Consider the following 132,980-nt stretch of genomic DNA (forward strand, 5'->3'; position numbering starts at 1 on the left):
TAAACACTTGTTTTTACTGTGATACCTATTTTGCAAATCTGTTGATCTTCACCTGTTGACACAAATCTTTTCGGCACTGTTTTGTTGTGTGTGGGTGAAAAAAAAATCACACGTGTATTCACCAGTGAGAAAGGTTTGGCTTCCTTGAGCAAAAGGACCTTGTTTTCATTCATTCCAATCAGAAGCACACTGCTTCTCAACATTTCTCAACATCAGATGAAGATGGAGAGCTTTTTCATTTCAGAGAAAAGGAATCTGCTGCTGGAAGTGCTATGTAGACTTATTTCCGGTTTGCACTATGCTAACTAAAGTGGCTTTTATCAAGAACATACTGTGATTACGGGGTCTTGAATAACTCTCGAAACCAAACACGTGAACACCACAAAGACTGTAGACTAATGTTTGAGTAATTTGTTTTTAAATATTATAGTAAATTTACATTTACTTTTCATTTGCATTTTTGTCATTTAGCAGATGCCCTTAACCAGTGTGACTTACAGTAGTGTTTTGTAGATTCTATCAAAAACACTTCCTCATGCTAGTTCACTAGGTCAGGGACCAGGAGTACCATCAGTCTAAAAACCCTGTTAGGGAGGTATTACAGTATGACTACACAATTATCATTACAAAAATCTGAAGCAGGCAGCTACTAGAAGCCAGTGGGGGAAGTGTGTCAATTGGGTGGTATGGGAGAACTCATGCTGGTTGAAAACAAGTCGTGCAGTTGCATTCTGGATCAGTTCCAGGCTTGGATAATGTACAGGAGCAGACCTGCCATGATTGAGTTGCAGTAGCCCATGGTGGAACTTATAGAACTCATAGAGAAGCAGTAGTCATAATATCCTTTGGCACAATCCCATGTTGATAAATACAAGTTTTGAGTTTGCCTGGTAAGCCAGACTTGTTGACACTTGACAACCATTCTTCCAGCTCCTCACAGGTGTTCTTGATTGATGTGTCTGAAGCTGCTGTCAAAGTATTTGTCCAGGCTCTTCACAGGCTTCTCCGAGATGAATGGGATTGGTGTACTTGAAATGGAGAAATGGAAGTTGTCTTCAACAACAAGGATCTTGATTTAACTGGCTTGAAAGTTATCTTGGCCCATGCCATCAGTTCTTACAGTCTCTTCAAAATCCATCTGCCTGCAGGAACACTGTCAAATTCATCCGTGAAGATTCTGGACTTGAACTTGAACTCTACACTCTAGTTCAGCCAATTTCACCAGCATGTTCATGGCCAGAATGAACAGGGTTCCTTAACATGGTGCCTCTCCAAAGTTCCAGGATTGAAGTAAGTTTGGCTGATGAGCTTATGAGGCTTTGAGCTATAGGCATTTGCTAGATCTAACCACACCACCACCACATTGCCCTTGTTCTCTCTTGCCTCTCTCAGGAGTTGTGTGATTACACCTGTGTGCTTAAGGCAACCTGGGTTCACTGGAATGCCACCATTCTGTCCTGAGATGTCACTGTATCCATTCCGGAGGAAGAACTCACTTAGTTGTCTTCCTCCAAATCGTTCCCATAATTATCCAGAGTCCGTGCAATAGCTTGGGGCAGGTGCTGAACTGGACCTGGCCTTCCTCACCATGTCTTGGACTTCTTTCAAGAGTGGCTCCATGGTATCAAAAGCCGCTGCAGGTTCTGGTGGTCTGACTCCTTTGTTGCACTTCCCTAAATCTTGTTCTATGGTGGAGTTGCTCCTGGTGCTGCTGAGGTGCTGGTCAAGGTGTTCTTCTTAGAACAGGCTAGGTTTCCACTTTGTTTTGGCCCTAGGAATTGCTCAAAGGCAAATAGGTAATCTATGAAGGCTGCATGCTTTTTGGATTGTTCTTTCTGCCACTGCCTGTGCTGTTCTGCACAGTATTAGGAGCTTCTTCCTGAGCACTTTTCTTGCCTCCTTGTGCTGCTTTCTCAGTGCTTTAATTTCCTCCCTGGTGTTGTGGATTCTGACTGCTCTGTGGTTCATAGTAATATTAGTATTTGTATTTTGTGATAGCCAAGTTTTAGTGTATCCAAGTCATAAATAAAGTGTTTCTTAGACATAGTTTGACCTGCTAAGCCTGTGCTGTTGTAGATATAGACCTAAATAGTGGTTTCATATCACCAGTATTTCAGGAACAATGAAACCACACATGACAGAGGTGCAATAGTCTACATAGGCCACTGTAGAAAATATAGATGAGCTTTCTAAAAAAATGTCCGAATGTTGTCCATTATCTATTGCATTACATTATACTGTATATGTAATGCAACAGTGGCCATGAAGAGAGAATACGTTAAAAATTACACAACCACATTAATAATACACTAAACAGTGTATTATCAGTGGATAATTGATGCCATTCTTTCAATAAATTTCAAGGATAAGTTTCAACTCTCCGTAACACTGCAGGTTGAGATGTTAATACCGAGTAATAAAAGCTGCAGCCTATTGGTAAATTAACAGAAATATAAAAACTGAAGCAAATGCTTACTTTGTCATATACACACAATTAGTTGATAGAATAAACAAAGTTCCTTTTGTTACTACTTGTGAACAAAGACAAACTTTAAGTATTGTTTTACTGCCAACTGCTGTTTCTGTATCCTAGCAACAGTCTCTGCATTACGAACAATGCAATGCAAGGAATGGCAGTGGAGTAGGACATTTTGTACACAATTTATAAACTAGAAATCAGCACTGTGACCAGAAGCACACAACTAGACTTTTAATATTAACCACAAACACTTGATGTTTGACAGTTTTCAATACAATGCATGTGTATAAGGGATTCCTATTCTTTAATTCCCAATAAATTTTAGTCTGCTATTTTTCATCTATTTTATTTGGATAAACATGACATGAAATATAGTTAAGATTACAGGAAAAAGATCCTGACTTACCGTGAGGGTGTATAGGCGAACATTATTACCACATATTAAAGATAAAGTAAGAAAAAAAAGAAACTACATAATTGCAGGTGGAGTGTCAATCAGAAATAAGCGCTGTGAAGTCAAATCTGAGGATACTTCTAATTTCTTTATTTGCACCTCCTTGTTTTCCTTTCCTTTTTTCCCTTCCTCAAGAAAAGGTGGAAATAATCAAGAACAAACAATCTTGCGCATAGAAGTGTCATTTTAAAGAGACTTAAATGAATTCACCTACTGAAGACAAGTTGCCCAGCTATTAACTGTTGTAATAAATGCACAGTGTTGATTACATTCTGAATTAACCTTGAACAAATCATTATACATGAGTACTTTACATGCTTAAATACTGATGTTTGAGGCTAAACAAGATTTTACTCCTCACATGATTTCTCTAGTTTTAAAGCGAGATATATTTTTAATTGACTTTCATCCAAGGTAGATTAATAATTTGTATTTGTGGTTCCTACTATTTTATCATTTGTTGAAATTTGTTTTTTGGTAGATGTGGAGTATTTATAATGTAGACTTCCATGTAGGAAGCAATTGTGTATCCTAGATCTAGAAGAATTCTATCTCCTTGTTAATTGATTCCTCTGATTGCATTTTAAGACGAGTGGGCCCAGAGGGCCTGTTCGCCAAAGTCCTTCTGATTGGTTAAAGAAGCCTGGTCCTGCTGATTGATGAAAACAGGTATGGATTATTTTTCCACCCACACACAGACAAACAGTGTCGAAAATATTTGCGTTTTGAAAGACCATGCATATAAAGATAAATAGATTCACAAAAACCTGTTCCACAGCAAAAACAAACAGGCTTTACAGCCTTGAGACACAGCAGTGTGTAATTGCAGATATCATTTTACAGTTGTTTGTTGTATATGAAACTTATTTTATACATGTGAATCTGAAATCAGAGTGGCACAGTGGGACAGTGGGTAGCATTGCCAACTCACAGCTCCAGGGTCCCCAGTTTGCTCCTGAGCTCGTGTTACCGTCTGTGCCGTGTTCTCCCCATGGTTGCATAGGGTTCCTCAGGGTTCTCCAGTTTCCTCCTACCTCCCAAAAACATGCTGGTAGGTAGACTGACAATGCTTCCTATCCAGGGTGTGTTCCTGCCTCATGCCCAGTATTAGGTAAAGTGGTCACTGAATGAATTAAATCACAAAAACTGTGCCAAAAGGATCCTTGCACTTTTATCGAACTGCACATGGAGCTTGACAAATTTGCAAAACAGATCTGACAGTCCAAAAACAACAACAAAAACAGGATTCATACCCAGGAGACACAGTAATGTGTATTTGTGAATATAATTTTACAGGTGTGTGCAATCTTTTTTTTTTTTTTTTCATGTATGAAAATGAACCATGGCTGTGTATATTTTTGGCCCTGTCACCACTTCTTAGAACACTGCCTAGATATGAATTCTAGGGTTTGGGACAGAGTATAGATTTTGTGAATCTGTGTCATACTGCTTTATCATCTGTGAACATCATCTTGTGGTCCAGTGCATTTCTGCTATGATTGTAGTTTGGTTCCAATTATGCAAGCTTTTTCTCTTTTGAGCTTTTCACATTGCCTAAAGCTAAGATCTTTGGGTGTTCTCACTTCAAAAAATTACCATATTGATCCTATTCTGTCGCTCTCTCTCTCTCTCTTTTTTTTAAACCTTGTCTGAATGTTACACAGGAGCGAACACAAAGGTTCATCAGCAAAAGCATGAAGGACAGTAGCATGCTGTAAGTGGAGGATGAAATATTTATCATGCATATTCATCTGTTGATGCTTTGTGTGAATGAGACTGATCCCATCTCCATGAACAGGCAGATGAATAATTTATCACTAGGTAAATAAATGGCCTTGTGTCAAAGAGCTGGCTAGGAGATGCCCATGTGAAAAGAAAAAAATGCAGAAAAATAAAGGGGTGGAGGAAACACAAATGGCATGAAAAGAAAATAGATAATGAGCATATGACTCAGCCATCAAGACACAAGGACAGGGACTCAGGGAAAATTCCAAACCTTACCTATCCTGCAGGAATGGGTTCATGTTAATGAAAATGGATTATAAAATATAAATACTCCTTTTCCTTTCCTTATAACTCGACAGGGACTTTCATATTTATAACCCTTCAGTGACCTAAATATGTTGGAGTCTGTGATCATTTCTTCTTGGCATACCAAGGATCATTTGTGACAAGGGTACAATATTTACCACCAGATCTCATTTAACTACAGCATGGAGGAAAGATTTCAATTAAGAGTGATGTGATTAAATCTCAATTAAAACGAGCCACTGTAGCTTTTCCTAACCCCCACTTGAGTGCTGCTACAAATCCCAAAGCCAGATTGACATACTGATGCGTTCAGAGGCGGCACCTGCTCCCTTATAATTTTCTACTCTGTAGATGCTATCTGCGGCGGATAAGTGATCACTGATCATGCCATCATAAGCTACAGAGTATGTCTTTAGCTTCCATGTAAACAATCAGCCCTTTAAACTCCAAGATGTTAAACCAAGATGTTAGTCTTAATCAGACCAACCAGCAGCAGTAGCAAACTAAGCAGAGATTTAAGGTACCCATAGGAATAATAAGATAAGAGAGAGAGAGAGAGAGAGAGAGAGAGAGAGAGAAGAAAAGATCCAAAAGTTTTGTTGGTGTACTACAGGCATGTAACTCAAAAATCTTTACTTTTATTTAACAGTGTGTTCTTTTCTTCAGATACTGACTCACAGGCTGTCTCAACTGCAAATTCTTATGAATACATAGCACAAACAACTTTAAAAAACCTGAAGTTGATAAATAAAAAAGGCCTGTTATAGGACCTGCAAAACTTGTGGCTGTGATTTTAAAATGGAATGGAACAACTCATCTGACCAACATGCCTATCTGACAATTAGAGACAATTCGACTCTGTGTATTTAAACTTTAATGTCACTCCACTACTTCTCAGATACTGGAGAAACTTGGTAATAAGCAGCTAAATAATTATTGTGATGCACACAGTGTTTTGTCTGGTGTGTGCGCTTAATGATATGGGGCTTAATGATATGGGAAAACCCTTCACATTATGAAATTTTGAAATTGTCAAATGTGTTTTAATTTTGGCAGCCATAGTATATTGATGTGGACTAAAATGTAAATGCAAATACACGTTTTGCAATTGATATTTGTTTTCGTTTTTTCATTTTAATGCAATCACAGATATACTGTATGTTTGAGAAGAATTAATTAGCATTTGAACATAAATTTTTCATATTCCTGCTTGCTAGATGACCATTGTACAGAAGTGTTATAGTAAGTGTTAATGACTTGCCTGGTTAAATTAAATATTAATTCAAAAATTCAAAAATATTTTGTGATCTGTCAACTGCATAAAGTCTACTTGTAGTTATGGTGATTTAAATATTAATCTTGCTTTTATATGTGTACATGTTAATAAACAATTAGTTAAATATGTGAGTTATGAATGCATTCTGACAATCTGTGTTTAACTTGTTTTTCTTTGTGTGACTTGACACTGAGAGTGTACATGACTGTTAGACTGTAAGCACAAGAGCTTCTCGAAGACGTTGCAGGTGCCATGAAGATATGAGTTACATCCAATGCCATCCATGCTATCTTGTTTTTGTCTTTGAAGCAGAACTCCTTGCTCTTTGTTCTTTATGCAAATGAATGTGTAAGTCTGATGCTGTAAAAACTCTTGTAACCTGAGCCACAGTGAGATGCCCTCTGGGGGAGTACTGTACATTCTAACTAGGGGTGGTCTCCCAAGCTTATGCTATTAAGCTTAATAAAAAAACATCTTGCTTGAGCAACTGGATTCTGTGAAATTTCTGTTTGAGGAAGACTCCACTGAAGGTCTAATTCCTCGAAATCCTAGATAATATGAATATTATAAATCCCATATTTTTAACCTCAATGGAAGACTTGTGTGGACAAAAACGAGGACTTTAAACTGAGTGTATTTTATGTAAATACAGTGGTTCAAAATGTAAATGTAAAAAATCTAAATGTGTATGAACTGATGAGGTTCTCTGTGTGAAATGCAAGTTAATCAATCAGCTCACAGGCTATTTCCAGCTAATACATGAGATACTGTGTTACCGCACTAAGCTATGATGTAGTTTTCTAGAAATATTTCTTTATATCATGTGGAAGTATAAGGAAAATATATTTCCTTCCATGTCTGTGATCTAAACCACCCTTTGGATTATGAAAATGGCTTTTGGAGAAGCCTAAATAAAAAGACGTTTCCAAGTACATCCAGCATTTTTACATGATTAAGATTTGTTTCTGTCCATCCAAGCCAAACTGGATAAAAGGCTAAGCACATTTATTTTTATTTTCAGCATCTTTGCCAGATGGTTTGACAGCGATGCCAAGACTTAAACCCCAGTGGAGATCTCACTTCGAGACAGTTTAGATAAACCTATGCTAAAGGGAAGTAATTACTCAAAGGTTGGCTTCAACTTCCAGTTATTATGATTTACAAATCCACTGAACTGGAGGAGAAAAATCAAGTTCGCAATTGTGAAACTATGCTGGGTAAATAGAAATTATAAATAGAAAGATCAGTTATAAATGAAATGTTATGAATCATTCATTCATTTTCAGTAACCGTTTTATCCTGGTCAAGGTCACAGTGGAGCCCTGTCTCAAACACTGGGCAATGAGGTGAGAATACACCCTGGAAGGGACACCAGTTCATCACAGGGCACCATGCACACACACATTAACACCTAGGGGCAATTTAGTGTAACCAGTCCACCTGGGAGGAAACCGGAGAACCCTGAGAAAACCCACACTGAAACAGGGAGAAGACGCAAAACTGCGAGTAACTCAAGCTCAGGATTGAACCTGAGAGCTGTGCAGCTGTGCAATTGTATAAAGAAATATGAAAAATGCTGAGTCTATTTGTTTAAACTTGTTTTCACACTCCTGGATTTTTATCAGTCCAATCAGGTAGCGAGTTGGATCTCAGTCAGTCATGGTCAGTCAGCAAAGCTTTGAAAAAATCCAGTAATACTAGCACTCCTGATCCTCATGATGCTCCATACTGTTCCAAATACAAATTTTCCAACTGTCATTATATGTACATATTGAAAGCAAAAAAAAAAAGAACACACACACACACACACACACACACACACACACGAATGTTTAAGATCCCTTGTTTTACTTAGTCCTCTCAAAAGTTCACTGAAACACTTTTTTTTTTATTTGTTTGCACAAATCCCACTGATTTCTTTCTCTATTTCTCTCCCTTCCTTCCTTATTTCCTTCCTATCTTCCTTCCTTTATTCCTTCCTTCCTTCTTTTCTTTCCTTCATTCTCTTCTCACAACAAGTTACAAGCTTCACTGATACAGTGCATGAATAAATTACAGGGATAATTAAAGGAAATGTCAACACTGTACTGGATGGGCTGTTATTAATGATGGCTGGGTTGTGCTAAAGTAGCTCAGGCTAGATTGAGCATGATTAATGTGCGTTTAACGGCAGAGGGGTAGGATACAACGGCAGCTTTAATAAAGAGGGCTTACTTCACCAAGGTCTGTCTCTGAATTTGACCCAATCTCAACACCCTGAGGAGCGAAGTTTGACCTTTAAAAAGGTCTCATCTTCCATTTCCATAAGGAGATTTATTGTGAACAACAGTTCATGTGGTGATATGGGGAATAAAGAAAAACTCAGGAAGTGTTAGGCAGACTAGTCTTGAATTATGTTTATTCTGAGATATAAAACTTTTTTGAAAATGTTACATATGGGTTTTATGATTTATCTGAATATCTGTTATTCGCTGCTGTAAAAAAGTTGAAAGTTTGGCAATCATTTTCACATATTTATTTTTCAGTCATTCGGAAATCATTTCCAATTATTCAAGTTTCCAAATCTGTCAAATCCACCATTATTTTTTCACATATAAAGTGAAACAAGGTAAATTTATAACATTTTGACATTAGGATGGAGTTTGTAATCTATTATAATATAGCGTTAAATGTGACATTAAGTGTGATGTTGCCTTACAGCTCCAGGGTCCAGGGTTTGATTCTGAGCTGTGATTACTATTTGTATTGAGACTTGCACATTCTGCCATGGGTTTACAGGTTCTCTGGTTTCCTCCCACCCAACAAAAACATGTTACTAGGGGGATTACCTATTGTATATTGCTCCTAGGCATGCGTGTGTGTGTGTGTGTGTGTGTGCACATGTGTGTGTGTGTGTGTGTGTGTGTGTGTGTGTGCGTGTGTCTACAAAGATATGATTGTCTGATATCCAATCCCACTCAGTTTTTCTGGGATAGACTCTGGATTCACCGTGACACTGACCAGGATTAAGCTGTTGCTGAGGATGGATGAATGAATGAATGAATGAATGAATGAATTGCATATCATTAGCAAGGATCCCGTTCTGCCTGTTTGTCACTTTAATTGAATGAGATTAATCCTAACCTCAATAATTAAAAAACAAACAAACAAACTAAAAACTATATAAATAAATACATACAGTCTATATAATTTTAAATAATCAATCTGGGCCTAATATGTTCTGCTGGTGAAAAGATCAGTAATAAGCTCTATGTCTCCGATAAATATTCAGAATATTAGTGTGCACATTGGAATAATGAGCATAATATTTAAATAGTTGTATTATGAAATCTATTTTCCAGTAAAAGGGGTCCCTGGCTCCAAAATGTTTGAGAACGTTTGATCCAGATAGTGACCTACACTTCCCTACAAATATTGACACGGTGACCCAATCATTGGAAACTGTGATTTCAGATGAGGTAAAAATTTCTAGTCATTGTCTGGAAAACTATAAATTTCCAGGTTTGTCAGTAAGGCAATATACAGCAATATACAGGTTATATAAAATACAAGAATGAGCACAGGATTCCTAATTGCCCAAACTCTTTAGTTAAAGACATACTGTATTATATATCACTAGTCAGAGCAGATGAGTAGAATAGAAGAATAGTAGAATATAGAAAAAGAATAGTAAGAAGAATATGGAAGGTGCAGTCATACAGGAATACAGGAAAGCAGCTGAAGCAGAAAACATCTCATTTAAAGACGTGATGCATATTCATAACCAAACAAAACATTTAAGTGTAGGAAAGTCCAGTGGTAGGTCTCTATATGAAAAACAGCCATGTAAACATTTAGATAAGAAATAATACTACAGCAGTTTTCAAAATCAAAATCTAATATCTAAAAATGCAATTTTCTGTACAGAAACAGAATACAGTTTTCTCACATAAAATGGAAGTCTAAGGGCAGTTGTTAGGGAAATCACAGTAAATGTATTCTGCACATATTTTTGTAGAATACTTTCTTGAGTTCTCCAATCAAAGGTATCTGAGTAAACGAAGTTTTAAATCTGTATAATTTCTCCTTGTTAAGAACATAATTACTTCCTACCTGATCCTGCATGGATACTGCATAACCTTAGGGAAAGCAAGTAACTAGGACAATGTTTTACTTTATTGCTCCAGTTTTAAATGTTGGATAAAATTACACAAGAACAAATTTAGCAAGAAATTCTCTCATCTCTGTCCCATTAAAAGACCTTTGGTTAGAGCGTAATGGTTATAGTTCTGAATTTGTCTTATATACTTTTATGAACCATATATACTTTAAGAAATTATTGACATAATTTCACAACTGCCCTTTGGCTTCTATTATTAGTGTGATTCAAGCCAAATGAGTTGTCTGTCCTTCTCTCAGTATAGCAGAAATGTCTTTCTTTAATGTCATTGTGGCTGTAAAGAGTGTGTCCCACATTAAATAACATGTTTTCCCATATTACAAAACAGTAAGAAATAGAAAGCTTCTAGCTCGGTGGACATGTGTCATTATTTATAAGGATTTCTATAGTGTATAACATACAGGATACTAAAGAATACCCAGGTGGCAAATAAAACAGTCTAGGAACTTCTCCCCTTATATAAAAATGGCAGGATGGATATGTATCAATAAGCAATTTGGACACATCCTCCATCCTCATGCTATCTCAAATATGAGCATATTTTTTTTTTGAGTATCAATATTCCCAACAAATCTAATAAAGTGGAGAGTGTGGAGAGTGTGTAATAAATACAGAGGAATCAGGTGCATAACAGTGTGTTTAACTTTTGTCAAAACCCATAGACATATTAGAATTTTAAAATTCAATTCCAGGTATATTAAACCACTGTGTCCGTTTCCCTATGCCTCTGTAATTGTGGGAACCTCGACCTAGACGAAGTGTCCAGGCTTATAAGAAAAGTGTGGCTAAGGGTTTTATGGCCGGTGTGTGCCTGCTTGTTTGAAATAAAAACCTGATTGTGCAGAACATATTTCAGAAGAAGTGAAATTGGATTCTGGTATGCAGGAAGCCTACCAGTTTAGATATTAAAAATGAAGTATCAAATGGACCTTCTCTGCAGCTCTCTGCAACAATATGTAATGGCTGCCAAAACTAAAATGCAAATGCACATTTTGCAATTAAATTTAAATTATGTATTAAATATTCACGCTCATGAGGAAAATGCACTTGCAAATGCATGTTTGTATATTTAATTGTCATCTTTAATTTGAATAAATTACAGAAAATTTTGCCACAGAGAATCACAGAGCTGCAAAATATCGCTTCAAATTTACTGGCTCTTTCTACTTACAGGTAAAACTATTCAGAGCCTTATTCAGTTAAGGGTGATTTTAAAAAAATGCACAAGTTAAAAACTGCATGTTATTTGAAAGTGTTCAACTATAGAACATTATTTTGTATAAAGCCCCAGGGAACTTGGATCAGTGATTGCTTTCTAATTAGGTTAATGTTGATCTTGGGGTCATACAATATGCATGTACAATATGTGCGGCTAATCTTGTGCAAAAGTAAACTAATAAACCAAAGCAAACCTAGCGAGCATATCCTACTGTGATAATTGGGTTAAACATCCCTCTTTTTTTATGGCTTGCGCCAGTGTTTAGTTCTGCTTAGTTCACACTTGTATAAAGCAGCCCTAGTGTGCAGTAAGGGGTGCTTACATGAAAAAACAGGGGCATTTAGAATGCAACACTCATTGTAACTAATATTTGTGAATACCTGACCATCACCCCCATATGTGGGTCTTGCCACAAAGACGGAAGCACACAATTGTATAAGATGTCTTTGTATGCTGTGGCATTACAATTTCCCTTCACTGGAATTAAAGGGGCCCAAACCTGTTCCTGCATGACAACGCCCCTGTGCACAATGTGAGGTTAATAAAGATATGTTTTGGCAAGTTTGGAGTGGAAGAGCTTAAACGGTCTGCACCTCAACCCCACTGAACGCCTTTGGGATGAAATGGAATGCTGACTGCACCCCAGACCTCTTCACTCAATATCAGTGCCTGATCTCACTAATGCTCTTAGGGATAAATGGGAAAATCTCCAAAACCACATTTCAAGATTTAGTAGAAAGCTTTACCAGAAGAGTGGTGGTTACTATAACAGCAAAGAGGGTACTAAACCTGGAAATGGATGTTCAAAAAGCAGGTATGAGTGTGGTATGGTCAGTTGTCCACAAACCTTTGACCATATAGTTTACATATGCACTGTGTTCTGTTATAATTAAATATTTGTTACACCATGTTCACCCAATTTAGTCACCTACCCACCCACTAGCAAGTTCTCCCCTATCACACCACAGCTACCAACCAGGAAGGGTGCAGGCTAGCATTTGCTTCTTTTGTGATCTGCTGCTTATGCTACATCATGGGGCAGCTGACAGTGTCCTAATGTCGATCTGACTGACAGGGGAGAGTGTAATGCCTTTGACCTAGAGAGCATTGCCAGTTTGCTCTCTTGAACTTCTGGCATTGGATGTCTTTGGCCTCATTGGGATTCAGTGTTGTAATTTCCTGACAATAGGGTGAATGCTTTTCTTTTGTTATTTTGCTATTTTTTTGATTGAATTTAACAAACATTTTTACATACTGTAAACATTTACAGTGCTATGTATGTACTCTTACCTTTTAAAAAGAGCAGTGAGGGCATTTAGCACCTTACATTGGTGATGTAATCATGGTTACTAAGTCTAAGTGATAAAAGGAGGTAACCAAAAACAAGCCCAATAACAAAATCTGCCCTTTTAAAACCCACTTACATTGTTAAAGTCCAGTATTACGACTAATATTATTAACAATATAAAATGTTGCAAAATTTGGTATATATAAATCATTTTTAAGGAGTGTTTAAGTAATATAAATAACAACATACAATATATTGCAGTCAATAAATATTTAAAATAAAGTTTTTGGAGGCAGGAGTAGTTCTTTCAGTGTTAGCTCCAGCTTGCTACTTGCTCAATTTATCAATTAGTTGTAAAGTTATTTTTACATGAAATGCATATTTTGTGATTTGATGTAATTTTGTTATTGCTGATAATCATAGTATAGAAATAAATAAACCTTGTGAAATCTTTACTCTATTAGGCTATCATTACAGTTATTTTTAAGAAGTGGTGTAGTAGATGTAAAGTTATAAACAGCAGTAAAACAAATGCTCAAGACTGACAAATCTTATCTATTATGATCATTTCTGTCCACCTGGTGATTTCCAGGAATTAGGCTCAATCGAAACATCAGGAGCACATTTACATTTACATCACTTGCAATATGCAGAAAACTATTATCCATGGAGTTCACCTGGTTTATGAGCAGTTCTATATTTCTGACTTGCTTTTTTCATTCAGACTTTACTGTATATAATAATACAATCCTGTTATCATACAAACTTCTTAAATTTTTTATACTGCTTTCCCCTAGTCAGAAGACAGCTGTAAAGAATATCTGATAGTTGTTGAGTGATAGAACAGACCGGAATTCCTAAAAGACATTGCCATATTTGAACAATACTAGATATAAAAACCAGTGGGAATAAGCTGTGACAAATGATGCATATTCAATCTACCCTGGTCTATCTGATCTAGGAGAATCACAGAGTGTCTGGAAAATAAATTATGCACCCATGTTAAAATCAGACAGGGTAAAAGTGATAACTCACCATGGATTTGACTTGATGGCCTATATCTGGTGTTAAACACTAGGCTACAAAACACTAGGCTACAAAACAGGCCATAATGGTCTCATGTTAGTAATGATAGCCTATAATACTATAATACCAACCAACAATATTACTAATTTATGCCTATAATAAATTTAGACATAACCACAACCTACCAGCATAATTAACAAGAGAGTTAAGCATGTTCAGATTTCTTTAAGAGGTCAAACCTTGTTAGGTTGCCAGATAAGATTCAGAGAACAGAATATGTTGTTCCCTAAAGGCTTGATGCCATTTAGGTCCTTCTGCTTTTTTCATCCAAAGACATTAAGTCGTCAGTGAAGCACAAAAGCGTCGGAGAGATATATGATGTTTATAAAGGATAAAGGATTATTATTTGCAGGGCAGTTAGATCTACTTCTAACTCATAAATTGAGATTAATTATTAAATTCTATGTCATGTATTTTGTTGTGAGATACACACATTATATTATATTATATTATATTATATTATATTATATTATATTATATTATATCATATTATATTATATTACATCATATTATATTATATCATATTATAGTTATGGTCCCTGGAGGACTAGTGGTTAGGCCTCGGCACTCTCTCACCACTGCTGGCCGGGTTCAATTTCCAGCCAGGGAGCCAGCCTCAGCCACAGGGGGCGCACAAGACAGTTGTTTACTATTCCTACCCGTTGTCTCACTCTTATGTCTCTAACTATACTAACAGAGGGTGCTGCAAGCTTATACAGTTGGGTCCATAAGTATTTGGACAGTGACACAATTTTCATAATTTTGCCTCTGTACACCACCATAACTGATTTGAAATGAAGCAATCAATTGGGGCTTGAACTCTGTGCCCCAGCAGGAGGGTTGGACACTTTGTCAAACAGCCACAGAAGGAGGGAAAAAGAAGGGAAAAAGATGGGAATAAGCACGGCTCTGTGTTCTCAGTGAGGCCCAGGTCGACAGCGTGAGAGTCGAATGCTCTGCTTGTGAGCAGCGGGGAAGGTGAAGCGGGGCTTTACGTGGCGATATACAGGCAAGCAGATAGAGCTAGGAGTGGACCTGGAGCACAGGGAAAACAGGGTTACTCAGAGAGCAGTCACTAAGCATCAAAGAATGAAACATAAACACGAGAAGACTCCAGATGAGTCTGTGTTCAAAGATGTGATTGAAGTGTAGACTTTCAGCTTTAATTCAAGAGGTTTTACAAAAATATTGCATTAACCGTTTAGGAATTACAAAGTCCATTTTCCAAGTGTTGTATTTGCATTTAGTAGCTGTTCATGGAAAGTCTATATGCGGTCCAAAAAGGTATCGATGCAAATGAAGGAGACCAACATTCGGCTGATAAAACAAAACAGACCCATCAGAGAAATACTAGAAACTTTAGGAGTGGCCAAATCAGCAGTTTGATACATTCTTATAAAGAAGAAATGCACTGTTGAGCTCAGCAACACCAAAAGGCCTGGAAGACATGGACGTGGATGATTTATGACTAAAGTGGATGATCACAGAATTCTTTCCTTGGTGAAGAAAAACCCCTTCACAACATCTAGCCAAGTCAAGAACACTCTCGAGGAGGTAGGTGCATCATTGTCAAAGTCTACAATCATGAACGTAAATACAGAGGATTTACCTCAAGATGCCAACCAATGGTAATGCTCAAGAAAAGAAAGGCCAGATTAGACTTTGAGAGAAAACATCTTAAAAAAGCTGCCCAGTTCTGGAACAAGATTCTTTGGACAGATGAAACCAAGATTAACTTGTACCAGAATGAATGGAGTATAGAGAGTATGGAGAAAGAAAGGAAGGGCTCATGATCCAAAGCATACAACATCATCTATCGAACATGGTGGAGGAAGTGTTATGGCATGTGCATGTATGGCTGCCAGTGGAACTGGGTCACTGGTGTTATTGATGATGTGACCGCTGATAGAAGTAGAAGGATAGAAGGATGATTATAGATCTATATTTTCTGCTCAGTTTCAGTCAAATGCTACAAAACTGATAAGACAGCACTTCACAATACAGTTGGATAATGAGCAAAAACATGCTGCAAAAGCAACCCAAGAGCTTCTTCAGGCAAAGTAATGGAATATTCTTAAATGGCCAAGTCAGTCACCTGACCTCAACCAAATTGAGCATGCTTTTCAATTACCGAAGCCAAAACTGAAGACAGAAAGACCCACAAATAAGAGGCAACTGAAGTTGGCTGCAGTAAAGGCCTGGCAAAGCATATCAAAGGAAGAAACTCAGCATTTGGTGGTGCCCATGGGTTCCAGACTTTAGACAACCATTGACTGCAAAGGATTTGCTATCAGTATTAAAAATAAACCTTATATTTATAATTATGCTAGTTTGTCCAATTACTTTTAAGTCTCTGAAAATGGAGGGACTTTCTCAAAAGTTCCTAAATGGTAATTACTGAACGGTTAATGCAATATATTTGTTAAACCCCTTAAAATAAAGCTGAAAGTCAAAACTTTAATCACATCTTGATTGCTTCATTTCAAATCCATTATGGTGGTGTACAGAGGCAAAATTGCGAAAATTATCTCCCTGTCCAAATACTTATGGACCTGACTGTACTTGTCTGGCATATGTAAAGCCAGCCAGAGGCGAATTCTGTATACATGACCTGGCACACATATCCATGATTGGATCATCATGTCTGTAGATCAACAGTACACAAGTACTATGTTATCCTTCCTTCTCACACAGTCATATGCATCATCGGAAGCCTTGAAAAAATATTTTAAGTATCTTAGCATAAATAAACCACTAAACTTCAGTTAATGAGTTAGTAGATTATACAGATTAAAATAAGTAAAAGTTTCTCTATCTTACTTTCAGTCTGTTTATTAAATTTATAGACATGTATGATACATTGGTAAAACTGTATTCTACAGTCTCAAAGTATGTTTTATGAAGGGTACTGACTTGTATTTAAGCATGTAGTTATGGTGTTATATTTGTCCCAGTCTACGTGAAGGGATATTTTGAGAGCACTGAGTGGTTTCTTATACTGTTGTTTTCAATATTTTTTCAAGAAATGAAAATGATATTTATTTAAATGAAAATTCTTTTAGATGTCCACATATGCACAGGATTCTGACCTCTTTGATTCCAGAGTTAGTTCATGCATGGTGTTAGACTTGTTTTCTCCTCATCTAATGCTCTATCCAGATGGCTCTAAATGCCCTCAAAGGCAAAATATAACACCATATGTAGTTAATAAGTAAGTAACGTAATTAAGAATTATGTCATAAATAGAGTCATATCATTGGCAAAAAAAAATCATTCAATTCAATTCAATTCAATTTTATTTGTATAGCGCTTTTAACAATGAACCTTGTCTCAAAGCGACTGTGGCAAGGAAAAACTCCCTTAGATGATATGAGGAAGAAACCTTGAGAGGAACCAGACTCAAAAGGGAACCCATCCTCGTTTGGGTGACACTGGAGAGTATGATATGTCCTTTCTGCATTTATTTATAGTCATGTAGAATTTTATGTGTATATTAATTTGGAGGTTGCTGTCTTCCTCAAAGTCCACACAGGGTTGGCAGCGTTGCTTTGAATACCCAAATCCTCATGAGGCAGAAACCGACTGGAGCAGGTCCATCGCTGGATGCCTCGGGATCCTTGTAGGGTTGGCCTCTGTCTCCTGGAGCTGGCATAATCTCTATGTGCCTCGGGATGGGTAGAAGAAGGGAAACAAGTGGAAAGGAATTAGTGTAGCTGCTGTTCATAATATTAGTAAGCCCTAAATCATAATGTGTAATTAATCAGATGTACTGAAGTACAAGGTTATGGTGTGTGTTAAGTGTATGCCTGGCTAAAGATATATGTCTTTAATCTACGTTTGAACTGGGAGACTGTGTCTGAGCCCCGAATACTGTCAGGAAGGCTATTCCAAAGTTTAGGAGCTAAATATGAAAACGCTCTACCCCCTTTTGTAGACTTTAATATTCTGGGAACTACCAGAAGTCCGGAGTTTTGAGATCTTAAGGAGCGTGGTGGATTGTTAGAAGACTGGCTAGATACGTGGGAGCTAAACCATTTAGAGCCTTGTACGTAAGTAGTGCTAGTTTATAATCAATTCTAAACTTAACAGGTAGCCAGTGCAGGGATGATAATATTGAGGTTATGTGATCATCTTTTCTTGACCTAGAAAGAACTCTGGCGGCTGCATTCTGGACTAACTGTAGCTTGTTTACTGAAGATGCAGGACAACCACCTAGCAATGCATTACAATAGTCCAGTCTGGAGGTCATGAATGCATGAACTAGCTTTTCTGCATCAGATGCAGATAAAATGTTCCTAAGCTTGGCAATGTTTCTAAGGTGGAAGAAGGCTGTTTTAGTAATATTGGAAATATAATTTTCAAAAGACAAGCTGCTGTCTAATATTACGCCCAGGTCTTTCACTGTCGAGCTAGTAGTAATAGAACATTCTTCTAAATGCAAGTGGAATTGTAAGAGCTTTTGTATACTGGTTTTTGGACCAATAAGTAATGTTTCTGTCTTATCAGTAATTAGTAATAGAAAATTATTAGTCATCCAATCTTTTATATCTTTAACACACTCAGTTAATCTAGACAATTTATTTATTTCATCTGGTTTTGAGGAGATGTATAACTGGGTATCGTCAGCATAACAATGGAAACTAATCCCATGTGTTCTAATGATGTTACCCAAAGGAAGCATGTACACTGAGAACAGCAGAGGTCCTAAAACTGATCCTTGTGGAACCCCATATTTCACTGGCATTACACTGGATAGTTCTCCATTTAAATCTACAAAATGGTATAGACAGGTAGGATCTAAACCATTTTAATGCCTGTCCCTGAATACCTATGTGATTTTGTAAGCGATCTACGAGAATGTTATGATCTATAGTGTCGAATGCAGCACTAAGATCAAGTAAGACTTATATTGAGATGCAGCCTTGGTCCGAAGCTAAAAACAAGTCATTTGTGATTTTTACTAGTGCAGTTTCTGTGCTATGATGGGGCCTGAAACCTGACTGAAATTCTTCAAGGATATAGTTTTCCTGTAAGAAGGAGCATAATTGAGCAGACACAACCTCTTCCAATATTTTAGATATAAATGGAAGGTTTGAAATTGGTCTGTAATTTGCTAATTCATTAGGGTCTAGTTTAGGTTTCTTAAGAAGAGACTTAATAACTGCTAACTTGAGAGGTTTTGGGACATGACCTAAATATAACGAGGAATTAATAATGTTGAGAAGAGGCTCTCCAGCTGTATGTATCACTTCTTTCAGCAATCTAGTTGGGATTGGATCGAACAGACACGTTGTTGAATTAGCCGTGCTGATAAGTTTATAAAGCTCTTCCTGTCCTATACCTGTAAAACATTTTAGCACTAAGTGTGGAGCTGTAGGCTGGACTAGATCACAGGATGCTGTCAAAGGTTGAACATCCAGTATTTTGTTCCTGATACTATCAATTTTTTCTGTGAAGAAATTCATAAAGTCCTCACTACTAAACTGTAATGGAATACTCTCTTCAGATATCTGATGTTTTGTTAGTCTAGCCACTGTACTAAACAAGAATCTGGGATTGTTTTGGATTATTGCTATCAGTTTGCTCAGATGCTCGGCTCTAGCAGCTTTCAGAGCCTGTCTATAGCTAGACATACTGTCTTTATACACAATTCTAAAAACTTCTAATTTAGTTTTTCTCCACTTTCGCTCGAGGTTACGGGTTGCTCTCTTGAGGGCGTGAGTATGAATATTGTACCATGGTGCAGGTGTTTTATCTCTGACCTTTTTTAATCGGATGAGGGCAACAGTGTCTAGTGTGCTGGTGAAAATAGTGCCTATGCTGTTAGTCACTTCATCTAGATCATCTGCATTTAGGGGTCTAGTGAGAAATTGAGACAGATCCGGCAGAATCTGTCTTTAGTGGTCGGAATAATATTTCTACCGAATCGATAACATGGAGGGACATGGCTAATATGTTCTACAGGTAGAGTGTACACTACGAGGTGATGGTCTGTGATATCATCGCTTTGAGGTCGAATATCTATATCAGTGACATCTGTTCCATGTGATATAATTAAATCTAGCGTATGATTAAAACGATGAGTTGGTCTAGTAATGTTTTGTTTAACCCCAAATGAATTTAATAAGTCCATAAATGCAAGTCCTAAGTCGTTATTAGCATCGTCAACATGAATGTTAAACTCTCCTACAATCAACACTTTGTCGAAAAAGTGTAACATTCAGGTTACTTTGTGTTAGTTCCTCCACCAGTGACCACCTTAGGAAGCTAAAAGTTAATAAAGTCCTTACATAATATTTTGCTTGGGTTGTCACAATTTCATGTTAAAGTACAGCAAAATGGAATGGGTGGTGAACCAGTAAATCATAAACCAATAAATAAGAGAAACAGCGGATGTTTAGGATATCATCCATCCTCTTGCATGGATCCGTATGCTGGCATTTGGGAAACAGAGACTTAATATCTGCATACTGTTGGACTAAAGCACTTCTGTAAGAAGCTCTGGATAAGGACATCTCTTAAATGCTATAAATATAAATGTAAATGTGAGGAATGCACTGTCAACTGGTATAAAAACCCTAACCTGTACTCCAGTACAGTTAGAGTTAGGAGCTAAATAAGAGGTGAATTTTAGGATGTTTAAAATAATGTAGATTATGAGATAAACAGTGAATAAGTGAACTGCATTTGGTTCAGCCTCAAGTCTTATCTGACTGATCATTATCAGTTAATAAATGTTAATGGTGACTTCTCTATGCATATAAAAGCAAACTTACTTATATAGTATATGCTACCTCTGAGTGCAATTGTTCATAAACACTGATGACACACATCTGTATGCTTCGGCAAAGCTGGGTGCAGAGTAACGTCCACCCACTTAATTCCGATAGGACCAAAATACTTCTATTAGGACCACAGGCAGCTAGAAGTCATTTTTCTTATTATGTAATAACTCTGGACAGCAGTGAAAGACCTTGGTGTAATTATTTATTCCATTCTCTTATTTGAAGCTCATGTAAAGGACTGAATGGTCTCAACCTACAGTGCTTGAGTGAACTCTGTTTCTATTATGATCCACCATGTCTGCTTCAATCAAAAGGCGCAGGTTCTTTATCAGTACCTAGAATAATTAAGACTACAGCAAGGGTGAAGCTTTTTTCCCTTAAAAATAGCTATGGAAGAGCCTTCCACTTAGTGTTCAGGACTTTTTTGTTGATGGTGGAGTGGGACACTTTATGTCCCAGGGTGCCCTCATGCCTTCTGGCTCTGCCTTTTAGTTATGCTGTCATAGATAGACCTGCTGGAGTCCCTGCCTGCACTCTCTCACAATGTACTCCCCTTTAAACCACTGTAGGATAAGAGCATAGCTAATAATCTGTTCTCTCCTTCTGTCGAGCTGTAGATGTACTCCTGCTGCCTGATGTAATGTCAGTGCCTGATCCTGACACACTTCCACTGCTGTGACTGCTTTCACCTTCTGGACCTGCCTGATTTATCCTGATACTTCTTCTTGGAGCTTCTGCACTTGTGAATCACCTTCTGCTGCTGAGGATGGTCCAGCATGGATACCTTAAATTTACCTAATTTGCACTTCCCAAATACAGTTTATGCTTCAGTTTATGATTCAGCAAATAATCTCACATGGATAATGTAAGGATAGCTACTGTAAACATAAAAACTGTCCTGTACTTATCACAGGAATATAGTTATAGAAGAGTAATGATTTATTATCTTACTATCTAGTGTCACTCAGAAGCAGATGGGCTCCCATTTGAGTTTAGTTCCTCTCAAGGTTTTTTCCTCACTGAGTTTTTTCTTGCCACTGTTGCCACTGGCTTGCTCATTAGGGATCTAAATCTGGGATTGCTGTAAAGCTGCTTTGTGATAGTGCCTATTGTTAAAATCGCTATCCAGATAAAATTGTACTGAATTGAATAAAAGTCTCTGGCAACTTGTGTTCTATTAGGGTTTGGGAGCGTTGTTTACAGGAGCTATGTCATGACTCATCTGCAAAACACATACACACACACACATATATACAGTGTACAACTAAAGTATTTTCTTCATACTTTCCTCCACATGAGCTGATTAAGTTAGCTTTTTGAAACATAAGATGTAATGTAACTAAATAATTGCTTGGGTTGTCAGTAATGGCTTCATTAGCAAGGTAAATTGGTTTTGATTTTTTATTAGTTAAGCAACACTAGCTGCAATACAGGCTACTTAATATTTGCCTGGATAAAGAGCTGTACAGCTTCATTCATTCACATTCAGTAACGTCTTTATCCTGGGCAGGTCTGGGGCCCCTCTCAGGAGCACCAGACAAGGCAGAAAAACACCCTGGATGAGATGCCAGTCCATTTCAGGGCACCATGCAACATACAGTACATTCACACACTGATTAATATCTATGGCAATTTAGCATAGAACCTAGAGGAAACCAGGTGGACATGGGAGAACACAGACAGAAACTCTAACCAGGCAGCAACCTGAGATCAGGGTCACATCAGGGACCCTGTAGCTGTGAAGCAGCAATGCTACCTGTTGCTCCACCATGCCATCCTTTTGTACTATAAGTAAAAGCATACATATCAAAATGCATTATCTAAATAAAACCGATTCAAAGTCATCAAACAGTTAAAACATTATTATCTGGCTTGCTGTGCGGCAGGAAAAGTTCAGCGAAGTTCACCTGTATGTGCATGAGTGCTGCAGCCATGTTGAAGGGAAAGAACTTTAAGTCGGTGTGACCGAATCCAAAGTCATACAAATGCCCATCAGCAGTGGGGACAAAATGTGCAAATGGACACCTAGAATCAGTTCTATGGCAACCTATTCGATCTATCAACATTCTGATTCAAGGTGGAAAGTGGTGGCCAACTAAATTTCAGAGGCAGCCAGTGTCACCTCAGGCTTCCTATAGACACGCTAGAGGTTTCTATAGGTTTGTCTGGGTTTATTCCGGTTTCCTCTCACCTGTCAAAACATGCCATTAGGTGAGTTAGCTACTCTAAAATGCCACTAGGTGTAAATAATGTGTGTGTGTGTGTGAGTGTGTGTGTGATGAACTGTGGTGGACCGTTCCGGATAACGCTGCTACTGAAGATGAATGAATGACTGAATGGATGACCTACAAAGATATTATCGATATTATCGATATTATCGGATGAACTCTGTTGTAAAACTGTTCTGGAATGTTCCTGTCAGGTGGTGGCGCTCGCGCTCATTGTGTGCGTGTGTATATGTGTGTGTGTGTGTGTGTGTGTGTGTGTGTGTGTGTATGTGTGCGCGCGCGCGCGCGTGTAGACCGTTTCTCTGGAGCAGCTCGCGAGTGTTTCTGCGCCGTTTTTCCGCCTCTCGCGCACATTTTTCTCCTCTCGAGGCTGAATGAATGTACACGCGGAATGTAAATACAGACCAGGACAGGGGCGACGTCTCTCTGTCTGTCTCTGTTTCTCTCTTTCTGTGGCTAAGTAATTGGCGAAGGGATTGTGAAGCCATCGTTTTGGAGCTGTGGAAACATAAAGGGAGGTGAGGAACCGAGGGGAAAGAGGGAGAACGGGGGCAAATAGGCTGTTTTTTTTTTTTTTTCCCCTGCTCCCTGAGAGTTACCTGTCCGTGGCTGCAGAGGTGAAGACGTCTCGCTGTTCTCTTCCGTTTGCGAAGCTAAATAGCTTTAAAGGGAGAAAATGCTTTCGGCTCATTATCAGTGATATAATGTACATCTCACTCGCCATCACTCGCACAGGCTGAAGAGGGACATTTAGAAGAAGGACGGCGCAGAAGGGTGAAGTAGGCTGCGTTCCCCTTCATCCTTTTTATGCTTGTGGCAAAATGTTTGGAATTCAACACGCAGGGCGTTTATTAACATCTCTCTTCAGCCTCAGCTCTTATATATATATATATATATATATATATATATATATATATATATATATATATATAAAGTATGTATGTATGTATATCTCCCAGAAATGAACGCGTCACGATAGCGTTGTGTTGTTAATTATTCTGTGTGGAATCTTAATAGCGCATTCGCTGCGCTCGCGCTCCACGTTCGAAGTGTGTGTGTGTGTGTGTGTGTTTTGATCATTCCCGTCGACGCTGGTTGACGTCCATGCTGATCCTCCAGAAATGCTGTTTTGTAATGTCCTTCTGCATTTTTAATGGTTTTTTTCTGAATGAATTATTCACCCACAAGGAGCTTATGTGGCAGTTAGTGAAAAAAAATTAAATAAATAAATCAGCAAATGCATTTCACATCTGGAACGTGGTCTTGTATCTTAACTCATGTAAGACTACCAAATGCACATGCAGTGACTGACCTGCAGTGATTGACACATCAGCCTGTTCAGTATAGAGTGACTTTTTTTTTTTAAATTCCTGTCATAGTGCTTGATGTAAAACTTCTCCTGCCGGGATAAAAGATTCGCAGATGTTTAATATGTCAGATATGCTGACATATAAAGATATCCACTTATATGCAGTGGTGCTTTAACTGCAGTACTGCAAGCTCGAGAGGTATTGCTTGAACACTATTATTTATTGATAAGATATTACTACCAAAAATGACACCAGACACCAGACCGTTTCACTGTAATATGCAAGGCTCAAAGTTGGTGAAAGTTCCAGGTCTAGCAGCCACTCTTATTAATCATATAAGGTTAAAATATTCACAGAAATGAAGTATCTTTTAATAGAGTTATTAGCAGACTGCTGGTGTTGAATCTGAATAAATTTTCAATCTGAACCCCTTGTTTCCGTGTTAATGAGAGTCTCTCACCCTAGGCGTGAGGCAGTATGATTAATGAAGGGAGTGTGAATAATTTTAGTTACAGTATAGTGTATAAGAACTCACTGTGGCACTGATGTTTGGTGCAGGTGAATTTTAGACAAGTAAAATGCAGACAGTTTTTTCTTTTTTTTTTCTTTCTTCCTAGCCTGCGATAGTCAAAAGCAAAAGCTTCTTGACTCGATCCCACCGAGCGCATTTGAATGTCGATACAGAAACTCCCTCTGAGTTTGCATGTCTAGTTTAGGTCTCTTGTATTGCTGTGCTGTGACATGCTGAGGCGATAAAGGACGCGTGTTCCTTTCATAAATTCATTAAGCTCTGCTCGGACGGGAATATATGCAATTAAATAAACACAGGACGAGGGAGTTTGTATGGGGTTAATCCTCCTGCAAATTGGGATGTTTGCATCGCACATTGTCATATGTTGTTTTATATGCATTTGAATAAAGAGAACATTATAATAGGATCATTGATGATAACATTTATTTATGTGGCAGTGTCTAATATTAGATGATTAAGGACATCGACATAACTCCTCCTTCATTGTTTTCTAGAAAATTAAAAGCTGGCAAATTTAAATATAAAATGTCTTCATACCTGTAGCTGTCACTTTAATCTTTAATCACTTTAAGCTTTCTCAGTTCAATCTCAATCTCTATCTTTTACGATTTTTCAGTTCAGGATAAAATACGTAGATATGCACAGCAGTAACAGTGATCGAAAAACCTTGTCATTGCAAACAGAAGCATCTGCCTGAAAAAATGATCCAGATGGGATTAAAATGATCAGCTGACTGCAGAATTGGTCAAAGAACAGTTGGTAATTTGGTCTGTAATATTGTCAAGGGAGGAAGGAGAAAAACACTGACATGGCTGGTTTGGACAGAATGAAAATCCCAGAGTAACTCCCGCAAATAATGGAATTACCCCAGGACCCAGTGTAAATCGAATCCTGTATGAATAGGGCTCTACATTACCAACCTTACCAGCCAACTCATAACACTGTATCATTCATAGCTTGACACACTACTTCATGACTAGTGTTTGTAGCACTCCTTTATACCATTTCTCAGACCCTCTTTCTTGTGTAGTCCCGGCCATCTCTGTCAATCCCACAGCTTGTCACAGAATGTGGCCAAGAACCGTCTAGTTTCACAGAAAGAGGCAGTTTGGCAGAAGACCAACCACAGACCTTCTCCCGTAGCCCATCGGCAAACACGCAAGATTATCTTGTTTACTTACCAGTAACTGTTTACTCTTTAAGAACTTTTAAAAATGAGACTCTAAAAAGGAGACTCTGTGAACTTTTTTTTTCAGTCCAGTGACTATGTCATGCTTCAAAATTTGCTTATTGTAACATGGTGTCCAAAGTTTTTTTTTTCACTAGAAACCAGCTCACAGACATGTAGAGAACCAGGTAGACTGCATGAACAAACAACATCAGACGCAGGAGTTGTGGACAGAGCATCCAAGACTGAGCCTTCCCGATTATCTTATTTGTTTCTGGTGATTTGGTGGCAGTTTTAACAGGTTTCCACCCAAGTGAGTTTTTACGAGAAATGTTTTAATGATTAGAATAGTTTGCAGAGGCAAAGCATTTATCAGAAATATTTTCCTCACAAACAAAAATTCAACTGCATTATTATTTGTCGATTCGTAAAAGGTTACTCGAATCTATACTGGAAATGTTTTGACAGGAAAAACATTGCAGGTGTGTCATGTTCATATCATTTATCATGTGCAGCTGCTACAGCAATCCAATAAAACGCCAGCAGGAAAAACAAGATACCAGCGTTGTACTGAAATCTTACGTGCACGTGTGTTGTCTCTATTCCCCCTAACAGCTGTTCTCTTTAATAACTAGCCTACCCTCTTAATATTAAATGTATGTGGGTAGGAAGAATTCTCAATATTGTATTAGTCTTAATAGAATGAACTGTACCAGTTTAAGTCATTATGGAGAATACGAGTAGAGAAATACACACATTACACATAATGTGTAATGTGGTCTACTATGGATATTTGCCGAGACAGAAGAATATATAATGATTTCCTATATTTTAATGATTTAATAAAGGAAAATGAGGCAGACCAAAATGCTTGCTTACATGATAAAATAATAGGGAAAAAAATGACAATTAAATTATATGAGATTATCAGATTACACCATGATGACCAAGTGAGATTTAGATAGATAATAGAATGAACTGTACCAGTTTAAATCATTATGGAGAATGCGAGTAGAGAAATATACACATTACACATAAGGTCTAAGCAAAACGGAATGATTCAAGCCTTGAATCATGTAAAATATAAGCTCATGTAGCGCTGAAAATATTTTTGAAATATTTTCATGGCTTTGTTGTGTGATAAAGTATCAGCTAGTATCAGAAATAAATAAAATAATGCAGAAATAAAAAATATGCATCACTTTTTCCCCCACTATCCTTATTAAGAGTCACAGCATATCAATACGTAGTTACTCTGACTGATCACCGTTATCTCATGATGGAACATTTCTGTCTGAAGGGAGAGCTCTCGTCCGGGATAACAATGCTCAAGCAGTCACTGAATGCTTGAGTATTCAAATATTCTTTGGGAATAAGAGAAACTCAGGACTTCATTCATTTTAATGAGGCAGGAAAATGAGGCAGACCAAAATTCTTGCTTACATGATAAAATAATAGGGAAGAAAAATGACAATTAAATTATAGGAGATGATCAGATTATACCATGATGACCAACTGAGATATTAATTATCATGTTTTTTTCACTTGTGACCTTTATAAGGTGTGTACCTCCCTATTAGTAATAGATATTGGATGTTCATGATAGTTTTATGGTATAAATGATAACTAACAGAATATTGGGATAAATGATGAACAAGGCTTAGAAATGTAGCAGAGCATGTGCTTAATTTCATAATCTCTGTAAATAATGGCAAGTTTCTTACTGTTCTAGAGAGAGAGAGAGAGACAGAGAGAGAGACAGAGAGAGAGAGCTGTCAATTAAGTGCATTCAATTCCATCCTTTCAACAATGCTGGCTACCAGACCCGAGCAGTCTAGGAAACATTCAAATTGCACCAGGCATTAAGACTATTTATTGTTGCCTTAAAAAAAACAAGTTCGGAAATAGCAACGCGTACTTAAATTCTGATTACTGCTGTAATCACATCAGCCATTTCGCCTCTTAGAATGAGACTGAACTTTGTGTTACTAATGGCTAACGCTGATAAACTTAGCTTCCGGAGCTCGCACAGGTCTTTAGTTGTGCTGTTGTGCCAGACTAATACATGTTTGCATAGACTACACTGAACATTCCCAAAACCTTGGATGTTTTCACATGGTTTTGCCGACAGTCTTGATTTTGTTTCTTGTCTTTCACATTGGATGTAGCTACTCAGTTACAGTGAAATATAAAAACTTGGCAGAAGCCTATATCTAGATCGACTTACAGAAGTGCATTGAAGTCCCTATCAATAAACACATCCTCATACCAGTTCACAGGACTAAGAGTACCATCGTCTGAAAACCCGGTTCAGGAGGTTCGTACAATATGAAAAACATACAACACCTTTTTTTAATAACAAAGTGCTAATTTTAACAGTTGGTGAAGAGGTAGGTCTTTAGTCGTTGTTTGGAGACAGCCAGTGACTCAGCTGTTTGGACAACCAGGAGAAGTTTATTCCAATAGCTAGGCGCCAGAACAGAGAAGAGCCTTGATGCATGTCTTCCTTGCACCCTGAGAGACGGTGGTTACAACCGAGCAGTGCTAAAGGATCGGAGGGAGTGTGGTGCAGAGGGGTGCGTGTGACAGTGCTTTAAGGTAGGTGGCTGCTGGTTCATTTTTGGCTTTGTAGGCAAGCATCAGGGTTTTAAATCTGATGTGGGTAGCTACAGGATGCCAGAGGACAGACTGTAGCAATTAAGTTGTGTGTGAGAACTTGGGAAGGTTAAAAACAAGTCGTGCAGCTGCATTTTGGATTAGTTGCAGAGGTCAGATGGCACGCAGAGGCAGACCAGCCAGGAGCGAGTTGCAGTAGTCCAGTCTCAAGATGACAAACTGATGACTGGCATCTGTGATAGAAATGGCCGCAGTGCTGTGAACACACCATTCGAGTAATGAGGAACATATTTGACATTAGAGGTTAGAGGCGGCAGCCCTATTTGTAACCTATTTGCTTAAATTCTGTTATGCCTCTTGTGTAAGTCAAAATGAATAAAGTCCACATGAATAAAGATAATTGTAAGTCATTAAAAAAACAGTAGTTGTTTTTATGAAATTGTGCCCTGTTGGGTAGAAAAGCCATGCAAAGCTATTAGTGTTGTTGACATACATTTGGAGGCTAAAATGGGCATGACCCATTGTGGTTTACTGTGGTTCCTGAAGTGAGGCCACGTCGTCTGTACTGTAAAAATAAAGCCATTTTCTTTGAGAACATTTTAGGAAAAGTGTTTCTCCTCCCATGTGTGTGTTTGACACACCTGCTTGTGCAAGAGCTTTTCATCATAAACTCATTCTGGAGGGCAGATTATATTGTTGCCTTGCTCTACCTAATTTGACGTTTCCCTTGTGTAAGCCTAATTGTTTTGCGTTTATGCATTTGGAAGCAGACAGTATACACTGAAAATAAATTCAAATCAATGGACTTTTCTTTCTGCATACAAATGTCAGAATTCTTAGTTTCTGTTTTGCAATAGACTGTCTGAAAACTGCTGGGATGCTAGATGGATAGACGGATTCAAATCATACCGTGTTCTGAAACCTGCTTTTCATCGTTTCCTACCTTCAGCATTCCAAACAATAGCGCTCGTATGCGTTCATCTGCTCAAGAGCGCCGAAGAAGCCATCTTCTCCACACGTAGCCTAAACTAACATGACTCTATTAGATACAGCTGTCATCTGTATTGATATAAAATGTGTAGGCGAGGAAGAGCAGAAGTTTGATTACTGTGAATCCCTTGCCTTTGTGTATTTTCCTCAGCGCTACGTTTTTTTCATGGCATGCTCCAGTATCTCCGTAGAAGCAGCACTCTGGTGCGAGAAAGAGTGAGGGGGAGCTTGCGAGGCTGTTAATAATGACTTTGTGTCATAGCAGACATGAAACTCTCGCTCATCACAACCTGAGATTTATTTCGATAGCTCCACTACAGCTATTACTCACAGTCACTGAGTGGTCATCAAAAAATAGCTCTATTGGTACGAGCCTCTCCTACAGAAGAGGTCAGGTTTGTGTAGTGCTGTTGTGAATTTATATCCGTGGCAACAGCTATTGGCTATTGAAGTTACATGTTGATGTGATATGAAATCACCCTCTTGGTGCATTAAACAGACATAATAGATATTCATTGCTCATTTTGGCCTAGTTTCACGTGTCATCGAGCCAGTAAAGGAAACAAAAGAATACATATCTCTCCTCACCAAATTGCACTTGTCAATTGAGTAAATGAGAAAATCAGTCTCTTGCACACGGCCTTATTCGAGTGCCAGTATTGCAGGACACCCAGCAGTCTGATCAATCGTGTGAATTATAAAGAATAGGGTGTGTTACATCAGTAATGTTTTGGAAGCAACCCAGTTATTAACTAATCTATACAATGTTTTTCTGGATAAAATGGAGGTAGAGGTGGCAGAGTGGTGATGGAGGAGTGCTTGTGGGTTTGTCATCACTCAGTATCCTGGCCTCTGCCTCCTCTGAGCTTTCACTTTCAGACCTCACAGATCTTACACCAAGGGTTCCCAGACTAGGGGTTGCTTGATTTACAAATGGGGTCTAGAGCGAAACTCACAAGCTCCTTTTTTTGTTTCATTCATTTATTTTTCAAATTAATATTAGAAATATCAAAGACTGATTTGGTGTGCTGGGAGTCACATTCAAACAACCTACATTTAAATTAATAGGTTACATGTCGTTTTAGTCTTTTTCACTATCCTATTCATAGTTCAGCAATAAAAATTGCTAATCTATGTATCTCCACTGTTGTGTCTCAAATTGCATGGGCCTACTTAAAGTCAGGTCCATAAGAAGTTGGACATTGACACAATTTGTGTAATTTTGCCTCTGTACACCACCACAATGGATTGGAAATGAAGCAATCAAGATGCGACTGAAGTGTGAACATTCAGCTTTAATTCGAGGGGTTTAACAAAAATACTGCATTAATCGTTTAGCAATTACAGCCTATTTTTCAGAGTCCCTCCATTTTCACAGGCTCAAAAGTAATGGGACACTTGACTGATAAGCAGTTTCATGGCCAGGTGTGGCCCTTATTATATATACCTTTATTTTACTGATTCTGCATAAGGCTGGGTGATATAACAATATAATATCATACTATTGTTATTTAATTATGTCATAACATGTATTTCTGATATATCATGATTTTTTTTTTATAAAATCTTTGCATTTTTAAAAATATATAATTACAAACTGACTGGAAGCAGCTGATGTGATGTTAAAAAATATTTTTTTAAGCAATAGTACTGTTGCTGGGAGTTTGTCTGCAAACCTACAGTATATATTGTGATACATATCATATCTATCATACCTATCGTAGAAATGCCATCAAGAACCATGATATGATATGTTTTAAATCATCTCACCAACTACTAATTCTACATGCATAATTTTAATAAAACTGGAAATAAAATGTGTTGGCCAGAGAAAACCTGATGACAATCCCTGCTGTACATAATGTATCACTTCACATCATTTCTCAGAAACGCTTTAAAAAAAAACACTGTAATTCTACTGTAATTCTATGAGCCATATCAGCAACATTGAAAATATGTTTACGGAGTAATTCAAAAGATTTGATGGGATGTACATTTGAAAAATGATGAGAAAATTTAAAAATCCTTTATTTAAAAATATTTGGATATGCTTTGGTGCAAAAGAAAAAGACCTGTTAATGACGGCCAATATCACTGCACAAGCATGAGTTGGTTCTTTCGTGGCAGTGCCGTACCAGATGCCTTGTGCTGATTACAACATAGCACCCCATCAGAGCAATACTAGCATTGCAGCTAAATTCCTGAATTCCAGTTTACAGAACTAACTTCTACACCTTTCCAGTCATCATAGTACACATAATGTTTCTTCTTCAAGCTGTGAAATATATGGTGTTTACTAATTCTGTGGCACATCTGATCTATCCGGCTATGTGTATGCCCATTCACAGCCTATAAAAACCAAATATGTCAGTGAAGTTTCCTTGAAATCCTATAATGGCTTTAATTTGATTTAAAACAAAGTAGTAGTTATACCTTTTTCAGGACTCCTTGAATAATCTGGTAACTGAAATGGATAACGATCGCATTATTAGTGTGCATGTAAACACACCTATTAGCATGAGTACATGGACCTAAATAATATTCTATTCTAATTATATTGTTATGATTAATTATTTTATATTTCCCAAGTCACTTCTTTTAAAATGTAGATAAAATTAGAGTCAAAATACATAAATAAAGAAATAAGCCACTACGTAATATAAGCAAGTAGACGGTTAAAATTGAAATGGGAGCTCTTGATGTAATTCACCAATTTAAATTGCTTAAATTTAAAGTAAATTTAAATGAAAATTTTCTTCCATATTGCAGCGTACCATCTGTATTTTTTGTCTTCATACTGCTTTCATTTTTATGTTATTGTTTTATTATTTTTTTCTATTGTTTTTTCCCCCTATAACTTAAATGTCCATAGACTTTATGGACATGCAAGTGATTAAAATGAAAATGTGTTAAACTTGCCTCATGTAATGACGTAGCTTCATTTTCACATGTTTTTAAATTCTGTATCAGGCACTGAGTCCTGCTTTCTCTGTGGCTGAAAGCTCAGACAGTGTTGTGGAGTGCATTATGCTCTACATTACCTTCATGATGTAGCCTATTTAGTGAGCATATATAAAGTCATTTGGAATTTGGCCCAGCTGTGAGGATTATTAGCACGTGAAGGCAAATGATTAGCCTATGTGAATCTCAGTTTGGCTGAGAAATGTAAAATGGAGTTAAATATCAGTGACAGGAAAACATTACTCTGGGTGAATAAATAAAAACAAATCTGAACAGTAAGGTTTATTAGAAAACTATGGCCATTTGGAAAAGCATTCACAGTGATTCCAAAAGACTCATAAACCCTCCCACTTTCTATATGCCTTATTTAAAGTCATAATCTACAACAATAACATGATTGTGCAGCCTGCAGTTGCATAGCAAAGTTTGCGGTAATGATACTCATAAAAATGGTGTGGTGCAGTGCGGATTGAGCAGACAGTTGTTAATTCAGTTGTGAAATCAGGGTTACTATCAGAAAGTAACCTTACTTCGTTTTTTTGAAGCAAACTCCTCACTCAGATCATTGAAGTCAGTACCTCTCAGTACATCATAATCCAGTGACATTAAAGTTAATGGCTCAGACAGTTTTTTTCCCTTTCTATCCTCAAATCTCCTAGATGACATTTAGAACACATCAAAACTGTCAAAATACCACATAACTAGCTTGCAGATTCCTGAGAAGACTGACATAATTGCATTGCATAAGAGGACTGATTATCTGTAGTACCATACAGTTGAGGCCAAAAGTCTACATACACCTAGGCTAAAAAAATTCTAACTCAATTTTCATGTTACCATACATTGGTTGTGTTAGTCAGTTAGGCTATCTACATTGTTTCCTTAAGAGGTCATTTAAAAATAATTTTCATTTCAAAATAATAGCTACGAGACAGATTTGTTCCAGCTTTTATTTACTATAGCATATTTTCAGTGCATCAAAAGTTTAATTGCTTGACTTGAATCAGATGTTTGGGGTAGCCTTCCACAAATTTCTCACAATAGTTTGCCGGGATTTGTGCTCATACCTCCTGACAGAGCTGGTGTATCTCAGTCAGGTTTGTGGACCTCCTTGCTCAGACACGTGTTTTCAGTTCTGATGAACTGAAAACTCCATTACTCCACTCCATTACGTTTTGTTACAACTTTGGAGTTATGCTTAGGATCACTGTCCTGCTGGAAGACCCACTTGCTACCAGGTTTTAACTCTCTGGCTGATGTCTTGAGGTTTTGCTTCAGTAGTTCCAGATTATCCTCCTTCCTCATGATGCCAACTGTTTTCTGAAGTGCAGCAGTTCTTTTTCCAGCAAAATACCCCACAACATGATGATGCCACCCCCAAGCTTCACAGTTGGGATGGTGTTCTTGGCTGAGTTGGTAAAAGGGGAAAAGGGCAAAACTACACTAACTCTAAAGGTAGGTCCTTAAAGTTGCACTCCCAATTTATGACAGTTGGCCAATCAGAAGCTTCTAAAGATCATTACATCAATTTCTGGAACCTGTTTAAAGAGACAGTCAAGTTGGTGTATGTGAACATTTGACCCACTGGAATTCAGATATAGTGAATTAAAGCTGAAATAAATCTGTCTCTAATCAATTCTTTCAAAATTACCTCTCATGTAAACAAAGTAGATGCCCTAATTAACTTGAAAAAGAAATGGTATGGTAACATGAAATGAGTGGAGTTGTGAAAAACTGAAATTGATTATCTTTAGCCTAACCTAGCCTATCTAAACTTCTGGCCTCAATTGTATTTAACATTTATGATTAAAATTATTTAAACAATTTTTGTGTTTTCTTCTCTTCTCCATTTCATATTTTCTACACTTATTATTATTATTATTATTATTATTATTATTATGAAGAAGAAGAAGAAGAAGAAGCAGAATGATAATGATGAAGATGAGCATCATGAGTTCATATTTTTTTTTTATTTCAATTTCAGTTCATATTGTCCACCCCAATCCTGATCCATTCAATATTACATTTTTATTTCACATTCTGAGTTTTTAATAAATATAAACTATAAATTTCTATAAATCTATTGTTCAAGACAGAACAAAAATAAGAACTGGCCCTCATCAGTCATTTTATAAATATTACTTTATTACTGTTTCAAACAGTTAGGCAGAATTAAAAAAAAAAATAAAATCACTATGTATGCTCACTACATAATGTTCATAATTGACCGTAATGTTGTTTTAGAACCTGCATATGATTGCTAATTAATCACAAAAAAAAAACATGACAGAAAAATTAATTGCATGTTTGAAATTGTTAACTACTTAAATGTAATGTGATTTGACCGCATTGTAGTTAATACATAATTTTACATTTTAAACTGACATTCATTTTAATCCAAGCCCTTTTTCTTATATAAGGGGGATTTTTGCCTGCAGGAAATGCATGTTTCCAGAGACTTTTTGACAACTAAATATATAACATGGGGTCTTAAAACAATTTTTGCTGCAGAAAATGTAAGTTAAGATAATACTACATTGCCTCCTCCAAGTTACTGTTATGTCCTTTTTCATTTGGCCTGAAATCAAAATGTAACTATCATAAGCAGTGTTTTTTTTTGTTTTTTTTTTTGGCTTTGTAACTAGGCCATATTGTTCATTTCAGTGGCTGCTCTTCCAAATGGTGCAGTCAATACCAAAGCAGTGTCCAACAAAACTGTGTGTGTGTGTGTGTGTGTGTGTGTTCTGAAGCAATGTTTTGCTTCTGTTGCATAAACATTCATTTTTAAAGGTTATTAGTAAATTATTGTGTATGGCAATCGCATGTGATGAAAAAGCAGACAAAGGCGGTCGATTAATGCAGAAGGAAGCTTGATTTGCTTTCAAAAGTTAATATATATCCGGGAAACACAGGTAATGTGTTTCATCATTTTTCATAGTTGCATTGTTTTAATGCAGATTATCCAGCTAGAAAAGACAGATGTAGATGATGAAATTGGACGAAACTTCTACAGTGTTGCTTGCTTTGACATGTTTTTTTTTTTCTTAATGTAAGTTTATGCGACAAACGTGTAGAAAATATTATGACTTGCCTCCAGGTAATTTACAGTCAACTCCAGAATTATTGACACCTACCGTGAAAATGAGCAAAAATGAATAACAGACACAGTGAGTGATATTTTGGGCTTAAATAAAGTTGTTTCTTAAGAAGTAGTGCCTGTGTTTCTCTTTAGCACACTGGTTTCAGACTTTGCACTGCCACAATTAATATTCGGTGAAGCAGCGAGGTTCTTTAAAGTTTGTCAAAGTTAGAGACACTTGTATGTGGATCTTAGACCAGTCCAATTCTTCAGGGGTGTCAACAACTCGGCCATGTTTGTTTTAAAGAAAACAGAACGGAATTTATTAGTTATTTCAGTTAATTTTTTTATTGGTTGTTTTTCCAGTTGTTGAATGGAATTTTTCCATCATGGTGTATAATTATGTATTTTAATATTTATTTGCATCCTGCTTTATCCTTGGAGGTAATCACAGGTGTGCAGTTCAACAACTGAAAAATTCATGCATTGGTATAATAATTGCAAGACGTCTATAAGCAAATCACAGATATTAATTTTATAACAAACAAACAAACAGATAGATAGATAGATAGATAGATAGATAGATAGATAGATAGATAGATAAAATGGTTAAAAAAAACCATGATTTTTCCTTGCATGTGAGTAGGGTCTTTTTCACATTCATGTTACTGACCACAAAAATGTTTGTTATTTAAAGTGTGGCCCAATATATATCTCTAGTTTAAGCACTGCTTAGACTTGCAGAGCTGGGAACAATATCTGGAATTAAGGATAGTAACTGTGCCACTTGCCATTCATGACATGCTTCCTCACTTCATATTGGGTGAGAAAAGTGGCAGAATCTCTTTCCTCTTCGCTAGATAATTTATTAGCTGATCAAATATCTGCATTGCCATGTGTCTCAGAGGGCACTCAGGGGAGAATAAATACTCTGCTGCATGGTTCTTCCAACACGACTTTAGAAGCATTGTAAATAATAAATATAATATGGAAGAGTTTTTGTTGTTTGACTAATACTGGCATTGTTGAAATGCTGAACTTGACAAATAAATGATGGTGAAATATATCATTCATGGATTTGCATAAATTTACACATCAAAATTGTGCATACACAGCACATTGCTCATAAATTAAAGTAGTGTTTCTCAATTCTCGTCCTGGAGTAGCATTGCGTTGCATATTGTGGTGTTTTTCCTCCTCCATCTCACCCAGTCCAACTTCATTTGAAGTTTGTTCATTAACTGATTGGTTGAACAAACCAAAATATGCCAGACAGTGGTACTCCAGTGTGTGTGTATATATTCATGGATATGTGTATATATATGTATATATATATATATATATATACACACATACAGTTAGGTCTGGAAGTATTTGGACAATGACCGAGTTTTTGTGATTTTGCCTTTATACACCACCACAATGGATTTGAAATAAAATAATCAAGATGTGATCGAAGTGTAGGCTTTCAGTGTAGGCTTTTATTTTAAGAGGTTCCACAAAAATATGGCATTTACCATTTAGGAATTACAGCCATTTTCAACAAAGTACCTCCATTTTCAGGGGCTCAAAGTGACATAATTGTAAATATAACCATAATGTTAATAGTTGGATGAAAATCCTTTGCAGTCAGTGACTGCCTGAAGTCTGGAGCCCATGTTCTCAAAACTCAAATGCTGAGTTTCCTCCCTGGAGATGCTTTGCCAGGCCTTCACTGCAGCCACCTTCAGTTGCTGCTTGTTTGTGGGTCTTTCTGCCTTCAGTCTTGTCTTCAGTAAGAGAAAAGCATGCTCTATTGGGTTGAGATCAGACGACTGACTTTCCATTTGTCAGACGACTGATATTCCATTTGTTTGCCTTCAAAAAGTCTTGAGTTGCTTTCGCAGTATGTTTATATGTTAACTGTATATATGTATATGCACAAGTCCTGTTTGGAGTTTGCTTCTGTAACATGCCTACAAGATGTTGTTTTGCAGCAGCTTCAAGTAAATTGACCTGAGCTTACTCCTTTAATAACTGAAACTGTAAATTGGATTCTCTGTCCTCTGTTCACTTTGCAGACATTAATATGACGAGTCACACAGCCTTTCCACAGCTCGTAGCTGTGAGCTCAGCTCTAGAACTGCTTAGTGAGAAGAAACATGACATGGAGTATTCATGGAGTGTGTTCACAGGAGGCCCAGAGCATGTATATCCATTATTACTTGCTTACCCTGACTCAAAGCATCATAAAACTTGAAAGACTAAGGAAGACATTCTAGAGAGTTACGCAACGCCATAATTTGACAATTTCCCTTCAAACAGTGCCTCACTAAGCCTGTACTGTCTGGGGATTATGTAGGTTTGAGTTGAGTGTGTGTAAATGTATGTGTGTGTGTGCCTTAGCAAGATTTGTTGGGCTAAGAACTGGATCACCTGAGATCCAGAGAATAAGGAGAATCTAAGATCCCACAGTGTTACAAGTGTTATAACTTGGCTTTCAATCAGGCGAATGGCCGAGTGTGCTTGAAAGTGATGTCACAACAGTCCTTGCTAATGTGTACACGGGTGGGAATGTGGGGGCGGGCTCAAGGAGTGAAAAAATTATTCAAATCCTATTCAGCTCCACCTATGTATCTGGTAGAGACCTAATCTTGACAAAATTTTGACAAATATTGGCTAATCTTGACTAATGCAGCTTTAAGGGTTTTGTAGGCTAGACCACTTCAGTTCAGTTCTGGTGTCTCTTCACTGTTGGTTGCTGCCATGCCTCACAAGCTAATATCTTATCTTACAAGCTAATCTTAGAATACATGTTATATGTGGAGGTAGCAATGTGTTAAGCATCATGCGTAATATGAGTCTAATTTCTCTTTCATTTTTTTTCCCTCAAATTCGTCACTTTCTTATGAAAGATAACAGACTTGTTTGTCTTTGTAGTTAGTACGTTGTCCATATTAGTTAATTTAGCAGCTTTATTATTAACATTATTAGTGAGTGACATTATACTATTAGTTATTATTAATATATTATCATTATTATATTATACTATTACTATGCTATTGGGAGGACTATACTATTATACTATATGATTTATAATGAGTATATGATATATAATAATTTTATGACATATTTCATCCCTAATATTTTTTAAAAACTTTGTTTTGCAGGTCAGGCATTTCTCAGGTCAAACAAACCTACTGGATGCTGGAAATCTCACGCGCCTCCGGAAGCTGAAGATGAAGTTATTATGGAAACCGTTTTTGCTGCTATCAGTCATGGAGTGTCTTACAGGTACATGAAGTGTTCAGTTTCACTTTTGGGAAATTTGTGCTGTGTCTATGTCAACTTGGCAATAAAAGATAAACTGTAACAATAGAAAGTTATGGGCAGGGGGGAAATTTGTACTTATAGTATAGCTGGAAAGGCTCTATAGGCTTTGTTCTGTAATGCAGAGGATTGATCTGAAACTCCTACTGGGATAAACTCCTTAACAATAAAACTATTTGATGAAGCAGAGTATGTCAAACATAAAATGTATCTTTCTGTCTTTCTTAATGTAAGTTGATATTATGTCTTTCTGTTTGCTCAATTTAAGTCGATATTGGGATTTTCTTGCTTTAACCTCAAATACTGCAATGCAAGAATGTTCCAATTAGGGTAGAGTGAAGGAACGCCGAATGATAAACTGAAAACATTTAGCAGGAGATTATTACATTACCTAATTTTTTATTATTATTTTAAAATGCTCTACCTAGGATATAACTTGTGTGGCTTGTGTGTACTATGTACAGTAGTATGTCTCTGTCTTACATATTTACTCATTAAACATAAGATTAAAATTGCACTTATAAAAGTACAATATATATATATATATATATAAAAAAACACTGCTCACCATGGTTTGCACAAAACTTGAGACTCAGATGATTTTATTTAAAACTGAAAAGCCGAGGTAACGCTGCTTTCAGTACCAGTTTACTTACATTCTTGCTCCTGTTTTTGTTTTCTTGAAAACTGGCCTAACAGCACTTATCTTTTTCAGTCTAATAGCTAAAGATATCATTTTTAGCTGTATACTTTTGCTCTGCCGTCCTACACTAATGATGTTGCCTGTGCACACACACACACACACACACACACACACACACACACACACACACATTAGACAGTATTCAGTACTTATAATAGTCTAATCATTTTAATGTAACTGGAAAAATGTGTTTGAAAACTTGCTCCTGGGCTGCCACTCTGCAGTTTAACGTTAAAATGGGACACTATTCTAAAAAGATTGAGAAGTATTTTTGTTTTGGGGGCAAAAAGAAGCAATTACATACACACACGCACACACACGCACACACGTACACACACACACACACACACACACACATATATATATATATATATATATATATATATATATATATATATGTTTTTGCATGAATCTGAATGAATTTGAATGCCATACAGAGACAGCCAATGCAACAAAAGCTATAGAATTAGTGCATTCATTTGTAGGCTTTACAGCAGACCTTGAACTGTCTAGCATTTACCCAGCTACATATGCTAATATAGAGGGTGTCGCAGAATATACATATATATTCATATACATATACATATCATCGGCATATATACATATACAGAATAGACTCTACACATAGGGGAAATTAACACTTTTTACAAAATGTAACTTTATTTACAAACATCCTCTACATTTCTTTCTCAACACACACAGAGCCGTCTCTCGGACTCCTGATGAACTCACGTTAACACATCTGGTGTTATGCATGTAATTGCATGTCCATAGAAATCTTGTGACAGCTTCGCGATCCAGCCATGAGAATGATTTCAATACGTTCTTCTTTTGTCAAAGGCATTCTTAAAGGCTATCTGAAAAAATATATAATAGAAACTAATTATGAAAAATTTTGGAAGACATTTGTGAAAAAGTGTTAATTTCCCATATGGATGGAGACTTTTGGGACACCCTGTTGAATATAGATATATACTAGATATTGACACCAGCAGATGAGCCTGACAGGAGCTTTTTTATCTGCATATCATTATGAGATGTTTTGAATTGTTAAGTCAGTATTGCCTCATGAATGCAGAAACCTGGACTCATAATCGGTTATAGCAGAACTACATATTTGGTATGCAAGTTGATATGTACTTGATGTGCAAGTTGTGATAGCATAGTATATTCTTTGGTAGAACTCTTTCCTTGCAAACTTTTGGTTTGCGCATGCAAAGGCCTTGATGGTGCTTGTAATGGGCGTTACATTAAGTCTGTAGCCAGTTATGGCTGCCGTTGGCCAAAAACAATGATACAAGTGCGTTATGACCATCATAAGTATTTTTGTAATCTGGCCCCTGCATATATGATTAATCACAAATCGTAATACACTATTGAGCACCATTGTGACTTGCTGCATGGGTGGAGCCCACAAACCCTGAGGCAAAAAGAGTATAGTTGTAGCTGTTTGGATGAATCATGCTGAGATTTATTACAGAGAAAAGACCAGAGACTCAAAGGGAGAAGTGGAAAGCTGGTACCACCTTTGTCAGATCTTATTGTTCAGACACTTAACCTACATTGCACATTTAGCAGTGTGTTGTCATGGGTTGACTTGTTCTTTCCATAACAAATAAAATGGACTTTGGATTTGGGAAGCTTAAATTACAATCGTTCTCCACAGTACAATTATTCAGTGCATGGATAATTTTTTTTTTTTTTCACAATTTACACAGGACACAAGTAAAAATGTTATTAAATATTACTTAGTAGAGAGTAACATTACTGCTTTTCTCTCCTCCCTTAGATTGTTTGGATTATAAATCATTCCATGGGCCAAAATGGCGGATGGAGCCCAGTGATTTAATGGTGCCTGTTGGTTTACCGGAAGAAGAGGCCACACTCACCTGTGATGCCAAAGGCTTCCCTGCTCCTCAGTACAGGTACAGTACTGCTTTTCCTTTTACTCTGCATCACACTGGAACTTTTTATGCTCTTCGTGTCACATCTTAGTACATAAAGCTTCATACAACTTTATACAAATGGGACTTTGTGGTTACATTCATGATATTGCAAAAAATAAAAAAATAAAAAATACACTGCAGCGGTTTAGCTTAAGAAGTTCTTACTTGAATAGTGCTTTTTTCTGTGCTCTGATCTTGTGTAAGGTAGAAGTATCTTAAGTGTATTGGATATGCTAAAAAGTGTAGAAGTATCTTTAGTGTATTGGATATGCTAAAAAGTGTAGAAGTATCTTTAGTGTATTGGATATGGTAAAAGATGCATCTTTTTGGAGCTGCTGTATGAATTATGGATTTGAGACAGTTTGTTTGAGACTTCAAGTGTTTAGCATAACTCTAAGCATGAAAAAAATAACAAGCTCTGTAAAATACTGAGTCATGGACAATAGAAACTAAGGAACTAATGAATAGACTAAAATTACATTTATTAATCCATGAGTCCAATATGTGTATCTTTTATGTAACAGGTTATTTTGTATTTGTGTAATCCTACTTTGAAAGCTAGGAAATTCGCTAGCTATGAACTAAAGATTAACTAAAGAAGCTGATACATGTCAGCATACATGGATGGATAGCTTTTTTTGTTAAGTATTGTGTGAAATATAGGTTTGACCCTTCTTTTGAATGATACTATTAATTCTGCAGTTAACAGTATATACACTATATGGCCAAAAGTATGTTGACACCTGACCATCACACCCATATGTGGTTGTTCCACAGACTGTTGTCACAAAGTTGGAAGCACACGATTGTATAGAATGTCTTAGTATGCTGTAACATTATAAATTTCCCATCACTGGGACTAAGAGGCCCAAACCTGTTCCATCATGGCAGTGCCCCGTGAACAAAGCGAGGTCCATGAAGGCATGGTTTGCCAAGGTTGGAGTGGAAGAACTTGAGCAGCCTGCACAGAACTCTGACCTCAACCCCACTGAACACGTTTGGGATGAATTGGAATGCTAACTGCACCCCCGGCCTCCTGACTCGACATCACTAATGCTCCTGTGGCTGAATGAGCACGAATCCCCACACTCACTTTCCAAAATCTAGCGGAAAGCCTTCCTTGAAGAGTGGAGGCTGTTATTACAGCAAAGGGGAACTAAGTCTGGAATGAGATGTTCAAAAATCACATGGTTGTGATGGTCAGGTGTCCACAAACCTTTGACCATATAGTGTATATTGATATGTTACTTTTGAAATCCATTTTAATATATTAATAAAGCCAGGAAAAGTTAAAGCTGTCAGGTGTTCTTCAGTTTCTGTGTTCTAAACTGAGAATTGGAACTGATTACAAATAGAACCTGAAGTTGTAATCAACAGTCGGAAAACTCTCACCCTAGGATTTGTTAGAGGTATAGAGGTATTTGGATTTGCCACTTCATGCTAACTTAATTTACTTGTATAGAACTGAGAAATAGTCTCAGTAGATTCAGGTAACTTTATAGGTGACTATTCAGACAGGACAATCATTTTTATTAATGACTACTGTTTCTGCTTCAGATGTTCAAAACCCTTTCCTTCGGCTTACCTTCGAGCATTTAATGTTTTGTTTTTTAATATATGGTCTCTACATACCACTTTCTCTTCTGTTCTTCTTTCTGTTATGTACAGCATTTAGGGAATATATTGACAAAAGTGGTGAATGATTTTTGAACGAACCATATTTGAATTACTCTAAACCCCTAGAAATCTAGACTATTCATGATATATCATCTAGAGGCATGCTATGTATTTTTTTTTTTCAGAACATTCTAGTTCACTTGGTTATGTTAACATTAGATATGTGCATGGTAGCAGAGTTTAGATTTATACATTACATTTATACTAATAAATATATATATATATATATATATATATATATATATATATATATATATATCATGTATATCTAGAAGCTGTAATATCATTAGAAAATAATTTTTTAAAGGTTAGAGTAGATTTTGGGAGTACAAGAGGGCAGAACATTCTTTGGCTTAGTGCAGTGAAAAAAAGTAAGCCATAGTTTTATAGATATTTTTGTCTTACCTTGATTTTTTGATGTTTCACAACAATACCTACATTCTTTTTCTTTTGAAACTTTTATTTCCATATTATATTATTAAATACTAGAAATATTATAACCCTGTTTTAGTATTCAGGCTGACATAGTTTACTATGTGTTTATAGTACTTGATTTGAAATTGAAAGACAAAATTGAATATTATTTTGATATGATATGGTGTGTGATAAAACTCCTGAGAAAAGAGACCTATACATAGCCACAATCCCAAAAGAATTCCAGTTGTACATATCGTGCAGCCATTAATTTATACCCCACGCACTGCTCTCATGGAAGATGACATTCAGGATTTAAAGGATATCAAGATTTATTTTACAGCTGCCACATATCTCAAGCATGATGAGTGCATTTTGAAGCAGTGACATTTGTTTTCTCCATCCTGTCACACATCAAGGACACCAGTGATGTCTTTGATGTGGTAGGAAAACTAGAGCCCTTTAGATTTCAGAGTTGAAACTGTTCCTGTCCTGAAACCTAGATAACCAAGAGCAAACATTCCTATAAATTGTGTTTAAAAAATCATATAAGAAAAAAAACCATATTTGTTCTGTAATAGCTGGATAGTGTGATCTTGATATTGAATAAAATATCCCAAAATCACAGCTGTTATCAGACACAGATAATGTTGCACACTTTCAAAGTAGCCTCTTTTATTTTTAATAGTTTAGAGTCATTTTACCATTTGAACTTGGAGAACAGTCTGTCAAATCATGGCATGTAACCTATAATTAGGAATTCAATTGTTTTGTAAAAAATGTAAAGGTAGCATTAAGGCTGCTATTATTGCACACATGGAACTTGTTTTCATCCATAAAATGGTTGTCGTATACTGTAGTCAAAGCATGAAAACATGAAATTTAGATTACTGTAGAGAAAAAAAATATTAGCTCACATGGTATTTGTGGATGCCTAGCCTGTGTTTTGAATCAGACAAATCCAAACTGGCAGCTCACTGTCAGAGAATCAGAAAAATGAGTGATAATACCCATTACACATTCACATTATTCAGCCACACAATGAAAAATTTGAATAATTACTTCTGCTGGATTGCACTGTGTTGTAAGACAAAGTGTAGTGTAATATATCTTCCAGCTTGATCAGTATTTGTTTTTGGTGTGTGTGTGTGTGTGTGTGTGTACATAAAGGTGGAGCCAAGCTTTATAAGCCAGCTGAGAGCAACTGGCCGAAGCTTGCTGCTTGTGTCCCCGAGAATGATTTCTTTCTTGGCCGGATGACGAGTAGGCTGCCAAAGCTAAGGCAGTCCACAGGTGCAGGATGTCTGCGGAGGGTAGTGCAGAGATAGTTGAGCAGATGAACCCAAAGCTTTAGAGCCCAGCAGGCCAGTCTCATCAGATGAGCCTTTGCGAAATTGATATGAACTGCAAGGGTTTACTTGAGTTCATCCACGGTGACACATTCCAAAAAGGCCCTGAGGCACCTATACCCTCACTTCACACCTGCCTCTTTCTGCCTCACTTGCTTTGTCACTCTGTGTGGATGTAGCACCTATTTGCAACTGAGTATCAAGTGCCCTCCATAAGGCCTGGATCTCTGTATGTCTATTTTTAACTAGCCTGCCAATGCTAAGCAGCTTATTTCTGTATTTCCCATTAGAAGCAGCTGGTAATGCTTGTGTGAATCACCTGTAATGCTTAGATGTTAGGACTAGATGTGTCCTTGCTGCCAGCCTACATCCAAGCTGCATTTGCTTTGTACATTTATTAGTGCAAATAACAACAGCGACAATGTGCAGATCTTAAAATACAAGGCTGCTTGTGGGAGCTAGACCAGTGCAGGAACAGTGCCATCAAAAGAAACATCCATCAAAGAAAGCAAACAATGCTTTGAAATACTTGTGTGAATTCCAGCTTGTGGGTGGCAACTACCAGCCTGTGAGGAAACAGTGAATTTTTCGAAACCAAATGTGCAAAGTACCTCATGCATCACCCTGATAAACACACCAGGAGGTGTCTGTTATTACCAGCCTTATGGGGATTGGACTATCAAATAAACTTCCAAGCGTCATGGGATTCAGCTGCTTTAGGCACCGTCTTAGTTTATTTATTTATTTTTATTTTCTCCCTGGAAATAAAAATTAACATGTGGTGTCCTCCTGCATCAGTTCCTGCGCAGATGCATCTACTGAACACCCGCCAAAGTAAATGATTGGCAAGCTCTAGGATCCTCTCTGGCTCTTTGGGAGGCCTCCTGCAGGATCCTGCAAGTGTGAAGAAGGAGGGTTGATGATCCTCTGTAATAGTATTTCATGACCAATAAAGAGAATGAAACAAAAACAATAAAGTAGAATATCTTAAACTGTAACAAAGCCAGCGACAAAACCAGAGACTGCACATTTTGCATGACTTTTTCAAATGACCTCAATGGGCTTGTTATGGTTTGTCATTTTCAAGGTATAATTGTAACAAATATAGTTATATATATAGTTCCAACAGGCTTTGAACAGAATCTTTATCCTTCTAGTGCAAGATTGTGTCATTTTGTTCATTTTTGAGTGTGTTTTAAGTGCAAAATGACACATTGAAGTCTCTTTGAAAATCCAAATCATGATGTGAATAGGCTGAGGCTATGTGCACTAAATGATTGTAATATGATGTGTGCCATCAGGGTAACATTTGGTTTGTTGTGTAGTCAGCAGTAAGGGATAACTGGATCATACACCGTGACTAACAATGACAGGAAAACAAGTCTACAGCTGAACACAATCTTTGTAATTGTAATATGGATTTTTGAGCATTTCCATACATACTGTACAGTTTCCTATTGTAAAAATCATTTTAGTCATTTCTATGCTAACTAAAAATGAGAATTCGCATTTTGATGCAAACTATCTGTCTGGGTGATATGTACAATTATATGTATAGTTTCATATCTTGAAATGATGTGTATCACAATTTATTACATTTTCTCTAAAATTGCTGAAAAAATTATTTATACAAAATAACTGCATGCATTCATGTCTGGTCTGTAGCATACCTTATAAATGACTGTTTCCTGGTCAGTGCCTGATTTGTTATTCCCGAACCACATCCAAACGACAGAAGTACCTCCCTTTTGAGGTACAAGTTTCCCATCTTTTAGGTGATGCCTGTTCTGTGTCAGAGTGTTGCGGGCTTGTTTTTTTTTTGTTGTTTTTTTTGGTACAGCACACCGCCAGTAGCTCCTAGCTCCGACCTTAGTGATGTAAACCAGCTGTGTTGTTAAAAAAGTGTTTTTTCAGACATTGCCGATATAGATGATATAGGAAAATATCTATCAATAGGCATTTTTCTATAGTCCTAATATATATCACCATATTGCACAGCCCTAGTACTATCTACATGATAAAGCTTATTTATCTGTTGTACTCAAATATCTATAGTTATGACAATAGTTTGTGAGCCACAATCAAAATTCTCATTTTTTACAGGCAGTTCCAGGAGTCAGATGAAGTCTCTGGACACTTCTTGTGATGATTTGTGTGTGATTAATTGTAGGTGGTCACTGAACGGCACACTGATTGATCTGAGGGCTGATAATCGGCGGCGTCTCTCTGGGGGGAATCTGGTGATTAGGAATCTGGACCTTGCAGAGGACGCGGGAATCTACCAGTGCACTGCTTTTAACTCACTAGGAGCCATTCTCAGCAGGAGAGCGAGCCTTCAGTTTGCATGTGAGTTACTAGCCCTGTTTACACTGACTATCCCAGTTCACGCTGAGTACAGAGAAGTCAATGTTTAGCTATTAAGCTGTTACAGTAATTCTTCTTATTTTACACTTGTTCACACAGTGTTGTTTTATCTTTCCATAACATTACAGACTTGAATTTTAAAACTCAAATGAGAAGTGCTGTGTCAGTGCGGGAGGGCCAAGGAGTAGTTTTACTATGTGGTACACCCATATATGCAGGAGGTGAGGCTCTGAAATATTATTTGACAATTTTCAGTCTTTTAGTATATTTTATTAACCATGTACTTACGTCTCAGCTCCTGTAGATCTGAAGAATTGATAATGAATTGATTTCAATACTGCTATCACTTCTGTAGAGCTGCATTTTGCCTGGGTGTTCAACGAGTACCCGTACTTTGTCCAGCAAGACAACAGACGTTTTGTCTCTCAAGAGACTGGGAACCTTTACATCGCTAAAGTAGAGCCTTCGGACGTAGGGAACTACACATGCGTGGTGGTAAATCGCATTACAAAGGTCAAAATGCTGAGCTCTCCCACTCCGCTGGTCCTGAGGACAGATGGTGAGAATGTTTTCTCTTTCACAAACTAATCAGCAGCTGCACTGCTTAGCATTCCATAATGGTATAAATTAATAACTATATGAACTGAAAATTAAATATGATTTAACACAATCCTCACCACATTCATATTCACAGTTATTATATGTAGTGGTACGATTGTTTTCCATATTTTATTATTAAAATGCCTGCAGATTCCCAACATTTGTTGAGCATTTAATTCAGTTCAATGTCAAGTGTATAGTGATTATAATAATAATCGACATTGTCACAAAGCAGCTTTACAGAAATTCAGATGTAGATTTACATTTCCCAGGAGGCACATGTGAGTGAATGAGAGTGGGTGTATGAGAGTGTGTTCGATTGTGCCTTGCGATGGATTGGCACCCCGTCTAGGGTGTCCCCCACCTTGTGCCCCGAGTCCCCTGGGATAGGCTCCAGACTTAAGGAAAAACTCCCTGAGCTGACATGAGGAAGAAACCCTGAGAGGAACCAGATTCAAAGGAAACTCATCCTCTTCTGAGTGACACCGGATAGTGGGATTATAAATCATTGAAATATACAGGTGTAGAAGAGTAAAGGCAAATGGTATTGATTGTGTTGAAATGATGTTCAGTATGAGCATGTTGTAAATAAAAATCCTGGGATAAGCAGATTATCCACTGAAGCAAGCATGAGATTTGTACATAAACTGCTTTTGGAAAGTGCAGATCTTTAGGGTATCCATTGTTTTATTACGTTTCATTTTTTTTTTTTTCAGTGCTTTGGTATTTTTTGTCTCCTTGCTCTCTCTGAAAAATCTGCTGCCTTCAAATCAAACAAACCTGACCAATAGCTAAACGAAACATTCCCCAATAGTGCAAAAGCAGCCGCAAACTCTGCATGGTACCACACTGTGTTAACTTCAAAAACATTAAAAATTGTTTCCAGCAATCTTTTTTTTTCAGATTTTATTCTACTGTGCTCAGGTTGAAATGATGTTATCTCAGCAAAGGGAAAACAAGCTGTTTTTGCTTTTCTGCCTCATAGGTGTGATGGGTGAATATGAGCCTAAAATAGAAGTTCATTTCCCTGACATGGTTCCAGCTGCCAAGGGCTCCATTGTGATACTGGAATGCTTTGCTTTGGGGAAGTAAGTACAGTTTCTCAGTAGTTTCAATCTATGCCTGTCTCTGTTCTTCTTTTACAGGGATACCCCCTCTGCATGACACTCTGCGCTTTTACTGAGTACTCTTACCACTTTTAAACCATGCATGCATATTCTTTAGTTCTTTAACGTTTATTTTACATTTTATTTAACTCTTTTACTGTTTGGAAACATTCAATATTTGAAAGGATGCAAGGAAAAGAAATAGGGGCAGAAGGAATCGACAGCAAACTTATTTGCCAAATGAGAGTCTCCTGCTTACTGAAGCATCCCTTAAAGGGACTTCAGTTATTGATGACTTGTTGCACTGTTTTATCACTTGTCACCTGGCATAACAGATCTAAACACACACCACAGTGTGATTACACACTAAATGAACATTGACAACATAAATTATCATGCTTGGAAAAGCCTAGATTAGGCTTGTGCGATATAGGGATTTAATCATCTCTACACAATATTAGACTGTCACAATATCCAGCAATGTGTGCTCTGATTGTTTTACCAGGAGCTCTGCAGAGTACAGAGTAGGCTAGTATGACTTATCACTCAGAAATATACCAAAAAACAAAAAATCTCCAATAATAGGAGATTAGCCAATTGTTATATGAATCTGAAATGCGCAGTTGGTATTTAATTGGTATTTATAAACTTGATGGTATTAACTGACTCCGCCTGGAAGCCCCACCCCCTGCTCCCTATCTCAAAAGCTCTTGCCTTCTGTCACGGTAAAAGGAGAATGTTTTGAGCTCATTAACTTGAAATACAATCTATCAATGTATGTTCAACTTAGCTAACATTAGACAAGTATATTTAACATCAGTTAAATATTTATTAGGGATGTCACCGAAAAACTTTGGTGAAAATGGTCAAAAACAGCACTTTCAGTCTTTGTCCGAAAGAGAAAAAGGATGAAAATTTCAACTTTTTTTTTATTAAATTGGGTGTGTTTGTTTATATTGTTTATGTCATGATTTTTTAATGGTAAATCGTGAGCAGGGAAAAATCAATATCACACAAGTCTAGCCTAAATGTTGATGTTTTAGCATTTCCAATAGTTTACTCATCACTTGAGTTCTCTCTTTTTTTTTTAGAAGGCAGACACATCTTAATTGATCGGTTTATTTTTTTTATTCAGACCAATTGTTTCTATTGTATTTGTATCTGGGGGAGACGTTTATACCTCCCCTAAGCTTACATCATATGCTACAATAAAAAAAAGACTTCTAGGTTGGACTATATGCCACCTCCATGCCAACAACTATTTAGAACACGTGCCAGAAGAAATGCTTTTCTTTTATCTAACCGTAAACGTAAGCACCTAGAGTTCGCTAGACAATGGAACCAGGTTCTGTGGTCAGACAAGAAAAAAAATTATAGCTTTTTGGTAATATAAGATGGGTTTGGCATAAGAACAAGGTTAGTTATACAGAAAAGAGTCTAATCTCCATTGTTGAGTATGGTAGGACATCTGTGATGTTGTGGAGCGGTTTTTCCTCCAGAGGCCCTGGGGCACTTGTTAGGATACATGGCATCATAGACTTCATGAAGTACGATGAGACTTTAAATGAAAATCTGGCTACCTCTGGGTCATGGTTGGATCTTCTAACAAGACAATGCCCAAATCCACACAAAAAATGGTTCAATAATCACAGAATCATGCTTTTGACATGAAAACCTGTGGGGTAAGCTGAAGAGGTCCACAAGACAGGTGCTAGAAACCTAGAGAGAGGATCTGGAGAGTTTCTGTATTGAGGATTGATTCCTTGCTCTGTATTCTCCAATCTTATCAAGCATTATACGAGCAGACTCAGTGTTCTTATGATGGCAGCGAGAGGTAACACAATATACTAAATGCAATGCTGCAAATAATGTGGTTTTGGTAGGATGCCAGTAATAGTGGAGTTGTATTTTTCTCAGCCCAGTGCCTGAAATAACATGGAGAAGGGCTAATGGAGTTCCCTTTCCCAACAAAGTGAAGATGAAGAACTCTAATGTCGTTCTGGAGATTCCCAGTTTCCAACAAGAGGATGCGGGTGGTTACGAGTGTGTGGCAGAGAACAAGATGGGCAGGAACACTGTGAAAGGACGACTCTCCTTCCATGGTAAGTTTCTGGCTTTGTGTGTGTGTGTGATTTATCCCATTAAAACACTTATTGATTAAAGGGATATTTTTTTGGACAGAAATATCCCATTTCATTTTTTAACTAACAGCCAAGCCAGAAAACGAAACAACAGTGAAGGCAGTTTTGCTATTTAAGCTATGCAAATCAAGAGATACAAGCATACTTTTTTAAGGAATATGTTCTACATTGGCAGGAGTCTGTCACCTCATTAAATGGAAATAGAAACCCTAATCAACCATTTAGCAGCAAGAGATGTGCACAAGGCATGTGCCAATGGTCTGGAAGACATATACCTAAACCAATATAGAGTACAACAACAAAAAAATTAGATTTACATGTACAATTTGTCTCATGCTTATTTTCATTCTGAGCTTGGGACTCCAAAGCAAGACAACTCGCTAACATTATTCCTAATTCTCATCATTATCTTAGAGCAGAAAAGGTTTTGCCATTTCATTTGAGTTTTTCCAATTATTTTCCATTCAGCACTTTTCTATTCTGCCAGGAGTCTTGTATAGTTTCCATGACTACTTGGCTGAGAGCAAAAAAATAAACCTTGTTTAATTGGTGTTGGCAGCACAGCATTGTGTGCAATAACAAGTGTCAGTGGTGTTAAATGTTGATGGAAACATCTTTTAACGCATTCAGGAATTCAGAAAGGTGGCAAACAAGAACCTTTTTTTAACAGATAATCAAATTAATTAAGTCTCAACAGAATGGCTAAGGCCTCCACTCACTTTCATTGCCCTTGTAGCCTGTAGACACTTTATCCACACCTCTGGTTGGTCCACGGCCAACTCCACACAGCCGCCATGTCTGGAAGGTCAAGATTTAGTTGTGACAAATATTCACAACTAGGTTTTCCTCATGAAATTAATTCTTTATTAAAAAGCTTCCCCGGGACAACTGCTGAACTTCTTTTACATCCTGTAAATGTAATGTAGGGCAAATATGTGCCTCTTCACATGGAAAGCAGGGTTATATGTATGGGTGGGCAATATAATTTACTTCACAGTACTGTGTATACTTTAGCAAGCATGAGATTTGTATTGTACAATACTGGTATAACTTCTTTAAAGATGACATTTTATTTAAGATTTTGACCTGTGCAGCCTAGCAGTTTGATGTATTATTTATTATATATATATTTTATTCGTTAAACAAAACTATATATTGATCAAGAAGCGTTTCAAGAGTAACGCGTTTCAAGTGGTAGATGGCTCTGCTTCGACTTTCTCTTTTCACTTCAAAGATGCAAGATCCAAATTCACACTCGGCACAGCTTTTCATACAGTACGTGAAATATAAATTTTTCACACCATACACTAAATTTTGCTTGTTGCAGTGAAGTTTGTTAGCCCAAATTTGCAAATAGACATGTTGGCAAAGGCCAATGTGATATTCATGTCACAACCTCAGCCTTGGTTTTATGGAGTTGAGTCCACTTGCCACTCTGCCTTTGTCACTTTGCCGCATACAGCCACTTATGGAAAATGAAAATGGGGCAAGCAATTGTTGTCATTCTTAAAACTTCATTCGGCTTTCAACTCCATTAACATAACAAGTAAAGCGAGCCATCGCCTCACATCTGAATATGAAGTGCCATAACAAAGAGCACAGTTAATAACCAAAGACTTTCTGCTTTTCAGTTTTATAGGCTTTATGTAAGCTTTGTAAAGTCATTGTGAGATTCTGGCCAGACAGCTAGTTGTTGCTTTATTCCAGTATGCTGGCTGATCATTTGTAATGATAATTAACAGTTCAATACTTTTCCTGGTGCCAAGACAGGCCAAGTTGGTAAGTGCTAGTAGATGGAAAGAATTTGTAAACTACCACTACTAATGCAGCACAGGACACAACACAACACTAAGCGATTTAAAGAATTTCAAACATTTATTAATCAATTTGAAATCTTGTGTTTTGCTGGATTTAGTATTTTAGAGCAGTTATTCTAAATTAATATATGTTAATCAAATTTGTGCTTGTAGATTTTTCTGTGTTCATGCTACATAACAAGAAACAAAAATGGCTAATATTGCAGAGAGTGTGCTCATTGCTGACACTGAGGACAGATTAGATCATAATTTAGGAGCTATGTCATTAGTATGGAAATGTCCTGGCTATACAAGGTCAGACTCCAACAAACCATCAAACAAACTCAGACAAGCACACCTGGAGCGAATACAGCTTATTCACCCGACTACACAAAAAGCAAACCGTAGCATGAAGTTTCTAAAGCTGTCACTTGTTATGGTTGGCTGCACTGCATAACACATACTGTATGGTTTGAGCAGAAAGTAAATACTTTCAAACATTTCTCCATATTGTGAGAGAATATTGTTATTGCAGTATGTAGGGGCTATACCTCAAACTCTGCACTGTTGATCTACCCAGTTAATCAGACTCTTTTAATAATTTAATAATCATCTCTGATTTTTTTAGTTACAAATCTAAAACCCTTTTTGTTTCTGCATAAGAACCTCAATCAAATGAACCTTGGACTCATTGTCAGTGGGTATCATGGGTTGTAAGATAAATCAAGACACCAGTTTAGTAGTTTTGAAGTAAATGTATTGAAAACAAAATGGTTGCTGTTGGGAATACGTGTCAGGGTGACTCTGGCCAAAATAAAAACAAAAGACTTCTAGCGCTAATTTTTAAAGAATCTATCTCTCCTTGCCAGAACCAAAACAAAAGAAAATACAGTTTCTTCCCTTTCTTCCTATTTACATATGTCTAATATCCATAACATGTAGAACAAGTACATCGTTCTTAAGGCTAGACTACTGCTGGAGTAAACAGGGTTTGTTAGCAAGCATATAGCTCAATGTGACAAGGTTTCAAAGCTAGGATAACACGGAGAACATAAACGAGGTGTCGGATGCCAATTTGCTGGGCTCAAGCGAGGGCCGAGGCGTGACAGAGGGGCGACGTCAATCACAATCTGCCAATCCCCATGCTGGATCTAGTTCTCTTCTGGGAATTACTGGATACATAGAGAAAGGGAGGGAGGGAGGGACAGAGAGAAAGAGAAAAACATGTAAAGCATGCGCACATACAGAGAGAAAATATAACAAGAAAAAAAAACAATCCAAAATACATCCAGGGACATAACATTATTAATTAGGTCACAATTATTAAATCTCTTTTTAATCCTCGATGTAAATTTGGATTGTTTGGAGTTCAAAACATTTTGACTTCGTTTATTGAACAGAAAACAATAAAACTCAAACAAAATGTTGAATCATGAATGTTGAAATGTTAATCTCCTAACCACAGTGAGCTTCAGTCAGTCAGTGGTGGTCAAGGCATTGACCTACTGATTAGAAGGTCATGAGCTCAAATCCCAACCCTGCCAAGATACTGCTGTTTGAGCCTTGAGCTGAGCAAGGCCCGATCAGTGTTGAATAGATGGTTAGTGTGTGAAAGAAGCAAAAATTGCATGCAAATGTGAGGGGAAGGGAAAACTGTACATGATCAAAAGAACATGGACATGGATTCTGAGCGATTTAAATGACGACTATGCCCCTTTTTCGTTTACCACTGTGTTCTTCATTCATATGATCTCACTCTCAGTTGCATGAACGGTAAATGTTTCAGGTTGCAGGCAGGTTTAGAAAGCGTTAAGCAAGTCCCAATGAAAGCGGCGGCTTGAAGCATGATCTAAGGAATGATCAGTCTGCCCTAAGGTATTTGCATCTTCCCGAGGTATGATCCATCTCGAAGGTATTTACTTCTTCAGGAGCTATTATTGATCTGTCTCGATCCGCTGGCCAAGTTCATCATTCTCTTTAACTCACATAAACAACTTGGGAGAAAAGCTAGATATCTGAATATTGTTATCCCCACACTCACTGTTTCACAAATAAAAAATGTAGATAGTAAAATGACTCCCGAAAAAATTCAACAATTATACATTCAATTAGGTCAGCCGTTAATTAAGTTAGCTGTTAATTAAGTTAACTGTTAATTAAGTTAGCTGTTAATTAAGTTAGCTGTTAATTAAGTTGGCTGTCACTCAAGAAATCAAAAACTACATCGTGTCTCAGCAAGCTAGTTATTGGTCTAGATGAAATGTGCATGGAAGGAGGATGAAACGTGCAGTTCACAGCTCCTTGCACTTTTGTAATGATAACATATTATTATAGCGTTCTGCACATCCAGTTCACAGGTTCTCACACTGCCTATTAAATATAAAATACCATTCAAAGCAACAGTATTCTACCCATATTCCAACAAAATCTCTTTTGCTGGATAGTCATCTCTATTTTTCACAGTCTGGGTTCTTAACTCTCTAGTCTGTGGAGTGCATGTGAGTGAAAATTACCCGATAACACACACATCAATGGCGGCATGATATGCACAAATTATTACTTAACAATGTAGCAGCCAGGTTGGGAAGAAGTTAAAAGACGTTAAAGTCAACATTGTTTTTGATCACTGTTAATGCATGTTCGTAATAAGATGCTTTTTATAGCTTTCAAAGTATAATATTTATTCATTTGTGTGCTACCTGGCTAAGTGACATCCCCAGAAATGTAGGTTATGTTGATTAATTACAGGAGAACAGTTGCCGGAAGAGAACTTGAGCTAAATCTGCTTTTCATATGGTGAAGTGTGGAGATTTGATAAAAAATTTCAAAGGTCAACAGGATGGGAAGCTGTCTTAAATTACAGATAACTTCAAGGATAATTGGAGAGAGTGGACGATAATAAAAGGCTTTGTGCCGACTTCTTTTTAATTAGCAAACAACAGATAAAGCACCGTATTAGTTTATTAATTATACACTCACTGTCCACTTTATTAGGAGCTCCTGTACATTCATGCAGTTATCTAATCAGCCAATCATGTGGCAGCAGTGTAATGCTGATTGAACCTTGAGGTGGATGGGCTACAAAAGACCACATTGGGTTCCACTCATGTTGGCCAAGACCAGGAATCTGAGGCTATCCTATCATGAGCAAAACTGGACAGTTGAAGATCAGAAAAAAAATCACCTGGTCTTCAGCTGTCCAGTTTGGGTGAGTCTGTGCCCACGATCACCTCAGATTCTTGTTCTTGTATGACAGGAGTAGAACCCAATGTGGACTTCTGTTGTTTTGGCCCATCCACCTTAAGGTTTGCTGTGTTGTGTGTTCTAAGATGCTTTTCTGCTCACCACGGTTGTAAAGAGTGCTTATTTGAGTTACTATAGACTTCCTGTCAGCTCAAACCAGTCTGGTCTTTCTCCTCTGATCTCTCTCGTCAAAATGGTGTTTCAGCCTGCAGACCCTCCACACACAGGATGTTTTTTGTTTTTCGCACCATTCTGTGTAAAATCTAGAGAATGGTGTGTGTGAAAATCCCAGGAGATCAGCAGTTTCTGAAATACTCAAACCAGTCCATCTGGCACCAACAACCATGCCATGGTTAAAGTCACTGAGATCACATTTCTTCCCCATTCTGATGTTTTATGTGATTATTAACTGAAGCTACTGACCTGTATCTGCATGATTTTATGCATTGTGCTGCTGCCACATGTTTGGCTGATTGGATAACTGCATAAACGAACAGGCATTCCTGTTAAAGTGACTGGTGAGTGTATATTAAATTTGTCTGAAACAAATGTATCATAGAGGTAGATATGATATGTAGCCTATGTGTATTTTGGCTACTATCATTTCTATTGGAAACTAAAGGTGCCAAAAGTTCACTTGTCTACAAGAAAGAACTGATGACCGCATTAGTGGCTTGTCGTCTCCTAATGTGAAAGTGACTTCACAGCTCTCCTTGGCATTCCTTTGTGTTCTTCAATAAAGCAAATCTGCAGGTTCTGATAAAGAGATGTGATATGACACAACCTGTCATGATGTACAGTGCTTCTTCACAGATATGACAGCTCTGTCTGTCAGCAAAATACTTTTTATCTACAGGAATTATCTGAAGAGCCCCAGAGTGTTTTTTTTTCCACATAAGCCTTTTTTAGACTCTACTCTGCGTTCAAATGGCGTTGTTTAGTTTACCTAAAAATTAAAATTGTGTAGCTTGAATATAATTCTAAAAGCTATTTACTCACAAAGTACTTGTTATTCAGTACTGGTGAAAATATATTATTCAACTGATCAACAGTTTGAATGCCTCTGCCAGGGTTAATCAAGATTGTTATATCCTCCACAGGGCTTCAGAGTACAAGCAGTTCACTCACATTTGCGAATGCAATTTACTCAGTACAAAGGTGAAATTGCCAAATATCACACATATGTCTGCATAATATGATATAAATTATATCTCAACAATGTCCCTACAACCTTGTTTGCTAATTGGGAAGATGTTGGCATAGTATCTTTTTTTTTTTTTTTGATCATCTGCTACTTTACATTATGCTATTATTAACATAATGTGTGAATAATGCATAGAATAATGTGCAACTGACTAAATACTCTAATTTGTCTAAAGCTGTCACAGGTTTTCAGTTGGATTTAAGTCTAGGCTTTGACTTGGTCATTCCAAAACACAAACTTTCTCTTTTTCAAGCCATTCCTTTGTAGTTTTTGCCTTGTGCTTTGGCACATTGTCCTGTTGGCGCAGATACACCGATCAGCCATAACATTAAAACCACTGACAGGTGAAGTGAATAACATTGATTATCTCGTTACAATGGCACCTGTCAAGGGGTGGGATATATTAGGCAGCAGGTGAACAGTCAGTTCTCGAAGTTGATGTATTGGAAGCAGGAAAAACGGGCAAGCAACGGATCTGAGCAACTATGACAAGAGCTAAATTGTAATGGCTAGATGACTGGGTCAGAGCATCTGCAAAATGGCAGGTCTTGTGGGGTGTTCCCGGTATGCAGTGGTTAGTACCTACCAAAAGTGGTCCAAGGAAGGACAATCGGTAAACAGCATCGTGGGTGCCCAAGGCTCATTAATGTGCGTGCATGGGGAGCGAAGGCTAGCCCATCTGGTCCGGTCCCACAGAAGAATTTGCTGAAAAAGTTAATGCTGGCTATGACAGAAAGGTGTCAAAACACACTGCATTGCAGCTTGCTGCGTATGGGGCTGCGTAGCCACAGACCGGTCAGAGCGCCTATGCTGACCCCGGTCCACCGCCAAAAGCAGCTACAATGGGCATGTGAGTATCAAATCTGCACCATGGAGATGCACCAATGGAAAAAGGTGGCCTGGTTTTCTTTTACATCATGTGGATAGCTGGGTGCATGTGCTTCGCTTACCTGGGGAAGAGGTGGCACCAGGATACACTATGGGAAGAAGGCAAGCTTGCAGAGGCAGTGTCTTGCTCTGGGCAATGTACTGCTGAGAAACCTTGGGTCCTGGCATTTATGTGGATGCTACTTTGACATATACCACCTACCTAAACATTGTTGCAGACCAAGTATACCCCTTCATGGCAACTGTATTCCCTGATAGCAGTGGCCTCTTTCAGCAGGATAATGCACCCTGCCACGCTGCAGAAATTGTACAGGAATGGTTTGAGGAACATGACAAAGAGTTCAAGGTGTTGACTTGGCCTCCAAATTCCACAGATTTCAATCCAATCAAGCATCTGTTGGACAAACAAGTCTGATCCATGGAGGTCCCACCTCGCATCTTACAGGACATAAAGGATCTGCTGCTAATATCTTGGTGCCAGATACCACAGCACACCTTCAGAGGTCTTGTGGAGTCCATGCTTGGACGGGCAGAGCTGTGTTGGCAGCACAAGGGGGACCTACACAATATTAGGCAGGTGATTTTACTGTTATGGCTTATTGGTGTATTTCCACACTAAATGCACATGTCTGGCTGACTGGAACAGGTACTCATCAACAATTTGCATATACACCACATGGGCAAAAGTTAGTGGACACCTGACCATCACACCCATATGTGCTTGTTGAATATCCCATTCTAGTTGAATATCACCCCCCCCCCCCCCCCCCCCCTTTCTTCTGGGAAGGCTTTCCACAAGATTTTAGAACGTGGCTGTGGGAATTTGTGCTCATTAAGCCACAAGAGCATTTGAGAGGTAGGGCACTGATATTGGGCATAGAGGCCTTCCGGTCAGGGCTCTGTGCAGGCCACTTGAGTTCTTCCACATCAGCCTTGGCAAACCATGTGTTCATGGATCTCACTTTGTGCACAGGGCATTGTCAAGTCTGGAAATTCTAATGCTACAGTATACAAAAATATTTTATATAATTGTGTGCTTCCAACTTTTTTTTTTTGTTTGTTTTTGAATTGTTTAGTAATTTGGTATCTTGCCCATGTATGCGTATGTATGTTTAATTCAAAATAATGATGCATCAGATGAACTGCATCAAATGAATGTGTGCCCTCTACATTTTTCACTATGCCTCACAAGTTCTCCTAAAAATCTAAATGTAGAGCTGTGCTTCTATGCCGGACATTTAGTCATTTAATATCTAAAATATAATCACCATCACTTATTTATCTTAATTACAGTACAAATTATGCGGTAATGTAGCCCAGTCACAGACATGTATTGTATGCTCAAACTTGCTGCCAAAATGTGTTCCAAATGGGACAAGTTCCAGGATAATTATCAGAACCAGGGCCAGGAACCCTATGGTTCACAATTTGATTCTTTGTGATTAGCCATTCTAGGGGACAAGAGAATGCCATTGTTCATGTGTTTAATTTACAATTCACAACAGTTGTATGGCTGAATTCAGACACAAGTGGAAGGCAACTATTTTAAGGCTTCCCTCTGGGTTTTCATGTGACTTATTGGGAAGGTTAGAGGGAACATATGCCAAGTCAGCTGTGCATCTGATAGGCCATGGCCCTCAAATCGGCTTCTGTTCAGTACTGACAGAGTAGACATTGCTGTGTGCCAGCTCTCTGCCAAGCCAGGCCAAAGAATAGTAATGCTCTGCATATCTGCACAAAATCCAATCTTGGATTTTGTCAAAAACAGTTTTTTCACTACTCTTCCTCCAAATTTTGTCCAATCATCACCAAATTTGGCTCACATCATCTTGGGACCTGTCTGAACAAAGGTTATCAAAGAATATTGATATTCAAACCGTTCTCCTGTAAAATGCTGGCAAATGCAAAAAACGGGATGTGAGGGTGTATCTCAGCAATGCATACACGCATCATCACGAAACTTGATAAGTATCTTCAGGACCATGCCCTGAATGTACCCAACACATTTTGTGACTGTGCCACCTTGTGGTCAAGAACTGTAACTCTTCATTTGAAGAGTTTGTGCTAACTTCACAGCTCTTTTTTCCTATAATTCCCTGAGGTATGCTGAAGTTAACAGACACCAAGATCTGAAATTCAAGTGTACTTCCTGTTGACCATCTTGGATTTTGTCAAAAACTGTTTTTTGTTGCTACTCCTCCGACAAATTAAGTCCAGTCAACACCAATTTGGCATGCATCATATTCAGACCAACCTGGACAAAGGTTATCAAAAGAGTGTTGATATTCCAAATGCTTTGCCCGTAACGTGCCAACAAATCTGACAAAGAAGCCGCCAAACAGGAAGTGATTCTGTATCTCAGCAATGACCTTGCACACTGACACAAATCTTAGTAGGCATCTTCAGGACCATGCCCTAAGGCTATACAACAAATTTTGTGACAGTGCCACTTACTGGTCAAAAGTTACAATAACATGCCGACAACACTTCCATCTAACTGCCATTTTCGCTACTCCTCCTCCAAATTTTGTCCAATCTTCACCAAATTTGGCTCACATCATATTGAGACCTGTCTAAACTTGCACAAAGTGGGGAAAAAAGGCCTAGACTGATGAGAAAAAACATAAATGCCTTAAATGTTTTTAAATTGTAAGAAGAAAAAAATTTTAGGTAAGAGCAGTAACAATCACGGCCAAAGGTAAGCAAAGTAGCAAAAGACAACTCACAGGTCCCTGCTGCCCATTTGTTCATCAAGACCTTTCCTCCTACAGTCAGAGAATTCCACCACTGCTTGTGGTCAAAACATACACATTATGAGTGAAACTACAAAGCACTCTTGAATCCTTTTGCCTAAAGTTATGGCTCTGCTTTCCTGTGATTGCTAAGGCAACAATTGTAGCACGTCTGTGATTGTGTGGCTCACCGAGTCTGGGTGCTTGGCCCCCTAAAATGCTGCTTGCAGCTTTAATTATAATTGAACTTCATTCATGAAGTTCAGATGAGCTGCAGTCAGGTTTATATTAGGTCTGAGTTTCATTCTTTATTTCAGAGTATGCACTATCCTTGGTATTCTTAGTATAAATACTACGCGGTTTCTCATAATCGCCACATCATATAATAGTGTGATATTTACCTATTGGATTCTCTTATCCTGAAATGTTATTCTATAATTCACTATGTAAGGATAACTGTGAAGAATATGTGTGTCATACCAAGCTATGAATTTTGCCAGTCTTCTTCTTTCTCTGTAATAATTCTGCCATTTAGTTTTTCTTCATATATCCACATTCTTCTCTATGAGATACGAAACTCAAGATTGTTTTTTTTTTTGAGTGCTCTAATGTGTATAATGGTTTTGCCAGGGGAGCATTGGCATAAATCAATCAAATAAAAATAGTAACAGCAATTGCTGTGAAGTATGTGTTGTAGTACTTATAGTGAAATCATTCAATACTGACTCTAGCTAGAATACTATGGCTTTAAGTGAAGAATCAATCCATTTGTAGCCTTAAAATAAAAACCAAAAACAATTATATTCAGTGTAAATTCAGTATATATAAATGTTCCTCAAGAATGTTATGTAAACACTTTTGCAAATACATTTCTGTTTTCCTGATAAATATGTTAGTAGCCTAAGCTAATCTATTAGTTAAGTGTTCTCTTGTTTTAGACATGTGCACACAATGATTCACTGGGATTGCTTTTTTTATCTGACTAAATATTGATCATGGCAAATTGTCTGGTGTCCTTCCTAGAAGATTGTATAGCCTGGTACAGCAGCGGTTTCTAGATATGTGATACAGTCAATCCCTTGGGAGTGACAAAGCCATCCCAGTAAGACTTTAAATACAAGACTGCCTTCGGTAAAGACCACTATTTGCCGCAATGCGCATTTGCATGGGTTAGTTTGTGCTGCTATTAGGCACTGTTGTGTGAAACATTTGACTTTGTTTTCTGTACAACACATTTCACAACTGTTGCCTAGCTAATGAGCTTGGGAACTCTTGAGTGAGTTTCTGCCAGACACAGAGTCTGCAGCCTCCAAAAGAGCATGATTTGCAGTGCTAGTGGCTACATCCCCATATGAGAGTTTTAGATGTAAAATTTGTGTATATTTAGACTTATTATCAATGTGTGATTATAATTTTTTGTGTGTTTGGATGCCTAGCTAAGCCTCAGTGGGTGCAGACCATGCACGACAGTGCCTTATCCATTGATGAAAGTCTGTTTTGGGAATGTAAAGCCAGTGGAAAACCCAAGCCCTCATACAGCTGGCTAAAGAATGGAGAACTACTTAACACAGAGGTAAAGTAACAACTAAATGTGGCAATGTTATTCGTGACCAAAAGGCATGTTTGATTCTGTGCTGAAAATGTATTTGTTACATAACAATAGTGTCATTTTTAATTGCCGTTTTGGTTGCTTTTTGTCCATTCATATTAATCAAATTATGTATATTAACAAAAATTCAGGTTGTGTATTATAGCGCTGTTAAATTTTTGATTCTCATTGGTCAGAAAGTGTTGATTAATTTTCTGTTGATTAATTTTCTGACAGTAGTGACTGCAAGGCAAATGACAAGTACATATATTAACGCCGGCATTATTATACACAGGTGTCAATTCAATTTCAGCCACATCGGCATTTTTATGAGGCCTTGAAGTGCAATAAACAAGGCTATTATATTTGTAACATATTATAAATGCATTTATTCTCAAAGTTGGTGTTGGTTGTGAGTTTACTACGCTTTTTTGTTCATTTGTTTGTTTGTTTGTTTGATGATAATGACAACAGTGGTGTTCATTCATACCACAGCTTCTTTACTGTAGCGGAAAAGAAAAAAATCATATGGGCTTATTTTTGCTAAGAACATGTCCTCAGTCTCCCAGCTCACTTTTCTTTGCTTTCCAACTTAGTCTATATATTTATGGAGATTGCTACACTGGGTGATGCAGTTCAGCATTTATCATTATATCAAAGTCCAATTAACACCAGACGTGTTTTTGAAGCAATTTAGACAAGCATCACACACACACACATATCCAATTTATTAAACATTTCAATCCACAAGACCTCTGTCCCACATCTGTTTCTCTCCTGTGTGGTTTATTCAGTGTCCCACTGGTTTATTCACTGTCATGTTTGTGTTGTAATACAGCTGGCCCGGTGTTGACTGTCTCCATCCTACATGTTTTATGGATGCTGTTGTGTGTTTCGGCATTATTTTTCTTTAAAAAAAAAATATTTGCACGCTGTCATGCTGGTGGTGTGGATGGAATATGTGCAATTGTGACTGACATTTACTATACGTTTATACGATGCACCCATTGTGAATTCTAGGTAATACTGAATATTGAGTAGTAGTGTACAATGAACTGTTTGAAATAGACAAATGAAACACTGTAAAATCCTGACAGACAGTGAGTGGAATGAAGACACAGAAGGCAAACTTCAGAGAAATTCACGGTATTGTTTTTATTTATTTTTCTGTGCGTTGAAAAGTGCTTCACTTAGAAAATTAAATCACATCTCAAGAAACAAGGTGTGTTCCTGTGGTCTGTCTGTTCATGGTCAAGGTCAATGTTAGCTCTACTTGCATTGACCTTCTCTATCAGATCCCACTCACTGTAACACAAACAGTGTATATATAAACATCATTAAGAACCACTCACAGGTGTAACCACTCACTCATTACCTGCTCATTCTCTGCAACCCCTCCCATTCATAGCTGGTGCCTGACCATGCCCTCACTGTCACAGGGGCATTGGCTAATATTTGGCCCATGGGCCTTGAGTTTGACATCTGTTTTAATATGTTATTGTTTCACTAGTAACAAGGATTTGTATGACATGACATACACCAATCAGCTATAAGAGAAAAAAAAAACACTTGCCTAATATTGTGTAGGTCCCCCTTGTACCACCAAAACAGCACTGGCACATCGAGCCATTGACTCCACAAGATTTTTGAGGGTGAGCTGTGGTATCTGGCACCAAGACATTAGCAGCAGATCCTTTAAGTCCTGTAAGTTGCGGGATAGGGCCTCCATGGATTGGACTTGTTTGTCCATCACATCCTAGAGATGCTCGACCAGATTGAGATCTGGGGAAGTCAACACTATGAACACTTTGTCATGTTCCTCAAACCATTCCTGAGCAATTTTTGCAGTGTGTCATGGCACATTATCCTGCTGAAAGAGGCCACTGCTATCAGGGAATACCATTGCCATGAAGGGGAGTTTTTGGTCTGCAACAATGTTTAGGTAGGTGGTATGTGTCAAAGTAACATCCACATGAATGCCAGGACCCAAGGTTTCCCAGCAGAACATTGCCCAGTGCATCACACTGCCTCCCCCGGCTTTTCGTCTTCCCATAGTGAATCATGGTGCCATCTCTTCCCCAGGCAAGAGATGCACACACACCTGGCTGACCACATGATGTAAAAGAAAACGTGATTCGTCAGACCAGACCACCTTCTTTCATTTCTCCATGGTCCAGTTCTGATGCTCGCGTGCCCCACGCAGCAAGCTGCAATGCACTGTGTACTGACACCTTTCTATCATAGCCAGCATTAACTTTTTCAGCAATTTGTGCTTCAGTAGCTGTTCTGTGGGATTGGACCAGATGGGCTAGCCTTCACTCCCCACGTGCATCAATGAGGCTTGGGCGCCCAGGGCCCTGTTGCTAACCCTAACCCTAACCTTCCTTGGACCACTTTTTGTAGGTACTAACCACTGCATTCCAGGAACACCCCACAAAACCTGCCGTTTTGGAGATGCTCTAACCCAGTCATCCAGGCATCACAGTTTGGGTCTTGTCAAAGTCGCTCAGATCATTACGCTTGCCCATTTTTCCTGCTTCCAACACATCAAGTTCGAGAACTGACTGTTCACTTGCTGCCTAATATATCTTGCATTGTAACCAGATAATCAATGTTGTTTACTTCACCTGTCAGTGGTTTTAATGTTGGCTGAGCAGTGTTTATGCTCATATAATTTAAGCCTAAAGAGAAAGAGAGAGGCTGGTGAGGGAATGACAAGGTATAGCTGTTATAAGTGATAGAAGGGACTTATTTTGCAGATGTTCCATGACATTAAATGTAACCACAAATTAGCTAAAAATTATGATGCATTTTTCTTTAATAATGTATTTTTTAAATTGCCATTAGTATAATGCCACTGGGTGTTAAAAAAAATTGGTACAAGCAGAATAAATAACTCTAGGATTATGTCAGGCTTGTCTTGTTCTTGCCTATTCTTGTTTTGTTGAGGAGTTGAATCAGAGATACTGAGTATAGGGTTCTAAACCTTTTATCAATGTTCACTTAAAGCCCTAACTGTAGCATAATACTGTTAGTGAGATAGGAAACATGCATTACAGGCTATGGAAATACTGCCGGCTATTCCACACCTTCCTCCTAATGCAGCTGTTAGGGCTGCTAACAGCCCACTTTAGCAGGGACTGCTGGTAGCTCACAATCCAAACAGTATGAAGATCGGAGTATAAAGCAGGAGTACAGCACAGCAGCAGTACCGAATATGCTTCAGAATATGCTTCAGAGTGGTGTTAAGACTGCCTTGGCAAAATTAAAGCTGGATCCACTCAATACAACTGGCCAAATGCCTAATTCATTTTGTAGTACATTTGCTCAAGCAAGTGACTGGGCTTTTCCCCAGTGTAATGACTTCATTAATAAGCTCTTATGGGCATTGAAGAGCAGTCTGAAACCATAACTTGATTAAAGGGCAGTCATACTGTTTGCAATAAATGATTTAGAAATCATAGGCTTAGGATCCATGCCTCTGGTAGAGACTGCCTCATCAGTAGTTGACACCTTGTGAGAAAAGCAAATTTAAGTTGCATCTCCAATACAGTGGCATACTTTGCATATTTTGCTACTGAAACGTAAGGAAATAATGCCTGCAGCAAAGGATTCAATTGGCTCAGAAAGCTTACAGACAGCATTTCATGCTATGGGACTCATAGCAACAAGTTGTATCAGATCACTGGGGTTGTTAACACAAATGAGACAAGTTTAGTTGACTCAAATACCATTGTCTGAGCATGGCAGAGGTCTTTGGTGCACAGGCCAAGGAGAAATTAATTTAACATGTTCTATCTGAGACAAAAATAAAACACATGACACAACAGATAAAAACAAAACAAATGAAAAAACAAAGCTCAATATCAGCATATCATCATACTTGAAATGAGAACTTGAATGAGTCCCTAGTATTGCAACATTTTCAGGAGCCCCTAAAAGGGCTGCATGAAATAATGCAGACACACAACACCATGGTGGTATTTTACATCAGTCACCATGATGGCACAAAATCACAAGTGATGCTGAAGTGGGCAAACAAGCTCTGGATGTGGGCAGGTGCACACCTTCTGGCTTTGAGAGCTGCATACCCACTGGACCGATATAATCTGACAGTCAGTGTGTTGTCAAACAGCAAGCTTATACCCATGGAATGACAAATCACAAGAAGGTGGTTCAGTTTGTTTGGAAGACATACAGAAGAGACGTCATTCTGTTTGTGAACTGACAACTCCCTGCTCAGTGTGATTCATAGACAGAGACTGAATTCTTAGGCCAGGATGCACTGGGACATGATTGGCAAAACCTACAGCTCTAGGCTTTCCCATCAATGTCACTCTTCTCTATAACACTGCAGTGCATTCACACATTGCACACTATGGCCACACTCATCATTCCTGCCAAGATATTGATGCCACAGTATATCAATAAATCTTTCAACCTATCTGTTCTTGCAGATGAGAATGTGCCCAGGCCAGGTGTGTCCAGTGAAGGTTATAAAAAGTGCAATGTGGAAGTGAATGCAAGCTGGTGGGTCACTGACCAGCTGTTTGTGTGCTTTGGGGAGCACCATAAGGTGGGATCTGCTGTCTAAAGACACTGGGTAAAGGAAGAGGTGCCTTCTTCCATTCTACTCCATTCTTAAATGCCACTTGTCCCACTCTGTGTGCTACTTTCTGGCCAGCACTTCCAGATATTTGTGAAGTGGCGACATAGAGTTCACCATCTAACTTTCTTTCTTTCTTTCTGCTCAGTTAAAGTGACCCTCAATAGATTACATTATTGAGCAGTTTTTATCCTCAATAGAGTACAGTATCATCACCTTTAGTAATTCACCCTAAGCAAAGAGCACTATCACAATGCTGAGTGATTCTTATGCTCAAAAAATAAAAACAACATCTGCTTGAGTGATTTTTATCCTCAATAGCCCAAGGAACAGTATCAACAAGTCAAGTGATTCTCATCCTCAGTAGGAAGCAGTATTAATACCTTGGATTCTCTGTCTGGTATATATGGTATTTGCACTATTTTTGAGTGCCCTCTGAATAAGGGCTTGTTACGAACCCTCCTAACAATTATCTGGTTTCCACTAGTTCTGAAAGAAAATGCCCAGGCAGTCCTCCACTCAGTAGAACCCTGGTTACAGATGTACCTTTCAGGTGTATTCCTTATGTAATAATGAAAATGAGTAACTGTGAGTAGTGGTATATCAGTTACATGGATAAATGCATTTCCTCTTTGTTTTCAGTATTTTTTGTATTTCTCTGTCCTTTTTGTCTCTCTGTCTGAGTGTTTGTGTGTGGTTTGCAGGACAGGATTCACATAGAGAATGGAGCTCTAACTGTAGTATCAGTCAACCTATCTGACGCTGGCATGTATCAGTGTGTAGCGGAAAACAAACATGGAATCATTTATTTCAGCGCTGAACTGGTGGTACTTGGTAAGACAGTTCTCGAGACACTCCTCCTTTTGTTCTTTATGTCTTCTCTTGCTTCCTTTTTTCTTTATCAACACAAATTTGCTTTTGGGCTGACTGAACACACTAGGCTAATTAAGTAATTGCAATGCTGTCTCACAGCACAGTGGCCAACAGCAACTGCACACAGCAAGAAATGTTGGATCAGTTGCCACTCTCCACTGCTCTCTGATAAGCTGGTGCTCTCAACTGCCTTACATCTGTTTGAGTATTGCTATGCTCTATCTTCAAAAATGCAGTGTAACTATAATTGTGTTAAATATGCCCGTTTGTGTTTGGCTCCCTTCATCCTCTTAGAGGGAAGGATCAATGCAAAACAGCATAGAGTTATTCTGATTGATCACCTTTATCCTATGGTGAAAGATTTCATCACTTCCAGGATGACAATATCTGAATCCACAGGGTATGAGAGCTCACTTAATAGTTTGATGCTATGGCCTGCAAATTTACCAGATTTTAGCCCAGTTAAACAGCTATGGGACATTTCTGACAGACATGTTAGACAGCACTCTCTACCACCATCATTAAACAGAAGGAGAATCTTCATCCCTCAAGTACAATTTCAGAGTAGAATGAGTTCATACACTAGGCACTTTAGTGTTCTCTGCTGTGTGCAGATCAGTTTGCACTCTCTGCTGTACTCAGACCAGTTTGTACTCTTTGCAGTCTGTACTCACTGCTCTCAGATGAGTTATTATGTCTCTCTTTGCACTGCTTTTTTCCCCCCTTCTTCTCAGCTTCACCCCCGGATTTCTCCAGATCCCAAGTGCGAGCACTACTTAAAGCTAAAACTGGCAGCACTGTGACTATGGAGTGTAGGCCCCAGGCTTATCCCCCTCCCATCACATCCTGGAGGAAAGGCAGTGAACAGCTCCAGAGCACAGACAGGTAAGGATGTTAGCTCTTTCTTTGTTTCCTCCTCTGTCTTTCTCCTTAGTGGGCTTTCTCTCATGTTTCCTATTTGCTCTTTTTGTACTATCTTACTTTTTTTTCTTCTCACCTTATTAACTGTAACAGGTTATTTGATTTTTGTTTATGTTAATCTTAATCTTGTGACAAAAATACATAATAGTTTTAGCCTTCAGTCATAGAGTTATTGTTAGTTTATGTTTGTCACATCCGGATCCACTGGTGATCCAGGAGCCAGTGTTCTTCATCCCTCCTCCAAATCCAGGCAAGACATTATAAAGGTCACACTCACCTGACTTTTAGCCCACCTAATTCCTAATTTTCCAATCAATCTATCTATTTAAACTGCTCATTCACACAAATTGTTTGTGAGGTTTTGCTATCTTTTCTGTGTTCTGGTTTCAACCTGTTTGCGTTTCCATTTTTCTTGATTATGATTTTTTCCATATTGCTCTGTTAGCCTGATTACTTGACCTTCTGTCTATTTTTGCACATACATACACCTGCCTCTGATTTGGTAGATTGACTTGAAGCAAACCTAGGGCACCTTGTGATGATTATATAAGAAACAGAGATAATGCTTGTATAATGCGATGAAAATACAATTTTTAACTTTTCAGAGTCGAATGAAGTAATTATCATCATTTTGTCAATCCCACTAAAAAAAACTATTTTCTCATTATGACACATTACATTAATAACAAAGGGCACTTCAGGACTTATTTGAATAGCTTTTTTTGCCTGCATTAGCTTTAATTTTTAACTATGCCTTGCCTTGCCTTGCCATCCTGTTATTGCAAATAATGTCAAAGGGTTTGGGGTAAGAGTCTGCTGCCATTTTGATGCAGGCTTCAGTAAAGGTCAAAATTAGTGAATGCAGAGTGTGCATGTGAGCACCGTTCTGAAGCTGAAAATGAGAAATGGGACACCCAATAGCCTCGCAGATCTAGTGGGCATGCAAAAACTAGGACTCATGGCTGCAAGTGCACTATATGGGACAGGGCCTTAACACATAAAAAACTGATCTTTTAGTCTTTTTTTCTTTGATATGTTTTTTTAAATAGCTAATATTATATTAGCTTAACTAGACAGACCTTACAAAAAGCAGAGAAAAGTTTTGTCCAGATGAATGGATCTTACTTACTTACTTTCCTTTGGCTTCACAACACATTATTACAAGACCAATACAATAAAAGACACTTACACAACAACTCTAAAAGGTAAGATAGAATAATAAAAAAAAAACAATACAATTTACTCAACATTTCACTTTAGCATACACATATATACTATTCCCACATGTACATATATCTGCATACATATTAATATTCATGTCTCAGCATTTAAAATTCTATCTGCAGTTGGCACAAATGACATCTGATACACATTTTTACTTGCCCGAGGTTGTCTAAAACGCCCTGATGGCAACAACCGAAACTGACAGTGCAAAGGGTGTAGTGAATCCTCTATAATAACTAAAGCTTTTTGTTTAACTTTAGCTGTATAAATGTCATTTTATTGCTTTTGAGTCTTTCCTACAATCGCACTAGCTATATTAACCACCCTAAACAATTTTTGCTTTGCTTTAGCACTCACGTTTCCATACCAAAATCTGACATTTTCATCTCATTTTTATTTGTTGAGGAAATTGTCATTACATTTTGTGATGTATTCTGAGTAGAAGGGTGAATTATTGCTTAGATTTCATCATGGAAAAAGGTTGTTGATGAACATTTATTTGTCTTAGTTTTCATCAGCAGAATGAACACTGTCTCGCAAATACCTCCTCAATCATACCTCCACCATTTTGTAGCATACCCCCCCCCCCCCCCCCCCCTTTTCCTCTCACTTTCTTTTCTAGTCATCCCTACTCTTTCACACCACTGGCCACAGTAAGCTTGTAGTGTTGTAACAGCTATCAAAAGGTGACGGAGCTACAGCAATTGTGGAGGGACACTAACCATAACGCTCATGAATTTTGGAGGAGACTATTAGCTTGGCCTGGTAGGGGGTTGCACTGCAATTTGGACAGATTCTGTGAGGTATAAAATGATTCCTGGTAGGAGGTGATAACAGAATCAAAGCTTCTTTTTTTTCTAATGAATTAGGGTTAAGTGGTTTGGGAATTACTGTGTCAAGGAAATCATAGGGAGAAGAAAGGCATTAATGTTTTGCCATGGTGTGTTTGCTTTCTTTATTTCTTTATATTCTTTAATTGATGCCAATAATATAAAAATGACTGGTTTTCACAAAATTTTCTCGATGGTACTCTTAGTCCCTGACCTAGTGAACTAGCATGAGGATGTGTTTTTGATAGATACTTCAGAGCTCTTCTATAAGTAGCTCTGGATACGGGTGTCTGCTAAATGCTGTAAAAGTAATAAAAACAAGCAGTTTAAACTTGACAGTATAAAAGTGCAATAATCCATGCAAATTATATCACTTGTAGTCGATCAAGTCAAGGTTTACATTAGTTAGTTTTCTATTACATACAATTTACATACACTCAGGAGCAGGAATTTTTCTGAATTTACGTGTACATACGTTTGTATCCAGCTTGATAAATGAGGCCTGTTGTTTCTGTGAATGCAATAGAATTAGCAGCATGTTCTTGAAAGCAACATTTTGTAAAGTAATAAGGGCATTTTTGTACAAAACAGAAAAAATACAAAGATAAATGTACACTCACCATCCACTTTAATAAGAACACCTGCTCATTTATGCAGTTATGCAATCAGCCAATTATGTGGCAGCAGCACAGTGCATAAAATCATGCAGATGCAGGTCTAAAGCTTCAGTTAATATTCACATAAAACATCAGAATGAAGAAGAAATGTGATCTCAGTGACTTTAACCAAAGCATGGTTGTTGGTGCCAGATGGGCTAATTTGAGTATTACAGAAACTGCTGATCTCCTGGGATTTTCACACACAACATTCTCTAGAGTTTACACAGAATGGTGTGAAAAACAAAAAACATCCTGTGTGCGGAGGGTCTGCAGGCCGAAACATTTTGACGAGAGAGCTCAGACGAGAGAGATCAGAGGAGAAAGACCAGACTGGTTTGAGCTCAAAGGCTCAAAAGATGACTTTTCTGAGAAAAGCATCTCAGATTGCAGAACACATCAAACCTTGAGGTGGATGGACTGCAACAGCAGAAGACCAGGTCAGGTTCCACTCCTGTCAGCCAAGAACAGGAATCTGAGTCTGTCATGGGCACAGACTCACCCAAACTGGACAGTTGAAGACTGGAAAAAGTCCAGGTGATTTTTTTTTTCTAATCTTCAACTGTCCAGTTTTGGTGAGTCTGTGCACATGATAGGCTCAGATTCCTGTTCTTGGCTGACAGGAGTGGAACCCGATGTGGTCTTCTGCTGTTGCAGTCCATCCACCTCAAGGTTTTGTGCATGCTGAGATGCTTTTCTGCTCACCACAGCTGTAAAGACTGATTATTTGAGTTACTATATCCTTCCTGGCAGCTCGAACCAATCTGGCCATTTTCCTCTGACATCTTTTATCAGCAAGATTTTCCACCCACAGGACTGTCTCTCACTTTTTGTTTTTCGCACCATTCTGTGTAAACTCTAGAGAATGTTGTGTATGAATATCCCAGGAGCAGTTTCTGAAATACACAAACCAGCCCTTCTAGTACCAACATCCATGCCACATTTTTTTCTTCATTCTTAAACTGAGGTATCAGTGAAACATGGACTTTATTTTTAAAAGTTCTACAACAGTTTATTCAGATATGTTTGATATCTGAATAAGACATGAGAAAGATATTCAAAACTTTGCTAGGCTTGGTTATGGTGGCACTGCTGCCCCAAAGGCTTCTTGAGTAATAGAATGATGATGTGGCTGTAAATGCAGCACATTTATTACAGGCCTCATCAACTGCGGATTTGAAGGGATGTTTACTGACAGTAATAATCATGTATTGTTGCCACCAGGATGCATCAACCAGCTACAAGCCCTGCACCACAAAGTGATGATTGATGTTCAAATCCAATAAAACACACTAATATCGCCCTTTTAAAAGCCAAGATGAAACTTCACACTCTGTTGGCCAAATAGGTTTCAATTTTGGGTAATGCTTGTCTCTCTCCTTCAGGATAAGTCTTCTCCCTGATGGAACACTAAAAATCATAAATGTGACAAAGACAGATGTGGGCAGCTATACATGCCTGGCTAGAAACCAATTTGGGATGGCAAGCACCACCAGAAGACTATTGGTCACAGGTAAGTGTGTTATTTTACACTTTCATTGGCTTGTGTGCTTTTCACAGTATTATACACCTTGGAAACAGAAGCATTTGGGGTTTTTAAGTTATCAAGTATTCAAGCAGTGTTTCTGTTTAAGAAAGTCGGAAAGTGATGTGAATTATGTGTCAGCATGGCTGCTTTACCCCTACTGTGACTGTTAAATAAATTCAGACACATCACTGTCTGGGGAGAGAAATCGCCAGTGTTATGGACATTGCATCCTGAGTTTCTGGTGAACTTTTTTCCCACTATAATGAATTTGGAGAGCTGGTCACTTTCTATGCAAGAGCTTTAAAGCAATGCACCACCCTGCTTGCTAAATTCAGTTTGTCAGATGTACCCAGTAGAGATTTTTAACTTAATTACCTACAGTAAAGATTTTGACACTGGTATTTAGCATTTATTAGATTATTCAAGATGTAAATCATATTCTCTCGCCTTCGCAGTCATCAGGTCTCAACCGTATTGAAAACACCTACAGGACATTTTTGGCCAGATGTGTTAGACAGCATTTTCCACCACCATCATCAAAACACCAAGAATGGAGTTAATCTCTCAAGTACAGATCCAGAGACTTGTAGTATCTGTGTCAAGGTGCAATTAAGCTGTTCTGGTGGCTTGCGTTGGCCCAGCACTTTACTAAGACAAATTTATGTTGCTTTTCTGTTAATTTGCCAGCTGTCTGTGTTAATGGGTATTTTAAAATAACATTTATTGTTCTGAAATCTGAATGGACCATCAGTTGATTGACAGGTATCAGCATATTATAACATGTTTTGCTCAGATCCGACACGGATCACTCAGGGCCCAGTGGATATGGAGATCATAGTGGGTGAGAGTATCGTGCTGCCATGCCAAATCGCGTGTGATGCCTCTCTGGATGTGTCCTTTTCCTGGGCCTTTAACGGCCAGCTCCTCAACAAACTCGACCCGCACTATGAGCACGTTGGTGGGGTAAGTGAAAAAACATTTGAATGTATAATATAATGGCATGTGTTTTGGTACATCACGGTGTCTGCTTCACAGTTTCTTAGAAGATGATTAAGTTAAACAATATCAATTCCACACATCAGTAGAAGCCTTTAATAGTTTATTAAGACAATGGTACAGAAATATATAAGCTAATTTTTACCTGGTGTCTTTTCTTTTTCTTTTTTTTTTTAAAGGAGGCAGATGTTTTTTTTATTGTGTAGGATTTTATATGATCTGCAGCTTTGGTCACCATTGGTGTGACATGTTAACAGTCAATTAACTATAAAGGCAATTAACTATTTTAGATTTTCTCATTCTAACATTGTAACATTCTTAGTCTCCACATAATCACTACTTATACATACATACATACATACATACATAATTAATACTTAGAGTAAACACTAAGACTAGATTAAGGTCAAATTTAAGATTGGTATTGTTACATCACTGCTAATTATAATCTTCTGCTTTTGGTGAAAAATGACAGGGTTAAACTATAAAGATTACACAGTTCACCGTTGATAGATCTTTTGTCTGATATCTCTGCTGCTTTTCCCCTTTGTATAATCATTTAGTGCTTTTATTTAATGTTCTTTCCGTCAGAAATCAATTCACCCTCTATGCAATGCCCTCATATGGCTCTGAGTCATATTTGCTTTGATGCTTAGTGACCTGCAAAGTCTGAGCTAGATAAATATGAAATCAGTACTTCTTGGCTATGTAATAATGAAAATTAGTATCAAGAAAGGAGGCAGAAAAATTTGCTACAGAGATCCCAGGTGGACATATTGTATCAATATTGAATCTGCATGATTACTTTTAGCTCTTGAAGAAAGTTTTGTAAAGCTGTATTATATAAGGATGAAATACAGCAGTTAGATTGCCTTTGAAATATGTATGTTGTAATGCATTGTGAAAGCAAATTTGGTTATAAATCATAGCAGCAGTCTGGGAATAACTAATTCAGAATGTATTTATTTATTTATTTATTTATTTATTTATTTATTTATTGCTTGCTTGACTGCGAGATTATGTTTGCTGATCAGACTAAACTCATCAACAAATCAATCAGCTTTTAGGCAGATGCTCTCACACACCTTTTCCAAATTGTAGGTTTAACAGTGATTCATATCTGTAATAAGCTTCCATTTTCTACGAATTCTGCAACGTCCCCCATCTGGTGGGATTATCAGTCTGATGTTCATGGCTTAGAGGAGTTCCATAGGACTACTTTCCATAATGAAAGCAAAGCTGCAGGCTTACATTTAGCTCAAAATGCATATTAATTCCTTAATGCTGCTTTTATTCTTCCGAATCTTCTGAATACATAAAGACTGTTATTGCCTAGAGGTACGACTATAATGTTTGATTTAATTAAAAATCACAATCACATCAGTGTAACTGAGATTATGATGCCTGTATGCCTTTGACCATTGATGTTTAAACAGCGTTTGCTCTTTTTGTGAATTTTTGACAGTTGCTGTTTAAATGAGGGTTTTTATAATATTTATTTTCATAAAGTGCACACATTTAGAACATATTTTCCATTGTTGTTTGTTATATGGCCCATGGAACATATCACTGAGCCCACAGAGCACGATCAAACCACAGGAATTCCTCTTTACTTTAGTGTTATTAAAAGGGGAACAGAGAAGGGAAATGTTACAAGGTTTGTGTTTTAATGCTCTAGTGGCAGCTCCATTGGCAACTTACAATATAGAAATGAAAGTGCTCGGTACCTTTATTGCATGATCTTCTCCTCCAGTGTTCAGCTCTTTACTCCGGCTCCAGATGAGTTGCCAGCCTGATGAGTTGCAGACTTAGTGTCTCTATGCATGCATGTGCATTTGTTTATGAGCATTTGGTGTTTCTGTCATTGGTGCTAAGGTTAGGGTGCCAGCGATCATGGGTTGATATGTGTATCAAGTACTAGTGACTTTATCCAGGGATGAGTCTTTCTCTTAATGTATAAGCACTCCTAAAAGATTTTTTTAGTATACACTTTAAATACCTGTTAGACATCGCTACCACATCATTTCAATTTCGGTTAAATAAATCTATATGCAAGTTACCTCTCATTTGCCCTGAACATACCAGCTTCTTTATCATTATTAAATTAACACATTTGTTTGATTGCACCCATGTGAATCTGTATGCATCACAAGCACTGTTGTGCAATTCAGGCTGTCTGCACGCTGCATCCAATCACTGCGCCTCAAGAGCTCAAGCTCTAATTAGAGCCCATTATATTCTAGGTTTAGTAGCTTGATCTGGTGCAGTGTTAGGCATGGGGAATGTTTACCCAGGACAGACATTTCAAACACTATAGTAAACTTCGATAAATGAACTCCATCTACACATTTTTTTTACTGACAAATATGTAAATTTAATGCACATTCTATAATTCTGTGTGCAGTCTTCTGAATACGTATGTTAGATATACTCATTTGCATGATATTTAGTTAAGCCTGTACTGTTTAGCAAATGTATGTGTGTGTGTTTGCACAAAGGGGGTGGCTGGAGATCTAATGATACGCAATATTCAACTGAAGCATGCTGGGAAGTATGTCTGCGTCATCGACACTGATGTAGAAAGTTTGTCTGCCGCTGCCATTTTGATTGTAAAAGGTAAAAAAAAAAGATTTGTAAATACAATTGCATGACATAGCAAAAGAGTTGTGTGATAAGGAATAATACATTACATATTTAATACATTATATTATTCATAGTAATTATGTTTAAAAATTTTACTTTCATGTCAGAATGTAAAACCATGTAGTTATATGTTGCAAGTAGAAAATATATTTAATTGGAAATAAAATAAGTAACTTAAGCACTTCCAACCAAACGACTGCATAGTGTTAAATGTGTGAAATCATTCAGTACTTGTTTTAATCATGTTTTTTATTTTTATTGTGCTCTCCGTGTAATATGAATTGATCCATTTGTTTGTTCCTTTAGTATGAGTCAATTAGAGGAACTTGCCAAAGGTGTTTATCATAGAAGCTAATGAGCTTTAGAGGATCAATACCTTTTAATTAATCTTAGCCCAGCATGGTCAGCATCTGCAGTCTAAAAGATTAAAGGAGGCTTAGAAATATTACAGCAGCTTAACAGACATTAAAACATAAAGTATCTCTTATTTAATGTTATTGTAATCTGTTTAAGAACAAGAATGTTTAAGTGTTTCATATGATGGGTTTGAAAGGATGGTATCATTTATGATGGTGTTTATTTATTTATTTATTTATTTAATATCGTGGCTTTAAAGCTCTTTAGTATTCTGTGTAAAACAAGCAACACACTGGAAAGCCCAGTTTACTGTCATATTATAATGAATACAGCCTTCCATCACGTTAAGCCAGTTAATGTAATATTACAGCCTGAAGAGAGTGTATTTCTCAACAGCTCCAGGGATTTCGTGTGATTGAAGCTAACTGTAGATTATTTAGTCTGGCTTAGTGAGTACAAATCCCAGAACTGCCAGACTGCCATTGTTTGCCATTAACCTTTAATCACTCGAGAGGCACTGTTCAGTGGCAAACCCTGATCCTAGCTTTCACCCAAGTTGGGATATGTGACAAAAAAAATGAGCCCTTGGTGGATAAATGAATGAAGTCATAAATGAAAAATTAAATTGTTGAATTGAGTCAGGTCCCCCTGGAGCTCCGGACAGTGTAACAGTAGAGGAGATCACAGACAGCACAGCGCAGCTCTCCTGGAGGCCTGGCCAAGACAATGGCAGTCCCATCCTCAGCTACATCATCCAGACCAAAACGGCTTTCACTGTGGGATGGCAGGCAGTGAACACAGGTAAAGAGAACATATGTTTGACGGAATATCTAGGAAATGACTCTTTTTTTTTTTTTTTTATTAATTCATAATGGCTTTCACTGGAGCTCACCAGCCAATGTTCCTTTTAAATTCCTTTGGAATTGATAACTGAATTTACTTCTATTGAGTTCAAATGAAAATGACCAATTTAAAGATTTTACAATATACAACTTTGTGCTTGGTTTAATTTCTCTAATGAGTATGATAAATCTATTTTGTAAAATGTAATTATATTAGAGAAATGAGGTTCCATTGACAGAATTGAAGTTTATTCATGACTGAACATTTCAGCACACTTATTACTGCTTGAGTTTATGGTATACAGTATACAGTACCTCCAGCAAGTATTCACTCCCTATTATTTCTCTTTTTGCTGTATTGCAACATAAAATTTAAGTATATTAAAATGGCATTTTTTTCTGCTCCTTTTGTAGTGAGTCTCTACAGAAATAAATATTTAATATTTTTTTAGATCTCCTCAGAATTATTTAAAAATAAAAAATCTAAAAACTGCTTAAGTGATAACTATTCAACCCCACCCCCTTCTTTTAACCATCTAAATTAGGACTAGGATTTCTGTTAAAATTAGGATTTTCTTGAGCACTCACACTATATATGATAAATACAGGGTACACCTGTGTTAATTTCAAATCCACTTTTGTCCAATTGTATGCATACACAGCTAGAATGTCAGATCAGATTAGTCCTGCTGTCATGAGGACCAAAGAACTGCCATGAAGCTTTCAGATGAAGCTGTTAGGAGGAAAAATGATGGAGAAGGTTATAAAACATCAGCAAAGCTTTGAACCTTCCTGGGAGCACTTCAGAATTCATTATAACAAATATGTTATTAACAAATATGTTATATGTTATATTGAAAATATGGCACAAGCCAGACACTACCAAGATCAGGCCAGCTTTCCAAATCAAGAATACAGGCAAGAAGGACAATTGTCAGAGAAGTATTCAAGAGCCAGCTATGACACTGAAGGAGGTACAGAGCTCACTGGCTGGAATGATAGAACCTGTGCAGACCTCAACAATATATCAGCTCTTCACAGATCTGGGTTCTATGGGAGAGTGGCCAAAAGGAACCCACTTCTGAAAAAGGGTAACATAAAGGCATGCCTGGAGTTTGCTGGAAGGAATAAATCTGAAAGCTTTTGGGAAAAGATTTTGAACCGTTTTGTCTAAAAGCAACGATTGGCGCAGACCAAATACAGCCCAACACCCAGGTAACACAAAGCCAGAAATCTGTGGTCAGGGCAAAAAAAATTATGCCCCAGCAGTACAATGAGTCAAAGCACAGGGCAAAAAAAAGCAATGGCTTTAAAAAAGAAGGCTTGTGTTTTGGAATGGCCGAGTCAAAGCCCAGACTTAAACCCAATTGACAATCTGTGGCATGACCTGAAAATTGCTGTCTACCAACATTCTCCATCGACTTTGACAGTTGGAGAAAATCTGCATTGAGGAAACAAAGAAAATGCCAACATCTAAATGTGCAAAGCTCACAGAGTCACATCCGAGACAACTCAAAGCTATATTCACTCTGAGAGGGGTGAATAATTATCAATTACATTTTTAGTTTTTTTTTAATTTTCAAATAATACTGATGGCATCTAAATACATTGTTTAATTTTATTTCTGCAGAGAGTCACTTCAAAAGGAGCAGAAAAAAATCCTATTCTGATACTCTTAAAATTTGTTTTGTAATACCACAAAAAGAGAAATAATCATTGAGGATTGAATAATTTCCTGGAGGCACTGAAGTTATAAAAAATGATTTATAATCACACTATTCAGCTTTACCCAAAAGAGGATTGTTTTCCCTTTCTCTCAAGGTTTCTTGCTCCTGTTGGCTCAGGGATTTCTCCTTTATACTGGTGGTTCATTAAGGCTATTGTGACAATGTCAGATAAAAAGCGCTATACAAATACAGATGAATTGAACTGCAAAGAACATGAGTGTTAGATATGTTAGACAGTGTCTGGCATCCCAAGCTTACAGTAAAAACTCTCTTAAGATGTTTTTAGATAAGATCTTTATGTCTAGGCCAGGTCTTGTGTATCTCTTCACAGTACCCGAGGTGATAGATGGGAACACTTTGACTGCTACAGTGGTGGACCTGAACGCGTGGGTGGAGTATGAGTTCCGAGTCCTGGCTAGAAACAGCGTTGGCGTAGGGGAACCAAGCCCAGCCTCACTCAAGACCAGAACCGAGGATGCAGGTGAGTCCCAACACTCCACTGCTATGATACAGTGATAAGATGATATATGATGTAACATGAAGGTTATTACTAGAGTAATGCTTAAGCAATACTAGATATTATCTCCCTAACACCACACTTTATGTACTTGCCTTGGTTTCTTTCATGAATATAAAAAAAAAATAAAAAATGTAGCTCCATAAGTTACGTAAATCATCATGAAAACAGAATAAACTGCTATTTATTACTATATTAATGCTAAGTGTTTACCAGAATGTAATGTGCATATCAAAGCTAAAAGCATATATACATAATTTGGAGATGATACAAGCCTATATTATTAGCTTAAAAGCAATTTTGACCATCATCCACTTCCTTGTTTTGCTGCATTAAGATTTGTGTATCGTTATATTGAGTTCCAGAGTAAGCAGCCTATTTGAACACTGCTCATGAAGGTTTTAAATGACTTTCAGAGTAGTTGTTGTGTGCCCAGAGCCCTGTTACATATGAAACTGTTAATGAGGCTAAAAATAAGGGAAGGAAAATAAGAGTCAGTGAATGATCAAAATGAGTACCAAGCATAGGCAGGTACAATGTCTATGTGTCTGCTGCTCTCAGTGCAAAATGTTTTGTTTCGTTGTACCCAGTTCCTGATACAGCACCAGCTAATGTTGGCGGTGGGGGAGGCTCCAAGTCTGAATTGGTAATAACATGGGAGGTAAGTCATCTGTCTGTATTACCAGTCCCTTTGCGTGAGCTAATGGTTTCACCTAATTGAATGGAATTGAACAACAGTGTTTATTACCCCCAGCCAAAGCTAGACCCATTCTCTAGCTGGGCCCTAGGGTCCCACCATGCCATTTATTTTCTGCTGTGGCTTCTTATTACAAACAAGTTTCTTGTCATACTGTGCATTTTCCACAAGCGACAACAAGCTCTAGATTACCTAAGCTGTGAACATCGTGTATAGGTTTTAGTATGACTATAGTTTTGTATTTTTCCTCACAGCCTGTGCCTGAGGAGCTGCAGAATGGAGATGGTTTTGGTTACATCATTGCTTTGCGGCTGCTCGGTGAGCTAACATGGACCCATGTCGTGACGTCAGCACCCGGACGCTATGTTTACCGCAATGAGAGCATTGCACCATTTTCTCCTTTCACTGTGAAAGTGGGTGCATACAACGTGAAAGGCCAGGGACCCTTCAGCCCTGTCACCACAGTGTTCTCAGCAGAGGAAGGTGAGTGTACAAGCTGTACTATTCACACCACACACAGGTACAGGTATTTTTATCTACCACCTCTCATTTTAACTAGGGAGGTGATACATGACTGGATCTGCTAAAACCTTCACATTTCCTGATATTCTTTATTTAACAATAATAATAATTTTTTTTTTTTCAGATTTGATGTGATTTGATCACAGTACTATCATACTAATATACCATCACACCCTTAATTTTACCATAATCACTTTCATAATTATGATATATACTGTACAATAGCTGGTAGAAACTTTAAACCTGCACTTTAATTCTATGGTGATCTCACTTTATTATTATTATTATTATTATTACAGAATTATTATTTGAACTCGATTTGAACTTGAAGGCATGATTTGAATAATCTTCATTCTGCTGCCTACACACAAACGATGATGTGTGTGGCACAAAACGTTATCCATGACAGTCGGCTAAAAATATTGCATGGTGATGTGATAGCCATGCTACACTGACAGGGGTTGTCCTATGATATGCCTTATTGTTTTAAAATTGAGATGGAAAACTGCATCCAGAAAAATAAACTGTGTTGTATAGATTTCAGAATTTTAGATAATCCACAGTGAGCAAATCTTGATGACTCAGCACTCAGCAAAACTCTCATCATCTATTTTATATGGTCTCATGTAAAATATTACATTTTGCTCTACGTGTTTTTATTGTTATTAGTGATTTACATACCCAGAATGGTCCATGAGGTTTTTATATTTACATGTGCATATAGTTGCGCTTTTTATTTTATTTCGTGTAAGTGTTATAAAGGTAATGCTTACGTAAAAGTTAGATGAATTCTGTGTTGACTCTAAAACTGATCATGTAAGGTATTTATGCAGAAGGAAGTTAGAAAGACACACAGAACTTTTTAGTTTTTTTAATAGGCCATTTGATATTGGTTATACCAGAAAGGGCTGACACGCTGATAATGACCTGTCACTAAGCCCCTCCTTTAATTTAATTTCTGTACTGATAATGTTCTTTTGTGCCAATCAGTTTTCAAATTAAGCTAAAAGATCATTTAGTCATTTACAGTTCTGATGAAAAGGCGTTCTATCATTTTTTGCTGCAGATTGTCATTTGAGCATTGTGTTTTGCGAGAATTGTTGCCTGCACTACTGATTGTTCCCAGTTCTTTTTCTCAGTTTCTTTTTTTGTCCATTTTGTTTCTCTTTAACACTACTTTTATGGTCTTCTCCTGTGTTTTCCTTTCTTACAGAGCCTAGCAGAATGCCAGAGGGCGTGTGGGCTCGGAGTATTTCTGACACTGAATTTGAAGTGAGCTGGCAGACACTCTCTGACTCTCCTGAAAGAGTTTTGGGTTATGAGGTGTGTATTTCCCAACTTTTTAAATGAAAGTGATTCACCCACATGTTGAAATGCACCATGGGTATTCTCACATTGCACCTGATTTCTCCATGAACATGAAAACATTCCATTTGGAAAGAAAATTGAGGATGCTTATGTTTAGGGCAGGCTTTATGCACAGCTTCGTAGAAACAATCAGCCCATGGAGATTACATTATTTACTATCCATTCATATCACTACAGTAAAATATACTGGCTTTAGGATGATTTGACTGTAAATTCAAACATTTCCATGTCGAACTGTGCTCTCTACTCTGCTGTGTAAATGCAGGTCATGTACTGGGAAGACGACACTAAGCCAGAGACAATGGGGAAAGTGCGAGTGTCTGCAAATCAGTGCACAGTGAACATAAGTGGCCTGAAGGGGTACACTCAATATTTCCTCACAGTGAGCTCCTTCAACACAGCAGGAACTGGGCCACGCACACCTACCATTAACATCACCACCAAAAAGTCTCGTGAGTAGAAGACAATAACATCTAGAGAATGAGCCTGTGTCTATATACTGTATACAGTGTCTCTAGAAAGTATTCACTCCCTAGTGATTATTTCTATTTTTGCTGTATTGCACCTTCAAATTTAAAATGAGATTTTTTCCTGCTCCTTTTGAAGTGACAAGAATAAAATTAAGTAAATTATTTAGATGTCCTCAGAATTATTTAAAAATAAAAAAATCTAAAAGCTGCTTAATTGATAAGTATTCACCCCCTTTCTTTTAACAGTCTAAGTTAGGACTAGTATTTAATTTTTGTGAGCACTCACACTAAATATGTCAAACAAGATAAACTTGTTCATTTCAAACGTACCTGTGCCCAATTGTACGGTTGCACAATAAATATCATTTACTTTGGGAGGTCTCACAGCTAAAACGGTAGATCAGATTAGTGCTGCTGTTATGAGGATCAAGGAACTGTCTGTGAACCTTTGAGATGAAGTTATTAGGAGGAAAAAAGCTGGAGAGGGTTATAAAAAGATTTGCAATGCTTTGAACCTTCTAGGAGTGAAATTCATTATAACAAAGTGGACAAAATATGACACAACCCAGACACTACCAAGATCAGGCTATCCTTCCAAATTGAGAGCACAGGCAAGAAGGGCAATTGTCACAGAAGTGTTCAAGAGGCCAGCTATGACACTGAAGGAGTTACAGAGCACACTGTCTGAAATAGGAGAACCTGTGAAGACCTCAACAATATCATCAGCGTTTCACAAGTCTGGCCTCTGTGGGAGAGTGGCCAAGGCGTGTGCCACAGTCTGGGAGCTTTTGGAAAAAGTTTTTGAGACATTTGGTCTAAAATCAAAGTCAAATCCCAGACTTAAATCCAATTGAAAATTTGTGGCATGACCTGAAAATTGCTATCCGCCAACATTCTCCATCTAATTTGGGAGAGTTGGAGAAAATTATTATTTATTATTATATATTACTGTATACTGTATATATACTCACCATCCCCTTTATTAGGAACACATGTACACCTGCACATTTATGCAGTTATTTAATTAGCCAGTCATATGGCAGCAGTGCAATGCAAAATATCATGCAGATGAAGGTCAAGAGCTTCAGTTAATGTTCACATCTAACATGGGAATTTTATACACAGCAGTCAGAGAGGTCAGAGGAAAATGGCCAGATTGGTTCGAGCTACCAGGAAGGATACAGTAACTCATATAATCACTCTTTACAGCCATGGTGAGCAGAAAAGCATCTCAGCATCCACAAAACATTGAACCTTGTGGTGGATGACCTACAACAGCAGAAGACCACATCAGGTTCCACTCCTGCCAGCCAAGAACAAGAATCTGAGGCTATCATGGGCACAGGCTCACCCAAGCAACAGTGGCAACAGGAGTGATTATATGAGTTATTATATTCTTCCTGGCAGCTTGAACCAATATGGCCATTTTCCACTGACCTCTCTTATCAACAAGGTGTTGATCAAGACTGTTGTGTGCAGTTGATCCTGATGACAGAGTTGCACTGCTTCTAACAGTTCCACCTGCCCCCAGTCTTTTCGGGGTTTTTTAAACCTTACCTTTTCATATGGTAAGGTCATTCAAGACATGCATCCAGAGGACTGGTTCACATCAGTGGACCTGTGCTATGCTTAGTTCCAGGGCTCCATCATTCCAGAAGACAGGCTTTCGACATCCTACACTTCAGCGTCACTGTAGTGCTATGAGTGTTTTTGAGGCAGCCTTACCTGGCATGATAGCCTGTGGCATCAGTATACTGCTGTACTTGGACTACTGGCTCTTATGAGCCACATCCACCATCTTCATGCACAATACAGAACTTAGACAACTCAGAAAATAGCTCCTTAACACAGAAATGGGCCACATAATTCATCAGCATCAGGCTAGAATCACTGAGAACACTAGATAACCTGTAACCCTAATGTATGGCAGACATTATGATTGCCAGTCAGATTCAGCCAGGATGCCATGTGCAGTACCAGCTTGCTGAGGATGGCAGGAGTGCCATCACATTGTCACCACAGTGGTAATTCCCTTAGGCCTCTGGGAAGACATTGCTGCTTGCATAAGTCTTGAGCAAGACTGAAGGCAGGACTTTGATTTGGAATGCATTTTTTTTGGTAGCCTTTAAAAGCATCTTCTGAAGCAATAAGAACACAAAGCATTGAACAGGTCCATGGATGTGAACCATTCCTGCTTGACCTATTACTGCTACTCTTAGCAAATCAAAAGGCAAGGTCTTCAGAAGACCTTCAACTCCGGTTCAAGACTCTGGTTCAACTCCGTCAGATCTAGAATTGGATGGAAACCACCATGCTTTTTTGGAACAAGAAAGGTTTAATAGAACCCCTTGTTTTGAAATGTGGGGTCTATTTTTTCTACTGCACTCCTCTCCAAGAGGGAATAGATATCCACAAGCTCTCTAGATGATGAGGACTGATGTATATTCAAAGGAGAAAATGCAGAGGGAGAACTGACATGACACTCACCGAAAACTTCACAGCACAAGCAAAGCCTGTAGGGACAAACGGAGCAAACAGAGAACAGTGAGTAACTAATTAAATGCCGTGTAGTAATGCTAATTAGGGAAAATGACTCAAGACATGTCTCAAGTGAAATTATCTAGCCTACACATATATACACATATACCAGGAGGTAACCAGGTGTTCCACATCACCCCTGCTGGTTCGGAGATGTGAAACAGAGCCATTATTTTCAGTAAAAAGAAAGTCTTGCAAAAGATCAGTCTCTCTCAGATCTTCCTTTCCTTTGTAGAAACTGTATAAAGAGTTGATGTTATTTTATGTTATATGTTTCTGACATCTTGTGGAATCCATGCCAAGAAGAATTGAGGCTGTTTTGAGAGCAAAGTGAGGCCCTACCCAGTATTAGTACAATGTTCCTAATAAAGTGCTCAGTGAGTGTATATCTGAGGCAGGGAAAAATGTGTTCCTGTTCAGTACATGCATTCTACATAGGGAATAAAATAATGTCCAATAATTATATATTATATTTATATAGCACCTTCCCACAGCTCAAGGACACTTCACGTTCCAAAACTAATAGATGTTGGAAAAGAACAAACAAAAAGCAATGATATAAATATTTCAACTGTTAGGAAAAGAGCCAAAGTACTGAATAAATAAATGTGGTTTAATTTGTGATTTGAAAGTCAAAAACGAGGTAATATTTCAGAGGTTTTGGGGGAGTGAATTCCAAAGTTTTGGAGCTATTACGGCAAATGAGCCATGGTGGAAAAGCGAAAACGTGGTACAATGAGTAGGCCAAAATCAGAGGACCTGAGAGTCCAAGCTGGGTTGCAGGGATGAAAGAGCTCAGATAGATAAGGAGGGTCAAGGCTATGGAGGGCTTTAAAGGTCAGAAGAAGAATTTTGTACTAATACCTAGAAACTACAGGTAGCCAGTGCAGACTATGTAATACGGGAGTAATGTGAGTGGCCCTAGAGGAGCAGGTGAGAACTCTAGCTGCTGAATTTTGAATATTGTAATCTGGTTATGGCCATTAATTGTAGTCCAATAAAATGGGCATTGCAGTAGTCAAGAAGGGATGTGACAAATGCATGGACAAGAGTTTCTGCATCTTTAAGATGGAGGCGAGCTATGTATGTTGCGGTGGTGATAAAAGGCAGTTTTAACAATGAAGTTAATGTGTGTTTTAAATGAGAGGATGGGATCAAAAGTAACGCCAAGATTCCTAACAGTTTGATTGGGTTTGAAAGGAATACCATCAACAGCTACACAGAAATCAGATTTTTTTAAAATTAGTGTATGGGGACCAATAAGCATTACTTCAGTTTGAATGAGAATAGAAAGGGCCACAGAGTCGGCAGAGAGAAGAAGATCATTTACAACTCTGAGTAGAGCAGTTTCAGTGCTGTGGAAAGGACAGAAACCTGATTGAAAGGGGTCATAGAGATCATTGGCGGAAAAGTGTGACTGCAACTGACTGGCTACAACTCTTTCCAATAGTTTGGCTATGAGAGGAAGGTTAGATATAGGTCTGTAGTTAGAAAGTTCAACTGGGTCTAAACCAGGTTTTTTAAGAATTGATTTGACTGCTGCAGTTTTTAATTCCTGCAGAACAAAGGCAGAAGCAAAGGACCTATTTATCAGGTGGGAAATGGGAACAGAGATAACAGATAGACATGTTCTGAGAAGAGAGGTAGTAGCTGGATCAAGCTGGCAGGATGACGGATTCGATTTCAGGACAAGTTCTACAACCGAGGATGGGCAAGGGGCTTGTATCATAGTATCATAGTATGATAAAATGGAACCCTATTTGAAATTCACCAAAAAAATGCAGTGGTAAGAAAAAAGTCTTCCTTAACACTACTCTTTTAAATTTGTTTAAAAAGCTACTTAAGTAAATGTCATGTAGCCACCACTGTTTTACATGTTTTACATGAAACATGGTGTAAGAATGGCTCATCTAATTTTTAACTGAAGTATTGCCAAAAATCAGACGAGTCTTTGTTTCGTTACTGATTCCTCCTCACTTACATTCTCGCTCTTTGTTGTTGTTTTTTCGCATTTTTCTCCCAGTCTAATACCTAACAATAGCATTTTTGAATGTTCATGAGTGTGTTTGTGTGTAGCGATATCCCTCTCCGTGGTTGTGTTCTAATTCCACACACATATTTGTACATCATGAAAGAATACTATCAGTAGGTAATGCAATTAGAGCGGTGTTATTATTTGCATCACATATGCAGTATATTCTGGACTGTTTTCTACATGAATGCTCAAGTAGTAAATCAGTCATCTATATCGGTCAATGCTTAGTGTTCTTTTTCCTTAGCACCAGGACAGCCGCCAGTGAATGTGGAGTGGAATCTGATTGGCTCAAAGCTGACTGTCCACTGGGACCCTGTAGTCACCATGGAGATGGAGTCAGAGGTCACTGGGTATAAGGTAAGATCATGTATTCTATGTACACCAACAAAAGATCAAAGAAAGACTATGCAAAAAAAAAAAGTTAAAACAGCAAAAAGGAGTTTCTGGCTTTTGGATTGTAGCGAAACTGAGTAACCATCAAAAATACTGTATGTTATACTTGGTAAAAACTACGGACCATTTTCAGAGTTGGGTTACACACATGTACTGAGGGGTTAATATGAAAATTGCTCACACTGATATTCAGACTTAAGCACTATTTACAGTTACACAGGATTTATATGAGTTGGGCAGAGTTTGCCAAAGACAAATGCGATTCTCTTAGGCACACTTCTGACCCTGGACTTAAGCCCAGTTTTCTTGTGCAATATCAGCTTTAGCAAGGAGCAGCATTAAGTCCAGTGCTACTGTGTGACAGTTTAATGTAACCACAGTTTGTCTTGCTTAAATTCATGTTTTGGGCTGTACATACACTTTCCTTTTATAAATATTCACATAACTTTTGAACTTAAATCACTGATGTAAGTCGCCAACTACACACACACAAAGCGCAGCCTGTCATTTTACTGAGAAAAAACGGAAAGCATAACCAAGACTGAGAGTGCTTACCAGCGAGACTCCTTCCATAAATGTTAAATAAATGTCTTGAATTACTAAGAGTTAAGTTAAGTTAAGAATTAAGAATTACTTTATTAAACAACAGGCCATTTTTAAATCTGTTTATTATTAGTCTTTGGATTGTTTGGAGCATCCTCTGTACAAGAGCATCCACTGTACATGAGCTCTTACTATAGAAACAATAACATATTAATGTGACCCTATCATATTAATTAATCTTCATATTAATGTGACCCTATTAATTATCATATTAATTATCATATTAATAAGCTCATTAATGTGACCCTATCATTCATGTTACATGTTAACTACTTATGCTGTTATACAAAAATAACGAAAAATAAGACTTCATTAAAGTCTGAACTGGTATGATTGCAATCAGAATGCCTTTTTTGTTGTCCCATTGTCCAGGTTTCTTACACAAGGAACAGACATACTGAGATCAACACAGTGACCACTAACGTTACTTCTGTGGAGCTCATCCTCCCTGCCGACGATAATTACATCATTCAGATTTGTGCTCTGAGCGACAGCGGAGATGGCATGCCCACTGAGCCCATCAACATTCACAAACTGAGTAAGAAGCCTTGTTCTAATCTAGATAGAGTTGGATTTATTGTCAGTTTCACTCACCAGTTGCTACGACTCAAATAGGCCATTCAAGATAAAACCTAGGCTAGCCATATACAAGATTAAAACCACCCAGTTTATACTAAAGGGAAAAAAATCTGAAAGTCACCAGTTACTAAAGTATACATGCATTTTGTGCACCCACGACACCAATTAACCTAATTCGAAAGCAGTCTTGGTTTTCTTGGCCATTAATGGCTTATTTGAGATACACATTAACTTAACAGCATTTAGGAAAAGCATAAGTTTGTTTGTTTGTTTGTTTGTTTGTTTAGCTAAATAATCAGAGCTGTTTATCTAATCTCTTGAGTTACTGAAGTAACAGGCCACTGCCAGAATAACATTCGGCTACATTTGTCACCCATGTGCACTGCATCATAGCCTGGAATATAAAGAATGAATAACGTCAAAGAGATATTAAACATAAATACCTCCAGTTGAAAGTAAACAGCATAGAATTAACCTCATAATGTTTGGAGGTTTATTATGTCCACCATGCAAAAAGAGCAGGTGCAAATTCTGGCAAATCCCTTCGCAGGAATTGCAGCCCTCAGCATTTAATGCGGCTCACTAAATGAGTACTCAGTGATTTGAGATTTGCAGTGTACACCTTGTATCCTCCGCTGGGCTAAGTAGTGTGATCTTTATTAACTATCTATAGCTCTTGCCATCCATCTCTGCCTGATCTCAACTCCCTCCTACATACTGAGGTACAAGCAGACAAAACTAGAGGTGAGAATGCCACTGCACAGCAGATTCTTCATATTTCCAGTCCTCTTGGATTTCTACGGCCATTTCTTATAAACAAATAAACCTTTGGGCATTTTCAGAGTATTCAGAGTAGCACAGAATATTACCAGTAGTGCTAATAGGCTTTTTTTTAAATACAAATGCTGTGAGAAACATTGTGCTTTTAGATGAAGCTGAACAATCAATTAAGAATTCATTTAAACATATTGATTTTACTGTGGTATGTTTCCTTACTTTAGTGGTAAAAAAAATACAATTAAACACACAGTGCCTATTATTATGGGGATGTATCTAATTTGATCATCTTAAAAGTTGCTACACATCCAGCTCATAAATCTAATTAAAGTATGCTCATTAAATCTTGAATGCACAACTCCTGGCCTAGATATTCCTGTTTCAATTATTTGTTCAGTTTGTTCTGGGACCAGAATGGATAGAAATATAAAGAACATTTTCCAGACTGCAGTCTTGCCTTTAGAACTAAACCTAATGAATGGTGTCATTTTAATGATATCTAATATGCAGGAATCTTAGATAAAAGGTAAATATACTATAGTTGCTAAAATGATGCAGTATTTGTTTCCTCATGAAAGCGAGATCTAATTCAGTGAAAATCATTATTAGGCATGCAGAAAAAAAATCTTTAACCAGATCTTGATAATTTGGTCCCAACAAAATCCAAATGCCTGATAAATGTTCTTTTTGGCAATGAGGAACAGATGAAAAATACTCATACAGTATGGGTATGCTATAATAAGCCCTACAGCTTAAACTGGACAAAGTTAACATACATGTCTTTCTTGCATATGTGCACTGAAAATTATTATTAATGATTATTATTAATGTAAATAGAAATTAAACTCGATTATTTGAAAGCCATGCTTTCAAACTTTTGAAGTTGTGCCAATATGCCAAACAAATGGAGGTGTACTGTATGTGCTCATCCAGTCACCTCTATCTTATGATCAAGCATTTTTATCCTTTTATTTAACAATTCCCACTCACAACCCAGCTCTCCCCTGTCTCCAAGGTATGTGAAGTCAGCCAAACACATCTTTTTGAATTGCTGCTCATGCTGCGTCACAGGGCAGCGTAACACACTCAGAGGAAATCGCTCTCATCTGCATACACGAGCTCACAGAAGCCTGCATTTGGCTAGTGTTGCTGACAGGGAAGAGCAAGCATGCCAGTCCTCAAACCCTGAGAGCATGGCCGATTTTGCTGTCTTGATTCAAACTCGTGATATTTGAACATTAGGGCTTTTTTGTTGCACCACTCGGGACATTTCTATCCTGCTGGAAGTGGGAGTGGTCTCTTCCAGGATGACAGTGCCCCTGTCTACAGGGACAAGGAGTCCCTTAATGGTTGATGAGTATGAAAAGAATGATAATAGTCATATGCCATGACCTTCCCAGTCACCAGTTCTCAACTCAGTTGAACATCTATGGGATATTTTGGGGCAACATTTTAGACATCTGTCTCCACGACCATCAAAACACCAACTGAGGGATTTTCTTTTGGAAGAGTGGTGTTTCATTGATCTAATTCTAGAATCTATGCCAAGGATCAGTGAAGCTGTGGCGGCCTGTGATGACCCAACACTTTACTAAGGCACTTGTTAAACAGAATATTTTCAGCTCACAGTTTTCAATACATGTTGACATCAGATTTGCCCTAATATAAATAAATTGGCTGTATTTATATCATTTCAAATGATTTTCACAAAAATGTCACTTTGTTAAGACATGTAATTTGTGTAACCAATACACATAAACTGTCAGAATTTCAGTAGTCTATTACTGAATCATCAGTTTGTTGTCATTTATTAAATATGTAGTGCATGTTAGGATAGTTGTATCAGGTAAACTTATTAACATATTATCTGCAATAGAGAATACAGTTACAGTTATTTTTTTCAGGAGAAATCTGCTGTAAACATGCATGGATTTTGCGAATCTAAATCTTCCAAACATGGTAGAGTTGGCTGTATCCAAGCATGGTATCAAGGCATGGAATGAGGTTCATTAGTCTGCAAAGTCATTGAAAGCATCCAATCATAGAGGAGGGCATTCTTTCGAGACTTCCCCAAAAAAGCCATGCCTGCAAATAACGTTGTGTCTTCAATACATTCATTTCACACGGATGCCATCGTGAAAATCAATGTAAGGCTAAAGTGGGATAGTAGTAAAGGTAAACAACAATGACTTGCACTACCAACCTTGAGCTGTTAACATTGAACAATGGGCTGAGGAGGGATGTTGAACACCTCAATCACTCTTGCTATAAGGCTACAGCAACCGGATTGAGGGTTATATTATCGACATTGGTGAGATGCACATTTGTGTGCTCTGTTTTGCTGATGTCAGACTAGCAATGCAGTAGATAAGGTAATATAGTTAGCTATGTGAGTGGCTTGTCTGCTTCTGCTTTGTTTTCACTCAAGAAAAGGCCAACATGAAGGATAGTGTCCAACAAATTCACAGCTCCTCACATTCCTCCAACAAGTCACAACTATGGTTGCGAAGGTGATATGATGATTATACCATAGCAATCATAGCAAAACTGTGTATGACCTTAGAGAGCATGTAGTGAATTAAAAAAGGTTTTTTTATGCCAACTCATCAGTACCTGCAAATATCATTATGAGCCACAAATTGAAGGCAATCAACACGCAGGAGAGTAAAGTATAACTTTTTGTGTTATATTTTACTACGTATTAATAAATAAGTAAATATGGTGTAACAATCTGGGTAAGACTGAAGATGAGCTTTTTGTTTGAGCTTGTGTCTTTGGCATGACAATCACTCACTAACGTAACAAAACTTTTAATCAACCAAACAAATAATGTTGCAGCCTTCCAGCTTGCTCACGTGTTTTGGCTCGGCTTTTGTGTTATTCCGCTCACTGCCACATGCATATTTTGTGTATCTTACCAATAATCGCAATTTGACCTAGGTCATTTTGCACTTCAGTGCTTGTTATGCTGATATAAAAATAGCCTATTTGTTTATCCTATGATCCCATACATTGTATATGTGCCATTACAGACAATGTACTTCATGTCTGGTGATTATAGACAACAAAAATAATTACGACCTAAAGAAATCATTACACTCCTGCCAAAATGAAAAGGAAACAAGCTGAATTTTTAATCATTAAAAGTAATTTTCTTTATGGCACCTACTAGGGTAACTGTAAGTTTTAAGTTATAACTAAAAATATACTGTTTACATTCAAACTAGGCTACGATAGACCTTAGGGTCTGCTGGTGCAACTGGCTGCAGAAATGCATCTGAGAACACGCCAAACCTCAGGCGGATAGGCTACAGCAACAGATAACCACATTGGAACAGGAATCTGAGGCTACAGTGTGCACAGGTGAAACTGGGCAGTTGAAGATTAGAAAAAAGACCAGGCAATGTTTTTCCAACTGTTCAGTTTCACTGAGCCTGTGTCCACTAGAGCCTTACATTCCTGTTCTTTGCTGACAGAAGTGGAAGCCGAGGTTCGAAGTGTTTTGCATTCTGAGATGCTTTTCTTCTCGCCATGGTTGTAAAGAGCGGGTACTTGAGTTGCTGTAGTCTTCGTGTCAGCTTGAACCAGTCTGGCCATTCTCCTCTGGCCTCTCTCCCTCACTGGATGTTTTTTTTTGTTTTTCACACCATTATGTGAACATTAACTGAAGCTTTTGACCTGTATCTGGAGGATTTTATGCATTACACTGCTGCCCCATGAATGCCTGATATAACTGGATAACTGCATGAATGAGCAGGTGTTCTTATTAAAGTGGCCGGCAAATGTACATACTACATTATTGTTTTCAACGTGGCAGAATTAACACCTTAAAGAATCTAAATGTGGTCCTTATTTTTTTTGCTCTCAGTTTCCAGAAATCCTGTTGGGTCTCAAACTTAAATCCTCTAAAACCCCCTTGTAAAAAATGAGCTTTTAGCACTAAACTAGACAGATGGTTGTTGACTTGCCCAATGGACATGAAAAAATATATTCATTTATTCACTCATTCATCTTCAGTAACCACTTTATACTGTCAGTTTTGCACTGGATCAGGAGCCTATCCTGGGAATTAAAAATTGTATGTGCCTTAAAAAAAACATTTATGGAGAATTATGGAGCTGTTCAGAATTTGCCAGGAAGAGGATGCATGAGCATGTGCACCATCAGTATATTTGTCATAAAAATGGGATACAAAGAAAATCTAGCGGTGGATCATCAGTGTTTTTGAGTTCTTTTGCAGCTAGTGGTTACAGGACCACGATGGCCTTGGTCATTGTTCGGTGTGTGGATTTGAGTTCTATTTGAAAATCAGATGAGAGCATTCCACATACACAAACCTAAGAAAGGATCTTGAAATATTCTGCATTAAGGAGCCTCAAATCCATTTACAAGTGTCCTAACTCTTAGATATTACAGGAAGAGGCTCATCGTTGCTATTCCTTCTAAGACGAGGCTTCACCAATAATTTTGATAAAAGACAGAAAAAAAATTGCACTACTTAAAAAAATAATAAGAATCTGGAAAACATATAATTGGACTCTATTTTCATGCCAGTACAAGTGTAATTTGCTGGTATTATGTTGGCTTATTGCTGCTTTGTTTGTGTGCGAGTCAGTTTTTATTGTTTAGTTTCTGTTGGACAGAAATGAAAGTATATTGGAGGCTGTAGGTGGAGCAGTGTAAACAGCGCTGTGACACTTTAAATCTGTTAATGCATTACTATAATCAGGCCCACATTATATCAAAATTGTTTGTGTTTGTGTTACCATCTTGTCTAAACTATTTTGAGTTTAGACTGACAATCTACTTACTGTTATCATCATTAAATGATTGGGTGACACTTTCTAGCCTGTATGCAGAAATCCTAATTATTTATGATTTGGTAACAATACACTGAAAACATTTTGGAACCACCTCTTATCCTGTCCTGTAGAACAAAATACTTTAATGAATTCCTTGCCACCTTGTAAAGCTTTTAACATAAGTGTCATGATGAATCAGTGTTCTTCATAATGCCAGGTTGCACACTGCATTGCTGTTATGACTGATAATGACCTGAGTAGGATTATAAAACACTTTTACTATTAATTAGGAATCTTTTTTTTTTTAAATTGTCAAATTGTAAATTGGCAAAAGTAAGTATGTAGCACCCACTTATCCTTCTCTTTGGACAAGAAGTTGCAACAACATTTCAAATTTAAAAAAGACCAAAAACAACAGGACAAGATAAGGTTTTACACACCTTTTTAATAAGCTACACATACTGAATAAAGATGAATAATATTAAAAACTTAATGATAAATAGTTATAAATAATATTAGTCTTCATGGAATTAATTACTCTGTTGTGTTGGACCTTTATAATGCATTAAAGTATTGCAACAAAATTGCAAAAAAGAATTATAAATGATATATGGATACAGTATGTATGTAGTATGTATGTGTGTGAATTCTGAATCCAGTCTTTATAAAAGTGTAAGCCATGATTTAAGTTATGTCAGTGAAATAAATTGATTTGTTTTACAGATATTGATGCTGTCTTTCACTGTCTTCCAGGTATGAGTGTACGGGGTTCAAGAGCGTGGCAACCTACCGCCATCCCCCTGTCCTTGCTTTTTATCATCGCATTAACTGCCATGAGGCCAACTTTGTGAAAAGGACTTTAGTATTGCACAGACTTTGAGTTGATCATGTGTGCTCATTCCTTAGAAATCATGAGAGCAGTGTATTGAAAAATTTTTTAAAACTCCCAACCCTTCCATATTTCACCTGAGGCATCATGTGCATTTGATGAACCCGACAAGGAAATTCAAAGTTACAGGATTTTGTGTGCATGTTATAGTCTCACGACAAAGTGTTTAAATAGACTGAATACATTTAGGTTGTACTTTTTGTACCGTACACGGATGTCATGACTCATATGCACTATTTGCCAGCTGGTCTCTGTGACCCTTGCGGAGAACAAAATGCCTTACTTCCATGTTACATGCCAAAGTAGTTCATGTCTTTTGTCATGTCCTTCACTTCTTGTTGCTAAGCTACTGTTTGTCCAAACATGCTTTTTATTCCTTTTGATATGAAAATGTAATGTTAATCAGTGTTTTTATACAATATTGTTACATATCACTGGCACACCGCAGCTTCTGCGTACCCATTTTACAGAATATGATTTTTCACTGTGCCTTCTATACAATAGCTGCATATCTTTAATTTAACTTTACATCATCAAGCCTTTACTATTCAGTCTTTCATTATCTTTGAGGATGTAGCAGTGTGTCTTATGATGCTATTTTTTTGGGTTAGTGGAAGCAGTGGCTATGTGTCATGAGCTATCTTACTGGGTTTTGTTAACATGTACAAATATAGCACAGTGTAATATTGAGTTACAGATTTACAATGTATTATTAGCTTATAATGTCTCGTGTCTATAGATGCCATTGGAGTATTAATATAAGCTAATAATATTGTTATTCTCCCAAGCTGCAATAGATCATAGCAACAGAATTGTTAGGGACTTTTAGAGAGAAGAATTTTCCTCTGGTTAGCTAACAGCCTGTAACTTTTTATTCGTATTACTGAAGAAACAGGGCCTCCTTTGGGGCAGATGACTGAGTTGAACTGTGCAAAAGTTGGGTTATTGTACGGTGTGTTGCATAAGTTTTCACCCCTTAAACTAAACAAATTATTTGAAATCCAAAAAAACAAATCCAGGACAAAATTCTGGAAAATTTCCAATCAGGGTTTGTTTATTATATATATATCCCAAACTTTGAAAATCTCACGGAGGGCTTTGTTCAGAGAAGCAACCAAGAAGCCAAGAGTAAGTGTCAATAGTAACTGTCAGCTGTCAATGATGTTACCACCACCATGCTTCACTATAGGGATGGTGTTATCAGGGTGAGGAGTAATGTTGGGTTTCCTCCAAATGTAGTGCTTTATGCCAAGACCAAAATGTTATATTTTGGTCTCATTACACCACAGAAATCAAACCTGCCTTTTGGAAAATTTAAAACAGGAGTCCATATGGCTTGCCACTAGGGATGTAACGATGCATTGTGACAAGACGCATCATGATGCAAAAGTGTGACGATGTGCATTGTGGCAAATCAGTATCAGTGTTTGATTTATTTAATTTTATTCAGTCAAAAATGCACATAGTTTTGCTTTGTGTATGATTCAGAAATAAAATAGTCTTTTCAGTCATAAATTTTCTTCATTATAATTTTGTTCAGAATATTCTGAGAATCAAATTGAATCAAATCTTGAAGACTGTATCATTAATCGATTTCAGTCGTGTCCGGAGTGTATCATTACACACCTACTTGTCACTTTTCAATAAAACCCAGCTTTGTGAAATGTTTGGGCAGTGGTTGTCCTGTGAACAACTTCTCCCATCTGATGTGTGCATCTTTTCAGCTCCTTCAAAGTTACTATTGGCCTTTTGCCTGCTTCTCTGAATAATGCCCTCTTTACACAGTCACTGACTTTTGATGGATATCCACCTCTAGGCAGAGTCGCTCTTGTGTCATGTTCTTTCCATGTTTTAATAATGGATTTATTAGTGCTCAGCGGGACGTTCAAAGTTTGGGATATTTTCTTATAATCAAACCACTGACTTTGTCCTGAACTTGTTCAACTGCTTGCACCAGAGCTTATATATTATTTAGATTTGACATTTTTGGATTCATGACATAATTCCAATTTAATCATTCCAGTTCCAGGGTGTAGCACTACTATTTTACCTCCTTGGAGAGATAAACATCTGTCTTTGCCTGTGTACACAGTAACAGCTGCTACATTTGTGTTTTCAAGACCAGAATAGCAGGAGGTGTAAACCTGTAGATATAATAAAGGTTTTGGCTAGTTTAGATATCCTGACTGACATTTATCTGGCTCAGTAGTTTAGACATTCAGTCTAACATTTTTCTGGTAAAACACAAAAAGCAAATGACCTGGAAGCACATGAATCTTGTGTTTCAATCTTCACATCAATATTTCTTGTGTTATGTAATGATAAATGCAGTGTCTGATCCATGCAGTAATTCAGGAATGATTAAATCATCCTAAAATATTGCTGTGCAGCCCACCGGGGTTTTGACTGAACAGGCGATGGTGTATATTCTGGTTATGAGAGCAGCAGAAGGAAGATGGATGTGATGGATGTGAGCTGAACAATGCACCAAGCTATAATAGACCAGTCCAGACAGAGCTGATGAAAGATATTTAGCTCTTTCCCCCTCCTTTTATTTCAACCGCAGACATTCCCAGTGTCCTCTTGAGAAGACATTGGTCATGTGAAGTGCAGCATTTTGCGGATGTCTTTGCCTTTATCATTGATTTCGATTTTAAAGTCAAATGAAAATCAGCACAAAAGTGAATGCAAGTGAACATTCCCTCTTCTTTGGCCTTCTTTGAGTAGAAGAAAGTGTTATTCTTACAGATTTGTTGTGCAGATGTAAATGCCACATTGTGATCTGTCAAGGCTGTCAGAAACCTTTGTCCTGGATTCTGATTATGGCTGTTCACATTATAGGTGCATGATGCCAGTTATGGTTTAGGGATGACTTTTCCTTCTCTTTCTCATTTTTTAGCCAGGTATGTGTTGAATTGTTTATGTGAGAGAAAATATGAAAGTGTGTGGGTGTGTGTGTGTGTGTGTGTGTGTGTGTGTGTGTGTGTGTGTGTTTGCGTTGTGTTGTGTAGTTCATAATCAACAGCACACATCATAATGGTTTAAAGAATGACCTTGAGCCCTTTGTGTTATTCATTTCAGTTTTTGAAACCTGATGGCTATATCAGACCTTTTTTGTTTCATGGCCTCCTTTTTAGTCTTTGTAATGGAAAAAGAAGCAAAGAAGTTTTCGAATTTTAAGTGACGCAAAATATGGCTATATTCATTATATACCATATTCCATGTTCATTAAAACATTCAGGAAAGAATGCGACAACTTGAAATATGCTTTTTGTTTGCTTTTTAAAAAGATATTAGCATGTGTGCTTTTGTCTGTTGTAGGCGCACATTTTGTCAAGCGTGTAAACATTTGACCAACTGTTTTGATACGGCTGTATAACTGGAATGTCTTTAATCTCTGCGAGATGACATGTTTGATCAGGACAATATTTTCATATTGAAAAGCGATTCCCACATCCTGTACAGTAGCCGTGCATGTTTCCAATTGTTTTATGTGTGTATGTAGCTTTTGGGTTTTTTTTTTAAACAACTGTAATAAAAACTATTTGCTGGAGATTTACCTCCATAATACAAGTGATTTGTGTTAAATTACATGTTGATTAGAATTTGTCATGGCTTGAGTTGTTTGTTAATATGGATGTACAATACATTTGTAGATACAGTTATCAAAATGACTGGATTTTCTGCCTCATATACTTGTATTATAAAAGTGTTTGTAAACAGAAGATTAACTCGTTCTCAAACACAACATGTTTTGTCTAATTATGTGTCTCATTTAACAGAATATGACCTTCCACTGCAGCGAGGTGAAAATTTACCCCATATTTATAAAAATAGCCTAGCTGTCATAGCTTGTTATATAATTATCATTACGTTGAGGTCACACTGGGATTTCAGATTGAAAACACTGGTTTAAAACATTTCATTAAGACACAGTATTCTTCTGGGGTGACTGAAAACTGAAAACTGTGAACACTTCGCAAAGGTTATTTTATTATTTAATAAAAATATAAAATAAAATAAATTATTTTATTATTGGATCAAGTCAGAGAATCAAACCAGTGCAGAATCTTGGTCTCTTGGTCTTACCAAGAGCTCATTATATAGACACTGCTATATAAAATATAAAAACATGTATAAATTTATAAAACAAAAATAAAAACAATGTGTTCCCCCATCTAACATTTAAAAAAGACATATTTTAACAAAGTGAAATTAGCTGAATTATTCCAATATTATGTCAGATCAAGATCAATTTTTTTTTTTTTTCTCCACAATAGGTATCAGACTGATACCAGAAAAAACTGGTGGCTCAAATGTTGGAGAAAAAAATTTGATCTGATCCTTTAACAAATAGAAAAATTTGGAATTGGATGTGGAAACTACAAATCCAAATTTTATTTGGAACTGGAACTGTTTACCTATAAAGTTGTATTGATTGATCGATATTAGGTTGATTTTTATTACATTTATACTTTATATGTATTATTTTTGCATGAAAGCTGTGGTTTTGTGTCAGCCATGTTTTTATTTTCTTTTTTTCCTGTATTTTTTTCAAGTGTTTCAGTTTTAAAAACTCATTTAAAAACTCATTTAAACACAGGAAAAAAGTATCGGATGGGTATCGATATCGCCTGATACTTAAGACTTTAGTCTCAGTATCAGAAATGAGAAAGTGGTATCATGCCATTTCTAATATTAATACAGTTTTGACATATCATGCAAGGTTAGTATTACACTGAACTACTTTGCTGACACCTTTTCCACTGTAGTGCCAAATGACCCATTAGGCGTGATGGATTAATGATGTAGGTATTCACTGAGAAATTCCCTGAGACAGTATCATAGTCAGTGGATGAAACATTTGTGAAACTTGCACTAAACAGAACAGAAAATTAATCAGTTTATATCAAACATGACTACATTCAGCTCCTTTTATTGCATTCACATGACTCACTGCATCATTTCCTATCATCACTGTACTTTTTCTTAGGGACCTCCTAATCCTGATCATCATCACAACAGATGGGATAAGAAACCATCTGTGTAAAGAAGCCGTGTTTGAAATAAATACTTTAATAATGTTTCCAGCTCAGCAATAAAAAAAATGTTTGAAGGTCAATGCAGGAACACTTGAATTATGTGCAGCTCTTTGGTGAATTCTCTGAGTTTGTCAAAACAGGAGGCTACTCTATGTATCACTGCATGTGTTGCAGTTTTGTTTAGTCATTTTTATCTGATTCAGATGGAAGTGATTCATAATGCACCTTTTAAACTGCTCATGTTTAAACTGCTGTGTCTCTGCTGTATGCGCTCTGCTCTATTTATGATGAAGCATCTATAATGTACTTGTAAATTTCTGTGCAGTCCAGACAGGCGTGGGTGTCACAGGAAAAAAAGAAACAAAAAAACAAACAGACAGTCTTCAGCTGTGGTGTCAGCCAAAAACATGCCTGGCCATTTGAGCCAATCTGCTGAAAGCACCACGCCTACATGTTATCCTAAGCTGGAATATTGGGGGGGAAAATAATATAGTCAGTTTTTTTTCATCCTATTAACTGAAAAAAGAGGAAGATGGGGGAGGAAAAAAGACATTGCCTGGAGGGTCTGTTCAAGAGCGACTTTAAATTAAACACAGCAGCCTCTCAAAGCAGCTGACATTTAAGTAAAGCTTGTAGATCAATATCTCCTCTGAGTTTTTACAGCCTTTTGGCACACGTGAGGCAATTATTTAAAAGGAAAGAAGGACATTATCTGCACAAGACAATTAACTGAAATTTGTCAATTAAAACTGTCACCTAAACCCCGAACTCCTTGGCATGGAACTGGACCGTTATTTGTCTGATAAGTTCAAAATTATCTCCCGTTCTTGCAGTACAAGGGTGAGTAATAATGAGAGGCGCTGATATCATAGAAGAGTGTGTGTGAGACTGGTGTGTCACACATTAAAGAACGTGCACGTCGTGTAACCAATGTCAACACTATCCTGCAACTTTTTCTATGCTCTGTGCTTACACAGACACAGACACACCTTAATCAGAACAGTCCAGAAGAACAGAAGAAAAGAAATGAGAGAGAATATGACCAGAGGGTCAATTTGGTCATCCTCTAGGGATATTTTCAGTCAGGATAGGCTCCACTGAGGTCTGCAAATAAATGGTCTGGCTGAAAAAAGAATCATTTTTTCCCTACCTTTGTATAACAGCTCTCTTATTTAAAGGTCAAAGCAGACTTTTATCATCTATAAGTCAGCCAGTTCACTTAGTGTAGCCAATGTTCAATCTGTTCTATGAAAATAGGCAGTAGTTCTCATAGATCTACTGTGTCTGTCCCCTTGAGAGATGACCACCAGTCATGTGTAATAAAGGGAAGTGCAAAAATTCTATGTCTGTTTTATGCAAGATTTTATTTAAAAAAAAAAAAAAAAAAAAGAGGTGGAGGACTTGATTCATTAACTAGTGTGAACTATGAACACCATCTCCCAACAAGGTGAAAATGAGCCAAGGTGTTAAGAAGAAATGTGTCTTTCTTTCTGTTCTCTCCCTCCCCTCCTTTCCTACTTTATTCTGTTCTCTTCCTGTTTTTGTCCAATTATAGAAGATATGTGAATGTCTGAGCTTTTACAGACATTTATCAGACACCAACACTGCAGAATGAGCTGTCGATGGAGGTGACCATTCCAGAACATTTTGCCTTGACGTGTGATGGGAGTTAACTACCCTACCTGCCATTCTCACAGGTCTTACCCATCTTTGTCTTCCGTGCAGCTCATTTTTGAGGAATAGTTAATGACTAAGGCAGTTAGGAATATCTTGATTTTTCATCTTTAGTATGAGCACAAAGTTTTGACATTTTTTAACTTCCTGTAATCCTTATTTACCAATGGTCGTCCTGATCACAAAGCTATTTATATAAGAATACAGACTCTTAGTAAATAGGTTAAATCTAGAAACTCTGCCGAAACCTATAAGCATTGTATGGCGAACCCTAAAACAGTGTTTCCCAATCAGAGAAGGCTCCAACGAAAAAGCTAATAACCCTCGACACCTTAAACTCCATGGCCTGTTATTTTAGCATGTGATGTAGGCGTATGTTAGAAATGCTCCACCTCAAAAAGAAATTCTAATAAACCAAGAACCACAGATATGAAATGAAAAATCTTAATTAAATGAACAATGGGTAGAAATAAAATCTTTCAATACAAGTCAATTTAAAGATACCTTGCTTAATGAGCTATATGATTATTATGGGATGAGCAGGATCTTGTTTAGGCTAAAACACCAGCATTTACGCATGTGATGTGCAATAATGTTTTAATTAAGGTTCATTCAGCGTGTAGGGATAATGACTGTTAGATATACTGCACGCAAATCTGTTATACAGTTAATACTGTATAACAGTATTTATCTAAGTCATTTTAAAGGCAACATTTATCTAAGTCATTTTAAAGGTCTTCAGTAAGAAAGGGCATCTTATTTGGTAAATAATTTTGCCCTAGTTTTCTTTCCTAGCATCCTTACCTCACTTCCTTAGAAGCTTCCACTGATTTGATAAACTCTTGAAAGCTAAGAACAATTTTCTTAAAGGAGAATTCCGCATTTTACAAATTACAGATTACAGATACAGATGAAATTACAGATTTCATCATCATTCACTCACTGAGTGGGCAATCCCACAGACATTTCATGTCTTTAGTATTATAAAGCCTTAAACTCAGAGGGCCCAACTGTAGGTCCAGGCTCTCATTCCTTACTCTTACAACTACGTACCTTTCCAATTTTATTCCATTATAGCAGCTGAATACTGAATAATTCACTGTAGTTACTAAATAAATCACAGTAGTTCCTCAATTATTCACAGTAGTTACTGAATAGTGTCATTTAATGGGAAGAGCTGGATAATAAACTATGCCTTTAAGGGGTTAACCATCCCTTGAAGAAATCTTTTTTTTCTGAGAGTGTACAAATGGTGTAACAGTATACATGATAATCAGATACATATACCTGTGTACTGTACAGACATCACACTGACACCATGTCTGCTGTAATACTGTGTAAAGTCATTACTGTAAGTCAGACTGTAAGTTATTACTATAAGCACAGTACATTCATGTACTACTCATTTGAAAAGTCACAAATTGCACATAAATTGTTAGAGCTTTTCCTGCAACCATATTTGTATAAATTCTTGGTTGTGAAAATAAGGCATAGGTGGACGTCCTATTACAAAACCACCGAGATTTTGAGAACTACAGCCAACAAATAATGGCACAGTCAGTCAGGGACTTTTTTTTTAGACTGGAACCACATTGTGTGAGTTTTATTTATAGTGCAGTAGTGCCAAAAATCCAGAAATAAAAAGACAAAAATTTCTAACAGGCATGTTCACTAATACCCATCCCTGCTTACTGTGTAGAGCTCATGACTGTTTTCAGCTCCAAATTTTCAGACTGTCATTATCATGAAAGAGGTGACTTTTATTACACGATTCTCCTCCCACTAGAACATGGCCCATCAGAATCATATGACTTCATGACTTCAGTGTGTTATCTACGTTGTTGATTAGCTAAGATTAGAGTATACCACAGTTTCCCACTGGAATTAAGTAAAGTCACATTTGAATCTGGGAGAAAAGTAACACAAAGGGACAAACACAAAGGTGAGTGTATATAAGTTCAATTTGGTTTTGCCTTGGGATTTGCTTTTTGCAACTTCAAATGCTGAACAAAATTTGAAGTTGGTGCTTTTGCATTTGATATTCTTGGACCACAGGTTCTACATGTTGAAATCTATTGCACAAAAATATAATTTTTTTAGGTGAAGGCTAATATCCTTGGGAGCACGGCTACCGTAAAGTGCCTCTGTCATCAGGGAATGAGCAGTCTTTCAACTTTGTCATTGTCTAGTGCAAGTTAATTGGCTGTCTGACTCACTGAACGTTGACCTTGGAAATGAAGATTTCTGCTAATTTGCTGAAAATGAATTGTTGGGAAGAAGAATAGTGGATTCACTGCACACTTTTAAATGTACAATTTTTAGTCTTTGGTTTTGAAAATGTATCAAGTCTTTCCAAGTCAAAGGGCTCGAGTCTAAGTGAAGTCACAAATCATTGATCACAAGTCAAAGTCGAGTCGCAAGTCTTTTTTGATCATATCCAGTTGAAAGTCAGCAAATTTGTGACTCGAGTCCAAGTCGAGTCCAAGTCATGTGACTCGAGTCCACGACATTGTGCCATACCAATAAACACACAGGTCAAAGAACACAGCATGAGCTCAGGTACACCACGTTAGTCATTACCACCCCTCTAGCTCATCCGCAACCACTTCCCTCCCAGTGCAGTCCCAAACTACATCACTCCTACTTGCTACATTAGGGAAAAAGTACAGTGGATGCATCTCAAAACTCTAACTGATGCCTCCTTGATTCCACAAACCTGCGTCATTCAGCCCATGACCCGGAAATCAGTCGAAGCCCTCCACCTAAGAATGATTCTCTTTGAGTGGTCAATTCCAGAGATAAAAGTATAAAAGTTGGCTCAGATTTCTTTACTGTCCTTAATCAAAAAATAATGACACTGTGAGTTATGAATCATATTTAATACTTGCAATCCTTCAAGAAATAAGCAATACAGCCAATGTACAGTACAAACAATATACACAATAGTCAGAAACTTAACAAAGACATGCACGGTTGAGATACTGTATCTCCTCAGGGGTTAATGATCAGATGTAAATAATTGAAGATAAGGTAGTAACACTCTCTAGAATACTCATATAGATACAGTGAACTCCAGAACTATTGGTACCTTTAATTAAAAAAGTAAAAAAAAATAATATATAAATATTTATATTATTATATAAAATGACTAACACCTTCAGTAATGTTTTAAAGCAGTGTATACTTTTATTTGAATATAATGGGGGTTTTTTTCAAAATGTTTTTTATGCATTTTCACGCAAGTGAAAGTTTTATAATTATTGGCACCCCTACAATTAATTAATTACAATTTGACGACGCCTCGCTTGGATACAATAAATGCACTGAGCCTCTTGATGCAATGTTTAACAAGTGTGGTTACTTGTAGAGGGATCTTGGACCACTCCTCAATGCAGAACATTTCAAGGTGTTTTATATCCTCAGGACTGCCTTCTTTACTTTAGACCAGAGGTTCGAGTCTGAATATTGAGATACTGAGATGACCATTGCCACTGTTTTGGATTTCTAGTAAGCATTTCTGTGCTGTATCTTTGTGGTTATTATCTTGGTGAAAGGTATGTCTGTGGCCAAATATTAACTTCCAGGCAAAGGAAACCATGCTTATGGCTGAAATATTCTGATGCTTAGCAGAATTTCTTATGGCATCAAATTTTGCTAGAGCCCCTGAACCACCAGCCACAAAAAAACACCCCAAAGCATTAATGATCCATATTTTACAATGGTGTGCATAGCCAAAAATTGATTTTGGTGTCATCTGGTGAGAACACACAATGGCAACTGTAGTTTCAATCATGCTTAAGGAAATTCAATTAATGCATTTTGTGGAAAGCCACCAAGAAACACTAATATCTCTGCTAAACAGCTTGTTGTTATGGAAGTGATGTTTAATAGTTGATTTGAAAACTTCCCAACAACCCAAAATATCAACACTGAACAACACCAATAAGAAATTGCATATTTGGGCTCCTGAAAACAACAGAAAAGCGTTTGCCATGGATGCCACAGCCATCCGCAGCCAGGAGTCAAGAGAGCAAAATTGGCTGGGTGGGAGGGTTGGCATACTTTTTGTCCCCTGTCAATCAAAGTGACACCATCCAATTATGGGCATCTGTGAGCTCAAGTATGTAGAAGAGGGTAGACAGCGCTTCCCTTCCAGTGTGTTATGCTGCCCTGTGACGCAACAGGAGCAGCTGTCAGAAAAGATGTGGTTGGCAGACTTCATGTGTCTCGGAGGAAGCATTTGTTAGCCTTTCCCCTCCACAGTTGGTAGTTTGACCATATGACGTTAACAAGGTTAGCAGTATGATGGCATCTATAACTGCATCAGAGAACTTTTAGTTCAGAATTGGCATTTGATATTGTCATTGTCACTTCCTTCTGGAACTCCTTCTCCCAGAATCCCATGAGGTGTACCACGCCATGTACCACGCCCCCCACGCAGCCAATTTACTAATCACACTAATCACACACCTGAATCTCAGTCACCTCTTCAGCTTATTGCTCTTTGGATTTTCCCTTTCTACCAGTTCTTTTGTTCTTGAACTTTACCTGGTTATTTCACTTTGATTTTTTTATTTTTATTCCTATCTATTTTAATCTGTGCACATCTCTGCCATCCTGTCCAAGCTTTAATTTTTCTTAATCCTTGGTATTTGTAGACCCTGTTTTTATCTTTCGTATACAGCCATCTGTCAGTGTGGTTAGTTGGTAGTTAGCTGGCCACTAATATGTTTTTTTTCCTCTATTTTTCTATATTTTCTCCTTAAAATTTCTGTCAGAGCCAAGAACTGAAATATTCCATAGAGGGATGCATTTCAACATTTTATCTGCTTTATTCTGTATATCATGTCTTCTGTTGGAGTTTAATATTTGTGTCACCTGGGATCTTTGAATAAACACACCAGTCTAGTTCAATCTTTTCAGTCTATTCAAAATGGAGAAGAGCCCAGTACTTTTAACGTAAGTCACCGTATGAAAAGAGCGTTGAATATTTGTATAGTGGTTTTCTGAGCAAGGTCAAGCAAACATGAGTTGAATATAAAAATCAGCAAAAAGGAATAGATATGGGTGTCTCTTCTTTTTTTCCGTCAATGCTAGAAGCATTGCAGCTTTGCATAGCAACAGTTGCCATGTGGCATGTTTTGAAGGTTACGCATAAGAAGCATTTCAAAATGACCTGTCACATTTGTGAAGAATCTGCATGACATGCGGTGACTTAGGGTAGTGTATGTCACATGTAGCTCTTATAAGAGCTGCAGGAGATCATTTGTTCATAGATTCTTCAGAGATAAACTTTCAATTTCTTACAGTATGAAGCACTAAAATACTATGACGTGGTGCTGAAGAGAGTTTACTTAAGAAATACAAGGGTTCAGTGGCCACATTGAAAATGCTCTTTCACTCCATATTGAAAATTGTTCCATGCTATATATTTTATACTTTTTTACCATATCGAGATAACATTTTATACCTTCACAATACCTATATTATGAACTATAATCACGGCCATAACATCTGTATGGAACAGCGATGTCCTGATAATGTAGTGGCAGTATGACTACCCAAGACGGCCCAATCAGCAATGATGAGTGGTTCTCAACTGACCTCAGGACAGTTGAGGAGGTAAGTTTAGGTTTGTCCACAGACTTAATGGTGTATTATGTATGGCTTTCATGAGACGCTATGCTACCAGTTCTTGTTGAGAGGCATGCAATGCACATATTATAGGCTAACATCTGACATAGCTATGATATACAGGAAATACCTGAGTTTATGCAAGAACATATGATATAAATATGTGTTTATGAGGTGTCATTGTTTATGTGTGAGGGCAATCATCAGTTTGTAAAATGTAAAACTACTTGTAACAATGCTAGCCAAATGAGTTTGCAATTTTCAGTAAAGTTAGCTGATGGCATTAATCATGTGTGTTTTTTCAGTAATTAGTGATGAGAACAAGAGAGAAAAGGAGGGCAAGCACTTGCACACAGAAAGCAACAAATATAAACCAAAGTAATTAACTCAATAAAATTAAACAGTCTAACCTGGGTCAGAGAAGTTTCTGGAAGAAAGCAAGTATAACAACAGAGATTAAAATTAGCATTGTGGTAAATTAACTGTGCAGTGTGGACCTCACTAAAACTTTTACTCTGGTTACGGCCCTGACTATAATATGTCTTGACCATATTACCATATTACATTATTTAAGTTCTCAGCTCTCATCTGATTTTAGAATTTCATGGCAATTGTGAGATGTGAGTAAGATAAGTAATATATAATCCTGTAACCAGGTTTTGGGAGACTATTTAAAAAATTTCAAAAGTTGCAGCTTTCAAAATTTCTGATGCTTTGATTTTAATGCTCTGTATTTTCCAGCATGATATTCTGTTCCCTGGCCCAAAGCCGCTGAATACAAACTGAATGACATTAAGTGCGGAAATAAATTAGAGACACTGCAAATCCTTTAGCTCAGCTTTAGGCAGAAAAGCTCCAGTCCCAAAAGCCATCAAAAGGAAAGAGTGCATTCATTGCTGCTAATGCACTAATGACTCTGGTAGTAAAAACAGAGCAATGCGGGAGAGTGGGAGGAGAGATGCGGAAGCACAGGTTCCTTTCCTCTTTCATCAGGCAGCTCTTCAGGATGCAGGGTTACATTTAATCCTGTGCTGTGGAGACCAGAGGGTCGATGCAATCAATGCATGCTCCAGCTCAATCAGAAATGAGTATGGCTTGTGTTGCATGCTTTTTAGGCACTAAGATTTCATTTTTTGACAGCTCACCTGCTTGTTAGCCTAAAGCTATTACATCTATCCTAGAAAATATAACCCAATATACTGTATATTTTTTTTGCACTACATCACAGCTTCTGGATGTGTGAACTAACCTGAAAAAAATAAATCAAGCACAAATGAACTTAAATTAACTAAGTTTGATGGTAGACCTAATCTGAATGTTATCAGAGCAGTAATCCAACATTCTCACCTTCATCAGTCCTGTCACCAAACCATGCATTTCTATTTTGGAGCTGCAGCATGGCATGCTGGGAATAAGGAAATGACTTGTGGTGGGGGTTTAGGCATGTCATTAGGAGAGGTCCTTGAGCATATTAAACCTGGAATATATCGGAGCAATGCGACCTGTGCAGAAATCCATATCTCCCTGTGTGTCTGAAGTTAACAGTGCACGGACCCTCAGGGCCTGTGTTCATAATGAAGAGCCATTCTTTATCTTTCCAATCAATGCACAGGCATATTAGAAATCCTGCTCCATGCTCACCGTGTTCTCAACTGATTACTGAAAAAAATAAATAAATCTCCCTGCCAAAAAAGGTTGAAGTTTTACTTTGAATTTAGAATTTATTATGTCTGTGTAGTGAGAATTCATCTTGAAAGTGATATGTGAATGGGCAGTTTTTCAGATGTACAGCATTTGTTTTGTAATGAGGCCACTATAATTAATGCTTGTACTGTACAAGCAAAGCTGATATTTTCACTTTTTTAGATCAGACAAAACAACTGCAGTTAATTAAATGAGCATCTGTTATGCATACTAATTTTGTAACAGAAAGAATGTACAATATCTGATTATCTGTATACAAGATTGGCGGCTGTACTCCTCCAAGCTCTGCATTTTATCGCGCTGTTGCATTGTTGCTAACAGCTTTTGCAGTTGGCCCATGCCCAGTGCTAGCTCCTCCAATCTGCACTCCAATGCAGTAAAGGCATTGTTCTTCCTTTTATTAGGGGCTGCCCCTTTTCTCTCCTGCATGATAATGCAGCATTATTTCAGGCCAGTCTGTCCTGAAATATAAGAGGTTGGGAAAGTTAAATGATTTACAAGTTAACATTTATGGACTTATAAAAACATGAGATAAGTCATATACTAGAATTACTGTCACCCAAGGTGAACAGCAACACACTGTGAAGGTGCAGATTTAAAAAGAACAGGCTTATTATGAAGAAACAAAAGATTGGAGTACTATACTCAGCATCTTTTCATCCACTTCAGTTTGTTGACAAGACAAGAATGGGAACGCAGACAAGCCTGACATAGCTGGTATCTTTTATTGTGGGGTCACAGTCACAAGGTAACGACTTTGCTGTTGGTGCTCGGCAAGGAAATGAGCACATGGGAATTCTCTACTAGTTCCAGAATGTAAGGAAATAGAACACATACTGTAATTCACCAGTGTAAATTAATTGTCCATCTTATAGTGGGCCAGTACTCACTGGTACACAGTTCTGACACTTCTATGATTTGCTCTTTTGTGTACCATAAGGTGTGTTTTTTTTTTTTGCATACTGGCACTTCTCATAAGCTTTTTTTTTTTTTTTTTTTTTACCAGTGCCTAGCCACAGAAATTTAAACCTACAGGGTATCTTTGTAATAACAGTATTTTTGACTACACACCCAGTTTAATATCTCAGTGTATAGAAAGTCTGAGTTTATGGGAAATTTCAACCCACACCTCTCTGTAACTCTTCCCAGAGGTGTGACTGGCTTGTAGGTCATTTTCTAACATACAGTACATCCCACAAGGGCTCAGTAGGGTTGTGAACTAGTGATTGCCCTTCAAAGACAGGACATCGGCTTCCTGTTACTTCTCCAAATAGTTACTCATCCAAAGTATGTTTTGGATTGTTGTCTTCCTGCAAAATGAAATTTGCACCAATCAAATGCTGACCACAGGGCATGATGAAGTTAAACAGACTTTATTGTTTGTTAAAAATGTAGTATATGAAATGTTCCACCTTTCCAGCACCAAAGCAGCTCCATAGCATTACATGTCATTCACCATGCTTGGCAGAAGGCATGGGGCACTTTTCTAGCATCTTTCATTTGTTCTCTGTTTCACAAAAGTTCACCTGTTTGACCCAAAACCTCACTCATCCATCTATAACGCTCTTTTCCAGTCCATTCAATGTCTGTTGCTCTTTTTTTGCCCATTTTAACCCTTTATTTGCCAAGAACTTTTCAAAATTTGCCTTTTCTTTTCTCTTCCTGTAAGGCCAGCATCACCGTTTCCCTGTTGCAGATGACCCTGGTATTTGACATGTACTATTTAAGGAAGCAGCCAACTTAGGACATATAAGGCGTCTGTTTCTCAAACTACAGACCCTAATGTACTCATCGTCATGTGCATCTGAACCTTCTGCTTCTTTTTCTAACCTGGTTAGATCCGGTTTGCCCTCTTCTTTTAACATAATAGTGGACACCTTTGCAAGAAATCTTCAGTTTGTTGGCAAGCTGACATGTGGACTAGCAAAACAAAAAAAGACCAATGTGTTTCTGTCTGGTTTTGGCCATTTTTCAACCCTGAATTGATCTTTAGAAATGCCAGGGCACTCCAAACCATACAACCCAAGGAAAGACAATTTACTTGCTTTATTGAACAAAATAATGGATTTCAGTTGTGGTAACACAATTACAAATGTTTCTGGAATCAATTGCCATTTAAGGATACAGTGTGCAGGATTTTGTTTGTTTGTTTGTCTGTTTGTTTGTTTGTTTGTTTGTTTTTTCATGAAAAGCATGACTCAGGTGATGAAAAATACATTATAATATGATGTTCCTGTACTTCTGTAAGTCATCCTGTAATAGTGATTCGGAGTTAGTGTTGCATTTGGGTGTTGGCTTGGAATTGATGTGAAATTTGTATGCACACTGTTATGAGGACTCAGGACTCAGAGTTCTAGCACAACCTTTACTCTACTCAGTTCTTCATTTCTTCCTGGTTTCATACTATATAAACTGTTCATGGCTATTATCTCTTTGTTAGGCCTTGCCATTTAATTATGTTTGAGTAAGTTCTGAACCATGTTCCTATACATGCCTTTATGTATCTTGACCCTTGCTACATTTTGGATTTGTTATTTGGATTACCCTCAGGCATTGATTTATTATTTATATTGTGCTTTGACCTCTGCCAGAATTTTGATCTTGTTTTTGGGTTGAACTTTGGACTATGTATTTTTTATTTTATTTTATTTTTTTAACTTTTGCACATGAATCCTCTTGCTGTGTCTGAGTCTGCCATGTTACATATACATCATAGAGAGAGAGAGAAGGACTACTGTAATTTCATGCTGAATAGGTACGGTGTTTATTTGCCTTTAAATTGTTGGAAGCTAGTGAATGATAGATGATTAGCTGGAGAACACATGACAGTCACAAGGGAGCTGTTAGTGAGTTTCTCTGTATTTTTATACCCTTTTCCCTTCAACCAGCACTTGTATTTTAGCTAGCTAGGTAATATTAGGAGACTAGTTCATTCTGTAGGAGAGTTGCTGTCTAGGGTACAGCAGAATGAGCACATTTATACAGCAGTCAGGCAATCACAGTAGGAGCTAACTGGCTGAGGACAAGCTCTTGAAAGTTTTTACTCTTTCATCTTAGTTACCTACAGTTGAGGCCAAAAGTAGGCTAAAGACAATCAGACTAAATTTTTCACCACACACATATTACCACACATTTCCACATGTGTTAACTCAGTTATCTAGATTATTTCAAGTTCAAGTCTTTATTTGTCATACAAAGAGCTATACAGTGTATAATTCTTGCAGTGAAATTCTTAATAGCAAATACCCGAGATGCGTAAACATCACAAAGAGCAAGGACACATAAGGCATGTAAGACACATAAGACATAAAGCACACAACAGTGCAGGACAATAAGAATAAATAGCACTGTACAGAATAAACATTGCAATATGCAAGTGCATCTGATATATACTATACACATCATGTACATGAATGTTCTGTGTGTGCTGTTGGAAAGACTGACATGAGAGAACAGTTCAGAATCTTGGAGGTGGAGATGGGTGTGTGAGTGTGTGTCCACAAAATGGAGATAAAGGCACTTATGCCTGATAGGAGTTCCCATTCAGAGCCCTGATTGCTTGTGGAAAGCAGCTCCTGCTGATCGCACCACACTTTTAACAGCTTTGCAGTCCACACCAGTGATGTTTCCATACCACACAGTGATGTTGCCTGTCAGGACGCTTTTTGATGCTGCTACTGTAGAAGGCAGTAAGAGGGCAAGAGGGCGATTTGAACCTCAAGTCTGATTCCTCAGTCTGCTGAGATAGTAAAGCTACCTTCTTCACCACCATCTCGATGTGTAAACCAAGTTAAAATCTGAACTCCCTGATATTTGAAGTGTGAGACTCTCTCCATAGGGGTCCTGTTGATCAAGAGTGTGCTGTAACTCCTCCTGAGCTTCTTCCCAAAGTTGACCATCTGTTCTTTTGTCTTGACAGCGTTTAGGGAAAGTTAGTTTGAGGTTTTCGACCTCCTCCAGATAGGCAGGTTCATCATTGTTGGCGATCAGTCCTACCATGGGGATGTATTTGCAGATGATGTTGGAGTCACATGTGGCCACACAGTCATGCATGTACTGGGAGTACTGGACGGGGCTGAGCAGACATCCCCTGTGCTGAGAGTAAGAGATCCCAAAAAGTGACGGCCGACCCTCACCGCCTGCGTTCTGCCTGTCAGGACATTCAGGATCCATCTGCACAAGAAGATATCTTGTTCAAGGTCTGTAATTTGGACGATTAGCCTGGATGGGTCTATGGAGTTAAATGCAGAACTGAAGTTGATAAATACCATCCTCGCATAGTTTCCTTGCCTCTGGTCTAAAAAGTAGTATTCAGGACATAAGCTATTGCATCATCAGTGGATCTGTTATTTAGATAGGCAAACTGCAGGGGGTAAAGGGACTTTGTTAGGGAAGAGCAGACGAAGTCCTTGACTAGCCGTTTGAAGCACTTCATAGCTACTGAAGTGAGTGCTATTGGGCGGTAGTCACTGAGCCACGCTGGAGCTGAGGTTTTGGGAAAATTGTGGATTGCTTGAGGCATGTGGGAACAATGGCTTGTGCCAGGGACAGGTTGATGATGGTGGTCAATACTGGGGCTAGCTGGTCTGCGCAGGTCTTGAAGACACATCCTTGGATTCCATCTGGGCCAGCAGCTTCCTGTATATTCTGGGCTTTCTCCTCAGGCAGCAGCATCGTCGTCACTAGTTCAGCAATAAAATCCTTTATTTAGCTTTATTTCCTTAAGAGGTCATTTCAAAATAATAGATCATTATGGCCAAACAGTTCAATTTTTTTGTTTCATCTGACCAGAGAACACTCCTCCATAAGCTTCTGGCTTTTTTATGCTGGTCTTCGAGTAGGGGCTTCTTCCTTGTATGACAACCTGCCAGGTCATGGTGATGTAGGACTCACTTAATGATGGATGAACATATATACTTGATGCCTGTTTAATTGCGAACGAGCTAAGAGACTTTGCCATTAGGGTATGGAGTAATAGCTGCTGAATATAGGGCTTTGAAGTCAAACTATTTGAATAATAAAATATAAATGAATCATTTTCAAGCAGTAATAGTAATTTGTAACATTATTAATGTCAACTATATTTTTAATTTAATGCAGCGATAGATTATTTACCTGGCCATGAGGGGGCCCTTGACAAGCATAGATTGCCCTCTAGCCCTCGGACTAAAATACATAGTATACACTATATTGCTGTATAATGTGATTTTGTGTTATGTTAGGTTTTCAGCTTAGATTAAACTGTTTTGGAAAGAATGTGTGTACATATACACATACACGTATTTCTACGCATTTCTCACTTTGGGAACAGCACAAAAGTAATGTCACTGTTCCTGAGAGTGCATTTGCCTGAGAGCATGGTGTCTCCAAAAGCTGGGCATGTGCAATATCACTTCTCCTAAGAGTATGGTAGCCTGAGAGTGCATAGCCTGAGAGTGTAGTATTTCTGAATGCTGCAGATGGGGACTATTGTGGTTAGTTAGGTCCTAACTGGTTTTAACTGGACCTAGATAAGCCCAATAAAAACATGGTCGACAAAGAGAAGGCTTGAAAAGGACAGTGAAGTCAGAGAATGTTCATCCCCCCCCGCCCCCCAAAAAAAAAACCTCTAAACTACAATGGGCCAAAGATGATTCAACATGCTGTCACTTTTGATCATTGAGTTTGTTAAAGATTTCTGGACTTTGATGATTTGGTGGATGATTTTGTGAAGAGAAAAACAAGAAAAAAGACAGTTGCTTAAGCCTGCCTTCTGCCTTCTCAAATATTCATAATAAATGTGTATGTATGCATGAATCAGTAATGTATGCATTTATGCATGTGTTGGGTCACGGGGTGGGGTAGTCAGGTCTCCCTGCATTGGATCATGTGCAGCAAGGCGAAGAGGGGGCCCTGCTTAGGTTCCTGCCCAGGGCCTCTGAACTAATCTATCTCTGATTTATGTGGTAACTAGTGGACCTTATTTTTATTATTATTGTAATGGTAGCTTCATTTTTAAAAACTTTAGTAAGTATCAGTTCTTCCAAAAACAGAAAAAAGAAATACTTTTGTGATTCTAAACTTTTACCTGCTAGTGTACACAATAACATAACAAAAGGGGGATTATCTGCACTCAACCCCCCCCCCCCCCACCCACCCCATTTCAAGCACTGTTTATTGTTCATCCTGTGATAATCAGCACATTCAACCAATATCAAACATCTGCTTTAGCTGTTATAGTTCACATCCCATAATATTATTGCATGTTCCTTTGAATTGAAATGTTCCTTCCACTCATCCTCAAAGCAATCATAGCAGTCTGTTAAAAATGGTCCTTTTCGTCAACAGTGTGTGCTGTAAAACATCACTCAAGATAACTCAAATAATTGTGTATACCATTTCAGCTTGTGCAGTGATGTGTGAATCCAGACGTATCATTTTGGAATTTGAGGACAAACTGGTTCATTTGTAGCAAGTCACTAGCTATTGATTGTCCTTTTCCCACTCAGGCTCTTGTGATGCAGAACATGAGAACAGATGTTTGAATTTAAAAAGAAATTAATAAATAAACACCTGAGCCTTGTGTTAGGCAGCAACGCAGCACCAAGGCTATTTTTAGCATGTGCTAGCTCTCCCTCCCTCTGTTTCCATCTCTCTCTCTCTCTCTCTCTCTTTCTGGTGTGACTCTCTGTCAAGACTCAGCAACTGGCAGATCAAATATGAGAATAGCAGCCATACTTGTTCCACAAGCATATTGTTTTACCACATCCTGTCTATGACATACAGAGTTTCTGTTCCCACTTCTTTGTCATGACGGCTATTTGCATTCATAGATAACATCCACTTGAGAGAGAGTTGTCTTGAGACCCCTCTATTATTTCTTCTAGGAAGACAAGAAATCTTTCTCATGTTGACTAACGATGTCTAAAGCTGGAATTTATTTCATTTATGTGAGCAAACTTGGGATTAGCTAAGCTTAAGGCATTAGAATTGTGACGTGAGCAAGGAGTCATCTCTGGGCTTTATCATTAGAGCTAACTTTAAATAAGTTACACAGTTGCATCGATATAAAATAACATTGCTAACCCCCTTGCTAACCCAGCAATTCTAACATTTTAAAAATATTTTGACATATTATTTCAAAGCATGTCCCTACGGTGCACCCTTACCTCTGTTTCAGACAGAACATAGAACACACTGCTTCCATATCACTCCCAGCTCAAGGCTGTCTCATTGGGGAACAACAACAGCAACTAGCCAAGATCAGCATGAGACTCATTCAAATCACCAAAGCGCTGAGTGTGCCGATAGCTGCCCGTTAGCTTTGCTCATAGCACACCCAGACAAATACTCCAGTGCTCCCTATATTCTCTAATCAAGGAGGAGTGTCTGATCAACACATAATTGCCCAGTTCATCAGTCTGCCTACTTACCTGGGCCACTGTGGTCTGGTCTCAAGGAGAGGAGTCGATCAAATCATATGACTACTTCATTGAGCTCTTTCAACGGGTTTTCAACCACTCACCAGAGGGAAAAGAAGTAGGGGAGCAATTCTGTCCATTAGACAAGGCAAACACAGCATCGCAGAGTTCATGCTGGAATTCAGAACTGTCGCTACTGGTAGCCGTTGCAACAAGCCACAACGCAAAATTGGCTTTCCATCAGGGGCTCAACCCACATGTTCTCACAGATCTGGCATGCCAGGACAGCCAAGTTTCACTAGATTCCCTTATCGATCTTTCCATTTGTCTTGATCAACTTCTCCACAACCAATCTGTGACCATCAGAGAAAGATGGTCCCCCCAGTGCCTATGCAATCAAGCGCTGTGGAGTAAGCTAAGCGCAGAAAGGAGAGACTGTGTGTGGCCCACAGCTCGAGCGCCCCTACAAGCCACGAAGTGAGTGAATCCCTCCATTCGCTCTCCAATGGTGAGGCCTTCTCATTTTCTCTCCTGTCAGACTTTTCCTTAAAAAGTGCTGATAAGACACTCAGAAGGTCTCTCCATAGTTTCAGCCTTGATCGACTCTGTAGCCACTGGAAACTTCATTAGACAAAACCTTTTAACCTTTTTTTAAGCAAAGTCAAAGCCAGAGGCCTGCCCCTTCTCGGAAAATATGACTGCACTACTGAGCTCATGGCTGGCACCACTCCTCCACATCATAGAATTTATCCTCTGTCCACCCCAGAGAATAAAGCTATAGAGGAATATATTAAGGAAGCTCTCAAACGGGGTACATCTAACCACCCATCTCTTCTGCATTGGCAGGGTTTTTTTTCATGAAAAAGAAAGGTGGAGGGCTCAGAGCTTGAATAGATTACAGAGGGTTGAATCAAATAACTATCAAATATTGCTATCCTCTTCCTCTAGTCCCTTCAGCAGTAGAACAGCTGCACAATGCCAAAATCTTCACAAAACTTGACCTATGCAGCGCTTATAACCTCATCCATATCAGAGAAGGAAACAAGTGTCTCAGTAATGACATGTTGCATAACATGTTGGAAAAATTCATCATAGCCTATATTGATGACATAGTGATATAGTCCCTTTCCACAGAATCCCACGTCTTTCACATAAAGCAAGTCCTAGCCTGCCTCCTGCAAACCTGCAATCTCTATGTAAAAGGTGGAAAATGCCAGTTTCATGTGTATGAAGTATCATTCCTGGGATATGTCATCAGCACAGAAGGGGTTCTCATGGATCAAGGAAAAGCATCAGTGGTACATGAATGGCCCAAACTGTCCACTGTCAAGGAGCTCCAGAGATTTTTGGGATTCCATAACTTCTGTCATCGAGTCCTACATGGTTTCAACTCCATCGCAGCCCCACTTACATCATTGCTGAAGAAGGGTTCTAAGGGTACTTAGGTGGAACCCGGCCATGGAAAAGGCCTTTGCGCAACTCAAAGAGGCATTCAGAACGGCACCCATTCTCAAACATCCTGACCTGCAATGACCTTTCATTTTGGAGGTCGATGCATCTGGACGGGGTCAGGCCATATTGTCTCAACATTTCAGTGAGAAACCCAAACTCCATCCTGTGGCGAAACAAACTATGATATCGGCAACCAATAACTTCCTTGCGAGTCAGCATCGTTGGCTAGAAGGGACAACACACCCCTTCACCGTTTTCACTGATCACATGAACCTTTTCTTTCTTCCTGCACTTTAACTGTCTGTGAGCTGCTGTGATAAGTGAATTTCCCCACTGTGGGATCAATAAAGTTTAGTTTATCTTATCTTATCTTAACCTGAATATCTCAAGACAGCCAAAAGGCAAATTTTATGCCAAGCATTCTGGGCCCTATTATTCAATAGGTTCCATTTCACTCTCCTACTATCAAAAAAACATCAAAGCAGACTCCCTGTTGTGTCTATTCCCTGCTCCCCCCAAGGAATCCACAGACAAGTTCATCCTGCCCCCTCTTGTTTTGTGGGAGCACTAACTTGTGACACTGACTGAGAGAGGGTTTAATCGATCACAGCCATTGAGCATAGCCAATACACCAATTTGGAATGTCCTGAAAAAGAAACAAAACCACTGGTATACTAACAACCAGACGTCGAACAGGTCAGCCAAGGAAAACAACAATAGTTGATGACAGAAAGATTGTGAGAGCTGTGAAGTTAAACCCAAAAACAACAATGACATCACCAACAAACTTCACAGGGCAGGGGTGAAGATATAACAATCCACCTTTCAAAGAAGACTTCAAAAGCAGAAATATAGAGGCAATACCACCAGATGCAAACCACTCATCAGCAGTAAGAATCAGAAAGACCAGACTGGAATTCAGAATACAGAGATGTTTTAGACAATTTTAGGAAGGTTTTAGACTGGCCAAGCCAATCCCAGAAGTCAACCCAACCCAGTTCACCTCCTTAAGAAGAGACTGAATACTTTTGCATATCAGGAAATGAAACCTGAAATTCTGATTTATTGTCTCAAACCCAAAACAAAAAAAAAACTAAAAGAATTGGCCTTGCTGTTCCAATATATATATATATATATATATATATATATATATATATATATATATATATATATATATATATATATATATGTGTGTGTGTGTGTGTGTGTGTGTGTATATATATATATATATTCAATGACTATCAGATTAAGTTATTATATAGGCTACTGGTATTTCTGGATTTTCATCTTGAACCCTCAATCTGAACAGACACTAAATTATTCATAATGCTTGATTAATTATTAAAGTGTTGAAACAATTCTAGACAATGTTAAGTTTATAACACATCTCTGATTCCTCCTTAGTGCTGTAGCTGCTTATAAAGGTTTGTGGGGATGGTTATCATTATATCTGTCTATTTTATATTTACATTTATGGCATTTGGCAGACACGGTTATACACAATGATTTACAGAAGTGCTTTGAAGTCCCTATCAATAAACACAGCCTCATACTTGTTAACTAGGTTAGGTAATAAGAGTACCATCAGTCTAAAAACCCTGTTGGAGAGGTTAGTATATTATGAAAAAAAAATTGACACGTTTATTATTTATTTATTTAAATAACAGTGCTAATTTAAGTACTTGGTGAAGAGTTAGGTCTCAGCTGTTCAGATAGCTCAGGGAAGTACATTCCACCACCTAGGTGCCAGGACAGAGAAGAGCCTTGATGAATGTCTTCCTTGTACCCTGAGAGATGGTGGGTCCAACTGAGCAGTGCTAGAGGATCAGAGCGAACATAGTGCAGCGCAGTGTGTGATAAGTGAGTGCACATGTACACATTGCTGCTTATTTATCTTCTGCAATAAGAGATATAGAGTAATTATTTGATTTGTACTCACTGAACACTTGGAACACCTGTACAATGCACAAAATCATGCAGATACCGGCCAGCAGTTTCGGATAATGTTCATATCAACCATCAGAATGGGGAAAAAAATGTGATCTCAGTGATTTTGACCATGGCATGATTGTTGATGCCAGATGGGCTGGTTTGAGTATTTCTATAATTGCTGATCTCCTGGGATTTTCATGAACAACAGTCTCTAGAGTTTACTCTAATGCACTAATGGAGCAATAAAGAAAAAACATCCAGTGAGCAGCAGTTCTGCAGATGGAAACACCTTGTTGATGAGAGAGATCAGTGGAGAATGGCCAGACTGGTTCGAGCTGACAGAATGGATACAGTAACTCAGATAACCACTCTGTACAATTGTGCTGAGCAGAAAAGCATCTCAGAATAGACGACACGTCAAACCTTTAGGTCGATGGGCTACAACAGCAGAAGACCACATTAGGTTCCACTTCTGTCAGCCATGAACAGAAAGCTGGGGCTGCAGTGGGCACATGCTCAAAAAAATTGGACAGTTGAAGACTGGAAAAATGTAGCCTGGTCTGATGAATCTTGATTTCTACTGAGGCACACAGATGGTAGGGTCAGAATATGGATCCATCAGCATCCATTCATCCATGAATCCATGGACCCAACCTGCCTTGTGTCAACAGCCCAGGCAGGTGAAAGTGGTGTAATGGTGTGGGGAACGTTTTCTTGGCACAGTTTGGGCCCGTTAATGCCAATCAATCATCGCTTGCATGCCACAGATTATTTGAGTATTGTTGCTGACTATGTGCATCCCTTCATGGCCACAATTTACCCATCTTCTTATGGCTACTTCTAGCATGATAATGTGCCATGTCACAAAGCAAAAGTCATCTCAATCTGGTTTCAAGAAAATGATAATGAGTTCATTAGCCTTCCCAGTCACCGGATCTGAATGCAGTAGAACACCTTTGGGATGTGGTAGAACAGGGGATTCACAGCATGAAAGTGCGTTTGAAAAATCTGCAGGATTTGCATGATGTAATCATGTAAACATGGACCAGAACCTCAAAGGAATGTTTCCAACATCTTGTGGAATCCATGTCACGAAGAATTGAAGCTGTTTTGAGAGCAAAGGGAGGCCCTACCCAGTATTAGTATAGTGTTTCTAATAAAGTGCTCAGTGAGTGTATGTTCACTTTATTAAGGAAAAAAGAATTAATTGTGTTATTATTATTATTATTATTATTATTATTATTATTATAACATAGGTACAGTTCAATGCTAATTTGTTGGGGAACTAACATTAGCTGTATTGCAAGGGTTTCTTTTAATGACAACCACCCATCTCTGCAGACTCTCTTGATTACTCAACCTTGCTCCTTCAATTTTTTCTATTGCATTTTTTAACAAGCTACAGAAGCCCAAAATTGCTCTTCTGAAACTCTTATTGGTGCTTTATGCAATTGGTGGGCCTTTTCAAAGTCTCAAGAAACCACCGGCCCACTGATTTCAAACCTCAAATCAGTTGTCTGGTCAAGTCTACTGCACTAATGAAATAATCTTGAAGGCTTTTCATTACACATCCAAGGAGTCATATTAGTTCTTTTATTGAGTTAAACAGATAAAGTCTAAACGATGAGTACAAAAACTAAAAATCTTTAGAATTATCCCACAAGTCCATTTGCCTTGACTTATATTTATGAGACATTTAAAATGATCTGGCTGATTGAAAACTTTTATAGACAGTATTAAAAAAGTTTTGGTCGCATAAACCCAAATGTTGCATTTTTCCTTCTTAGGATCTGCAGTATCTGGTCCCTTCATTAGCTTTCTCCCAAGCATAAAAGGAGCCTTTTAAAATTGGCTTTTAACCCTCTCCATACCATCTCTCTCTCTCTCAGCCCTCACTTATGGCTGAGACGTGCTAAACCTCTGGAGCTGCTGAGGTAGCACATTGGGCTATTATTTATATCTACTGCCCTGTCCTTTGATACAAACTGTCAGATCACATTGGTTCCTATGAATGCCAAAGTGACAGAGCCTGAAATGGTGCTCCTCTAATTCAGGACATGTGATTGCAGTGATTACAGCCAGCTCTGGAGTTGCCACACACAAATGTAGACTTTCAGCAAGAGTAAAGTCATGTACAGAAACTGTGAGGCAGAGAACTGATTGATGTTCAAACATAAGGCAGTCATCTAAGCACCTAAATCAGATCTGATTTTACTGTAGATTGTGGAAAATAAATGAATCTATAAGAGATAGCAAGGTCACTACACATCCCTCAAATGAAGCTCCTCTGATATTGTCAAGCTATTACACCATATAGATATATTACTGATAGAAGTATGTCCGTATGACAGTATGTTTGTATACTATGATATAGAAATCTGAAATGACCATTCACATTATCCTAACATTAACATCATACACTATATGGCCAAAAGTTTGTGGACACCTGGCCTTCACACCCATATGTGGTTCTTCCCCAAACTGTTGCCACAATGTTGGAAGCACACAATTGTATAGAGTGTCTTTTGTATAGAATGAATTTATTGGTTGCACAATTGCACTATTTGTCCATATAATACACAATAATAGAAGGGATTTATTTATAATTGCACTATCCGTTGCACCCAGATGAGGATGGGTTCCCTTTTGAGCCTGGTTCCTCTCAAGGTTTCTTCCTCATATCATCTCAGGGAGTTTTTCCTTGCCACCGTCACCTCTGGCTTGCTCATTAGGGATAAATTCACAGTGATAAATTCAAATATTTACAATATATTTTTGTGAATCCATTTATTTCTGTAAAGCTGCTTTGTGACAATGTCCATTGTTAAAAGCACTATACAAATAAAATTGAATTGAATTGAATTGAGTCTTTGTATGCTGTAACATTACAATTTCCCTTCACTGAAACTAAGGGCCCAAACCTGTTCCAGCATGACAGTGACCCTAGGCAAGTGAGGTCTATGAAGATATGGTTTGCCAAGGTTGGAGTGGAAGATCTCAAGTGGACTGCACAGAGCCCTGACCCCAACCCCACTGAACACATTTGGGATGAATTGGAATGGCATATGCACTCCAGGCCTCCTTATTCGACATCAGAAATTAGTGCCTAACCTCACTAATGCTCTTGTGACTGAATGGACACAAATTGCCATAGCCACACTCCAAAACCTAGTGGAAAGCCCTCCCAGAAGAGTGGAGGTTATTATAACAGCAATGGGGGACTAACTCTGGAATGAGAAGTTCAAAAAGCACATATGGGTGTGATGGTCAGGTGTCCACAAACTTTTGACCATATAGTGTAGATATTATGTCACCAAAAAATTTCCAAGTATTATAGTACAAGATTTTTCAAAATGGTAGCCAACACAGTAACAAAACATATCACTTCTACATGAGTCTTATCACTGTTAGTTTATTCATAGTTATTTAGCTTCTGTTAGAGTGTGGTTGGTTCATCACTAAATGTAACCAAGAGCTGCCTTCTTTTACAGCAGTATAACCATACTCATTTAAACGTTTCAAATAATACTAACAACTTTTAAAGATGTAATACTGTGGACATTTTTTAATCCAGCTACTACACAGTATTTTACTTAAAAAACATCATTGTAACAGTGTTCAAAAGTTTGTTGTTTTTCCATAAGAAACTGTTGTTTAGAAGTGTGTACACAATAGCAATGTAACTGAATATGAATACATTATTTGGAATGAACAGGTCTTCTCTGCAGATAAAAATAGAGATACTAATAGGAGCTGAGCTACTCATTTTTTGTTGTTTTTTTAAGAAGGCTTGCCACAGGACATCTGGTTGAGACTAGAGGTGTGCATCAGGACTGGGGAAAAATGTTGGAGTAGGAGTAGGAGGTTTTTACTTTCATTTCGAAGGTGAGTGGACGGATATGAAGCTTAGGAACAAAGAAAGACTCTTTTTTTAACAAGAACATACACCATTCATTCATCCTTAGCAACTCGTCAGCTCACAGTGGTTTAAATTAGGCTACTAGATCTCAGGCAGGTACACGCAAAAACAAGAAACTGTGAGAGTGGGATTAAAAACAGACCCATGCACATCTCTAGCTGAGACCAATTATGAACTTGAGTGATGTAGCAGAAGTTGAGGACATACTGTGCTGACAATGCTGGCATTTCTACCTCCGGAGTTTTTCCCACAGTGGTTAAAAAACAAGAAAGAAAGCCAGAAAAACCCCTTCCTGTATAGGCCATGCCCGCTTAGATTTTAAATCTGAATGCAGATAGAGATACGGATGGTTCAAGCACTAAACAGATAGAGATACAGATACAGATAGTGGAATGTCTATAAAAGGAAGTTCAATTAGCCAGTCAGCCTGCAGCATTTAAAATTTCTAAAGTTTGTGGAACCTCTGAGACTAGCACTGAGTCAAGCACTACTGTGATATACCAGAAACCATGAAATTCAGCTGTATTGTTATCATACCTTAATGTTTAAGACCAACAGCTATAATCTAATTACAAAATAAGAGAAATACTGTATCAGAGATTTTATCCCACAGAGTAACATATATATATATATATATATATATATATATATATATATATATATATATATATATATATATATATATATATATTCTCATACACAGTCTCATCTTTGAAAGTATAAGGAGAAATATGAAATATGTAGAGATATCCCAATGGACATCTGTCCATGTGTCCAATCTCCTGCAACCTATATAGTCAGATTTTTACTTTGGCAATAAATAGTGATTATCATTTTTGGACAGGAAGGCAGGAATAGGAAGTAAATAATTGATTATTCTGCAGGCTCTCGGGCAGAAATGAAGGTTTTATGTGAAGGAGAACGGAAGGACAGCGACCTGGTAAAACATATAGCAAGAAACATTCATTTCAAAATGTGGGCCTATCTTATATTTCACATTGGGTTCACAAGATATTAATGTTTCTGTGGTATTATTCCATAGCTGTATTTCCAAATGCTTTTCAAATGCTCCTGGAATTTTACTTCTGCATTTCAAGGAAGGGTTTAGTTAATTCCCCCTTTTTTCTTTTTTTTTTTTTGTTTGTTTTGTTTTCCCACAATTGAGAATTTACACTACCTCCATTAAATTGGTATGTTTCAAGAGCAGGTTCAAAACATCCACTTTACTAGTGGTTAAACTCCAGTAATACTAATAAATGAAATATTTCCCTTGTAATTGAAAACTGTAAATAATAAATAAATTAATAATAATAATAATCGTCAACATCATCATCATCATCATTCTAGTGTGATGGTGCAAGGTGCTGTGCTAAGCTCATCATTTCACTACAGTAAGTATATTAATATACACTCACAGTCCACTTTAATAAGAACACCTGTACGCCTGTTCATTCATGCAATTATCCAACTGACCAATCAAGTGGCAGCAATACAATGCATAGACTCATGTAGATACAGGACAAAAGCTTCAGTTAATATTCACAACAGCAGAATGGGGAAAAATGTAATCTCAGGGACGTTGACCGTGGTATGGTTGTTGGTGCCAGACAGGTTGGTTTGAACAGTTCAGAAACTGGTGATCTCCTGCGATTTTCACACACATCTGTCTCTAGAGTATACACAGAATGGTGTGAAAGACAAAGAAAGAAATCTAGTAATGTGTTTTGATGTTTACAACAGCATAAGATCACATCGAGATCCATTCCTGTCAGCCAAGAACAAGAATCTGTGGCTACAGTGGGCATAAACTCATCAAATTGGGAAGTTGAACATTGGAAAAAGACCAGGAGATGTTTTTTCAGGCTTCAGCTGTCCAGTTTCAGTGAAACTGTAACCTCAGATTCCTATTCTTGGCTGACAGGATAGCAACCCAATGTTGTCTTAGGCTGTTGTAGCCAAACTGCTTTTCTGCTCACCACGGTTGTAAAGAGTGGTTATTTGAGTTACAATAGCCTCGCTGTCAGCTCAATCTAGTCTGGCCATTCTCCTCTGACCTCTCTCATCACCAAGTTCTGTGTTTCCACCTGCAGAACTGTCGCCCATCTGGCACCAACAACCATACCGCGGTCAGAATCACTGAGATCACATTTGTTCCCCATTCTGATGTTTGAGGTGAACTGAAGCATGATTTTATGCATTGTGCTGCTGCTGATTAGATAATCGCATGAATAAGCAGGTTTATATGTGTTCCTAACAGCACACTGACACAGTGGGAAAATTCAGTTCTTGTGATCCTCACAGTGCCTCTAATGCCTTTCGGTCTTGAGATGCTATGCTGAAACATATTGTATCAGAGTCTACTTTGGAGAGTCTTTAAAAAAGGTAGAAATTGCCATCACATGGGGAAAATATTTCTAAAAAATAGATATCTTTTTAAATATCTTTAAATTGCAATCAGGTTATTAGAAGATTAGTTTTTACCATACATGCTACATTTAATCCTGAGTCAGTTAATCAAGTCATATACAAGAGCTTTATGCACATCAGTGCTCTCTATTTTTTTGTTGTTGTTGTTGTTTTTTTTCGGTTTAGCAGTCAGATAAAACATGAATAGTGTGGTTTTGTGAGTATCATTTGATGTATGAACATGTGTTGGCCCTTTAAATGCTGAAAAGCATTTGTACCACATTATCTGCTTATCACCCTGCTCATAAAATAATGTGCAATGATGGGTCTGAGTTCAGAAGGCCTATCTTAAGATGCCTCTGAGGAGTGTTTCTGCTTACCCTGACACTTCAGACCTGTCTTTTCAATCTTGAAAAAGACAACTCTTTTGACACGTCCAAAAATCAATACACTGTTGAAATTTGCTCTGACTTCAATGATGGTGCAACCCTGACTTTATGATTTATTACTCATGAAGAGAGGCGTCAGGAGAGAAATGTCAACCATCATGTTCTGAAGTCGTGGGCAGGCGCTCAGCGTGCCACCAAGATGACGAGACATAGAGGGGAGATGAGATACAAGATTAGCCTGCCATGTGGCTTGGTCTTCAAAACTCTTTGTTCAAAAAATTGTCAGTATGAAATGTGAAAGATGAAGGATCTGGAATAAAAGATCTGGTTTCCATGCTGTATTCCTGCCTTGTGCCCAGTGTTCCTGGGATTCACCACAATCCTGAGCAGGAGAAAGTACTCGTATGAATGAATGAATGAATGAATGAATGAATGAGACTGGCATTATATGTAAAGCTGAGGTCAGTTATTTTTAACTAGTTGGATTTTATGTCTCATTGAAGATGCATGTACAGTGTGGCTGGCTTACTAGCTAGTAAGCATCATAAGGTCATTTTTTATCACTGTTATGTTTTACTAGCTTTAGACAAGGTAATATTTATTCAGTTGCTGATTGTAGCCAGTCATGTTTTAGCGGCTAAATGAGTCCCCTAAAAAGTACATTCTATTGCACCTATACTACCCACCAGGTGGCAATGAGAATCAACTGGACACCTTCTACAAAGTTATAAAATGTTTGCAATAAACACCACTGTTGTACAGCCATCATTCCTTTTTTCTTCTCACCTCATACACATCAGACCACATGTACACCACTTGAATCTTTCCATGTAACAGCTTGTGACTATGATCAGAGTTATAGGTCACCTGTCATCCAAAGCTGGCAATAGTCTCCTATCAGCTCTTCCATGGTACGCATCCTGTGGTTCTATTTAGACCAAATGGCAGCCATCCAATCCTCAGACCAACTGTTCATCTGTCATGGAAGAAAGACACAGGGGGCTCCCTGTTATAAACAGACTAACAGACTGGCCCACTGGGTGGTGGACATCACCATGCCCTATTGGTGGGCTCCTGAATGGCGCAACAGAAAAGCTTTTGCACTATCGCCAGGAGATTGTGAGTCTGAACTTTGACGATGCCACAGTCCTCTGTGACTGCAAGTCCAAGAGAGCAAAATTGTACATGCTCTTTTGGTGTTGTGGGTGGCAGTACTCTCTCCCCTGTCAATCAGAGTGACACTAGCCAATCATGGGCATCTTTGAGCTCATGTATGCAGTTAGCACTTTCTTCCAAATGTGTTTAGCTCAAAAAGATGTGATGGTTGACTTCAAGTGTCTCACAGGAAGTATGTGTTCACCTTCACCTTGCCTGGTTGGTAGCTGTGGGGAGAATTAGCAAGTGGGTGGGAATTAGCAAATAACCAAATGAGATAAAATGGGGTTTAAAAGAAAACACAGTTGCATACATAACTAGTGTTATGCTGATTAATCATGGAAAGAAGGCCATAAGATAGCCGAAAGGAGCAGGTGAGTAGACATGTGCCGATGTCTTCTCAGTTAGCAGCACTACATGTGACGTTGTTGAGACGTAAACTGGGCAAGTCATACCAATGTTTGTATGGTGTCTGGGTTGGAGCCTTTTCTTTATAATAAAAAGTTGCATGTGCTTGCAATCAAGTATGGAAAGATTAAAGATTATAACTTTTGTTTAAATATCTTTAGGTAGGCCTAAAACTAGCCTTCTTTTGGGATATGTACAGACATATGTACAGTAATTTTAGCTCTGTACACCACCACGATGGACTTGAAAGCAATCGAGATGTGATTGAAGTGTAGACTTTCAGCTTTAATTCTGGAGGTTTAAATTACAGCCATTTTTAACATAGTCCCTCCAATTTCACAGGTTCAAAAGTGATTGAACAATTGACTAATAAGCAGTTTCATGACAAATAAAGTTAAAGAGTTAAAAGGTCTGAAATTGATTTGAAGTGCTGAATTCGCATTTGGGAACTCTCAATATGCAGTTAATTTAACTATTCCTATTATTTGATATCAAATACTATTTTTCATGAAAAATATTAAGCCTTCTCTTCATTTTAACTTGGAAGGTGGAACTTTTTCATGTCAACTGGTCTATCCTATTTTTAGCAAAATGGCACCATCTAGAGTATATCTTTGTAAATATAACTTCAATAACCAATAGATTGCACCAGTATATGGAAAGAGTTATAATATTGCCTCATTAGTTATTCACTGGATTAAATGGCTCACAGAAACAGTCACTGTGTCAACTGATAAAGCTCACATCCTAAGATCATGGAAAACTATGCTTGTGTGTGGGTGGTTAGGTGTGGGTGTGAGAGTGAGAGTGAGAGAGAGCACATTATCAATTCAATTCAATTCCGGGTTACAGCAGTTATAATATTGCCAAATATTTGATGACAAAGTTTTTTTTTATAAAACGGCAATAAAAATAATTATTTAAAAAACAAAAGAAGAAAAAAGAAAAATGGAAGTGATTTATGTACATAAATAAATAAACTCAAGTATAAAGTCAGTACAAAGGTCAAAATATTAAAAATGTTCTAATGTAGATTTGCCATAAATGGCTGTATTTTTGATGTTTAGTAAAGAAGTGAAGCCATGATTACTTATGGGCCCATTCTGAGTCTGTACTCTAGCATGCGCCTGTGTTTGATCACAGTCACTGTGCTCAGGTCATCTGCTACAGTGTACTGCCACTTTGGGGCTCAAATTTGGCTTCTCAAATGCCTGATGTAGTTTATTTTGTCATAATTTGGTTTGCTCTGGTTGTTCTGAGGTTAGGCTGGTCCTGAAGTATTAGTGATGTGGTGTGTTTTAGTGTGTCTGTTAGTTTGCTGAAGTTTATTACCAGCTCGCTGAAGAGACTGCACTCAGCTCCTAGCATGGCAGGGCTTCGTATGTGTTAGTGCAGTGTTGGTTTGTGTGGTGTTTGTGTGTTTTAGTGTGTGTTAGTGTGTTTTAGTGCAGTGTTGGTGAGGTATTAGTGAGGTGTTAGTATGTGTCAAAAAAATGAAGGGGTCTGAATACTTTCCGAATGCACTGTACACAATGAGCGCATGGTACAGAGGACCAAATTCTTTCCTCAGGAGGGTGGAGTAAGACAGCACTGCCATCAGCTGGAGGTGTTCACACTACCAACACACACTAACAAACACTAACACTGTGTCTTGCACTGAGGAGAGGCTTCCATCTGCCCATTCTGCCATAAAGTCCAGATCGGTGGAGTGTTGCAGTGATGTTTGACCTTCTGCAAGTTTCTCCCATCTCCACACATGATCTCTGGAGCTCAACCAGAGTGACCATCAGGTTCTTGGTCACCTCTCTTACCAAAGCCCTTCTCCCTTGATTGCTCAGTTTGGCCAGGAGGCCAGCTCTAGGAAACTTCTTCTATTTAAGACTTATGGAGGCCACTGTGCTCTTGGGAACCTTCAATGCAGCAGAAATATTTTTGTAGCCTTCCTCAGATCTGTGCCTCGACACAGTCCTGTCTCTGAGCTCTGCAGGCAGTTCCTTTGACCTCATGGCTTGGTTTTTGCTCTGATATGCATTTTCAGCTGTTAGACCTTGTATAGACAGGTGTGTCTTTCCACATCACATCCAATCAATTGAATTTGCAACAGATGGACTCCAGTCAAAGTGTAGAAACATCTCAAAGACAATCCAGAGAAATGGGATGCACCTGAGCTAAATTTCATCATAGCAAAGTGTCTGAATACTTATGTCAATGTGATATTTCAGTTTTTTGTTTTTAATAAATTTGCAGAGTTATCAAAAATCTGGTTTTTGCTTTGTCATTATGGGGTATGGAATCTAGATTGATGTGGCGAAAATAATTTAAAGCATTTTAGCATAAGGCTGCAACATAAAATGTGACAATATGAAGGGGTCTGAATACTTTCTGAATGCACTGTACATGAATTTGATTATGTCATATGTTTTCCCCCAATACCACTATACAGGATTCTGTCCCAAATTGAATTGAATACTACTTGGAAGTCTATAATTCGTGAGAATTTTTGCTTTTTATTATGGCAAAGATGTAATTCAATCAGGGTGTAAAGGGTGTACATGTGATTGGTTGTTCAGTGATGTGATATGAATCCAGTCTGATTTTTACTCAGAATACTGTGTTTCGTAGGAAAGTCGGTCATTCTCCAACTGATGACTGGAAAACCTGGTCCCTGTTCACACAGATGCCTCCACTTCTGAGATGTTATGAGACTTACTGCAGATGTCAGGGAAATAACATACACTTAGAATCAAAATGAATAGCTAAATGAAAATTTCTGTTTGTATGCTTCATCATTTAATTTAGGGATACCATCAGATCCAGCTTTGTTCAGTTTAAGAGTAGACTCCTGCTCAGTAATCAGGAAGTCCAGGTGGTTCTGGAAATCTTTTATTGCCTAATTTGTTCACTATCTCGAATATGTCATGTATGAGTGGTTATATGATTATAAAGTGTTTTAAAATGATTGACCAATAAGACACCATTCTGAATAATAATTTTTTTTTTTTAAGTACCAGAACTCCTCAGATAGTGTGTTGTTTCTGTGTTTTTTGTTAGATAACTGACAGATTAATGCCTTCATTACTGTGAGGGTATGTAGTTTTCAGAAATTCTAACAGTATTTGGATTTCTGTGCTGCCGACTGCTTTCTGGAATTCCTTTGGTGCTGTTTTGGCCCATCTGTACACACTCCTTATGCTGTAGAGCAGCTGGGCTGGCTGCAGGCACTGCTGTTTGTCTCTGCCCTTTTACTGAGCACAGTAATTTGGCTGTGATCAGACAGAGGGGTTAGTGGCTTAATAGTGAATGCTCTGAGTGTGATAGGGTCGAAATCTGTTATTGAGTATCTATTGAGTTGTTGTCAAAAGGCAAGCAGAAAGTGTACCTCCTAGAAAAATTCCTACTGTTGACAATGTACAGATCCAGGCTCTGGCAAAGCTGCAGCAGTTCTTTCCCACTCTTAATGACCTACAGAGTTGTGGTGGGGAAGGCCTGTAGCGTTTTGGGGTATTGCTGTATGAATATACTGTATGTGTATTCTGAATATGTACTGTATGTATACATACAGTACATTCAATTCAATTCAATTTTATTTGTATAGTGCTTTTAACAATGGACATTGTCACAAAGCAGCTATACAGAAATATATACATTCAGGATATAAATTTGAAATTTATGAATTTATCCATAATGAGCAAGCCAGAGGCGACGCTGGCAAGGAAAAACTCCCTGAGACGATATGAGGAAGAAACCTTGA

At 37.9% G+C, this 132,980-nt stretch overlaps 1 protein-coding gene across 1 annotated transcript; it reads left to right on the forward strand.

The window, feature by feature from the left end:
* Positions 1-23,295: 23,295 nt before the first annotated feature.
* Positions 23,296-99,667, forward strand: cntn3a.2 (contactin 3a, tandem duplicate 2). The gene is made up of 23 exons (XM_026921298.3): positions 23,296-23,523; positions 38,811-38,934; positions 41,463-41,598; positions 47,230-47,405; positions 47,552-47,644; positions 47,779-47,982; positions 49,009-49,111; positions 51,047-51,231; positions 62,570-62,706; positions 68,032-68,161; positions 68,935-69,085; positions 73,217-73,344; positions 74,153-74,322; positions 76,854-76,971; positions 77,998-78,156; positions 80,256-80,405; positions 81,032-81,102; positions 81,393-81,621; positions 82,874-82,983; positions 83,294-83,480; positions 88,316-88,428; positions 89,440-89,605; positions 95,979-99,667. The coding sequence occupies exons 2-23, from the start codon at positions 38,880-38,882 to the stop codon at positions 96,074-96,076; spliced, it is 3,069 nt and encodes a 1,022-aa protein (XP_026777099.1). The 5' UTR covers positions 23,296-23,523; positions 38,811-38,879; the 3' UTR covers positions 96,077-99,667.
* Positions 99,668-132,980: the final 33,313 nt, after the last annotated feature.

The sequence above is a fragment of the Pangasianodon hypophthalmus genome, chromosome 16 (genome assembly GCF_027358585.1).
Source record: "Pangasianodon hypophthalmus isolate fPanHyp1 chromosome 16, fPanHyp1.pri, whole genome shotgun sequence".
NCBI classification, from domain to species: Eukaryota; Metazoa; Chordata; class Actinopteri; order Siluriformes; family Pangasiidae; genus Pangasianodon; species Pangasianodon hypophthalmus.

Bases quoted from the DNA above. Each gene is read 5' to 3' on its own strand.
- cntn3a.2 (XM_026921298.3), top strand. From the start codon at position 38,880: ATGAAGTTATTATGGAAACCGTTTTTGCTGCTATCAGTCATGGAGTGT. The intron at 78,157-80,255 runs GTAAAGAGAACA...ATCTCTTCACAG, and splicing joins ATGGCAGGCAGTGAACACAG to TACCCGAGGTGATAGATGGG. The intron at 80,406-81,031 runs GTGAGTCCCAAC...CGTTGTACCCAG, and splicing joins GACCAGAACCGAGGATGCAG to TTCCTGATACAGCACCAGCT.